We start from the raw sequence: 111,469 nt of genomic DNA, 5'->3' as shown, positions 1-111,469 counted from the left end.
CTATAAAAAACATTTACATACAGGAAAATTGAGCAACTATTATGCATGAGCAAGATTCCCTCTCTCAAAAGAGCGTATAATGTCGCAGGTAGACGTAACAGTTGGAGCATGTGGTTAGCACCATCATGAAGACTACAGTGAAGAATCACAAAAGTTTATGCTCATAGAAGTCAAGCCCTAAAAGACTGAGAGGATCATCAAATATAGAAAGAACCTCCTGGATGTTCTCAGAAGCAGTGACAGCACAAGACAAGAGGGGGCATTTGAATGTTGCCCCCAGATTTTCTGGCATGTTTGACTAGAAAAAAAGGTGGTACCTTTAACCAAAATTGCTCCAAGAAGAGAAAGGTAAAAAATATTATAAATAACTTCATCTAGGGTGAAATGTCAAGTAGGTAGTTGAAGGATCTAGAATTTTGGGCAGATGTATAACAGGACATTGAGATAAAATAGAAACCCTAGGGATGAGATTATGAAGCATTCTGAAGACAGAACCTGAGCGAGCACATTTGTACATTTATTTCAAATAAGAGTGATGTGGCAGAGGATACTATCTTCATAGTGTGTGTGGGGGCACTGTCCAGGAAAGGATGCTCAATGGTGTAAATGTTGCAGACAGAAGAGGATAAGAATGCAGGCTGAAAAAAAACCCATTTAATTCACTAAATGGGGGCCCACTGAGAACAGCTTCAGTGCAGTGCTGTGTAAACCAGACTCCAAGGTGCTGAGCACTGAGCAATGAGGATGCAGGGGTAATGGTTAAGGATCTCTCCAAGAAGTCTGGCAGTGTGAAAAAGGCTAGGCAAACCAGCAGGTTCAGGGAGAACTTTTTACACTGGAGGATACATGAGCATTTTGAAGACAAAAAGGAACCAGCATACAATTGTTTGCATAATTTTATGTTATTCACTAAAAAATTATTTTTAATCTTTTTCAAAAAACATTTTCTTAAACAAAAATTAAATTATATGCATTTACCATATAAACTTAAAAGCACTAGCACTTTATAAATCTTATTTCTAAAAGAGCTGCAGTAGTCTTTTTATAAAGAGTTTTTTATTAGACTACTTCAGAATTTTGTTCTAGCCTAGCATAAGAAATTAAACTTAACAACTGCTACTTTAGTTCCAGAAAGATAACTCTGATATAAAGCATTACACTTAAGTAATTGTGTATGCCTTCTTCCCCAGCCTTCTCCTCCAGAGACAAAGTATCTGCAGGGTAGTTAATAATTAAAATAACATTTTTTCAAGTTGAAATAGAGAAAAATTAGAAACAGTATTCCATTATTTGTAAGTTCTTAAAGATCTAAATTGTTCTTCACAATGATTTTTTCATGATAAAACATGCTTATTTATTATATACACATGCTTACATATGAATCTCCTGGCTAAAACACATGCAACCAACTTGAAAAAACAAGTATTACACCATCCTCACAACCCTCAGAATGCCCTTTTAATAAGGCACTCATGTATGGAAATAGGATATAACCACCAAATTAAATACAATGTTTAAAAGAAGCCTTTTATTAAGCACAAACAACTTTTAATACATTATCAATACAAATAGGAAAATGTCTTGTAATGACTATGATATATCAAAGATCTGAATGTTTTCTTCATACTGACACAATAAAAATAATCAATTTCAAAGAAAAATTAAAAAGTAAAATTTTGAGGACACTACTGTTTACTAATAACCATTTTACTATAGTCTAAATTTACTACATCACCTGGGGAGGAAGGGCAATTGTTTTTATATAGAGAATTCCTAAACTCTTATTAGCACCACTCAAAGCTTATTATCAGTTGTTCATCTACAAACTGACAGGTCAGGTAAAGCTTTAAAGCAGGTTTTCAGTGCAATGTTTATAGTTCCTTCTTTTAAGATACTTGCGGTCTATGGTCTCAAAGCATGTTAAATAATTATGCCTTGGTAGTTGCAAGGTGTTAACATGTAGAGAGAAATGTGTAATGAAAAGAAATGAGGCTTATCTTGACTGTGAAATGTATCTTAATGTATTGTGGCTAATGTTGCAGTATGCCAATGACATGCAGGATAATTGTGAACGCAGATCTGTGGGAAGCTGGTTGCCATTAGCTCTCTGTAGTCATCATTTCAGGATGTCTCAGCTGCTGTCTTTTGAGACTAACTAGTTTCATCCTGTCTCTGATGTGTTCTGCAGTAGAAGCCATGTCACTTGGACTCCCAAAATATTGTTCAGTTCTAAAAATCAAAACAAAGAGAAAAACCCCATTCACATTAATACAGATCCACTGACCACAGCAAATACAAAAGCAAGCAAAAAATTAGCATAAAAATTACCTCTGTGATAAGGCATTAGTTCATTTGTAGATCATACTATTTATCTTTGAATAGTAATTCAGTAGGAGAAACATTTTTTAGATGGCATAAAATATATTTTAAAATGTCAAGACAAATATATTAGTGGTATAAATGTCATATTAAGTGTACTTAGGATAATCTCAATAATATAACCAAGCTATGCAAATATCAATGAAACACTGATATCTTTATTTTTCAATTTGGGGTCCATAGCACACACAAATACAAAGTTTGTGTACTTCAGTGCTAAGGACTATTTACACTCATTGTCTAATATAGCTGGCAAGTGAAATATCCATTTAATGTTAAAGCATCATTTGGGACATTAATAGAAAAATCATTTAATTTTATCTTACCTGCAAAGATTCTGTTTTCAGAGTCACAGAATCTTTTAGAGGTAGAAGAGTTCTTAAAAATTACCTGTTTAAGCTCTTCATTTTTTGGAACAGAAAACGGAATTGTAGAAAACGAAGTGGCTTAACTAAGATCACACAGTGGAAAAACGAAGATCTGAACCTGGGTCTTTAAGCATTGACTCCAGAAAAAAACATTTTTTAAATATTTTCCCAAGAAAATGTTACAAAAGAAAAATCTGAATAATTTTACCATCAAACAGCTTTTATATGACACAAATTATCGTATAAAATGGAATAAGAATTCCAAATATAAAGGCGTGGTTGTCAAATTTGAATAATACAGTATTAACTTATTTTATCTTAAAAGGATGAGGAAATGAGACACAAACTATTTGTAGAACATGAGGAGGAGCTCAAGCAAAAACACCAGGAAAAGATATTACCAGGCTGACCTGAGTAGAAGGGAGACTGACAATTGGCTGTGAAATGCAATCACAGGTATTGTTCTGGCCTGGAACAACCAGAAGCAGCACACTAATACTGTTACTAGCTCAACTTACAATTTTAAGATTTTTTCTCTTGTATACATTGCAGATGTATAACATGACTTTAGGCTCTTTCTGACTGTTCAACTTTAGGTACGACTAGTAATTATATATTAGACTATGAATAATATTTGTTCAAGAGAATAAAATATATCTTTTCAATATCAATTCCAAATAAGCATTTGATATGCATGACACAGCAGAAGTTACACTATGTGTCAGACTTGTTTTAAGTAGTTTATATACATTTACCTCTTATGATTCCCCTACACCTATAATTTGAGGAGGTATGAATCCTATTTTTAGATGAGAAAATTGAGGCACAGGAAAGGTTAAGTGGCTAGCCCAAAGTATCACAGCAACTAAGTGGTGGTGCTGAGATTTAAATCCAAGACAACTGGTTAGAAACCACAATCCTAACCTTTATACTATACTAAAATGTAAGGATAGAGGACCATTACACTATACTAAAATGTAAGGATAGATGTATTCAATGGTCTGGTTTCCCTATCGTTTGAATTAAATATCCTCTCGATTACCTCTAAATCATCTTCACTGAGAAGGTCTAAATACTCAGGGATAAAACTCTTTCTGATTCATTTACTGGACCACTTATTTGCATGAGATTATTTCATACCTTTATCACAGACTGTTTGAAATGAAAAGAAACATGGAATCAGGTACTGCACATAACACAGTGAAAAGAGAATGGGTTTGGAGCCAGAAAGATCTGACTTTGTATCCTAATTCCACTTAGAAGCTGTGAAATCCTGAGCACCTTATTTCATCTTTCCAAGCCTCAGTTTCTTTATCTGTAAATTAGAAATAATCACACTAGCCTGGCACTGTTTGGTCAAAAGTAATGAAGGTGAAGTGTTTAACTTGGTGCCAGGCATATACTGAGCTCACTAAACATTAGTCCCTACCCCTTCCCTGAATGATGCCCAAGGTCACCCTAGTGACTAGGGCCTAGTCCCTATCATCATAGTCAAGGCTAGAACCCAGGATTTCAACCTAGTCAATGGTACTTCTTCTACAACAAGCTGTGAAGAAGCAATATATTTGATGGCAGCAAGTATCAAGTGCTATTGCTGCTAAGAGCCAAGTTTGGATTTCTTTTCATTTAAACCAGTTTATTGTAGGAATTGAAAATGTGGACCAAAGCTAACTGACTTAGCTTTTAAAACAAACAGGTTTCCTCTTAATGAATTCACTGATAAAAAGACCTCACCCATTAAAAGATCCTATATAATAAAAGCTTAATATGCTAAGTGTCCGGTCATCCGTTTAACTAATCAAAGCGTAATATGCTAAGGCCACTCAACCGCTCACTGTGACGTGCACTAACCACCAGGGGGCAGACGCTCCGACCAGGTTAGCTTGCTGCTGGGGTCCGGCCGATCGGGACTTAGCAAGATGGGCTGGGCATGGCCTGGAGCCCTAACGCGGTCCCTCCTCAACTGGCCAACCTCCTGCCCTCCCCAGCCCCGATCGTGCACTGGTGGGGTCCCTCAGCCTGGCCTGCGCCCCTTGCAATCCCGGCTGAGGCCCCTTGCCCCGGGTGTATGAATTTCGTGCACCAGGCCTCTAGTAAAATTATAAGAACATGCACCATACCCATCAGGATAAATTACAGGAACAGTTAATCTATCCAAAAGTGATTTCCCAACTGCTTCAATTTCATCAAATTGCTCCTCATCATTAATAGCTTCAGGCTCTTCTGGACAATCTTGCAAAATCTGCAACAAATAAAAGGGCAACATCAAGAGACAGAAAAACAAATTTAGCAGATTGAAAATAAATCTCAAACAAATTTAGCAGATTGAAGATGTTTATATTTTGTTTTATTTTAGCATTTTCATGTACAACATTGTAAAAAAATTGATCTATTTTTGACAAAAGTGGCTCAACAAATTCAAACAAAATGAGATACATAATCCCTACTAACATAACTGGAATATGAAAAAAGTCTATAGTGATTCTTGGGGGGAAAAAAAATACTAGAAAACTATTTGGAAAGTAAGTTCGAATTGTACTTAAGAAGTATTATCTCATTCAATAAGTAACAATTTATTGAACACTTACTATATGTTTACTTAGTGCTTGGGATGTAAATGAGATACAGATTTTGACCTCCAGATTTTACAGACTTGAAAAATGAAAAATTATATAAATACAAAACAACATATACTCCCAGTACAAGCACATAACTGATTTGATGGTCTAATTACACAATTTATAGTTATTTTAAAAACTGATCTGCTGACTTAACTGATGTAAACTTCTATGGTTATACTTCAAATAGAGGGAAGTTCTACAGCCCTTGTAAAGATATTATTTGTTTCCCCTTAACTATTACCATTTAAATTTAACTAAAAAAAAAAAAAAAAACCCTGCAAAATTTGAGGAAGGAAAAAGAAAAGGTACTTCTTTTTGCAACATACTTCACTTAATCCAATCATGTTTATTTCATTGTAGCTCATAAAGAACAAATTTGTATTCTAAAATTCTAGACTTAATTTAAATATTTTCCCAATCATACTATACAATTTGCTTATAGTTATTATATTTATGCTTACTGGTATAAAACAGAACACAGTCAAAAGGAAAATATGATAACAGAAGGTTTCACCATAGGTTTGCACAGCAAAATAACCTTAAATCGAGTTTATTATAAGTATGATAAAGGCCATGAAGTAGAAAAAGTAGAAATGTTAATTATCTATTATAGCCAATGAAAAATAAACAGTTGGTTATTTAATGTGAATAAATAAATAAATCCAATCTGGCAAAAAAAGCCCATATATATATATATATATATATATATATATATATATATATTCTATATAATAAAGAGGTAATATGCAAATTGACCCTCATGCCCTCGCATCACAAGATGGCTTCCCCCACATTGTCACAAGATGGCTGGCAGAGGAGGGCAGTTGGTTTAGGCCCTGAGGGACTGGGCCTAAACCGGCAGTTGGACATCCCCCGAGGGGTCCCAGATTGGAGAGGGTGCAGGCTGGACAACCCCGCCCCCAGTGCATGAATTTCGTGCACCGGGCCTCTAGTGTGTGTATGTGTGTGTGTGTATTCTTATACAACTTCTTAAAAGTGGTCTAGATTTTAAAATGCCTTTTCTGATACCTTTAACAATAGTATTCTAAAGTTTTCAATAGTGTTAGAATAGGGCCAGTGGTCACCTTGGAGAGGGGGAGGGGCAGCAAAAGCAGCGTGGCTAAAAGGGAGTGGGGAGCCTCTGAGGTGCTGGTAGCATTCTGTTGTTTGAACAGTGCACTGTTGCACAGGTGTGTTCACCTTGTTAAAATTAATGATTTATGTTCTGTATATTATGTTAATACTAGAGGCCCAGTACACGAAATTCGTGCACTTGGAGGGGGGTCCCTCACCCGGACTGCACCCTCTCGCAGTCCAGGAGCCATCAGTTCAGACATCCTTAGTGCTGCCGCGGAGGCAGGAGAGCTCCCACCACTTCTGCTGCGCTCGCCAGCCATGAGCCCGGCTTCTGGCTGAGCGGTGCTCCCCCTGTGGGAGCGCACTGACCACCAGGGGACAGCTCCTGCATTGAGCATCTGCCCCCTGGTGGTCAGTGTGTGTCATAGTGACTGGTCGTTCTGCTATTCGGTCGATTTGCATATTAGCCTTTTATTATATAGGATAATGTCTTATTATGGGCAAGGCCTCTAATTCGATTTTTTTTAGGTAATTAAAGGGAGGGGCAGAATTTTCACTTAAGCCTGAAGCTAAAATTGCCCTTAGCTCAAAAATCTGCATACCACTGAGACACATCTTGGTGAGGCTCATTCTGAACCCCCACACTGTTCTCGTATGTGTATAAGTATTGGGAACCATCTTATCTCTTTAGTGAAAGGAACCTTTTGTTATGTTACAATGACTAACTTTATCTCATGAGTTGTGTTTTGGCTTCAAGCCTGTATCCAGTATTCATGAAGCAACTTCAGCTCTTCTGCTCAATATTTAACTGGCATATCTTTATTTTATTTTCTCTAAATCTTTCTAGATTTTTATGTATTAGATAGGAATAGCCCATGGACACAGACAATAGTCTGGCTAAGGCCTGGAAGGGGCGTGTGCAGGATGGAGGTCATCAATGGGGGGAAAAAACACACAACTAAAACAAAGGGACATCCGTGATACTTTCAACAATAAAGATACAGTTTAAATAAAGGAAAATATCTTAGTTCAAAAGAGTTTTATGTGAAATAATATAACTAATTGCTCTATACTGTATTTTATATTCTCAACTCCTCTCAAAGAGATATTAATTGACGCTATGTTCACTTAATATTAATTTACCTTAAGTTCACTGACTTCTGCCACGCCGACCCAGCACTGACTGCCACGGGGGCTGTGATCCGACCCTGCTTTTCTCTCTGGGCCTGATCACAGCCCCCTCAGCAGTCAGTGCTGGGTTGCTGAGGTAACTGCAGGACTGACTTCCAGTGTTCGGTCGAGCCTTCGGTTGTTTTGGACGTTAAGGACCCTGGCTCTTTATATATATAGATTATACTTGAATAAAAAGTTTTCATTAAAATAATCAGTAGATAAGCAAGTTAAGCCATTTTGCATACTTTCATTCATTACCATTAGGCCCCTAAAACACTGCCCTGTGTGTGGAGTTCAGGGACCAGGTCAGAAAGAGTTTACTATGAACGTCTCCCAACAAATGTACTTCATATCCCAGACAGAAACTGCATAGTTCCTGAGGTTCCTGGAAACATTTCTTTTGTTCGACAGACAAGGCTATCACATTTAAAACTTTGATTTCTCCTATTTTAAATTGTACTAAACATCCCCTATATATAAACTTTCATTGTAAGAGATCAAAACAAAGCTAACTACATAATAAAGCTCCTCTTCAGAATGGAAATGCAAAGCTCATATGATATATATTTTCACTGTGCTGACTTAAGAAAAAAGTTCTATGAAAAACTGCCCAGTAACATTGCATATTCATTTCTGGTTTCAGAGACTAAATAATTTAGTAAATAATAAATTCTAGAATTACTTTTTAAAAGATAACACATACAAATATGTTCTTCCTGGCCAGTGTGATTAAGTGGTTGAGCTTTGACTTATCCAGGAGGTCACGGTTCCATTCCCAGTCAGGGCACATTCCTGGGTTGCAGGCTTGGTCCCCAGTTGAGGGGGGGTGTGCAGGAGGCAGCTGATCAATGATTCTCTCTCATCATTGATATTTCTCTCTCTCTCTTTCTCTTTTCTCTTCCTCTCTAAAATCAATAAAAATGTTTTTCTAAGTAAGTTTTAATTTTTATCCTTATTCTCATTTTAGTTGGGACTCTAAACATTAAAAAAATAAAAAGTGCCCTTTTAAATAATTTATGATAATTTATAGCAGGTACCAAAGCACAGTTTCCTTTCTTGGCATATGAATGAGACGGGAGTCCTGACCTCCTAAAGAATGGACAGCACACTATGGGCAGTAGGTAGAGAGAAGAGTAGCACTGTCGACAGAAGACCACTGAATGGTTCTGAATTTCTCCAACCACAGCACTCCACCCCTGGTACCAATTACTAAGAGAACTTGATTTCAACCCCCTGAGATAATATATCTAAACAAACTTTAAATAATAGAACTAATATCAATTTTTTAAAACCAGACTAAGCACATATTTAAGATTAACACATTTTAAACATACACAATAAATACTATTGTGACCACATTTTTTAAAAAGCAAACCTTTTCGGTATTTGAGTGAAATGCAATAGCCATTTCCAGCCTATGTACTCTCTCTTCAGATGCTATCGTAAACTGTTTCCATACTCTGTTCAGTCGAGGAAGTGTATCCCCAGAGGACCGAGAAGTGCAGCGCAAAGACTGGCACAACACAACGGTGGCCTGTAGCAACTGTCTTCCATAGTCATAAGTGCTCTAAAAAAAAAAGAAAACATGAAATTATAATAAAAGAATTCTGAAAAGAGGGATGGGAAAGCATGCAGGAGGACTGTGGTTGCCATTGAGTGACACTCTTGGAAATCAATACTGAATGACTCCACTGGCACTTACTACAAATTATCAGCATGCATAAATAATGCAGGGGAAGCAATACTTTTAGTTCATTTTCAGTAAGTTTCTTTCTTATTCTGTTTCCCCCATCTCAGTCGGCTCAATTCCACAGGCCAAAAAGAATGTCTGTTCAGTCTTTAATTGAAACAAGTGGGTAAAAACAGGCAGTTTGTATTCCACAGAGAAAACCACATCTGTTACACGGTAAACTCAATTATTAAGGAAATTAATTAAAACACATTTGTCAACAACAACAAAAAACCTGTGTTATAATGTTAATGCTGGTGAGATACAGCATTAACATATATTTTGTATTAACTTTCATGAATCAATAGTTGGATTGCCTAAAAAAATGCTGTAATATATAACATAAGTCACAGAAGGCATACAGAACCTGTATTCAAGGAAACATAAACCCTCACAAGTTTGTGCAGGTTAGTTTGGATGCACCAGCTGACATTTTCTTAGTTCTGTGATATTTCTGGAATAACATAACTAACCTTCTGGGACTTGGAAGGTTAAGTTACATTATAATCATGCAGAAAGCTATTCAAACACTGAGCTTGTAGAAAAGGAAGATAACCAGTTCTGCACCTGTGCGACATCAACAAATTTTCTATGCTTTTCCAGTAAAACTTTCGTTTCCTGGGCATCATCACCCAATCTGATGTGGGTCTTAAGCAGAGCATCCAGAAGTTCACTTAGCCATTCTACTGCCTAAATGAAAAGAAAGAACAGTGAAGCTGGATTCATAAGTCTTTACTTATTATATCAAAATATCATATTTATAAGAAAAATCATATCATGTGATTGATTAATCTATTAGTTTAACCTAAGTTCCTAATAGCTTAGTTCATTCAATGACAAACTACATGAATTAATGACCTTGCCTCCTACTCAATATTTTTTAAAATCTAAAGAAAATACCTATTAAAGAGAAGCACTCTTTTAAAATTATTATCACATGATTTGTAATAGAAGATTACATACAATAGATGTTATTGAAATCTATATTATGATTTTATGTTACCATTTAAAATCACAAATTTCCTCTATGCCAAGCTGAAATGATGTACTCTGATGCTAAATACAAAAAGATAGAAAATTGTTTACCTAGTTGAAAAACCTTCTTGTGGTTAAAAAGCAGTGTGTTATCCAGCCTTTATCCTGGGATATAACTGATAACAGGTGAACAATAATAAATAATACCTAGTCCCAATTTCTAGCTCAAGAGAGGATTTCATTAAGAAGGTAAATCAAATGAGACCAAGTGAGATAACCAGGAATACAAAACTATTATTTCAACAGTTTAAACTAGAATCTGACTTCATGTTACCTTCTTAGGACCATAAAAAAGTTGTGTATGTTGGATGAAATCAATCTTCTAAGAAAAAAAACAACTAAATAATGTGCCAATCGATGCTTACCTGGGCAGCATCTTCTTCACATTTAAACAACTGCACCATTTGAAGCATCTTTAACCTTCGCACATCTACCATGTCTTCACATCTAATAAACCCAAACATAAATTTAGAAGATTTTGGTTGTGTTGATAACTATTAAAGCACACACGTATTATAGTATACTAAAATACCCAATCTAACACTATGGAGACTGTAACTATTTTGTATTGATTTATAAGAATTTTAAGGATAACTATTGATGTATATCACATCAAAACCTCAAAATACCTGAATGATACTGAATCACAAACCCTCATGAGAATAGCACGGATTCTGCAGAGTGCTGAAGCAAAACATAAATGCAGTAGCACACTAAAACCCAAAGAAATCTCCACTGCCAATTAGCATTAAACTAGCTTCAAAGATAAAAATGCAAAGTTTCTCAAATACTAATTTAGAAGATGATATTCAAGGAAACAAAAAAAATAACACTTTTCATTGTGTTAGATTACTCAGAGTAATATCTAATTTTGAATAAAAGAAACACAAAAACTCTACCTATATTCTTAAGAAGAAAAAAACCTCTATAGCTCTCTAGGTATAGAGAAACACAACACAGAGTATTTTTAAATTTACTAAGGTCTGGATAATATACAGCTTAAACTTGTAAGGTGACTTGACCTAACTCAGCTCTGATCCATTCCCTTCATTCCCATGCAATTCTATATACTTTAGGTGGGGAGGAAAAATCTCATTGCAATCCCAAATACCAATAACTAGTTAACCAGGAGGCCCTGGGCTCCACTACAGTTGATGTTCTTAAAGAAGGCTTAATAACAATACAGACGTCATTGTCACAAGGCAGTTTTATAAAGATGCCTTCAATAAAATCACACAGCATGCTGTTAAAATGCAACTTGGTTAAAGTAAAATTCTACAAAGGACTGAAGGAAAGTGATGCGAATTATTTCTAAAATCTGAAGCTACAGTATAATGTAAGACACTTTAATGATGAAGATGATGTCATACATGTATTCAACACATTGTCAGAAATTGAGTAATGTGCTTGAAAAAATTAAGACGTGGTCTCTTGTATTAAGATGGTCCCATTTGAGCCCTAGCTGGTTTGGCTCAGTGGATAGAGCGTTGGCCTGCGGACTGAAGGGTCCAGGGTTCGATTCCGGTCAAGGGCATGTACCTTGGTTGCGGGCACATCCCCAGTGGGAGGTGTGCAGGAGGCAGCTGATCGATGTTTCTCTCCCATCGATGTTTCTAACTCTCTATCCCTCTCCCTTCCTCTCTGTAAAAAAATCAATAAAATATATTTAAAAAAAAAAAAAAAAAGATGGTCCCATTTGAGGAGTTGGACGTTTACATAAACAATGCGATAAATGTTAGTGTAGAGCCATGTAAAGGATTTATGGGAGTGTGGAGGAACAAGTGATTAACTTGTCTTAGAAATCTAAAAAGGATTGCAAGGATAAGCACCTTAAAAGAAGGAGGAAATCCAGTAGGCAGAAAATGAGTCACAGACGCATGAAACAGCATGAGGTATTCAGGAAATGAAACCAACCATGTGATTTTGGGGAAAGTTACAGGAGATGAGACTATGCAGGACTGGATTATGATCTCCTACACTATTCCAAGGAGATAGAACTTCATCTGAGAAAACAGGAAGTCTCTTAGAGATTTTATATAAGGAAATTGTGTAATTAGAAGTGCACTTTACACACATTACTCTGTGTACAACCATAGGTAGAGAACAGATAAATCTTGAACAAAGAAATGTTTAGGATACCAAAACAGCAAAACGTTGACATTTGATGAGGCTGCAGGGATGAGGAAGAGTAAGGATTTTAGAATACACCTGAAGTTTGGTAGCTGCTGGTAACTTTAACTTAGATAGAAAATTGAAGGAGAGGAGCAATTTGGGTGGGGGAGAATGATTCCAATCTGGACATTGGTTTGACGAGTGTATGGGGCATCCAGGTGGAGATCCTCAGCAGGCAAGGGGAAGTATGGGTATAAAGCACAGGAGAGTGGTTTGCGTCAGAGCCATAACCACTCGATCATAATATTAAAGAAGGTCGTTCAAGTAGTGAAACTGTCCAGGGAGAACACAGACTGAGAGGAAAATCTGACTTCAGAACAAACTCTGCAAACAGTGACATTAGCAGGAGGACAAATAAACAGTGAAAACTGAGAATAAACAGAGTGCCAGGAGGAGTACCATGAGGGTGTTTTCAAAGAAGACAAGGTTGTCAGGAGTTTCAAGAAGAAAGAAAAATCCAGCTGTGTCTAAGGCTATTCAGAGTGGGTAAGCAAGGTCAGCACTAGAAGTATTCCTGCATTTTGAGCAAGATCAAGCATTTCATATATACTAGAGGCCTGATGCACGAAATTCTCACAAGAGTAAGCCTTTGCAGCCGCAGCGGCTGCTTCGATCCCGCTGCTGCAGCACCGGCTTTGTCCGGAAGGTCGTCCGGTCAAATTAGCATATTACACTTTTATTATTATAGATGGTAATTAAAAAGTCACTGGAGACATCAGTAAGAGCAGATTTAGTGAAATGGTGAGAGAAGTCAAACTGCGGAGGGTTGAAAAGTAAATTGGAGAAAGTGAGAAATTAAATGAGTGTAGATTAGACCTTCAAATGACTTCACTTTCAGGAAGGAGTGCTCTAGAGCTAGAAGACAAAGAAAGAGTTGAAGAGGAAGGTGTGTAATTATTTGCATTTTTTTAAATAGGAGAAATTTAAGCAAATAAATGAGGGACAGGGATCAGAGTAGAGAATGGGAGTTGATGGAATGAGAAGACATGAGGGTACATGGAAGGATCTGCTTTGGTAAGAGCAGGGCTGTCATCCTTTGGGATGAGAATGAATAGTGAAACGGATAAATTTGCAGATATGAGGGGAGAGGGAATTTCTACCTGGTGAATGTTTTCTCTAAGATGTAAGGGGAGAGTTTCCGTAGGTTTTCTTGACTTTAAAATTTCTAGGTGTACAAAAATTTCTAGATGGATTAATCTATGTATACATGCATAGATTAATCTAATCCATTAGTTCAAAATACAATGGCCCTCCATTATCTGTGAGTTCTGCATCCATGGATTCACCAACCATGGATTGAAAATATTCAGAAAAAGTTATGTAGTTGCTTACATGACTAAGTAGTGAAAATTATGATTTATTAGGGATGAAGAACCTATTTTAATGCCTTCACTCATTGGTTTTCATGAAGTGCTCTGTAAATGGAAAAGCATTTGTCATTTTTTGACGGGTTCAGAAAAAATAGAGAAGTGTAAGGTGCAGAGTTTAACATGAAAATATTCACAAAAAAATATCTTACATTGATGCTGATGTATACTATGTAGGAAGATCTACGACAGTTGCATCCGTACTGAACATGTACAGACTTTTTTTCTGGTTATTATTCCCTAAATAATAGAGTATAACAACTATTTACCTACCACTTACATTGTATTGGGTATTATAAGTAATATAGAGATGCTTTAAAGTATACAGGAGGATGTGCTTAGGTTATATGCAAATACAACACCACTTTATAGAAAAGATTTGAGCATCCATGAATTTCCCTATCTGTGGGAACCAATGCCCCCTGGATGCACAGGGACAACTACAATTTGCAGTTGCTATTGCAAATTGAGTTTTCAAAGAAGCCTTTAAATTCCCAATTCTGTGTCAAATAAAACTAAACATCGTCTTACCCTTACCCATCTTACCTATCATCTTACTTTAACAAACATTAATCTATATAGTCTAATCCTTTCACAGCAAATATGAGAACAATGGATGTATGATAATTTGTTAGTAAGAAGTTTAGATGAAGAAACATATCAGTTTAGATGACATTTAACACCAACTAAACCAAATGAAAATTGAAAAGCAAAATTCTCCAAAAAGATTTTTCTTAAAAGACAAAAGAGTCAGAAGCTACACTGGGGATAGGAATAGAAACTATTGGAGTGTAATCAAAATTTCTACTACTGAGTAAAAAGGAAAAGGTACCCATTTGTTAATTGAACAAATTGCCATTATGTGTTGGTATAATTACATACAATAATTATTACAGTCACACAAAAACTTACTACATGTCTACTATATAAACAGGTAAAAACTTTTAGTTTGAAAAAAATATATAAATTATATCAGTTTTCATTTTAATTAATATGTTATCTTAGCAAAAATTAACATTAGTAGTCAAACTTTGCCTTTGTTTCCTAAGCTGCATATCTTCCATCACTCCTTGTATGTGGTCCACATTTTCTTTATTTTCAATGGTTACATCCTTTCCATATGCCCAAGATGCCTGATTGGAGATCTGATCCAGAAGACCTTGACCTTTTTCACGCAAACCTTGCAATCCTACATCTAAAACAAAAGTTGTTAGATTTAATTTTTAAACAAAGGAGGTGCTTTCCCTCCCTCAAGTAAACCCTTGCAGCAGATACTGCACATGAATTCCAAGTAAAACAGTTTGTATATTAAACTATCCTTGGATGGAGTCCTCTGAACATTTCGAGCAATAAAACACCTTTAAATGTGACTCAGACTGAAATTCTCCCCCATCCTCCCAATGCCAAATTGTCCTTAAAGAGAATTTCCAAAGGGCTAATTTCCATAGATAGTAATTAATTTTTAAAACTGAAAGCGTAAATGTGAGAATTACTGTTTTGATGAGTAAGAGTTTTCAATTTTTTCCTTTCTGCTTTTACATAGTCCAATTTTTTTTAGAACAAGGCAAATGTTTTATTCAAAAAACGGTATGAGTTGCAAGACTTCAAATCACTGAAGCAATGTTAAAGGATGATAAACATTCTGAGTACAGGTACTACCTAGTTTATACCCAACAAGAAGCAACACTTGGGATGTTTGCAATACTCCAAGTATACAGGAATTTCTTTTCTTTTTTTAAAAAAGAAGTGTGGCTCCAGAAATTTTCTGAGATTTTCAAATAAATTTCATTTGGCATATTAAATACTACATGTGTACTATGCATATCATTTGCTAAAATAACAAAGCCTCAAGCAAGTAAAATGCCAATACAAACATGATTTTTCAAACCCATTCCTTCAAGTCCTTTTCAAAAATTAATTAATTTGGTCCAATCACATGTTACCATTTTCTATTAAATCTCTGCCCTCGGTTTCTGCTGCTTCTCCTTTATCACCTTTGTCCTCCTGTCCCCCTCAACCTATCCCCACTTTCCACTTTTGCATCTACTGTCTACCTCTCCAGTCATGACCTGGGGAAAGTCACTGTATTTATCACTCTACTAGATTTTTAAAGGCCTTGATGACAAGTGCGAGAACTAGCTTAATGAGATTGGATCAACCTCACCTTAGAGAGTATGTAATCTTGGCAATATTTCCAATTTGGAGAAACAAATTCACAGAACCAAACCAAATATGTTTTTACAGGTTAGGATATAGCAACAACAAAAATCATTGCATAAAACAACAGTTTGGGGCATACAGGGTTTACCACAGAACACTTCACAGCTAATTACAGTTTATGCATGCACTACAAATAACTGTTCATAGGATATGCAAGACATAGCACCTGTAGATATAGCTGGGTAAATAAGAAAGGCTAACGGTCCAATGAAGGAAGTGATTGACCAACAATAAAAAAAAAATTTTAGCATAAATTACATCATTCAAGAGAAAACCTTTTTTATAGCCATTTTTCCTGTAAATAATTAATTCAGTATATGCTGACTTGTGTAACCATGGTAATATTTTTTTTAAAAGAACCCTTATGTTTCAGCATTTTTAAAATCTGCTTACCAACACTTTTCAGCTTCTCTTCAAGCAGTTTTAAAGTTTGCTGAATCGATGCTCCATCAGCTGGTGCTACATCTACGCACAACATCCCTAATAAGCCATCCAACTGCTGAGACAACTAAAGCAGAGGGACACCAAAGAGATAACCCTGATATAATCAGCATCTAAAGTGTTTAATGGTTAATGAGGTTTATATCTAATGAGGTTATCACAATTATACTTGAAAAAAAGACTATGCTGTTAAAAGACAAGAACGAATAATTAGAATACATGTTATCTGGAAGACAGAACACACAGATGCATGCACCAGGAAGACAAAGAAATATATCCAGGTCAGCAGAATGTACAAAAGTACTGAAACTTCCATTTCATTCTATGTTATAAAGCATAAACATTGAGAAACAATGAAAACAAAATATATCTACTAGTTGGGGCACTCTATGTAGACAAAAAAGGTTTAGGAGCATGCAGATTGACTTAAAAAAATCAAAGATTTTATCTCATTTCCCCCACCAGTACATTATTTTACTGTTCCAAGAAAATAATTAGGAGACATGCAAACCTGCAAAAATTATGTGCAGATAAGTATTCAGATCATTTGAAGAGAAGAAAAGCAGTAAGAATAGATACTTACATCTTGGGCAACCCCATGAAATTCAAGGGCTGCTTGTAAGAGATTTTGCCTAAATTCCAGTTGACTGGCCTGTCGATAGCAAACATCACTAAGTTGTTGCTGCAGGGACTTCAGCTCCACAAGATCTTCCTCATCCCCAGCATTTAAGAGTGCTGCAATTTGCTGATTAAGTTCCACATACACTGCGAACCATTCCTATAATAGAAACATTGTAAAGTAAATTAAGGATAAAATTAGTTTATGGAGACCTACATGACATTTTATAATTTCTCCATATATATTCTAAGTAATAAACAAAAGAATTTTCTTAGGCAAAATCATTTAAATTAAGAAGAAAAGCCCCCAACCCTCAAATCCTTCCACTGCAATCCCTGGAACTTACTCCTGACAAGAACAAAATCTCCTATAGCCTCATCCTGGCCTCTGTTTCCTTCTTTCTTGCTTTACTGACACCTGTCCACCCTCAGAAAAAGCAGTTAGCCCTGCAGCCCTCCTAACTAATTGCTGTTTTTGTTTTCACAGTTGACATACCACAATCCTAGAGGTGGAGTGGAGGGATGGCTGCCTCAGGCCCCATTACTATTTCCAGACCATTTCTTCTCCCTCTTCTCTCAAAAAACACATCTCCTTTGAAATGCATGCTGTCAGATTACATCTTTCCAACCTTTCCTGTTGCATGCCCTCATCCAGGGAGTTTAGTAAAGGTCACTGCCTTCCTCTCAGCATCAGCTTTCTTACTGACTTCCACCACGTAGGCATTTACCCAACACTGAACTCCCAGTTCCTTGACTCCCTCCTTCATTTCTAACTATTCTGTCCTCATCTGGCCTCAGCTACCCACTCAAATGGACATAAAATCCTGTCATTATATAACAGCTCCCCAAATCTCAATTTACAGAATCCCCTTCTCTGACCACCAGCTACTGACTCTCCAATTCACATCCTTTAGAATGCTCACACCTACAAACCTATAGGGTCTACCAATCTGTTCACCTCAGTATGTTTCACTGTCCAGCACTCAAGAGCCCTGTGTCCTCACTTCTATCTCTGACCAGAGGGCTCTCCTTTCTTCCCTCAGATTCACCTGTCAGACCTAAGACCTGCTGTCCTTGCCTACTGTACTTCCAGGAGAGAAGGTGAATATGGCTAAATAAAAATTATATGGATAGGTATCTTAAAAGTTATTACTAAATGGGCCTTTAGCAATTCTATTAATTTCTCTAGTCAATTCACTTTCCCATTCTCATGACTATCTTTTTTACTCCTTAAATCTTCAACTTCCTTTGCATCTCTTTACTACTCTAAACCAAAAATCTAACTTCTTAGCTCACAAGGCAGCAATCAGATGACAACTCTCTCATCTCATCAAAAAATCTATGACCTTCCCTGTAACCTTATACTTTGCCCTTCCAACTGTAATCTGAATGAACTGTCTCTGCTCCTAAGGCCAGCCACTTCACTTGTGTGCTATGTGCTATCCTCTGTTGCCTTTACAAGGCTTTGCTCTTGGAATTATCTTCTTTCTTTCTTTCTTTCTTTCTTTCTTTCTTTCTTTCTTTCTTTCTTTCTTTCCCATCATTGTCTTCTTTTTCAATTACATTATTTCCATTAGCATACAAATAACATATCTTATATTAAAAAACAAAACATAGGAGAAACCAAGATGGCGGCATAGGTAAGCACCTAAACTGCTGCCCTGCACAACAATTTTAAAACTACAACTAAAAGACAGAACGAACACCATCCAGAACCACAGGAAGGCTGGCTGAGTGGAAATTCTACAACTAGAAGGAAAGAGAAAAGCTCACAGAGAAGGAGCGGCAAAGAGCTGAGGTACGGAGACACGCGTGCACAGAGAGGAAGGGTGGCGGAGTGCCTGGCTGGCTTTCTCTGGCGGAAGGGGGAAGGAAGCCCCTGACCGCACTGAACCTCAGTTCCGACTGCACGGAACCTCAGTTCCGGGCGAAACCCTGTGGACCCAGGCTCATACAGGGGGAGTTTGGACTGTCAGGTAGAGAGGAAGGCACTTGGAGACTCAGAGATTCAGGGGAGCCACAGCGGCAGGGGTCTGGAGGCACGAGTGCGCACAAAGACTGACTGTGGAGGTTGCCGCAGGCATTCCCTAGCGGAAGGGAGTCGGAAGCTCCTAACTGCACTGAACCCCAGTTCCGACTGCACTGAACCGCAGTTCTGGGCGAGCCCCTGGGGACCCACGCTCTTACGGGGGGGAATCTGGACTGTAAGGCAGAAACTCGGGAACCGCAGAAGGCAGAGTTCTGGAGACTCGCGCGCAAGGGCAGGGCTGACGGGAAGCCAAGACTGTCTGCTCCGCCCTGAGACTCCACCCCTTCCAAGCTGAGCACAGAGGCCTTTGCAATCTGGCAAGTCTAATCCTATAAGGCTGTCTCCAGCACCGAAAATCTCCCAGTGTAGACACAGCTGATCCTCACAGCCAACTGGCCTGCAGGTCAATTCCTCCCAGTGATACCAACAACAATCAAGACTTAACTACAACAAGGCTGTACACACAGTCCACAAAGGGGTGCACCAAGAGTGTCCACCTCAGGTTAACTGGGGGGCCGACCCACTGGGCCATGTAGGAAACCTAGCACACAAAGCTACCCTACCAACTCAGGGAAGCAGTGAAAAATGGGGAGACGAAGAAACAGATCACAAACGAAAGAAATGGAGGAAAACAAACGACTGGATATAGAATTCAAAACCACGGTTATAAGGCTTTTCAAGAATATCCTAGAAAAGGCCGATAAATATAATGAGACCCTCAAAGATATGAAAAAGGACCAACTAGAAATTAAGCATACACTGACTGAAATAAAAAATATTATACAGAGACCCAACAGCAGACTAGAGGAACGCAACAATCAAGTCAAAGATTTGAAATACAAAGAAGCAAAAAACACTCAACCGGAAAAGCAAAAAAAAAGAAAAAAAGAATCCAAGAAGTTGAAGATAGTGTAAGAAGCCTCTGGGACAACTTCAAGCATACCAACATCAGAATTATGGGGATGCCAGAAGAAGACAGAGAGCAAGATACTGAAAACCTATTGGAAGAAATAAGGACGGAAAACTTTCCCGACCTGGTGAAAGAAATAAGACTTACAAGTCCAGGAAGCGCACAGAACCCCAAACAAAAGGAATCCAAAGAGGACCACACCAAGACACATCATAATTAAAATGCCAAGAGCAAAAGACAAAGAGAGAATATTAAAAGCAGCAAGAGAAAAACAGTTAGTTACCTACAAGGGAGCACCCATACGACTGTCAGCTGATTTCTCAACAGAAACGATGCAGGCCAGATGGGAGTGGCAAGAAATATTCAAAGTGATGAATAGCAAGAACCTACAACCAAGACTACTCTACCCAGCAAAGCTATTATTCAGAATTGAAGGGCAGATAAAGAGCTTCACAGATAAGAAAAAGCTAAAGGAGCTCATCACCACCAAACCAGTATTATATGAAATGCTGAAAGGTATTCTTTAAGAAGAGGAAGAAGAAAAAAGTAAAGATAAAAATTATGAACAACAAATACATATCTATCAACAAGTGAACCTAAAAAATCAAGTGAATTAAAAATCTGAGGAACAGAATAAACTGGTGAATAGAATCAGGGGCATAGAAAGGGAGTGGACTGCTAATTCTCAGGGGGAAAGGGGTATGGGGGGTGCAGGAAGAGACTGGACAAAAATCGTACACCTATGGATGAGGACAGTGTGGGGGGAGGTAAGGGCAAAGGGTGGGGTGGGAACCAGGTGGAGGGGAGCTATGGGGGGAAAAAGGAGAAACAATTGTAATTATCTGAACAATAAAGATTTATTAATTTAAAAAAACATATACTCAAAATATGTGCATTTTGTTATATAGAAAGCTCCATATAAAAAATTCACAAATCCCCCCTGAAAGGAGTTCTCTATACTTATTCTATTATTTCCTGTTCTCTTTTTAATCTACTCTGATCAGAATTTTGTACTCCCCACTCTTGTCAAATTATCAGTCTATCTTACTGGACTTCTCAGCTGCATGTGACAAAGACAACCAATTCCTCCTCCTTGAAATGCCTTTTTCTTATTTCCTGAGACACACAGCTCCTTTTGGCCTCCTCCACAGGCTCTCCTTCCTCTCTTGCCCTTTAAATTTAGGAGTGACATGGGTGTCCAAAGGCTTTTTGCTTCTAAATCAATACTCAACGGGTTTGGATGATTTCATATAGCCCCATGCCTTTAAATAACACTAATAGGCTTACAACTCCCAAAGCCTGACCCCACTCCTGAACTGAACACACTGATACCCAACCGTCTACTAACGATCTTCATTCAGGCGACTTTTAGATATCCAAACTTAACTTGTTCCAAAAGATGCTGGTTTCCAGCCTCCCAACCTGCTTCTCTCCCAGTCTTCCCCACTTAATAGTTGCTAAAGACAAACATGTGATTCTTCTTCCAAGAGCAAGTCTTGCTGGCTTACCCCATGAATCTGACAATTTCTCATTACTTATCCTGCCTCCATTCTGTTAGCCTCCTGCCTTCCTATTTCATTTTTTGTCTCTACTCCCTGTTCTCCATACAATAGCCAGTGATCTTTAAAAATATATATAAATCCATTCTCAGCTAATAAATTTATTTTTAGCTTTATTTGTGAATTATGCTTTTAGGAAGAATCTAAAACTTAATACTTGACAAAGTGTTTTAAAACAAAAATGGTATGTTAAAAGTCTCCAAATTCTACTCCTATTAACCAATCAATATACTAGAAATTTGACTTTCATAAGACTTGAACAATTCCAATACATGTTTTAAAGTGTTCACTTTTATTTACAAAGAGAAAAGAAAGCTTTTAATAAAATATTAGACTATCTCATCATAAGCTAATATATTCATCCGGCATCAACCTATTCTCAAGGTGAAACGCAGTGCCATCTATTGGTGAAAATGGTGCAATTCTCTTTTGCAAACCTTTTAGAATGAAAAATTTCAAGTCTATTCAAAAGTAGAAAGTAGTTGGCCCTTCAACAACATAGGGTTTGAATTGCATGGGTCCACTTATACATGGATTTTTTTTTCAATAAATACTGTAAGTGTATTTTCTCTTATGATTTTCTTAATAAACATTTTCTTTTCTCTAGCTTACTTTATTGTAATACAATATTAATAGATATATAAAATGTGTGTTAATCGACTATTTATGTTATTGGTAAGGTTTCCAGTCAACAGTAGACTATTAGTAAATTTTGGTGGGGTTAAAGTTACATGTGGATTTTCAACAGTAAGGGAGGGGAAGCGGGGGTCCACGCCCCTAAGCCCCTCACTGTTCAAGAGTTAACTCTACAATGAAACCCCGCGCACCATGCAGCTTCAATAATTATCAGCTCATGACCTTAAGAATCACAGTTTCTATCTCAGGGACTATAAATGAAAGTCCTATTTTTGTACTATCATTCTTTCTTCTGTCACTGTAGTTTCTGTCACATGAATTGTGTCTCTATAAAAATATGTTATTAAGCTGGACTGGAGATAAAAACCACAGCCAAACCTCAAATGATTATGTACCAAGAGGTCAAAATGTCCTTTATGGCCTCTAAACAGTACACATACTGTATGTTTACACTCCTATACCAAAGTTCACAGAAACTTATCACTTAGCATCACACATGCTACTAATTAGCACATTAAGAACAGCACTGTAACACGCAGAGGAAGAAAAGTCTCTCACACTGTGCTGGCTCTCGATCTCTTCGTGCTTCTGTTGTAGAGCCTGCGAAGCCCGAATGGAATCTCCAATCCCCCACTGGGCTCTCAGTTGTTCTGATCCAGGTCCTTCAAGCCAGTTCACAACCTGTAAAAGGGAGTTGAGATGAAATTTTAAAGTAATTAAAAGCTCTTCAAGCTTTCACATTCTAACTGGTTTTCCCTTCCCAAAGTTCCTCCAGTATTTTTCATCTAAATTCTTTAAATTCTAATGCATAGGCACTTCATATTCATTCTGATCATCTGCCAGGATCAAAGAAATCTAGAAGGTTCCGACAAAAATAAAAGGATTAAAAAATAACTTATAATAAGAACTTCAGAGAACTATGGGATTTAGAGTTGGAAGGGAAATCAGATATGATATTGGTCACATTATCTAACACTTTAAGAAAACTGTGTTTCAGAGAGACTAAGTGACTTGTCCAAGGTAACATAATCCATTATTGAAAAACTAGGACTAAAAGCTATGTGTCTGTCCTGTCTAATATTCTTCCCAAGGCATTGATAAAACTGAATGAATTAACTAATATAAAGTTAAAATACTATTTTTCTTACTTTGAAAAGAAAGTTAAAAACTAACTGTAGAGCCTAGCCATGCCAGTCAGGGCATATGTCTTGGTTGTAGGCTCCATCCCTTGGTTGTAGGCTCCATCCCCAGGGGGCATGCAGGAGGCAGCCTATCAATGACTCTCATCATTAATGTTTCTCTCTCTCTCCCTCTCTGAAATCAATAAAAAAATATATTTAAAAAAAAACTATAGAATTATACCACTACAATACCCTCTAGGGGTCTTCTTAGGATCAACAAATTATTCAGACACACAAGGTCATTTTAAGTTCCAATGACACTGATCTACTCAGAAGGACATAGGGTGGGGACTAGTTTGCCAAAAGAGCAGGATTGGGAAATTCTCTTTGGCTGAGTCCCTGAAGCGGTCCAAGAGTTCAGGTATAAGAAGATGAAATATATATGGGACAGTTACAGAAGAAAAACTTCATACCCCACTGGGTCATGCCTGTTATAGAAGTCAATGAACTCAAGGATGCCCAAAGTTAAGTGTTCCATAGAGTATTGGTAGTTTTCCCAATCCAGATCCAGGAATTTTTAAAAATTTTTAATTACTGATTTGAGGGAGAGGGAGAGAAAGAAACATGGATTTGTTGTCCATTTATTCATTCATTCATTGGTTGATTCTTATATGTACCCTGACAGTGGATTGAACCCACAACCTTGGAGTATCAGGACAACACTCTAATCAACTGAGCTACCTGGCCAGGGCCATCCAGAATATTTTTTATTATAAGCAATGTTGTCTAGTAACATACTTGACATTCCAAGTCTTTATCAGGTTTGTGGGTTCTCTGAATCCACATAGACACAGTGAAGTAATTTTAACAGAAAAAAAAGAATATTATCAAGATTTATCTGTTACTAAATTAGAATAAGGAATTCAACAATAGATGTATGGTTATGCCCTAAATCTAAACTTAGGACAGCTCCCAAGAAGTGAATAAGGGTGTCTCTGAAGCATGACACTATAGATGCAATGGACAGGAAGGTTTACCTTAGAACTTTATAACCAAGTATCACAGACCCATAGTACATTTCTGTTACTACCAGGTTAAAACACATTCATTTTAAAATCTAACAGCTCATGTAATTTTTTAATAAACTTTCATCCTTCTGATTTTTAAAAATGTGCCACGTTATAGGAAAAAAATCATGTACTAGTATATTTCCTTCCATTAATTTTTTATATGCATAGTTTCCATATGATGCTCCAGATTTAAGTGCTACAGCCAATTCTCAAAGTAATTTCTATCCTGTTTTTCACTTAACATTAAATTATACTATTATCCCAGTGCACAAAATTTGTGCTCATTAAAAGGGAATTAATTAGAGGAAATATTTTAATATTGCTATTTGCCCTTTCTCTATAATATTAGTGTCAGATGTAAGAAAATTAGTAAAATGTATATGAAAATCTTCCTCCAGTCAGAGTCTGGGGCATGCCACAGGGCCCAGAGTCAAGTCCCTGCCCACCCACGTGCACCTCAAAATAGCGCTAGACCCAGACTAGGCCGGCTCCATCCCCATTTGGCGAGATCCAGACCCCGCCGGCCACACCCCCGTCAAGCCCTGCTGGGTAGGGGGGCGTGCGACCTGAGGTGCCCCATCAAGCCCCACCGGGTGGGGGGAACGGCCTCAGTTCCCCACCCCGGTGCCACGCAGCCTCAGGTCCCTGCTGATTGCTTGTTACGGCTCATTATGGAAACCCCGCCTCCGCTGTGGGCACAACCATCTTGTGACGGCTTGATGGAGTGAGGGTCAATTTGCATATTATCCTTTTATTATATAGTATGGTTTTTCATGGGGCTATAGCTATAATTTTAAATGCTTGCAAACCTTTTTTAAGGATGACTTCCTTGCTTGCCTGCCTTCCTCCCTCCCTCTCACACTTCTGTCCAAGCAAGCAACCAACCAATCAACCTATCCATCCTTATGAAGAACGATGTAAGTAATGTACTGCCTCAAATAACTGATTTCAAGACCCAATTTTCTATTGCTAAGCATGTAGAATGTTTCCAATTTCCACCAGTTCTAAGTAATTCCATGGTAAACATTACATATATAACATTTTTATATTTAGCATTTTATATATATACTTAAGAGGCCCGGTGCACAAGATTCATGCACTGGGGGGCAGGAAGGAGGGGGGTCCCTGCAGCCTGGCCTGCACCCTCTCATAGTCTGGGAGCCCTCAGGGGGTGTCCGACTCCCGGCTTAGGAGAGGCTCCTGCCACCGCCACCACCACTGTGCTCGCCAGCTGTGAGCCTGGCTTCTGGCTGAGCGGCACTCCCCCTGTGGGAGCACACTGACCACCATAGGGTAGCTCCTTCATTGAGCGGGACTGGGCTGAAACCAGCTCTCTGAGGGGTCCCGGATTGCAAGAGGGCACAGGCCAGGCCGAGGGACCCTACCGGTGCATGATCAGGGCTGGGGAGGGACGCGGGAGGTTGGCCAGCTGGGGAGGGACTGCGAGAGGGCTCCAGGGCATGTCTGGCCCTTCTCACTCAGTCCTGATCAGTCGGACCCCAGCAGCAAGCTAACCTACTGGTCGGAGTGTCTGTTCCCTGGTGGTTAGTGCACCTCATAGCGACTGGTCAACCGGACAACTGTCTGTCCCCTGGTGGTCAGTGCACGTCACAGCGAGTGGTTGAGTGACCTTAGCATATCATTAGCATACTAGAGGCCTGGTGCACGAAATTCGTGCATGGGGGGGGGGTGTCCCTCAGCCCAGCCTGCACCCTGCGATCCCTCTCACAATCCAGGAGTGCTGGCTCTCAAGTGCTTACCTGCCATTAGCATATTATACTCTGATTGGTTGAATGGATGAACAGACACTTAGGCTTTTATTATATAGGATATATGTAGCATTTTCTAGTTATATTTAACATATTTTCTAAATCTGTATTGTTCTCATTTATTACCATGTAATACAAATATGGGATATTGCAACAGACATAAAATAGCTTTCAGCAATTAATATAATCAATTATTTCACTAGAACTGTCTAAATTCTAAAAATAAAGATGGAATAAAAGCATCTCAGAAATATTTAATGAATTAATAATGTATTACACATTACTTTTAAAAATTGAAGATATTATTTAATCATTTAAACTTAGCTTTTAGAATATGCTAGAAACAAAAGAAGCAGGTTACCATACATAAATCATAAGTAGGGGAAAACAATTCACTGACATGGAACTTTCAAAGAGCAAAGGCATCTTGGAAAAAAAACAAAAAAGCACAACAAGCCAGTTACTAGTTTTAATGTATACTAAGATTTCCCTTAGGATACAACATCAGTAACTGTATGACTATTTCTAATAAAAATGATGCAAACTGAGGTTGATGCCCCAGTAAACAAACTTATTTAACAATGATGCTTTACCAAACTAGGTTATAAAATAAGTTCAATCAGGGCATCTTGCTCAGTCAATCTGAGTATTAACTTACTGCAAAAGCAGTTCCATGCCCAATCTATATCAGTGTGACTTGTCAAATGGTTATATGTATATGCAAAATAATAACCTTGGATTGGAGATGTATTTTTAATATCTACCATGATAAATATATGCAAAGGTCAAAAATGCATGTGAGTGTACACCATTCTTTCATGACCAGGCTAATTTCTAAAGAATGTATGAGAGAATATCTGGAAGTATGTGAGGTCACATCATGCAAAAGGCATATCAAGCAAATGTCAAGCAACTGACCCAGGGAAAGAATATGAGGAACCGGGTACATAGCCTCCAGCTATATCCATATGCAACTCAGAAGGTATCCTATTTAGCCTCTATGGTTCCTTTCTACAAACAGGAAAAAGCACATGGATGACTCTAGAAATAACATTTGCAATGCTGGCAATAATTACTGCTGCAATAAATTAGAATCTTGATAGTATATTTCTGTGAAGTGGTACTGTCTCCTACCTAGAAGTATGTGAAGTCTAATTTTTATATGTAGCAGCAGCATGGAGAGCCGCTGCATAACACATGAAGGCTGATGCTACCCGTATGAACGATGGGGAATAAGTGACTGGTAACTGTAACGGTTAACACTATTAGGTAGTTTATTTATTAGAGCTATTGATTACTATTTCATTATGTTTTCAGGGATAAGTCAACAAAGAAATTTGGAAAAATTCAATTTTCACTAATTTAACATAAGAGCAGATAGTCAACTTTATGATTATCTTCATATAACAAAAAATTTTCATTTTCCTCAAATTTGCAAGACTGAAGACATTATGTTTATGCTCTGTGTGTGCTGACATGACCAATATACGTTACTATTTAGTTAAACTTAAGTAATCATTTTGACAAGAGAAATAGATCTTTCTCTAAAATGTGACCTGTGAAAAACTGCAGGACCATTAGAGGATGAATATTAATGTTGTAACCAATCTACATGTAATATTCATAAAACAGAATTGTAATGAATTTTGTTTTTAACAATAATCTTGTTACCATCATCACCACCATTATGAATATTATCATCATCACCCTTCTTTAGTTTCTTTATTATCTACTTGAGCTGGTCCAATATTTCAAAAATGCATTTGGCAATACATTAACTCCTTTGCCCCTCTTTCTTTTTATCCTACCCATTGATCAGCCACGTCGCAAAGCACAAATGCTGGATGAATCCTATCTCTGTGCTCTATCTCAATAGCCAGCCACAAATAGGTAGGGTCATACAACAGGCCAGAAATGGTCCCCCATAAATTCAATATTAACACTATCTGAAAATAGAACCACACTTCTGGAGTAATTTTACTCTTCCAATCCCCACAAAAAAAATTTCTGAATCATCTTCACTTCATTTAAACCTCTATTCCTCTTCAACACCCCCACTACCCTGCCTCCAACCTACACCACTAAGCAGATGATCTTTGTCTCTTACTTTACAAAAAAAGAGAACACATCACACAGGAACTCCATCTTCCTGATGCCTCTTATACATGAAAGCACCTCCAGATTCATCCCACAATCATCCCTCCTGTTACAATGGGGGAGTTCTCCCTCTTCATTCTAAAGCTAATCTCTTCAACTGTTTTCCAGTTCATTCACTTCCATCTTGTCAGGAACTTGATACTATTAATTATTTTTTCTCTTTTGTATATTCAACTCCTCTCTCCAAACTGATAAATCCCACTAGGCTTTAAACCTCTTACAGTTTCTATAGTATTAATTTTAAAAAAACACTACACTTGACCCCTATTAAGCTGAATTGTGCCCCCCCCCCCCAACCAAAATCTTTCTGGTTCTAACTCTCAGTCGTTCAGAATGTAACCATATTTATTTAAAGATAGGGCCTTTAAAGAAACAATTAAGTTAAAATGAGGTTATTAGGATGCGTCATAATCTAATGACAGGTGTCCTTAAAAGGAGAGGAAATGTGGACACAGATAAAGAGGAAAATGATTTGAAGATACAGGGAGAAGATGGTCATGGACAAGCCTAGGAGAGACCTAGAACAGATCCTTCCCTCACTGTCCTCAGAAGGAATCAATCCTGCTAACACCTGGATCGTGGACGTTTAGCCTCCACAACTGTGAGAAAATATTTCTGGTGTGTAAGCGCCCAGTATGCAGCACTTCATTGCAGCAGCCCTCGTAAACTATTACAACCTCTATTCTACCACGTAAGGGACTGGTCTATCGCTCATCTTTCCTTCAAACACAAAATTCTCAGTCACCTGTACTCAGTGTCCTTCATCACACCTTGCCCATTCCTGAATTCATGTGTGTGCTTCTGGCCGTGCCATTCATGCCCTGGGTTCACCAATTATCTCCATCTTGTACATCTAACCAACATGTGAAGTCTTACTCTTTTTCAGTTTTTCAGCAGCATTTGATAGGGTTCCCAAATCCTTTCCTGAAGCGCTTTCTTCCCTTGGCTCCCTCTTCACGCTTCTCTTCTCCATCTCCGGCCAGTCATTCACTGCCTTCTCACTGCGTTCTGGAGTTTCTCTTAGCTTAGTTAACAAGCCCACTTCTCACGTTCTCTCAGCTCTTTACTTGGGCAATTCTCATCCATATCATTGCCTTTGATTATCATTCATATATAAATAACAAACAAATATATTACCAGCCCAGACTTCTCTGATTTTTGGAGCTATTTGGGAATACCCTTCTACAAAGTCACCTCAAACTCAACATATCTAAACCCAATATCATGATTCTCTACACCCTTTTCCACCCACACTTAAAGCCAAACATAATTGGACACCACTACCATCCATTAAGTTTTGCAAGCCATAAAAATGATTCATCTCTGATATGTTCTTTCTCACCCTTACTCCCACCACTCTTCTTTATAGTTGCAATTTTACAACTGTTTGTGTTATTATCTAACTAGAAGCCCAGGGTACAAGATTTGTGCACTGGGGCGGGGAAGCTGCACCCTCTTGTAGTCCGGGACCCCTCAGGGGATGTCCTCCTGCCGGCAGTCAGACACCCCTCTTGCAGTCTAGGGCTCTTGCAGTCCAGGACCCCTCACTCCTTACTGCCCGCCTGCAGCGGAGGCGGGAGAGGCTCCTGCCACTGCCACTGCGCTCACCAGCCGTGAGCCCAGCTTCTGGCTGAGCGGTGCTCCCCCTGTGGGAGCGCACTGACCACCAGGGGGCAGCTACTGCGTTGAGCGTCTGCCTCCTGGTGGTCAGTGTGTGTCATAGTGACCTGTCGGTTGATTTGCATATTACGCTTTTATTATATAGGATTATGCTCTGTAAAGGTGGGAACTTTGTCTATTTTACTCACCATTGTATTCCACCACCACAGTGTCACACTGATATACACATTCACATTTGAATGAGTGAGCAAATAATTGATATTAATAGAAAACTCATTATGTGCCAAACACTACACATTTTATTATTACAATTATCTTCTTTAATCCTTGTGACACTGCATTAAGTGGGTCATATTAGTACTGTTAATGTTATGCTCAGTTTACTAAGAAGAAAGCTACAGCATTGAGTAGTTACAGTTCATTCCCAACTTGAAAGTGGCAGAAGAGGGTGAACGCAGATTACCTGGGTGACTTGTATACCACTGTTATTCCATCATTACAGTATTCCAAGATACCCCCTTACTGCAGTCCCATCATTTAAATGAAAACATTTCAGAAATAAACAATTCATAAGTTGAAATTGCATGCTGTTCTGAGTAGTGTGATAAAATCTTGCACTGTCCAGCCAGGAAGTGAATCATTCCTCTATCCAACATATCCATACTAGATATGCTATCTACCCATTAATCACTTAGCCTTCTTCTCAGTTATCAGGCAGACTATCACAGTATCACAGTGCTGTGTCCAAGGAACCATTATTTTATTTAACAGTGGCCACAAATTGCAAGAGTAGTGATGCTGGCTATTTGGATAGGCCAAAAAGAAGCCATAAAGTGTTTCCTTTAAGTGAAAATGTATGTACATATAGAGAAAAAACATAGCAGATACAAATTTAGGTATTCTTCGTGATTTCAGGCATCCACTGGGGGTCTTGATATGTACCCCTCACAGACATAGGGGACTACAGTACTCTCAAGCTACTTGGCTAATTTTAACTGGATTTAATACAAGCTATCTTTAACTTACAAATATATTACATAGAAAAAGTTACATATTAGTATAATTAATTTATGTTCAGCAATCTTTGGTTTGGTTATCATGAGATAAAACCTAAATCCTTTTGCCTGGAATTCAAGATCTTCCATGATCCAGCTCCTTCCTTCCTTTCAAGCTTTTGTACCCATGACATCCTGATGATCTGGTCAGAGGTCAACAACTAAAGGCCAATTGTGGCCAACCATTGTTTTTGTAAATAAAACTTCACTGGAGCACACACATACACATTCATTTACATAATGTCTACGGATTACAAAGGGAGGTTAAATAGCCATAACTACAAGAAAAATTGATCCACAAAGCCAAAACATTCACTATTTGGCCTTTTACAGAAAAAGTATGCCAACAACTAAAGTATACTTCTAGACTAGAGTCTAATTCAATGGAAATATATATAAAAGCTGCCACTAATCAAGTACTGGGTTCTTTCAGCAAACCTTTCAAAGTGGACTTATTATTCCTGTTTCAGTAATGAAAAAACTATGGGAGAAAAATAGAGAAAGGGAAAAAAGAAAAAAAGGAAGTTAGATGAAGTTTCAGGTGGCTAAATAATATAGCCATGATCACACACCAAAAAAAAATAGAAGAATTGGGATTCAGAACATGCTCTCTGAACTATTTTGCTCTATGATTCAAAAGCCAAAAATTTCTCACAGTGCTGTACTGCTTCCTTTTTCTTTAATGGAGCTTGGGCTTTCATGCTGCTATTACTTATTCATGCTGTTCTTTATCCTTCACAAAATGCCAAATTCTTTTAAACCAAAAGGAGATGCCGGTTTAAAAGATGTCACACACATGCTTGGAGGACAAGCTCAAATTCCACTTACTCCACTAAATTTTCCTAGATTACCTGCAACCTGAGGAATAATCCCTCCTATAAATACCCTTAGCACTTCAGTCATGCCCCTGTGACACTTAACATTCTCTCCCCTTAAGTTTAATGACAGCAAAAGGCAAGTGTACCTTTATATCCTATATAGTAAGCACTTCATAAATAATTACCTAATAAATGTAATAAAAAACATTTCTAATCTGAATTTTTGAATAAAATATTTTAAGATTTATCTCTTAATAATTCAATATGAAAATTCAGAATGTAGTTTAAATAACAGAAATATCTTCCTTAGCATTGATTTTTTAAATATAAAAGGAACCAAAAAGTTATAAAAATTAAATACACTTAAAATTTTATATCAGTTTCAAATAATAAAATTTAATATTATAATTACTTATATTACATTTTATCACTTCACTCAGATAGAGAAACTAAATGCTCAAATTAACAAAACACTAACAAATTATTAAAAAGTCAAATATCAATATTACAATGTTATCTATTACTAGAGGCCCGGTGCACGAGATTCACGCACTGGGGGGTAGGGTGGGAGGTCAGGTCCCTCAGCCCAGCCTGCACCCTCTCGCAGTCCAGGACCCCTTGGGGGATGTCCCCCGGGGATCGGGCCTAAGCCGGCAGTCAGACATCCCTCTTGCAGTCCAGGACCCCTCACTCCTTACTGCCCACCTGGAGCAAAGGCGGAAGAGGCTCCCACCACCGCTGCTGCGTTTGCCAGCCAAGGGCCGGGCTTCTGGCTCAGTGGCGCTCCCCCTATGGGAGTGCACTGACCACCAGGGGGCAGCTTCTGCGTTGAGTGTCTGCCCCCTGGTGGTCAGTGTGCGTCATAGCGACTGGTCTGCCATTTGGTTGATTTGCATATTAGCCTTTTATTATTTAGGATAAGAATGCAGAGACCACAGATGTTTCCATCTAGTTATTTTTGAAGTTCATTCTGATAGCATGAACTGAATGCTCAATGTCATCACTGTAGAAAAAAATATATTCTTAATACAAATACTATTTGTAAAAAAATATACATAACTTAAAAGTTAAGTTTGATTTGATGTCTAACGTTCTCCATATAGTATAAATAATGCCTGGCATAAAATCAGTCACAGAGTAGAAATTATTTTTAAAAAACACAACATTGATAAATAAAAAGAGTTAAATATATTCAAATCAGACACCTACCTGCATCACCTTCTGTTGAATCTCTTCTAGTTGTGTACGCTTACTACGTTGTCTACAAACTTCCTGGTAACGGGTATATTGCTCTCTCAGTGAATCTAATAATTTCATAACCTGTGGCTGTGCAAGCAGTTCATCATCCATAGGAGACCATGACACTCCTCCATCTGAGCCATTAAATCGACGCTGCTGTAATTCGGATAACAATTCATGCCCTTTATGGATAAAAGATACTTATAATTAATATCCATAAAGAAATACAATTCTTCTCAATTCTAGCCCCTTATTTTTAGAGCCTATCTACCTTATGTCTATCTACCTAACAGGTCTTAAGTACTCACATGTAATTTTAAAATTTATATAAAAATAGAAAACTGCATATATGTACATATATACAACATAGTATATTTATATGCTATTTCATATATCATGAGTATATATTCTAAATATGCAATACTGTATAATAATTTTATGATATATTTTATCTATATTTATCATATTCATCTTATTGGTGGATTCATTGCTCAGAATACTATACCAACCAATCCTCTTTTCCTGTGAATACAATTACACTCTGGAATTTCTGTCTGATGGTACTAATCAATACTAAGCAATATGTTGTATGATTGTAGTATTAATCCATACCCTTAATTATAGCTCCTAAAAGAAAAGTTGACGGTGTAACAAATGTATGATTGCAGTAAAGGTGGCAAGTTTTTATTATTGGTACAAAATAATATATAAACAACCTTTATTTATAGGACTCGCCACAGTATATTAGTAGGAATCACGAGAGGCCAAAGAATATCCAATGTTATTCAATTACTGCAATCTAATAAAGAAAAGCTGCTCATTCCTGAGAAATTAGAAATGCAGAATGTGCAACATCTAAAGATGTAAGTATCCTAACAATTTCAAAAGTAAACAAATTAACAAATTGTTTTTCCGGGATACTACTATTCCAACTATTATTTAGTGGTCAAAAAAAAAAATGCAGATATTTAAATTCTTTTGTTTTCACCTTTATTCAGGAACATGTCCTAAATTTAAATGGCTTTTAATATATAGAAACAAAACTTCTAATTTGATTTGGAGGTATTCCCAATTTCTAAAAAATATCCAAGATTGTTCTAAACTTCTCTATTTTATACTCTCTCTGTTTTAAGAGTAAATAGCATATAATAAAGGACTTAGTGGCACATAAACAAAGAATTAAGTTTCAAATCTAGAGCAATACTGTATTGCAGCCCAAATATTTCTAGTAGTTGTTTCACAGATTCTAGAACACATTGAAGTTCTTTTAAATAATAATACCTTAATTTTATTTCTAATGTATTTTCTAGTAATAGCTCATAATTCTAATTCTGCTGTGTACCAGGCACTGTTCTCATAGCACTTTACATGTTATCTCATTTATCCTTTACCACAACCCAGTGAAGTGTAGGCACTGTTATCATCCCAATTTAAAATGGGAAACTGAGGCATGAAAAAGTTAAGTAACTTATTATGTAGGTTATACAACTAGTAATATCAGAGTTGGGACCTGAGCAGTTTGGTTTCAAAGTATTGCCTTTGAAATCATTATGTGGTGCTGCTTCTCTAACAGAAATGGAATCCACAAGGAAAACATTAAGGGAATTGTCAAAGTAACAAGATAAATGTATTCTGATCATAATGGCTTTTATGAATTTATAGATATAGTACATACCATGCAGCAATGAACACACACTATGTTCAAGACCATTACAAGGTGCCAAGTGTTTTTATGTAGATGACTGTGGCTTTGGATTTAGTCCTATTTTTAGTGCTAAGGTAATAAAGCTTAATAGTTACTTGATCTTGAGCAAGTTTTTTTAATATCTCTAAGCCTTGACTTCCTTAAGTACAAAATAGAGAAAATAATCCTAATTATCTCAAGGGGTTGTTAGAAGGATGAAATAAGAAAATACCAAAAAAAAAAAAAAAAAAAAACACCCACAAACAATTACAATGTTAGAATAAGTTTTCAATAATCCTCATAGCAACCTCATATAATAGAAATTTTTATCTCCACTTTACAGATAAGAAAATAAACCCAAGTATTTCAAGGGAGAGATAATTTAACAATTTATCATTACTAATTATTTTTAATATTGTAGAGTACATTAACAGCTCGGTTAAATCAATTATCAGTTTGAAAATTTTCCCCCTAAGTTTCTACCACATAATACAGAGTAATTCATCACTTAAATCATCAATAGTTCTCCAACTTAATCAAAACACTATATAATAGAACCAATTTTACCATAGGCTAATTGACATAAATAAGAGTTAAGTTCCTACAGCATCTATAACATTATAACAAAATTATGTTATTCAAGGACCAGCTACACATGCTCAACCAATGTTTATTTCATGACTCAATCAATATATGATTAGTTTACTGGATTATGATGATTATTGATCAGTATGTTTTTTCATCTTACCTGTCTGAAGAACTGTTTCAGGATCAACTGATGGAAGGAAGTTTAAATCCACAGACCTGGCAAGCACCAAAAGAGTAATTTTTTTTAAGCTGTGTTTCTACCCATATTAGTTTAAAAAAATCCTTTATATATACATATTAAAACAGGAACAGCCAAAGTATGAAAATCTGAGGAATACTGTTCTACCATAATTTCTCTAAAGCATTAGGAAACCCATTAGAGTTAAATACTCATCCCCACAAAAATATCTATGTAATAAATCACAAAATATACTACTGAGAAAAATAGTTTATTATTATTAACTAAAGGTCTGGTGCACAAAATTCATGCACTCGAGGGGGGTCCCTCAGCCTGCACCCTCTCGCAGTCCGGGAGCCCTTGGGGGATGTCCGACTACCAGCTTAGGGGAGCAAGCCTAAGCCGTCAGTCGGACATCCTTAGCGCTGCAGCGGAGGCGGGAGAGGCTCCCACCACCGCCGCAGCGCTCGCCAGCCGTGAGCCCAGCTTCTGGCTGAGCAGCGCTCCCCTTGTGGGAGCACACTTACCACCAAGGGGCAGCTCCTGCATTGAGCGTCTGCCCCCTGGTGGTCAGTGTGTGTCATAGTGACCACTAATTCCACCATTTGGTCCATTTGCATATTAGCCTTTTATTATATAGGATTATGATGTTATTTCAAATATATAAAATAAATCCATTTTAGTAGTTTTCACTGGATATTTGTTTCACAATGAAATTGCTAACTATGTAATAACCCAGAAATGTTAACATTAAAAAACGCATGTAGTCATCTGCCAAAAATCAAAAGTTTACTTACCCACAGCAACCTTTGAGAACTGTAAATATTCTCATACACAGTGTGTATGTGTGTGTGTCCCTTGTAATTGTACTCTCTTCCCTGTACTAATTATGCTTCATGTGAGTTGGACTACGGACTTCATTAAACACATTTGGGAAGCAGAAGATAAGTGAAAGATCGTGTACATGACAAATCAAAGCCTAGGACCCTGCTGCTGTAACCGGGAAGTCTTGCTCTAAATCTCTCACTTTTGTCAACTGATCTGGGCATTCGGCCCTTATTTAGCCTTGATACTTTCTGAGGGCTGACATAAAGGTGATAAAAATTTTCAAGGGGAGGACTTCACTATCTGGGATTTTAGAGACTAAGCAATACACTTTGAGTTCCTTTAGGAGAGACTGACAAATAAAACATCCTATATAATAAACCCTAATATGCAAATTGACCGAACGGCGGAATGACTGGTCACTATGATGCACACTGGTGGTTAGTGCACTCCCACAGGGGGAGTGCTGCTCAGCCAGAAGACGGGCTCATGGCTGGTGAGGGTAGCGGCGGTGGCGGGAGCCTCTCCCACTTCCGCGGCAGCGCTAAGGACCCCTCGGGGGATGTCTGCCTAAGCTGGCAGGTGGACATCCCCCAAGGGCTCCTGGACTGTGAGAGGGCGCAGGCCGGGAGAGGGACCGCCATCCCCCCCTCAGTGCACAAATGTCATGCACCGGCCCTCTAGATTTATATAATACTTCATATATTCATGCGAGCCAACCTTTCCCAAAATAATTTCCAAAATGAACAAGATATTAGATGGAAAAAAGGGGGTGACACTGGAACATAAACACAAGAAGTTCTAGGGAAACAAACACTTTGTTTTTGTTTTTACTGCAATGCTTTCTCAGCATTAAAACCTCTGACCATAAACTCATTTTCTATAGGCACCCTTTTAGCATGCTGAGACACAGGACTTTAAGAAACATCAAACTTACTCTGCTAGACTAGTGAGAAATAGAAGTTTGGCTAATTTTTATCATGTAACTTGTGTGAGATTTTCAATTCCTGAGCCATAGCATATATATACAGACACATATTTACATTTTACATTTCTATAATGCACCAATAGAATAGTAATGTTCCTCAACGTTTAACTTTAATGACATTTACGTTCAAACCATTTGTTTTCACATTTTTACTTTGTTTTAATCAAGAATTGGTGTTATACAATGACCCTCTCATATCCCTCTTATCATCTCAGCTGATTGGTATGTGACTATATTTGGATTCACAGAATATCAAGATGAATTTGTTATAGGTTCTATTGTATTTGTAAGGCCAGATTCAAAAGAGACAGACAAGAGTACTGATTCTTTTAAATTTCCTAATGAAAAATTACTGTTCTAGTGACCACTTTGTTATTGAGAGATCAGAAAGAATCCATTTGCATCCTGAAATGCTTTTTACCTTGGGAGAGTGACTTGGTCTACCAACAGAAAAATGAAAACTGAGAAGGTTACCAAGTTCAATGGAAACCCATTAAAATAACTTATCTAAGTAGTTACATTTAGATAATACAACTGAACAATTACTTTATCTAATGTCATAAAATACTAAATTCTCCAAGTTGAACTCATGAGTATCACATACTTTATAAGGTTACTGGAGTTCTATAAGCCAGGCATGTTAAGTGCTAATGTATTTAAATAAGGTCACATTACATTTATTTCAAGCTGCAACCTTTTCCATATTCTTTATAAGCAAAGTAGAATTCTAAAAAGATAAAAAATTGTTTCATTTGGAAAACATTTCCTTGCCAATGAATATTTTACACTGTGTCAGAAAAAAAGTAAAGCTATTACTATTCATCAAATAGTCTTTTGTAAAGAAACCTTTATTCAAATCAGTAAACTTTACATATAAAGCATATTCTCGAAAATTAAAAAAATATATTTAATTCAACTTTTGTATGCAATTTTTGTTGAATGGAGACTTGCTTACCTTAGTTCTTTTAGCTTCCATTAACAATAGAGGTTTCTTTAATAGGTTAATCATAGCTTTGCAAGGGTATAATTACATGACTCTGGCCACCTACCTTTCTTTCTCTTGATTTCCTTTATCACTTCCATTGTTAATCAAAGCAAGTTCATCTAATAACGATGTAGATTCCTTTGTAAACTTCTCAAAAACCTACAATATGAAATTTTATTAACATATTAAGAATAATCTTAAAAGTTAGTATGTACTCAAGGATTTTCAGTTAAGAGCAATAGAATTAGGAAGGTTTCTCCTTCCCCCTCTGGATGTCACTTAGTACAATTCAACCGTCAGAGCATAATAGTGTATAGGAGAGAAGACTCAACCACTCCCTAAAACAATGAATAGTTTCAATGGATAAGAAATTCTTAAAATTTAAATACATTAAGAAATTATTTTTATTCCTCAATCAGCAAGTTTATTTTTATTCCTACGTTTCCTTGAGAAACATCTGCATCCATAATAGTTTTAACTGCATGAACATTATTTAGAAAAGTTTTAATTTTCTACTTCCAGTTATGGAACATTTCTTTATGTTATTTTATTATCAATCCATACTGGTTACATGTATTGGCTAAAGAATTTTACATACAAGCATACAGCATAAAAATAAATTAGTTACAAGTTTAACATGAGTTCTTAAAATATTTCTAAAAAGGGATTTGGGCAAGTCTGGTTAAAATAAAGTGGACATTCACTTGTCTGAAAACATTGTTTAAATATGATGGAAATAGAATTGGTTTTCCATTCTGAAATATCCAAAAGTTCATTATTTTTCAATAAAATTAGCATATAATCTAAACGGAGTTAATATATTTAGTATTTTAGTCCCCAGCAGTTTGGTTAAATAATGCCATATTATACAGAGTACCAGAATTCAGAAGTCTGACAAAGAATATACATTTTCAGAATCATAAACCACAATCTGCCAAACTACTCTCCAATTCAAATTGATGTTTAAATATTTTCTCTGAGAATGGTATATAACTAGATTACCACCCAGGAAATTATGCTACTCTGTTCTACCTAGAAGATTTACAACTTTAACTAGTAATACTGCTACTAATGTCAACAGTAATAGCTAACATTTGTGAATCTAACTCCAAAGTATTTGCCTTCAAATATTATACTATCATATGATATACATTATATTTAATTTTTATAAAAAGGAAAACAATCTACATTTTAATTATACTTTAGTTGATTAAAACAGTGAAGTTATCAAAATATATCTTATTTACATGTAATAACATTTTATCTCATTGTAATATACCAACCAGCCTCTTATTTAACCAGTCCATGTGATCATAAGTGAGACTTCCACCAAAGTCTTCTGTTAACTGACATGGTTCTATATAACGAGTCAATTTATTAGCAGACACTAAAATAACCTATAAAGGTAAAAAGAAAAGAAACATTTAGTAAGCCACTTTTTATGGCCACGAAAGTAATGAGCAGGTAAAATTAGGATAAATTATGCAATATTGTTTCCAACATGATATATCAATTATTTAACACAACAACATTTAAAGTCAATTCAATAAATTGTGGATATTACTAAGAAATATGTGATCATTAACTGTTTATTGTATCACATTTTAAAAGAACAGGGACACTAAAGCAACTTGGTTTAAATATTTTCAAATTTTATCAATATTAATAATTTCTTGGTAATAAAAATCAGCTCCTTACTACAATAATATTTTCAGCAAATAATTTTCATGTGGCCTTAAACTTAGCTAAGTACACTAAAATGATAAGCACAAATGAATAATAAATCTGGCAATAAAAAATTACACACTTTATTGTACTCTTGGATTATACTCTGTAATAAAGAATTAACAAGTCTGTGAAAAGCTAATAAGAAAAACCAAACTTGATGAATATAAAAAATTATATAAAGTTTCTCTAACATTCCTTTGATTATATATTAACAAAACATATTCCTGTAATGGTAGAGTAAAACTTGGGATATGCTAATATTTAGTTTGAAAATCAGAACTAAAATGTAAAGCAATCAGAATTCATGAACTTGAAAATTATGTTAAAATGATAATCTTTTAATGCTAAACTTTAAAAGATTTCAAATACAAATTATAGAATCATCTAAGAGATCACTGTAGAGCTAAATAAACTTTCAAATGAATATACACATGAATAAAAAAATACATGGGAGAAAGGTATTCAGATGGTAGTATTGAAGCAAAAAAAAAAAGACATTATGACATGAATTTAAATTTACACACACAAAAAAGACTTGATGAGAAGAAAATAAAAACAATGTGTCAAGCTGGAAGAAACACTATTGTCATCCTAAAGAACAAAGGCCAGATAATCTATAAAATATAACTTTTCTGTAACTCCTCAGAGGGCACAGGGCACAGAGAAACCAACTCGTCTGAAAAAAAAGGACAGGGATTACAGATCCCTGATGTCCTTGACAAAATGGAATTCTTGGGAAGGAAGATGTGAGAGGGAAAAAGTTGCCCTTATGGTCTTCAATTTGAATTGGAAGTATCAGTTTAAACTCATGACATATTTGATCTTAAATAAAAACATACACTTACATACACAAATTTTCTAATTCTGTCCACTGGCAGGTTAGAAATGATGACCAATTCTGTAAACATACACACTCCTAGCATCCAAATGTTATCTCCAAATACCATTTCCCACTTTAAGGAATCAAATCTCCTTGGAGAAATGCCAAATCTGGAAATACACATGATGAGCTTGGGATGTCTCATCCAGATATCGAGGTTATTGGAGACTACTAGGGTTGTGCCAAAAAGTCCTGAAAAGGTTTCCACTGGCCAAGATGCAATAATTTGCATATCAATAAGAATAATAAATGTGATATTTTAAAATGTCAGTATGTTTAACTCAATGAGCTCATACATATAAAATCAGGATATAAAGGGAAAAAAAGTATCTAACCTTTTATATAGCAACAATACCACTGAGTAAATAATAAATGAGGTTAAGTTTCTCATTATAGAAGTATTCTAGCTAGTAAATGAAGGAAGAATAATAGAACTAGAACATCATCATTTTAAATCTTTAATAAATTAAGGGATCTAGGCACTGAACATCAATGGCTGCTAATATCACAAAAAAAGAAGACAACTATTATAAGACAAGACTCATGATCAATGAACAGCCTTGGAAAAAGGAAATGAATTCTGAATCTAATCAATTGTCTAAATCCAACTATCAATTTATGGAAATACAAAGATTGGAGAAGGCAGAAGAATTTGTTAACCACACCACAGAGATACTCCTGGCAATGAAAAACTACACAGGACAAACAACCTGTTCTCTTCAAGGAAAAAAAAATGGATAAGAAAAGAGAAAGAGAAATACAGAATCCCACATCAAATAATAAGAGAATTATATATTCTTTTAAAGCAATCAAAATATTTTTAAAAATGACTGTATATCACACCATAAAGAAAGCCTAGGTACATTTCAAAAAAAAAAACTGCAATGAAATTAAGGTAGGACTCAATAATCAATCAAATCAGAAATTATTAACAAAATTTAAAAACCCTACCCACTTGGAAAGGCATCTCAGCCAATCACAATTTATGGACATTGTTTAATTCCTGATACAAATAAATAAACCAATGTGTGCCTTAATTTATATATAAATTTATGAATAAATTTCAAAATATAGCACTTATAAATAATATTCTGTATAGAACCAAATCTTTTTATAACATTTACCAAATAATAAGAAATTTGAAACCAATTGGCTCTTAGGTATTAAAGGATTTTTTTTAAGGCATGATAATGGGTATTGGGTTATAGTTTTTATAGTCTTTATGTTTTAGAGACACAATGAAAGATATATTTACAGATAAATTGAAATATCTTCAATTTCGTTCATTATAATATCCTCAGTTTTCCCTGAGCAAAATGGCTGAGGGTAGAGGCAGGAGGGACCATGGATTGATCGTTGTTGGAACTGGATGTAGGAATACAGGGAGTTCATTATTTATTTTAAAACTAAAATAAATAACTATACATCTTTCTTTTAAAACAATCTTCCCAGAAAGAAAATACCAGGCCCAGCCAGTTTACAAGTGAGTTTTAAAAATCAAATAAATTTTCAGTAGCTAAGAAGTATTTCATTAACTATGTTGTGAAAGTTTGTGTGTGATGCTGCAAGTACACCAGACCTCGAACCAGCTTCAATTCTGGCCCTGAGATTTCTAGTAAGTCCTGTGAAGCCTGGAAGCCTCAGTGGTCTCCTCTTGTAAAATGAGCACATTTGTCCTGATGACCTATAAGCTACTTGCTTAGCTTCACAGTCTAAGAAGCTTCATTTAAATTTAAAAAACTCAAAGAACAGGCCATTTCTTAATTAAATGCTTTCAGATAATAAAAATAAAGTTAAAACCCTCAACTTATTTTGAGACTAAACTAACAGATACCCAAGGATAACTTGAGAAAAGATCATAATGATTTAAATATTTTCGTTAGCCAATATCAAGGCGTAGAGCAGCAGAAACTCTTATACACCACAAGTGGATATACAAATTAAAATGCCTCTTTGGAAAACAATTTGGCATTATCTTGAAATTGTAAACATTTCTATAACCTATGCCTGGATATTCCGCAAACAAACAAAAACCTTATACATGTTTATCAGGAGACATATACCTGTATATGTTTATAGAGCATCATTTATAATGGTGAAAGAAGGGAAACAACCCAAATACCCATCAACAGAATATGTATATTGTTTTTATTCATACAACTAGAGGTCCGGTGCACGAAATTCGTGCACGGGGATGTGTGTCCCTCAGCCCAGCCTGCACCCTCTCCAATCTGGGACCCCTCGCACAATCCAGGACTGCTGGCTCCCAACTGCTCGCCTGCCTGCCTGCCTGATTGCCCCTAACCGCTTCTGCCTGCAAGCCTGATCACTCCCTAACCACTCCCCTGCCAGCCTGATTGATGCCTAACTGCTCCCCTGCCAGCCTGTTTTCCCCTAACTGCCCTCCCCTGCAGGCCTGGTCACCCCTAATTGCCCTCCCCTACAGGCCTGGTCTCCCCCAACTGCCCTTCCCTGCAGGCCTGGTCGCCCCTAACTTCCCTCCTCTGCCGGCCTGGTCACCCTTAACTGCTCTCCCCTGAAGGCTTGATCGCCCCCAACTGCCCTCCCTTGCAGGCCTGGACCCTACCAACTGCCCTCCCCTGCTGGCCTGATCGCCCACAACTGCCCTCCCTTGCAGGCCTGGTCCCTCCCAAGTGCCCTCCCCTGCTGGCTTATCTTGTGGCAGTCATCTTGTGTCCACATGGGGGCAGCCATCTTGTGTGTTGGAGTGATGGTCAATTTGCATATTACTCTTTTATTAGATTATTAGATAGGATGGAAATACATTCAGCAGTAAGCATGCATCAACTGCATCTACTGCAAAAATATGCATGACTCTTAGGTAATGAAGAGTGAGAAAAAGCAAGTCAGTGAAGACTAAAATCATGATACCCTATTTATAAAACTCAAAAAACAAATAAAACTAAATATATTATTTTAGAATAAATATCCCTAAATGATAACTCTCTAGATATAAATATAAAAGATAAACATTCTCTATTTTCTTCTAAAGATTTTCTTTCACATTTAAGTTTTTAACACACACATACAGAAAGAAAACATAAACAGAAGATGAATAAACACAAATAATTTAGGTGTTCAGGGATGGGGATTGGTGAATGGGATCAGAGAGGGGCACTCAGATTTATTTTAAGTTCTAGATATTTGAGTTCTTAGGTTATGTGGTAGGTACTCAAGTGTTTGTTTTATTATTAAGATTCTTGTATACATATACATTTTTTAAATAGTATGTACCAAATGCCATATTAAAAAACTAAAAACAGAAAAGAATCATTAGAATAAGGAAATGACTTATAGAAGAAACAAGATGAGATCTCAACCTCAGACTGGGGAAATAGTACCTCTTCTGAGGCAGCAAGCAAGGAGGTTAGAGGTAGAACAAGGAAAATCGGGAGGTGGTAATGACAGGAAAGTCGAGAGTTCATGTGATTCTTTTTTCCATTAAAAAAAAAATAAGATACAGAACATTAGATTACATTTTTGGTTAGTTTAATAACAGCAAACTGTATAATACTTGTCTACTTTAAATGGCAATTAAATGTTATCTCTAGGATAAGGAGATTAGCATATTTTACTATTTAGGTACCAATGGGAGCTAATTTAAAATAAACAATAAAAGAAACACAGAAAATGGTTTTCTCTTAGTGAAGAACTTGTCACAGGGGGCTTTATTTTATCCTCTAGCTCCAATGCAGCTTCTTTGGACTAGTTCTTAGAGACAGACATGATGTTAAACATTCAACAGTAAGTGGAGTTAAGCCATAGAAACCATATATGCTTCCACGAACTCCTTTTGGGATCCAGGCAGACACTTTCACTCTAGAAAGATTAAACACAATCAGATCCCAGGGAGAAAGGGTTCTCCTTTCTCTAAAAATGTCTTGCTATTTATTAACTAAGTATATACTAGCAATTTATTTATTCGATGAGGAAATGAATTACCTGCTAAATTGACCATCAACTGACATCTGAAAAGATGACATTTCCAAAACACTCTCTCCTGAAAAAAAAATGACTGAACAGAAAATACAATGAATGGAAAACATAATAAATGGTCTTTCTGCTCTTCAACTGTGCCTTATTTGGCACAATATTCTATTTAAAACACTAAAATATCTTTTAAAAAATCTTTCTATCATGTCCTTCATATTATAACAACTTTTAATGATGTGCTGTTTATTTGCTAAATAATCATTATTTAATGGAAGTTAAATTTATTTATTAAAAGTATTATTTATTGGATGTTATGTATTCTAATGTTGGAAATATAAAAATAAGTAAGGTTCTATAAAGGAAATAGCTTTTTTTTTGTTCCTGCAATAATCCAGAGACAGCTGTACAACACTTTCATAAAGTGGATTAACGATTTGTTTGTTTCTAAAGTCTTTGTTGACAATCTCTAAATAAATCTTCATGTTGTTGCTCCTCTGGTCATAATAGTGCAGAGAGCCAAAGGCTTTACTAGAATACCCCCAAGAGATTTCCAAATTCCTTTCTTAAGTTAAACACAATTAAATAATAACTAGAAGGATCCTAAGCTAGGAGCCAATCATTCCAGGTTTATACCCTAGCTGACACAAACTCACTCACCTTGTAGAAGTCAACCTCAAGGAATTCATTCCTGGCTTATTTCCCCAATCTGCCAAAGAAGCTACATTAAATGATTAATGATGTCTCTTTAAGCTCTAAGAGAACATAATTCTGATCAGCTGTCATCCCATACATTTAATTTGGACCATTGTTTCTAATATATGACCTGTTCTTGCCCAATGAAGAGCACTTGTCACTTTCCATCCACTCTGGTTAATCTCACTAAAAACACACACACACACATACACACACACACCTTTTTATATTTTGCAGTACCTAAATCCATAAAATTATTGGCAACAGATTTCAAGTTTAATAAGCCAAAGGAAAAATCTGCAGTTACTCAGTTATATGTGGCAAAGGTTTATTTGCATCTGAGTATTTCTTTTAAAGCTCTTTTTCCTAAAATTAACTTAAATGTAAATAGTATAGATTCACTTTCTTTTATGACCTAAAATATATTTAAGGATATACTACAGAAAGGAATAAAAAAAGATCACTTTGCCAAATCCTTTCAAAGAAAATAAACACTATGAAATTGTTTTAATAGTAAAGTCCTACATAAAACATTACTTTTTCCTTTATTTTATGTTGAGAAATTAAGACAAATTAAATGAATAAGCATAATATTTTATTAAATAGCACGTGCCATTGTTCAAAACGTTTGAAGAGAAAAATATTTAACATATTGTCTTTAACCAAAACTTTTGTGAAGGTTTTCTTTAATCTGAAATCAAATTTATAGAAAAGACTTAAAACTTGTCACTCCCTTACTCCCACTCTCCTGTCTGTAACTAGAACACATATCCTTTCCTAATAAAATATTCTTAAAGAACATAACACAGAACTTTTCACTCTCCAAGCACTCAGATGTTTTACTTTTTAGTTTACTTATGCTAAGAATGTGTGTGCAAGATTTGGAATTAAAATGTGTCTTGCTAAGTCTTTGCGTGCTTAGTACATACTCGTGTGTATATGTGTTTATACACATACTATCTCAATGTGTATGTTTGCTTGCATTTGTTTGCTGTAGAATATTTTTCTAAGGGAAAATAACTTTCTACAAAAACTGGAAAGAAGAATAAATAGAGGAACATGAAGACAGTCTTTGGTCCTGGATCTAACATTAATATGGCCCCAGAAAAAGAACAGGATCAGATGCAGTAATAAAAAGAGATGAGAAGAAAACAATTTAGAATGGTGGCTGGTTATCATACCAGTAAATAACACTTTTACTTTCATGAATGACAATAAAGAATGAGAAGGTAGAGATCCCTTTGACTATTAGTCTCCCAATTTGAGGAAAAGACTACTGCCAGGACTACTTCAATTTTATCTTATCATTTGATAGACAATAGCAAATTCTATCAAAATCTATCAACACCAGGAGGTAAAATGTGGGTAAAGGACAGAAAGTACCTGATATCTGAGTTGCTAAAGAAGAAACTAAACAGGTAGGCAACTATTTCAGACATAGGAAGGATGGCTGAAGAAATATTTAGGTTAGCAATGAAAGATGAATAGTCAATAGCTAATGAAAAACATTAGAGAAATTAAAAGGAAGAACTTCATCTAGAGGGAAAAAATTAGGAAGAATGATAGGCAAGAAAATGTGAAATTATCTGGGAACAGGGTGTCATTAAAATAACTACTGGGTGTTTATTTGAAGAACATGTAGACAGCTGGTAATAAATCCTTGTTATGGATAATTCCATGAGGTAAAACATACTGATGCTTATAGGAACAAAAGTACTCATAACAAAGTTATAATGTACTTTCAAAGGCCCAAATGATCCAAAATAACACCATGGAAAGTAGTTTTTAATTAAACAAGTATCTATGTTGAATTCAATTTTACATATAGCTCTAAGTATCATTTAATGGCTGGTGCTGAACTGCCCCATATAGTTGAATATGTTGGTGGTATGCAAGGCAGCATTTGAAACTACTCTCATCTCAAATGGACATAAGGCTTTTAGTAAATGCCTAGTGCTTATTTACTTGGGAAAATGTGCTAGCTGAACCTCTTCATTGCCTAACAGAAAATATGCTGATACAAGAAGCTTTAATGCTTGAGTTTTAAAACATCTATCTATGACATCAAATCAAGGCAGACAGGAATTCTCTGTCTTACATTTTATCCTCCAAGGTGCAAGGTATTACGTCACAATTAATTAATAAAGCATGAGATCCAAATGGACACAGCATTTCTGAGCAGATGCTTATGCTTATGCAGGCTATGACAGGCTCCTCACAAAGGGGTCTTCTCCCTCACTCAGTGTCCGTGGCTTAGTTTCTGAACCACTGGTTCCTGATCACTTTGCATCCTCCTGGAGCAACATTTCCTGGCAGGAACAGCGGTCCTCCCTGTCTGAGGTACTCACTCACCATGGCAACACCAGGCCTCCTGCTTTCAGCTTTGACTTTCTTCCCTCACTACACTTGTTTCTCTTCCCTAGGATGCATTTCTCATTCAATTATCAGGATAACACCTTTCTTAATGTACATGCTGGCATATACTCTTCTACTATGTCTAGATCACAGTCAGATCAATAACGACAAAAGCTGAAATATAAAAGTGAAAAACAAAACATCTGACTTCTGCTTAGCATGTAAAAAGGTGGAAAGAGCCCTAGCTGGTTTGACTCAGTAGTTAGAGTGTGGGCCCACAGACTGAAGGGTCCTGGGATTGATTCTGGTAAAGGGCATGTACCTCAGTTGCAGGCTCGATCCCTGGCCCTGGTCGGAGCATGTGTGGGAGGAAACCAACTGATGCGTCTCTCTCACATCAATGTCCTTCCACTCTCTCTAAAATCAATGGAAAAAATATCCTTGGGTGAGGATTAACAAAAAAATAAAGAGGTGGAAAGAGCATTGCTCCAACCCTTACAAGAACAACAACAAAACAGTGCAAGTTAATCTGAAAAATCACAACTTTTCTTGAATCCATGAAAGTTAAGTTCACAGGGAAACCAATTAACCTGAAATCTAAGGAAAGACCTGCACCTTCAAGGACAGATGGAGCAGAACACTTGTTTATCTGGAGAAAATGCTAGACTCTGTACAAGCCAGGAAAGAATTCAGCTAACATTTGTAATGAATTGCTCAAGGTCAAATGTGGGCTAGTGTCAAAGTTGCAGAGCCCTGGGAGGTGCTGCCACAAGAATTCAAACTCATTTGCAAGTTCCTCTCCACAGACTTCCCAGGGACTCCAGAAGAAGATTGGGGATAGGTAAGAAACTTCCAACACAGCCTCTCTCAGAGTACAGGCCTTAGAGAAGGAAGCAGCAGCCACTATGGGAAAGGCATGAAGTTGATGCACAGCCTAGATTCTTCAACTCTTACCTCTCCAAGAGAACAAAAACCTTTAGATGCTCAGATAAGGATGATAGACTGACTTCAGGGCACAAGTAAAGCCCCACTGCAGCTGGAGGAAGAGAAAAGAAGAACCTTCTATCCTATTGTGGGCAAGAATATATTATGAGCCCAGAGTAGAGGCCCCCTGAAGCTGGGGAAGGGACACCACCACTAAGGGGGCCCTACCCACTGGACTCACCATTACAGAGCCTGCCTAAGACCAAGGCTATTTCAGAACAGAAAATGTCCCTCTGATAAACACTGAGTAACAAGCAATAGCAGTCTACTGCTGAGGGAGAGTCAGCAGTGCAAAGAGAAACTCTCTCTGAGACACACAGGTGCAAAGGAAAAACCAAGAGCTGAGGGTGGAATACTAATGGGGTGGGGCAAAAACAGGTTCACAAAGGTTATGGAAAATAACACAACAACTAATAAACAAAAATATAAGAATAAACTCTGGGTTTTGCAAACTCATAACTATACACCACCCTGTATTATAAAAACAAACCGCTCTGGCAAACCAGCCCATATCTTCAACACAAAGCAGCCAGAGGGATTTGAAGCCTGTGGTACACTGAGGAAAACAATAGCAACAACAAAACCCAACTCAACTCAGCTCAACCCACCAACCCATCCCCTACCCCACTAAAAGGCCTTGTAAAAGAGAAGATGGGCCCATTTACCTCAATTGCTACTGTCCTAAACAAGATGTCCAACATCCAACAAAAAGTAACAAGGCACACAAAAGGCAAGAAAGAAAACAACCCACTGCCAATAAACAAAAAAAACAACATAACCAGAATAAGACAGACCCAGATATAAAAAATGTCAGGTAGGGAATTAAAGATTTTTATAATACTAGAAGCCCGGTGCATGAAATACGGCCTACACCCTCTCACAATCCAGGACCGCTGGCTTCTAAGCGCTCACCTGCCTGCCTGCCTGCCTGCCTGATTGCCCCCTAACTGCTCCCCTGCCAGCCTGATTGACACCTAACTGCCCTCCCCTGCCAGCCTGATCACCCCCAACTGCCCTTCCCTACAGGCCTGGTCACCCACAGCTGCCCTCCCCTGCACGCCTGGTTGCCCCTAACTGCCCTCCCTGCAGGCCTGGTTGCCCCCAAATGCCCTCCCCTACCAGCCATCTTGTGATGATGTGAGAACAGCCATCTTGTGGCGGCCATCTTGTTATGACATTGCAGGAGGGCATGACGCCACCTAGGCTTTTATTATATAGGATACTAGAGGCCCAGTGCATGAAATTTGTGCGCTCGGGGCAGGGGGCGTCCCTCAGCCCGGATTGTGAGAGAGCGCAGGCCAGGCCGAGGGAGGTTGGCAAGCCAGGAAGGGACCATGGGAGGGCTCCAGGTGTGTCCAGCGTGTCTCGTTCAGTCCTGATTGGCCAGACCCCAGCAGCAAGCTAACCTACCAGTTGGAGTGTCTGCCCTCTGGTGGTCAGTGCACGTCATAGCGAGCAGTTGAGCAGCCTTAGCATATCACTAGCATATTACACTTTGGTTGAATGGACGACCAGACGACTGGACACAGCATATTAGGCTTTTATTATATAGGATGCTAATGTTTCTCATGGAAAAACTGAAGAACAAATGGGGAATCTCAGCAAAGAGTAGAAACTACAAGAAAGAATCAAATAGAAATTATAGAAAACAAAAACATGGTAACTGAGATGAAGTAAGTTTGCTTCATTAACAAACTCAACACAGCCAAGGAACAATGAACTTGAAAATGGATCAATAGAAAATACCCACACTGAAACACATACACACACACACACACACACACACACACACACACACGGAAAATAATAAAAGAGAACACCAATTTGAAATCACATTATGAACTAGCTTGACAAGTTATGGATCACTCTGCCCACAATGGCAAACACACATTCTTGTCATATACACAAGGAAATCAAGAGAGACCATATACTGAGTCAAAAAACAACTTGAACAAATTAACAATAACCAAAGTCATGAAACATATATTAGATAACTTGACACAACTATTAACTCAAATGGATCATAGATCTAAATATAAAACCTAAAATATAGAAGAAGTTTTTTAAAATATATTTTTATTGACTTCAGAGAAAAAAGGGAGACAGAGAGAGAGAATCATTGATTGGCTGCTTCCTACATGCCTCCTAAGCCCACAACCCAGGCATGTACCCTTGACAGCAATCAAACCCAGGACCCTTTAGTCAGCAGCCCAACACTCTATCCACTGAGCCAAACCAGCTAGGGCTAAGAGAAATCTTTGTGACCTTATGTTAGGCAAAAATTTCTCAGCTACAGCACAAAAAGCCTTGTTCATAAAAAAAAAATTTTTTAAAGCTGTACTTCATCAAAGTTACAAACTTCTTGGAACATGCTGTTAAGATCTTGAAAGGCAAATGACAGAGACGTAATATTTGCAAATTACACAGCTCATAAAAGACCTCTATCCAAAAACGTATAGAACTTTCATATTTTAATAGCAAGAAAACAAAGGCCTTGTTTATTTTTTTAAATGGGCAAAAATGTTTACCACCAACGAAGATAAATAATGGCATATAAACATTTGAAAATATACTTGTATCATTAGTCATTAGAGAGATACAAGTTAAAACCAAAATGATACACCACTACATACCCACTAGAATAACTATAATTTCAACAAACAAAAACTGACAATACCAAGTGCTAACAAGAATGGGAATTTCATACTTTGCTGGTGGGAATGCAAAATTATATAGCTGCTTTGAAATTCTACTTTGGAAGTGTTTTATAAAGTTAAATATATACTTACCATATGGCCCACCAATCCAATCCCTAAGTATTTTACCCCTCAAGATAAAAACTTCATATAAAAGCCTATACATGAATGTTTATAGTACTTTATTTGTAATCACTAAAAACTGAACACAACTTGGGGAATGGATACACAAACTGTGGTACACCTTCACAATGGAATACTGTAACTCAGTAATAAGAACTATTAATACATACAACATGGATGAATCTCAAGTGCAAATGCACATGTGAAAAAAGATATTAAAAATGTTACATACTGGCCAAAACCGGTTTGGCTCAGTGGATAGAGCGTCGGCCTGTGGACTGAAGGGTCCCGGGTTCAATTCCGGTCAAGGGCATGTACCTTGGTTGCGGGCACATCCCCAGTGGGAGGTGTGCAAGAGGCAGCTGATCGATGTTTCTCTCTCATCGATGTTTCTAGCTCTCTATCCCTCTCCCTTCCTCTCTGTAAAATATTAATAAAATATATTAAAAAAAAAATGTTACATACTGTATCATTCCATTTCTATGACATTCTAGAAAAGGCAAAACTATAGGGACAGAAAACAGTTCCGTAGTTGTCAGGGACTAGAGATGGAAGGAGTTGACTACAAAGAAGCATGATGGAAATTTTTGGAGCGATGAGATATTTCCTGTTTTCTTGATTGTGATGTGGTTACATACCTGTTTGTGTTTGTCAAAACTCTCAAAACTGTACACTAAAATGGATAAATTTTATTGCATGTAAATTATAACCTAATATTTTCTTTAAGTGAAGAAAAAAAATCACTCGTTTTAAGACATTTCAAGCTACCTCATTTAAGAACTAACCAGGCTTTCTTAAATCTTTCTCAGACACTTTAGCAATCTGTCCTCCAGACCAAAAACACATTGACACTGACTTTATTGAAAATAAACATGTGTAGCAAGGTCCAAAATGAGTCTTAACTGTCTGGCTTGTACAAGCATTGAAGGCTCTATATTCTATAGGGTAAGGATTGGACTTTGTACACCTTGCAAAGCTCCCATATTTTATTTAACTGGTGTAAAGTTTAGTATCTATCAACTCTCCTACTAGGAAGCTGGGATTAACAGGATGTGGAAGGAAAAATATAACAGAATTGTTTAAATTTATACTTCATCTTTGGACTTCTTCCTGACCTACAATAAGATGTACTTTCATGCAAGGAAAGTGAGATGGAGAGAGAAATGTCAATAGGAAAGGATGGATAATTGTGTTCATGTATCAAAACCAAACCAGATACTAAAAAAAAAAAAAAATTGGCATATCATATAAAATATGCTCTGACCTCACTTACAAAATGTCTATGATTTCCTAGTATGACTTACATGTCCTGTGGTAATTCACAAAAACTTTTTGACTAAAAAGTTTCTACTCATTCAAAGGAGTTAACAAAGAGTGATATAAATGAAAATAAGAAAGCATTTGTGGTCTTTGACAAAACATCATAATTCATTCAACAAGCATCTGAATGATGACTATATACTTACTGATCATTGCTTAGGCACTGAGGAAGCATTACTTAAGCACTGCATAGTATCCAAAGCTGCACAAACAAAACAATACCAGCAAAACACTATTTTTAAAGATATAACACACTCTTATATTTACCTCAAAGCCAAGTCTATCCTTTTCTTTCCAAAAGCAAAAATGGGTTACTTTCTTATCCCAGAATTCATCTGGCTTTACCACACAAACAAGGGATACCTCAGCTGGAACAACATTCTGTAAAATATAAAAAAATAATTATAAATTATACATGTAAAATGAATAGTTTATTAAAGTTATAAATTACTAGATATTCATGATTAGGCTGAGTAGTTAAGAGACCTTAGGAAAATAATTAAAATAACAAAGTAGAAGAAATACTCCAAACTTCAAAACATATATGGCAATAAAGAAATACCTGAAAGACAAGCTGACTCAGAAAAGATTACCGTATTCCACTGTGAAGGTAAACAGCAATACACACAGTACATGTTGATTGTTTTTGTTTTACTGAATCTCTCAAACGGGAATATGTATAGATTAAACTGCAAGATAATTTTTAGTTGAAAAATTATAAAATTTCTTTTTTCTAATCCAATTTTCTTGGAGAAATTCTTCAAATAATGTAAAATCAATTTTCTCACAAGTAAGTTTCTTATAGGTCACCATACAAAAAAGCCAAGATTCTGCATGATTATTAACTTAACGAGGACAAAGCTAATCTTTGATTAATACAATTTCACATTTAATAGATATGGTTATTCATATGACCTAAAAATGGAAATTAACATTTATCCATGCATAAATATCCCATGTATACTTTATCAGCAAGCTCCTTATACATATCTTAAATTTGCCCATTTCTATGACCTACATTGCTAATATCCCAAACTAGTTAGCCTTTTGAAATATTCTCTTAACAGGCCTCGCGGCTTCATGTTTTCTCTGCTCAGAATAACATTCAACCCCGTACCAAGGTCGAGAAGGCCCTCCAGGGCCAGTGACCTCTCAGACCTCATCTCATACCTTTCTCCTCAGCTCACTCCTCCACCACAGTTAGGATGGCCTCGCTGCTCCTGGAATATAAGAAGTCTGTTCCCACCTCAGGACTTTTGCCTTATTGTTTCCTGTCTGGAATGTTCTTTGTCCCACATAGGAATGCTCCCTCAGTTCATTTAAGATCTAATCCAATATTCCCTCTTCACTAACCACCCTACCTAACATAGCACCATTGGCTCAGTCTCCTTTTACCACTGCATTTTTCTTCCTAGTATTTACCACTATCTGATGTTTTATTATTCAGTAATTTTCCTGCTTATTGTCTAACTCTTTCAGTAGAACATAAGCTGCCCAATGGCAGGTACCTTATCTATCATGTCACTCCTATGTGCCTGGCATATAGAGGATACTCCATATATACAGTATATTTATTGAATAAATGAATTTGCATTAACAAGTGGCTTTCATCCTCCAACTTTTCAGAAGAATAAATTGAGCTTCAGAGAACTAAAGTAATTTATCCAAAATAAGAGTTAAGTGATGGCGCTGTAATAGAAACCAGGCCTGTCTGACTCTAAAGTTCTACCACACCATTTCAACTGTTCTAGACCAGGGGTCAGTAAATTCTTTCTGAAGGGCCAGATAATAAATATTTTAGGCTTTGCATGCAATACAGCCTATGTTGCAATTATTTAAAATTCTGTCCCTGTAGTATAAAAGAAGCCATAAGCAATATGTAAACAAATGAGTGTGGTTGAGTTCCAATAAAACTTTATTTACAAACTCCAGGGACCAACAACCATAAATTTATATTCTACACCATAAATGGCATAACTGAATAATGATAACATAATAATAACAATGTTATTGTTAATTCGGGAACGATAGAAGACCTTCCTACTTAAAACATGGCACTGGGCACATCACAAACCTAGTGTTCCCTGCAATGACTGGGCTATGAATAAACTAAGTAAAAGATTTTATTAATTTCCATTTTATTAAAAATCAAAACTTTTATCAGAGGGACAAGGAAGTTTAAGGTGGATTAAGGTTTATTCATATGACTTGTGAAAGATTATTATTTCAAAATCATTAAATATTAAAGCTGTGAGAAACAAGGGAAACCAAGCCACCCATCTGAGAGAATATTAGCTGTTGGCAGAGCCAGCACTAAGTTCTGGGCTCCCAAATAACTGATGCCAGTAGCTTCTGAAATAAAAGCAATGAGAGACTCTGCATGTAGAAAATGTTTGACTAGGAGCAAACAACAGGCCATTGCAATTTCTGAAAATGTTAACTACTAATAAATCCAAAAGTTGTTAAAATACCTATCAGAAAAGAAATCACAAGAAGGGATTAAATCATCCATTGATGGTTCTTCAAAACTACCACTAATCAAAGTCCAGTTCAGACAGCAAGTACCCATGCATTTGTGACACAGTTGAATAATGGGATGAAAGGAAGAATATAGGTCGTAATTAATGGATTTCTCACCTAATAGTTATTTTAACAACTTTGACAGAGAAGAGTTAATCTTCGTGTTTGGAATATAACTGTGCTGGGAACATATTTGACAGAAAAAGTAATGATAGGACACTAATCTGTTCTCTGTTGAAAACTGATCCTCAGGAGGCTATGTGTTTGTTTGTTTTTTCAATCCAATGGAGTGATTCTTTTTTATTTTTCCAAATTTTTATTTATTAATTTTAGAGAGAAAGGAAGAAAGTAAGAGAAACACCAATTTTTGTTGTTCTGCTTATTTATGCATTCATTGTTTGATTCTTGAATGTGCCCTGACTGGGGACAGAACCCACAACTTTGGCCTATCAGGACAATGCTCTATACAACTGAGCTACCTGGCCAGGGCCAAAGGAGTGATTCTAATGGTGAAGGTTTAGGCCAAACAGTTAACAATAAGGAGATGGGTAGATAATTTGGGGACCATCTCAGATATATCACCTGGAAAATAAAAACTCTGTAAAGGATAAAGCTAAGACCATGCTTAGGACATGATAAGTTGCAATCGTGGCTCCTTCCCATTTTCACTACAAGAACCTCACTAAGTTATTTAAAATCCTTGAACCACAATTCACTTTTGTGGATAATAGAAGCTGTTTCCCAAGGCTCTAAGAATAAAATTCAATGAGATAATTTATATAGCAAGCTCAGTATAGTACTCGAACTCTATTAAGCACTAAAACTAAAAAGTAAATTACCGGTTTCCACACCTTGAATCCCTTTTCCTAATTATCCCAAATAAAAGATATAACATTGAGTCATTCTCCTTAGTTAATTAATTTTTTTAATTATACTCCTTTCTACAAAATCCTGAAGCAGCTACCAATTATTTCCTAGTTCACTTAAAATTCTTGATCTGGCTTTAAATATCACTGATATTTACCTAACTGAATGTTCACTATCCCATTAACTGCCAACTTTTATTTCCCCCACACTGGCCTGCCATCAACTCCCTTCATTTTTTAGCTGTCTCTAAAGTCAGTGTCCTGCCAAAAATGCTCTTTTCACTCTCTTTCGTTTAAATTATACAATCTCTTGTATTTCACTCACTTAATTTTTACCTTCTGTAGAAGCCCTTCTGAGGAAACCCGGGTAAGAGCAACCTGGCCCTTTCAATTATTCAAATACTAGAGGCCCAGCATAGCTCGCTTCCACTTGCCTCAGTTGGCCGCCCCACACAGCGCCACTTGTAGCTCACTGCTCCGCCCTCCCCCTCCGCCACTCTTAGCTCTCCTCCGCTAGTAGCTCGCTGCCCCACCCCGCCCGCCTCGATGCTCGTTTGGTCATGACGGTGTTACAGCGTCATGGCCACAGGCCTTTTATTAGTATAGATTTTATTTTCCCATTTCTGATCATAATATCCTCAACACGCTTATAATACATCAACAAATGTTTACTAAGTTCCTACTATATGCAAGGGACCATGTATGTATTCTGTGAGGAGCACAAGACTATAAAACACAAGACTAGAATCAGATCAGGGGCTGTATAATTGCAGCTGTTCATCAAATGCTAATTTGTGAGCTTCTAGAGTCCTTGGGGATACAGCTGTTAAGTACAGTTCTTCTGGATTAGAAAGAAATTGACCATCTTGATTCCTGGTGCATTGTGGAGGAAATGGGGGGGGGGGGGGGAGGGGGGCGGGGAGGACAGAAGGAAGACATTTATCAAAACCACCTAAGAAGCTTTTGCAGAATAGAATTACCTACTCCTACTCCCTACCTGTAGTATCAGAATGGGGTGATGGGGTGGTGTAGAGATGATGCAGATATTACAGCCCACGAAAGCTCCCAGGTGAATCTGATAATGTCTCCCCTCACACTTTTACCCTGACTGGCCTACTTGCTTAAATTACTTAAGCATGACATTATTTTTGATCATTTACAAACCTTCAGAAAAGGGCTGACATTTATTTTACTCCTCGAAGTCAAACCTACAAGAACTGAATTTAATGTATCAAACCAATAGTTAGCTGTGCATTTCAGAGCTCAGTAGCTGCTGAGAAGCCTGGGCACAGTCCTATAAATGAAATGCATTTGCCATTATCACCATATCTGTTGCTGTAAAATAAAACCATTTTTTGATAGTCAAAAATAAAATTACCTGTAGCATTAAGACTACCGTTTTCACCACATTCCACTGTGATTTTCTGCCATCCACAATCACGGTAAATCCTCTAGCCTTACACTTTTCACTGAAATGAAACAAAACTACAAAATATTAAAATAAACTTCATATTTTATTCTTCACAATTCTAAATAAAGTTCACATCTTAATTGTATATGGAGCAGCATTAATGCCACTTGGTTTGGTTTACATTGTCAACACAGAGTATATCGTTTGAGTTTTCTCAAGCAATTTGTTTTTCTCGTTTCAGGAAATAATGAGTATTTACAAGCTAATTTGGCAAGAAAATTACTTTAAAAGCATGGAAAGTCACTTTCTTAAAAAGAGAAGAAATCAAAGTAATCTTCAAATAGTCTCACTGGTCTCTTAATTTCTTCATCTATAAAATGGGATCACAGTGAAGTAGATAACTAATGACTGCCATGTGCACACATAATTCTTGTCTCTTCTTTCTGTCTGAAGTAGAAGGTTTGTAAAGTGATACTGTAAAACAGGTAGAAAATGAAGTAAGCTATTACTGAACCATTGGAAATGGGCCTCTTTGTGTTCTTTTGGAAAAAAGTAATGAGATGAGGTAGCATTTATTGTGCACAGGAATTCAAAGCTTGAATACAGCATCTCTAACCCACCTTTGCTCTCACTTTTGCACTCTCTGTCACCTGACCAGCAAAATATTATGTTGTGTGTTGGAAAATGTGTTATTGCTATATATTATCTATTACTCAAGAACTTACTAACACTTTCCAGAAGCCTACGCTAGTAAAATGCAACTATATGAAAAAAACTCCATTCTAAAACCAAGCCACATAGCTCTATTATTATTATTGTTGTTGTTGTTGTTGTTTTACTTATAAAATCAATTGGATGCAGGGATCTCAATTAGCCTTCCTACAATACAGTGGAAGAAACTACAGCTTTGCTTAGCAGAGCAAGGATTTATAGTGAAACCTCTCTCCACTCAAAGTTCTCCCAATTGTGTACATTATAGGAAAGGTAAACAGCAGACCCTTTCTTGAGATTTAAATCCAACAGTCGAGGGGATTTTGCTAATCCTCCCTTAATCCCTCTAAGAATTCACTTTAGCCTCAAGAGGGTTTTTGGAGAAGTGATGTCCAATTCTAATGAAAAACAGTAAGATCATAAGAATGATATTGCTAAAGGCAGGAACAGAACCTGAGCTTCCAAAAAAAGAGCGAGAAGTATGCAACAGGTGAAACAAATTGAATCATATCTTATATAATATCCTATATAATAAAAGGGTAATATGCAAATAGACCAAACGGCAGAACAAACCAATCAAAGCGTAATATGCTAATGACATGCTAAGGCTGCTCAACCACTCGCTATGACAAGCACTGACCACCAGGGGGCAGATACTCTGACTGGTAGGTTAGCTTGGACTGAGCGAGATGAGCTGGACGTGCCCTGGAGCCCTCCCGCGGTTCCTCCCCGGCCAGATAGTACACCGGTGGGGTCCCTCAGCCTGGCCTGCGCCCTCTCGCAATCCGGGACTCCTCGGGGGATGTTCGAGAGCTGGCTTTAGCCTGAACCCGCAGGCCACTCCTCTTGGGAGGGCACCAGATGCAGGGCTCATGGCTGGCGAGCACTGCCGTGAAAGCACGAGCCTCTCCCGATCGGGACTGATTGGGCGCGAGCCTGCGGCAGGCACAGTGGGGCTGGGATGAGCGGGAGTGGCAGGTAGGAGCTGCAGGCAGCATTGGATTGCGGGTTTCGGCCTGATCCCTGGAGGCCCATGCACGAATTCATGCACCGGGCCTCTAGTGATCATATAAAAAACTTACACACAAATGTTCATGCAGCATAATTCAAAATAGCTAAAAGCAGAAATAACCCAAATGTCCATCAACTGATAAATGGAAAAACAAAATGTGATAATCCATACAATGAAATATTATTCAACCAGAAAAAAAAAAAATAAAGTACTGACACATGCTATATAGCATAGATAAACCTAGAAAAGAAGACAGACACAAAACTCCATATATTATAATATGGTTCCATTTATATAAAATATCTAAAATGGGCAAACCCACAGAGACAGAAGAAAGCAGATTAGTGGTTACCAGAGGCTGGAAGGAGGGGAAGAAGGGGAGTTCCTGCTAATGGGTATAGGCCAGGTTTCTTTTTAGGCTGATGAAAATGTTCTGTAATTACAGTGTGATGGTCACACCACCTTGTGAATATACCTGCTGAATGGTACACTTTTAAAGGGTATGTGAATTTCATGGTATCTGAATTATATCTCAGTAATTATGTATCTCAAATGCTGAAGTGTTCTATTTTTGGATTTTGTATTACAAAATATAGGACCTACTAGTATTGTTGGGCGGGGTAGCGAGAAGTTGAGGCAATATAATAACCACTTCTGGATTAGCAACAATACATATAAGGACTTACTGGGGGGAAGCAAATCTGACATCTAATTGCTGGTTGTGGGATCAGGTAAGGAGAAAATTCCTGGAGTTCCCTACTAACAAGACATCTAGGAAGACCACTATGACTCAGGGAGGACAAAAGCCCAAGAGAGATCAGCTGGAGAGAGTAGCTGGCTGTTGAGTGGTTTTCACAGAAGTGGCAGCAAGTCAGGGACTTCCAATGCATTGTGGGAATTTGCAGGAGGGAGAGCTAAGACACAGACTGCCTAGTAGAGGGCCTTTCCTGGTTGGAACTGGAGCCAAGAGAAGTGAGCCACTCCCATAATTCGGTATTTTCTCCTCACTGGCATCTGCATGTCTCAGACACAGGTTACACAACCCATTTTGTTAAAGAAGTTTTACACAAGGCTTTTATATTTCAAAGCACACTTTAAATTAATCTGTATATTAAGACAAAGAAAGTAATGAAGCTTGCAAATACCATCTGCAGTGATCTTAAGGGCATGAAATATTACAAATTTATCTTTTGAGGTACTTAAAAACACCCTTAATCATAATTTTCTCACATTTTACTGAAATAGATAATAAAAACACACAATCCAAAGACACTATTTCAACTACTTAAAGGGAGAAGGTGTTTTGTTGCTGTTTTTTAACTTCATTACTTCAAGTGGAGTGACAGTTTAAACTGTTTTTAACAACATACATAATTTAGAAGCATGTTATGTACTTTTATAAATGGCATGTTGGAGGACTGAAGTGCTATACTAATAAATTCCTATACTACCATTTACATGCTTATATTTTAAGAACAATAACAACAACAACAACAAAAAAAACTATTAAAACCCTGCCTCCTTGTTCCTACTCTGTTAAGAGCCTTTTGAGGGCGAGGTGACTGTTAAACAGGCAGTAAAAGGGAAGAGACTCCTCAACAAGCTCACTCACTCTATTTGCCATAGGATTTCCTGAGCTCAGTGTTCGGTAGCTCTTAATAATTTCTCTGATTACAATGAAGGGCTCCTTCTCCTCCACTCACAGAGCTCTGCTTATACTTACATAATGGCACTAATTTCACTCATGCTTTTATTATTATTATTGTTTATAATTTATCTTCATTAGATAACATGCTCCCAAAAAAGCAAGAATATTATCTTACTGATATCTTGGCAGCTTCCAGCACAGTGCTTTCAATACAGAGCCCCTTGAAAAAATGTAACATGATTCAATCAAATCACTCCTCAGTCAGAATGCAGCAATGGCTTTCCTTCTCATTCAGAACTTCATGGCCTGCAAGGTCTTCTATGTTCTGACTCCAGCCTCTCTCTAATCACTCTTCCAGAACTCTGTCCCTCTCTCAAGCTGCTCCAGCCACCTTACTGGTCTCACATGCTGAGCCTGCTTCTGCCTCAGGGCCTTTGCACTTACTGTTCCCTCTGTCTTAAATGTTCTTTCTTAATGCTCTTTCATCAGACATCTATAAGTCCTTTTCCTCAATTCAATCACATCTGATAAAATCTTACCATTTTGTAAAATAGTGATTCACCTACCCATCACAAGCCATCTCTTTCTTAACTCTAGTGTTCATAGCCTTCATGAACATCTAATATGCTGTGTATTTATTTGTAATATTAGTTTGACCATTAAGGCATGAGGCTGATAAGGGCGGGGACAGGGTCTGCTTTGTTCACCCATTTCCTCAGTACCTATGAGGAGCTCATTGTAGGACCTCATGTACTTACTGCGTGACTAAAGACTTAAGGCCTTAATGTCTGTAATTTTTGGCAAGTCATTAAACCACGGTGATCTGATGTTTCTTCTGTAACATAAATGAGTTTTCTACAACTAGGAAGAACCGATTTAAAATCTAAATTTGAATTTTTAAAAAATTCAAAATTTGAGAAAAATGGAAAGGTAACTTCTGTACCTGTTGGAGCTCTACAGAATCAGGAATAACCTGGAGACATTTTTCAAAATTCTGATGCCTGGGAGTCAACCTCCAGAGGTTCTGATCCAATTGTTTTTGGGAGGCCTGCTCAAGAGACTTCAGCCCCCAAATGTCACCGATGGGAGAAAAAATTGAGGAGAAGACATTTTTTGTTTTCCTTGTTGTTGAAATGAAGGATAGGCTCAAGCAAATAGAAAAGTATAAGTTTTGTCTTCACCCAAGAAATATCAAAATTAAAAATCCAAAGACCTTTGGATTAACATATAAACATTTTTTGCATTTTTAAAACAAGAATGTTTTAAACTCCTAATAGCCTTCACTCAATAAATTAAAATATGCAGATGTACTTATATCTATATAGTGAAATCCATAACTAAATAAAAGATACTTCCTATTCAACACATTTCTCTAAGTTTTCTCAAGTTGCATGATACATAAATACTCAATCTTCATGTTCCTTAAAAGTTGATAGTACATACATTTTGGAAATCTGTATATTATTCAGTGCCTGAAGAGCACAAAAAGAGTATTTTATCTGTTGTGGTATCATAAATTACAGGTTCTAGTGTTTTTAATTATAACTTCACTGCTAATAAAAGCAGATTAAGTTAGCAAAGTATATTTTGACAATAGCAAGAATCATTAGTAAGTGAATGAAGACATATTGAGATTTAAGAAAAGACACCTTAAGAGTCACCTTGGAATGCTGAGTAGATAGTCTAAGGTGACACTCAGCTCATCCATATTTGTCTGTTCCAAGCATAATGGAATTGTCAGAATGAGGCCACTTCGTCTGTCCTTTCCTCCTATTAAAGAAAAAAAAAAGTAAATTTAACATGTAGTAGATATTAAAGCACTAAACTAGTAATATATATTTGGGTTCAATGCTACTAAAATAATTACAAGTTTAAGACATCAGTAAAAAACTACCTAATGGCTATTTATTTTATACACTGTAAATGTCCATAGTAGTATAGCAAAATTATATAAAATTTAGAAAAAAATAAGAGGAAAAAAATTCACCCATGAAATTTTCACTTACACATAGCAATTATCAGTTTAATTTTCTTCTTTCTAGTCTGCTTCTTAATTTAATCAACTCATCAAACACCTATTGTGAGCCCAGCACAATAAGCATTTACAAGTAAAATTAAATCAACCTAAGAAAAGCTTTGAGTCGTAAGAAATAACAGTATGAAATGTGACAGTTTATTTGCTAGGCTGTGTTATAAAAAGGATTAAAGAAATGGAGAAGCCCTAGCCGGTTTTGCTCAGTGGATAGAGCGTCAGCCTGCAAACTGAAAGGTCCAAGGTTCGATTTCAGTCAAGGGCACATGTCCGGGTTGTGGGCTCGATCCCCATTGGGGGACTTGCAGGAGGTAGCTGATCCATGATTCTCTCTCATCATAGATGTTTCTACCTCTCTCTCCCTCTTCCTTCCTCTCTGAAATCAATAAAAATATAGTAAAAAAAAAAAAAAGAAAGAAAAAGAAATGAAGAAAATGATAGGAGCTGTGATAAATGTGGAATGTTTCCTAGGACAGACTTAAGAAAACAATAGAATTTATAAACCAAGGCAAAAGAGCATTCTGTGATGAGGACTGATATGAGTTAATGCACAAAGGTCAGCTAGACATTCTTTGTTCATGAGTCAATAAGGAGAAAGTCATGACCGGCTGAGAAGCGTGTATGGGACCTGGATATAGAAGCCTGAAAGCCAGGTAGTGAAACTTACCTTTCACGTTTGTTCAACTCCTATTCAATTTTCCATCAGCATGAAAATGTAACGAATACTTCTATACACACAGAGCTTCTTTGGAAGTTCCCCATATGACTGACTTTGCACTCTGAAGCCCATCTTTTGATGCAACTGACAGTTGTGGCCATTTTAGAAGCCTGAAAACCAGCAGACTCTAAAGGAAACAATTCTATATGATCTAAAACAGGGGTGGGAACCTTTTTTCTGCCAAGGACAATTTGTATATTTGTAACATCTCTAGTGGCCCGGTGCATGAAATTCATGCACCGGGGGGGGGGGGGGGGGGTGTTCCTCAGCCCAGCCTGCACCCTCTCCAATTTGGGACCCCTCGAAGGATGTCCTACTGCCAGTTTACAGGGATCGGGCCTAAACCGGCAGTCGGACATCCCTCTCACAATCCGGGACTGCTGGCTCCAGCTGCTCACCTGCCTGCCTGCCTGCCTGATTGCCCCTAACCACTCTGCCAGCGGGCCTGCTCGCCCCCAAATGCCCCCCCGCCAGCCAGATCACCCCCAACTGCCCCTCATGCCAGCCTGCTCACACCCAACTGCCCCCCCCTCCCCTGCTGGCCTGCTCGCCCCCACCTCCCCTCCCCACTGGCCTGCTCACCAACTGCCCCCCTGCTGGCCTGCTCACTCCAAACTGCCCCCCCCCACTGTCCTGATCACCTCCAACTGACCCCCACTGATGGCCTGCTCACCCCCAACTGGCCCCCCTGCTGGTCTGCTTACCCCCAACTGCCTCTGCCATCCCATCCTGGCCTGATCACCACCCCAGTGACCCAAGGTCCCAGCCCCTCCTTTTTTTCTTTTTCTTTTTTTTTTTTCCAGCGCCTCCTTGAGCAGAGGCCAGGGCTGGCTGGAAGCAAGTATCTAGGATTTATTTATCTCTATAATTGAAACTTTGTAGCCTTGAGAGGAGGCCAGGGCGGGCGGGAAGCTTGGCTTCCTCCATTGCCGGGACAACCCAAGCCTCTTGCTTGCTCCAGCTCCATGGCCGGCTGCCAACTTGGTTGGGTTAATTTGCATACTCACTCCTGATTGGCTGGTGGGCATGGCTTGCAGGTATAGTGGAGTGATGGTTAATTTGCATCTTTCTCTTTTATTAGTGTAGATTACGGGCCATACCAAATTATCAACTTAAAAATTAGCCTGCTATATTTGGTCAGACATTTAATTAACTCCCCCAATGCCTTGGCAGGCCCAAACCAAATGATTTCACGGGCCTTATATGGCCCATCAGCTGGACATTCCTCACCCCTGATCTAAAAGGTGTGAACAAGATGACTGCTACGAGTGGCATAAATGCAATTCTTGTTGTACCAACCATAGAGGATCCTTTTATTAGGTTAACCATAAAAATTACTGATATCCAACCATTTATTTAACCTCAATAAATGGTAATTTCAAGTGATTCAACTTAATAGATAATCAATTGAGACTTTCAACTGCACGTGTTTTTTCTGTCTTGAATGTAAGTTTTAAAAAAAAACAAAAACAGATTGCACCCATGGTTTTCTAACTCTATTCTCTGAATGATTTTGGTTTAAAAAGTTTTCCTCTATTTGTAAGCAAGTTTGAAAATTAAATGTTAATTTAATGGTTAAAATAATTAATGGTCCTTTCCATGGAGAAAATCAAGAGGAGTGGGCTAAGAGATGTTTCATTTTCTCCTCAAAAAATGTTAATCTTTATCCCTACATTAATAAGATGGAAGACAAGCTAGGATGCAGGGTATCAAAAAAATGGTTATCATATCTGAACTGTAGCATGCTGACCCACTGTGGAATTGTCTTCAGGGGACAGGTCTCACATTCCAGAACTCTATTTAACCTTATGCCCTCAGCTTTCACTATCAAACAATAAAACAATCGCTGGTACAAACACAAAAGAGGGCAGAAGCTGGCAGGAAAAGACTTTCAAGATAGGTAAGGTCAACAGTCAAATGCTGCACAGAGACGAGTGTCATAAGAAAGCAAAATATCACTGATAAAGATTATAAAAGAATAATAATATCCACTTTGGGCAATGGTGTGGGCAAACGGGCATTTTGAAACAATACTGTTAGAGGGCAATCTGACAAAACCTCACAAATTTAAAAGTAAATTCTCTTTAACAGGTCCACTTACAGAAATACATACTGCTGAACTTGTACAACATGCACAAAGTATGAATAAAATTGTTTCCTCCTACAACACCATTTATATCAGAAAAGAATGGAAAAATGTAAGTGTCAACTGGTAAGGGATGAGGATTCTTCATAAAAAGGAAATGCATGTTAATATATAAGGAAACAATAACACTAATAGACAATATCTTATTTGTCCGTTATACTACCCTAGAAAAACATGTCAATTTATAGAGAGCTGCAATATGCTTTGAAAAAAAAAGTCATTAGTAGCCTAAATATCAAGAAAATTCTGATAGGAGCTAAAGAGTAAGAAAGAAAAAGTGAGATAACATAATACAAATAACCCTAAACAGGTTGGCCACAGTAGCTGTTCTAAAACATGTGCTAATTTACTCAGTGACCCAGAATTCCAGAAAAATCACTACACCCAATGTACCCACCACTGCTCTCACACTGATAAAATATCTTGCAGTTTCTCTCTGACTCTTCTTAGCTGATATAGACTTTGCGCTAATTAACTGAAGGTAAAACAAGCCTGTATAACCAAGTTCAAACAGCAAAAACTGAAAGCTGTATAATTAATATTTCATAATCCTCTCAGGACACTGAAACCTTCTCATAGAAAGATGGAAGACAAGCTAGGATGCAGGGTATCATAAAAACTAATTACTCTGTTTCAGAAACAATTATTTAGATGCTATTTAGTCAATTATTCTTAGACGCTATCAATTATTTCATTTTCATGTAGGAAGTGAGACATCATGACATCTACTCTGTGGAGATCATTTTACCAAATTACAGAACAGATGAAAATTGGCCTGCCAAGAAACAACAGTGACAGACTTGGCTTGCATAGCTATCCAATCTGATTAAAAGATGCCTCAGAAATACCCCTCAAACAAAAATATCAGAAAAATGAAGTGCATTTCTGTCAAACTTATTTAAAAAAAAGTTTAAACAAGTTTATAGATCAAACACTTCCAATTTTAAAGAAGGAAAACATACCTGAAAGGAAGGCTAGTTTTTTCTTCAGAATGGGTAATATTACTGAGGCCTCCATTTTACTCCAGTAAACTTCCTGACGTCTGAAAACACAGAAAGTTAAATATCAACCACAAGATGGTAATTACTCCATGAAATATATACTTATGATGGCTTATACCAGGATTTCCAAATCTCAACGTGACATATATTTTGAGTCGGATCATTTATTGTTTTTTGTAAGAAGCTGTCCTGTGCATTGTATGATATTTAGCAGCATTCTCTATTCACTAAAATACCAAGAGCACTGCCCGTTTCAGGTTGTGACAACCAAAATGTCTCTAAATACTGTCAAACATTCTCTGGCAGGCAAAGTTACAGCCAGTTGAGAATCACTGGCTTCTCTGTTTTTTCAGAGCAAACCTCTTGGGCTAGAATAGTGTCTGGTACATTGTGGTAACTCAATAAACTAATCTGTTGAAATAAAAAAAAAATGAATCAATTAATCAAACAGGTAGTCATCTTTCTACTGGTCTCCTTATTAATTATATAACTTAATTCCAAATACACAATTCTTTAAGTTTCACCATTAAATGGCTTTCTTGGATTTCTCATATTTTTTTGTTTCTCCATAATACATAGTAACACATCTTTCCCTCGTGTTTACCTCAAGATATTCCTTAATGCACTGTTTCAATTTTTGCCCTCCATTGTAAACTATCTCCAGCTCTCCACATTTTGTATTTTTAAATTATCCAGGGGAAAATATGATTAGCCCAGTAGATCGCTTTGTACCAAGTCATAAGTTAATGTTCGTGGTTTGGTTTTCTAGTGTCCACTTGGCCACGACCTGGGGTTATGGCTAAATACAAAGAGTCACCATCCATCCAACAAGGGCTAAGGAACAAGATAGTTTCCCTTAAAAGGGAGCTTTAGCATGGCAGGCATCTGAAGGCTTGGCCAGCTCTGTTTACTACCAAAAAAGGATTTCAAGGCGAGCGGAACCTTTAAAACAATATAAGAAAATCAAACATTCAACTATATTATCCATCTATATTTAATTTCATGTCTGAGAGAGTATTCTCCATCATATTTTATCCCTCCTTTCCCGTTCCCACCTCACACCCACCTACCATTTATAACATATAGTAACAGTTCCTTGGAGTACACCATGAAATTGCATTATATTTAGTAAAAATATACGCTCTCTTTTTTAAATATTTTAGCCCTTTTTTTTTTAACTGAGATGTAATTGACATATAACATTATATTAGTTTTAGGTGTACAATATATTGATTTAATATTTGTATATAGGGCAAAGTGATCACTACAATAAGTCTACTTAACATCTGTCACATACAGAGCTACAAAAATTTATTTTCCTGTGATGAGAACATTTAAGATTTACTCTCTTAGCAACTGTCAAATGTGCAATAGAGTATTATTAATTACTAGAGACCCGGAGCACAAATTCGTGCACCAGTGGGGTCCCTCAGCCTGGTTGCGGGATCAGATAGAAACCGGCTCTCCAACATCCCCTAAGGGGTCCCGGATTGCATGAGGATGCAGGCCAGGACCAGGGACCCCACCGGTGCACAATCAGGGCCAGGGAGGGACACAGGAGGCTGGCCAGCCGGGGAAGGAACACGGGAGGGCTCCTGGGCGTATCCGGCCCATCTTGCTCAGTCCCAATCAGCCAGACCCCAGCAGCAAGCTAACCTACCAGTTGGAGCATCTGCCCCCTGGTGGTCAGTGCACATCATAGCGACTGGTTGACTGTCTGCCCCCTGGTGGTCAGTACACATCAGAGCAAACGGCTGAGCAGGCCTTAACGTATCATTAGCATATTATGCTTTGATGGTTGACTGGACAACCGAACACTTAGCATATTAGGCTTTTATTATATAGGATAGTCACCAGAAAGCATACTCTGTTAAGAATAATTTTCTAGCAGAGTAGAAAATATGACTCTTCTATATGAAAGCATATTACTTATTCAGCAAATACCTGCTATGATCCTATGCCACTTTAGGCACTGTGCTATCAACTGGAGCTAAAAACTAAAGTCACAGCCCTGCCCTGAAAAAAAAAATCGCACATATTAAGGGAAACAATGTAATCAATATTTGTCAGATAATGACAAATAAACAAGACTATTATACAAGTATATTATTTTATAGCTTTTGTGTACACAACAAAAGACTATTACTTGCACTTATATACAAAAAACATACACTATCAAACTAAATGCAATATATTCTTAACCAAGTTTTATCCTTGAATATTTGTTTGCAATTTATTCATTCATTTTGTTCTACATCATCCCAGACTAACATAAAATTAGTAGAAAGTATAAGGGAAAAGCTTACATTTTACATTAATCTAAAACCAGTAACATTTCATGCTTCCAGATCAGTATCTTGACCTGGTGAGTTTGTAATCCAGCTCTACAAGAACCAGACAGCTCAGGTTTACATCTACTGGCCCTTCTCCTGTGACCAGCTTGTCAGAGACCAAATGTGAAAAGTTTATAATGATAATAATGATTATGAGGATTAACCACTATTAACTGTTTACTGAAAGGCATGCATTATCCTAAGTGATTTATTTCTATTAATTTATTTAATCCTCACATTTCTATAAGGTAAGTACTCTTACTATCCCCATTTTGCAGAAGAGTTAACTGGAGCTTAAAGAGATTAAATGCTGCCTAACAACTCACAGCTAGTAGGTGGGGAAGTTAGGATTTCCACCCAAGCAATCTGGTTCCAGTAACAATGTTCTCACATCATGCTATCAGCCTTCCAATAAAACAGCTCAGAAAATATCCAGTGACTTCTGGCCAAGTAAACAAATGGAGTTCTAGACTATATGCAAAATTAAAATATCTAGAGAATGCATGTGTGTGTGTGTGTGTGGCACTGCCTTGATTCATGGTAAGGCACCAGCACTTTTACCCACCATTTCTTTTAAATCATCAAGTGCAAATGCCAACACAGTGAAAAGGGCAAATAATACCTAAGAATTATTATAAAAGTAATTTGAACTCACAGACCTGTGACATCTAGAAACAAGAGAACTGCTTATTAACTGGTTGATTTTTTTAAAAACCTGCCAGGTGAAACAGGCCAAGAAATGGAAAAATTAAACAATTCACTACATGTTTACCATAAACATGTCAGATTTCATATATGGTCATTTAAAATGACTTATTTTAAGTCACGTTTATTAAATAAGAAGAGGCAGAAAGTCAGAGTGTATAGTAGATGATGCTTTAGAGACTGGTGACTATAAAGAAAAATGTGCAACCATAACTGCATGTTACCTTTAACCGAAAATAAAAGACACCGAAGCAAATTAATATCATTCCTAGGTGCAAAATAAATCCAACCTAAAACAGAGCCCTTTTTACTAAAGTTAGGGATAATGAATTCTGTGAACTAGAAATATAGGGAGACTAAGTTTCAACTGATATTTGTATCCATTTTCTTTAAGCATCTTTCCAAGATCTTGCAGAGTTAAAAAGAGGAAAATTGGAGCAAACAAGTAGTTAAATTTGCATCTTGTCTCCCCAAGAGCAGAGACCAAGTCTTAAGTTATCTTTGTACTAGAGCAGTGGTCGGCAAACTCATTAGTCCACAGAGCGGCAAAATGTGGCTCGTGAGCCGCAGTTTGCCGACCACTGTACTAGAGTCCCTCGGCCTGGCCTGTGCCCTCTCACAATCCGGGACCCCTTGGGGGATGTCGGATAGCCGGTTTTGCCCCGATCACCGTAGGCCCGATCCAGACAGGAGGGAGCCTGATCCCCACAGGCCCAATCCAGACAGGAGGGAGCCCGATCCTGTGCGTTGAGCGTCTGTCCCCTGGTGGTCAGTGCATGTCATAGCGACCGGTCGACCAGTAGTTCAGTCACTTAGACTTTTATATATAGAGATTTATTCACTTGTTCACTCATTTAACAAATCTATAATAAGAACTATTAGACTGAGGCAAGGTTAGGTAAGGCATTAAAAAGATATCTGATAAATGGATAGATAAATAAAGAAATATATTAAACAAACAGTGAAGCAAAACACTTACCCTTTAAATCCTAACATTATCACAACTACCTGGATATCAACATCTGTGGTGCAATCACAGGATCACATATACATGATTTTCCTTAAAAGCAGCTCCTCCCAGCTTCTTTCTACTGGGACAGCCTCCCACAGATCCAACAGCTACTTAACTGCTGGATGCTGGCAAAAGGGAGGTCCATGGATGGTGGTAAGATGGACATCAATGGGTGCTATCAATGGGCAGCCAGTAGAGGGCAGCAGAGGATATGTTGAGCAGCAGAGGATGTATTGAGCAGCAGGAAAAGAGAACTGCAGGCCTTTTAATAAGACTGGGCAAAGTACAATTCATAAGAGACTGTAATTGATGATATGAATGGGTGCACTGGAACTCCTCTCTCAGCAAGTATAAATCAACCAGTTTATTTGGAAAATTTAGTTAGGTTCTTCATAGAGCATTTATAACAAACAGTGAAAACCCATTAGGATAGCCTAAGGCTAACTAAATCATCTCTAAGTCTATATCATGTAAACACATAATAGCAAAGAACAAAATCAGACTGTGGGCTCCTTAACCTTGTTTTCCAGAAGAAATACTGTCCTTAAATTCAACTGTTGTTATAAAGAGCATTCTTAGAGATTAAAACAAGCAAATGAGCACACATACTCAATGTTAATCACTAGTTGCTAAGTAGGTTCTTCACTCTACATATCCATATATATAAAATTATACAGTAATGGGTACAAGGATTCTTTTTGGGGGTGATGGAAATGTGAGATAAAATTGTGATGATTCTATAAATCTAAAAATCACTGAACTGTACAATTAAAACGAGTGAATCTTATAGCATATAAATTTTATTTCAATAAAGCTGTCAAAAAATAATTTTAAAAATAAACAGAATTGCCTATTTTGTAAATCAGGAAAATCTGGATAAAAATGTTGTGTACTTTAAGTATTAAAAACTAAAAACTGAAAGTACGTAAGCAACATGTTCCATAAACTCTGGTAAATGAATTGCATATGCTGAGCAATTTATCCCCCTGACTTCCACTATAATTAGAACGCATTGCTATGAAAGAACTTCAGCTGCAAGGATAAATTTCTTTTGACACTGTGCATTCTGGATGAAGTAAAACAAAAATTTTAAAAAAAAATTAAAGCGTGAAGAAAAGAGAATATAAGCAATAATGTTAATATTTTTATGTTCATAAATGCCCAAACACTATCACTAAATAAATTGCTACTACAAAGGCAACTTAGAGTTGCTTTTTGTTTTTAACCCATAGAGAGGTCTATAAATAAGTATCTTAGGGTATCACAAAGTTTTCACACCAACACATACAGACATCCAAAATTTTATTATAGGTTAAATATTTATTCTTTTCAATAATATCATGTTTAAGGCAAATCAAGTTTGCTTTTGAAAAAAGTACAAAATGTGCCTTTGAATTAAAAGAATACTTAAGACTGTTCTGCATTCCCTAAAAATCAAAGGCACAGGCAGGGGTGGGGAAAGTCCAGCCTGCGGGCCACATAAAGCCTGAGAAATCATTTGGTCTGGCCCTGCCAAGGCATTAGGGGTGAGTTAGTTAAATGTGTGACCAAATATAACAGGCTAATTTTTAAGTTGATAATTTTGTATGGCCCTTGCATGATTTTATAAATACCCACATGGTCCTTGGCATATAAAAGGTTCCCCACCTCTGGCTTAGAGGGTCACTGTATGTAAATCACTTTGGAAACATTATCTATACTAGAATAAAAGGTGGAACCTCAAAAATTAGTTATCTGTTTATTTACTTGGACCTCCAAATAAAAATAATAGCAATAACTATATTATTGAGAATGTTCTGTGTATAAATCACTTCATGTGCACTGTTTCATTTATAACACACAACAATCCCATGTGGTTAGAATTACTGTTACCACTTACCAGCTGAGGCAACAGGTACCTGAGATGAGGAGAGGTTAACCTGCCCAAGGTCATACAGCTCCTAAGTAGCAAAACTGGCAGAGTCCTAAGGCAGAGTCCGAGACTTAAATTATATTACTCCTCATGCTTTTGTTTAATAAAGTAACCTATTTATTATAACATGAATAATAAAGGTCTTTAAAATCTCTCAAATAGAATTGTTCATTTTTTAGATATAATAACATTAAGGCTGTTTGTTAAAAAGAGTTCCTAATCTTTTAGTGACATATAGTTTAGTATTTTAAAATGAAGCATGTCTGGTATTTATATCAATAAAGGGGTAGAGGGATATTCATGGAACTGAATTGGCCACGTGCTGATAATTGTTGAAAGTTTATGACAGGTAAACAATGGTTCATTTTACTGTTCTCTCTGCGTTTGCATGTTTGAAAACATCCATGGTAAAACTAAGACTAGATCTTTAAACAGACCAATACTCTAAAAAGAGAAAGCTATAATCCTTTTATTTTCATACTTAGCAATATTTTCTTTATTTCAAAATCAAGGAGAGAAAACACACTACACATAATTTTTAAAAATTCACATATTCACCATCATATTCAAAAATTCTTTATGAAGAGAGATCTGAGTATTTGGTCCCCATGTAAGACTGCAGAGAAGGGGAGGGCAATTCTGAGAAATGCAATAATATATATATATATATATATACACACACACACACACACACACATATATATATATATATATATATATATATATATATATATATATATATGGCCTAAGCGACCGTCGCAACCGAACGGATGACTGAACAGGCTGCGTGGGGTGACCAGGCCGCCAGGGGGGTTAGTGAGGGGTGACCAAATGACCAAGCAGCAGGCTGCATGGGGCGACCAGGCCGGCAGGGGGCGGGGGGGGGGGGGCAATTGGGGACGATCAGGCCAGCAGGCAGAGGCAGTTAGGGGCGACCAGGCCAGCAGGGAGGGCGGTGAGGGGCGATCAGGCCAGCAGACAGAGGCAGACAGCTAGGGGTGATCAGGCTGGCAGGGGGAGCAGTTAGGGGCGATCAGGCTGGCAGGGGGAGCAGTTAGGGGTGATCAGGTAGGCAGGCAGGTGAGTGGTTAGGAGCCAGCAGTCCAGGATTGTGAGAGGGATGTCCTGGATTGGAGAGGGTGCAGGCTGGGCTGAGGGGACCCTCCTCTACCCCCCCCACCCCCCCGTGCATGAGTTTCGTGCACCGAGCCTCTAGTCTATATATATAAAAGGCTAAGTGTCTGCCTGACTGGTAGCTATGACATGCACTGACCATCAGGGGGAAGACACTCAATGCAGGAGCTGCCATGATGCAGCCATTTGAAAATAAACAGCACCACGGACGTGGTGCCGACAAACCAACACTTGGATTCCCCCAAGTGGGACACAGGTGAACGACAGCCCACCAAATCGCAGCCAAGGCTGCCAAGACCACATGGTGCAAAATGCAGCCCACAGCCCAGCCCAGCCCAGAAACAGTCGCTGTGGGTGCTGGGTAATGACGTCACATAGCAACGCCCTGGCTTCCTCTCCCTAACAACTAGCCTCCTTGGAGATCCTTCAGCCCAGGAACCCAACTTGCTTTATAGCCAGGTGCAAACATTTTACAGTTTAACCAAATGTTTGTGATGCATTTTCTCATGCCTCATCTCATTTGATCCCTACAGAAGTCCTGGAGTAGGTAGATAGGAGACTCAGTAGAATCCAATTTTCTTTTCATTAGCAAGATGTGAGTAGCGATATTAACCTATTTATTTTAATTAATTTCCTTTCAATGTGCATGAATCCGTGCACCGGAACACTAGTCAGATGATAAAAAGACACTTTTACTCCGTCTCCTTAGGACTTTTCACTTTGTGACTGGAGTCATTTTCTCAGCAGTCACCCTCTCACTATCACTATCACCATATTCTACTCTTTAAGTGATTAAATTACTAAGGCAAGCAAAAGTTTATGAAGTTTATGTCCACCATACTCATTCACTGTGATGTACTGGTTGGTCAGAAAATCAGGCAGATCTCTTAGGTAAAGAATAAATTAAGTATCATATTATTTGACACAGTCCAAAGGTTTTGCCTATAACACATATAAACATTTAAGAGGCTATTCCAAATTTTGAAACTACTTTACCTATATAGTCAATAGAGCCAAAAAAAAAAGTTATTTCTGAAATTAATGTAGGTGTTGGCTCAGTCCTCTGAATGTCTATTTGTTTCACTAGGACAATACCTGACACATGACCAATGCACAGTATGTATTCGTTGAATAAATTCCCTTATTATGATCCTGCCAGCTCTCTCATTTAGGTGCCACTGGGCAGAATAATTATGAAGCAAAAGAAAAAGGAAAAAGAACACTTAGATAATTTTAAACTTGACAAAGCACTATGAATAAAGCATGTATTACTCTGAACAGAATATTAAATTACATGGTTCAAGGACCTTTACTGAAACATCTTGAGACTTGGCCCATCAGCATCATGAATGGAGAGGCACTTTATAAAGCCTTCCTTATACTGCGCCAACTCTAACTTTTGGCTTTTACAATGGTTTATTTAACCTTACTACATTTACAGTCTAAGTGAGTTTTCATTATCTATATTTCAACACTTGAAAAAAGTCACTATTTAGCATGAACATTTTTCCATTTTCTGAAATTACAATTTCACTGTTATTACAGTATTCACCATCAGCCACTCCTCCACATCACTTTCTCACTTTAATATCTATAAATACTTTCCTGCAGTATTTAGATGGCTCCTGACTCTAGCACCCACATCTTACTTGGCAGATTATCTGATTTGTAGAACCCACAAAAGAACCACAGAGGAAACTGGGATTCTTCTGGACAGTTGAAAGTTAAGTTTTTGCTAGCAAGTATTTCTAATAATTGAGGCAATATTATTTCTGTTATCAACTAATACTATATTCTAGAAGTGAGACTGTGGCAACAGCAATTAGGAAAAATATTTTTTGTAGAAACACACAAATACAAAGTCAATTTTTAAATGAAAAACTATGGTGATTGTTTACACAAAAATAACTTAAGTTTAAAAGGGCTTTCGTGAAGTGGCCACTGCCTCTAGAATAAAGCATACCAGTTAGCTAGGAGGCACCAACGCAGCACTTCCTGTTTTTAAAGACTTCTGTACTGTTTGTGAAGCACCTGAAAACCCTGAACAAGTTGCTTTAATTCTTACCCTAGTTTCAGTGCCTTAAGAGGACCCAGGTGCCATTCTGTGTGGGGTGATATGCCAGCATTCTTTCATTAGATCCCCTTTTGGTTTAAGCTTATTACATTGGCCTAAATGCTTAAAGTTAAAGGGACCAGACCTAAGATAATCACCGCTACGTTATGACCCCTCTATCTCCCAGGAATCTTATCTTGATATCTATCAACCCCTGAAACAAACTGAGAGGCGACAAAACCCTTTCCCCCACAAGAGAAAATAAAGACACCCAACAAACTAGACTTTGCTACAGGGACAGAGGATGGAACTCTTAAATTAGTATTCTCTTAAGGCTCCCTAATACATCAGCCCTGCTCACAGAATTGCAAAGGCATAGTGATCTTCATCTACGTAAAAATATAAAAAAAGAAATTAGAGCAATGAAGAATGAAATGTACCCCCTAAAAAACAACAAAGCAAAAAACCTAAGGTAACATTCAAACTTAATTTTATCTTTTTAAACAAATAATTGGGATATTAAAAAAAAAAAAAAAAAATTCTGTCCCTGGCCAGGTGGCTCAGTTGGTTGGAGCATCATCCCATACACCAAAAAATTGTGGGTTTGATTCACACCAAGGCACATTCCTAGGTTGTGGCTCAGTCCCTGATGAGGGGTAGGGGGGTACAGGAGGCAACCATTAGATGTTTCTCTCTCGCTCTCCCCTTCCTCTCTAAAAATTCAATAACAGGTGAGGATTAAAAAGCAAATAAAGACACCCTGGACCAGAATTTAAAACCTAAAAACAGAATTGACAAAAGCAAAGAGAAATGAAAGAAGAGGTGACTGAACTCAGGTAAGAAATAAAAAAGACATAGGAGAAACCAAGATGGCGGCATAGGTAAACACCTAAACTGCTGCCTCGCACAACAATTTCAAAACTACAACTAAAGGACAGAACGGACATCATCCAGAACCTTAGAAAAGCTGGCTGAGTGAAAATTCTACAACTAGAAGGAAAGAGAAAAGCTCACAGAGAATTGGAGGTACGGCAAAGGGTCTTTGTGCGCGCAGAGAGGAAGGGTGGCTGAGAGCCTGGCTGACTTTCTCTGGCGGAAGGGGGAAGGAAGCCCCCGACCGCACTGAACCCCAGTTCTGACTGCACTGAACCCAAGTTCCAGGTGAGCCCCTGGGGACCCACGCTCTTACGGGGGGAATCTGGACTCTTGGGCGGAGACTCGGGAGCCGGGGAAGGCGGAGGACTGAAAGTGCGTGCGCGCCAGTGCGCACAAAGGCTGCGGAGGTTGCCACAGGCTTTCCCTAGTGGAAGGGAGTCAGAGGCTCCTGACTGCACTGAGCCCCAGTTCTGACTGCAGTGAACCCCAGTTCCAGGCGAGCCCCTGGGGACCCATGCTCTTGTGGGGGGAGTCTGGACTCTCGGGCGGAGACTCGGGAGCTGGGGAAGGCGGAGGACTGAAAGTGCGTGCGCGCCAGTGCGCACAAAGGCTGCGGAGGTTGCCACAGGCTTTCCCTAGTGGAAGGGAGTCAGAGGCTCCTGAATGCACTGAGCCCCAGTTCTGACTGCAGTGAACCCCAGTTCCAGGCGAGCCCCTGGGGACCCACGCTCTTGTGGGGGGAGTCTGGACTCTCGGGCGGAGACTCGGGAGCCGGGAAGGCAGAGGTCTGAAGGCACGCACGTGCGTGCAAGGGCAAGGCTGACGGGAAGCCAAGACTGAGACTCCACCCCATCCAAGCTGAGCACAGAGGCTATTGCAATTTGGCAAGTCTAATCCTATAAGGCTGTCTCCAGCACTGAACTTCTCCCAGCATAGACACAGCTGATCCTTACAGCCAACTGGCCTGGAGGTCAATTCTTCCCAGTGATACCAACAACAATCAAGACTTAATTACAACAAGGCTGTACACACAGTCCACAAAGGGGTGCACCAAGAGTGTCCACCTCAGGTTAACTGGGGAGGCAGACCCACTGGGCCATATTGGAAACCTAGCACACAAATCTACCTTACCAACTCAGGGAAGCAGTGAAAATGCGGCCTCAAAGAATCAGATCACAAACGAAAGAAATGGAGGAAAAGAAACGACTGGATATAGAATTCAAAACCACGGTTATAAGGCTTTTTAAGAATATCCTAGAAAAGGCCGATAAATATAACGAGACCCTCGAAGATATGAAAAAGGACCAACTAGAAATTAAACATACACTGACTGAAATAAAAAATATTATAGAGACCCAAAAACAGACAAGAGGAACACAAAAATCAAGTCAAAGAATTGAATTACAAAGAAGCAAAAAACACTCAACCGAAAAAGCAAAAAGCAAAAAAAAAAAAATCCAAAAAGTTGAAGATAATGTAAGAAGACTCTGGGACAACTTCAAGCGTACCAACATCAGAATTATGGGGGTGCCAGAAGAAAGAGAGCAAGATACTGAAAACCTATTTGAAGAAATAATCACCAAAAACTTCCCCCACCTGGTGAAAGAAATAGACTTACAAGTCCAGGAAGCGCACAGAACCCCAAACAAAAGGAATCCAAAGAGGACCACACCAAGACACATCATAATTAAAATGCCAAGAGCAAAAGACAAAGAGAGGATATTAAAAGCAGCAAGAGAAAAACAGTTAGTTACCTACAAGGGAGCACCCATACGACTGTCAGCTGACTTTTCAACAGAAACTATGCAGGCCAGACGGGAGTGGCAAGAAATTTTCAATGTGATGAATAGCAAGAACCTACAACCAAGATTACTCTACCCAGCAAAGCTATCACTCAGAACTGAAGGGCAGATAAAGAGTTTCACAGACAAGAAAAAGCTAAAGGAGTTCATCACCACCAAACCAGTATTATATGAAATGCTGAAAGGTATTCTTAAAGAAGAGGAAGAAGAAAAAAGTAAAGATAAAAATTATGAACAACAAATACATATCTATCAACAAGTGAACCTAAAAATCAAGTGAATTAAAAATCTGAGGGACAGAATAATCTGGTGAATATAATAGAATCAGGGGCATAGAAAGGGAGTGGACTGATAATTCTCAGGGGGAAAGGGGTATGGGGGGTTCATGAAGAGACTGGACAAAAATCATACACCTATGGATGAGGACAGTGGGGGGGAGGTAAGGGCAGAAGGTGGGGTGGGAAATGGGTGGAGGGGAGCTATGGGGGGAAAAAGGATAAATAATTGTAATAATCTGAATAAAGATTTATTTAAAAAAATAAATAAAAAATAAAAAATAAAAATTAATTAAAAAAAAAGAAATAAAAAAGACAAAATCATATCAAAATTGAAGACTAAATTACAAGGTGGTCAAGAATTCAAATGTATACTAATAATAGCCTAGGTGGCGTCACGCCCTCATGTCGTCACAAGATGGCCACCACAAGATGGCCGTGTGCACAACGGAGGCCGGTCCTAGCGTCTCTGCTGCTTCATGCGGAGGAGGCAGGTCCCGGCAGAGGAGGCAGGTCGCAGCAGGGAAGGGCAATTGGGGGCAATCAGGCTGGCAGGGGAGGGCAATAAGGCCGGCAAGGGAGCAGTTAAGCGTCAATCAGGCCAGCAGGGGAGCAGTTAGGGGGTGATCAGGCAGGCAGGCAGGCAAGTAGTTAGGAGCCAGTGGTCCCAGATTGTGAGACAGATGTTCCAGATTAGAGGGTGCAGGCCAGGCTGAGGGACACCCCCTCCAGTGCACAAATTTCATGCACCGGGCCTCTAGTAAAAAATAAAAGGCATTGAGGGAAACATAAAAAAACCAAGAGAATGAAAATGACACAATGAAGTAAAAATAGTTAGAAAATTTCTGAAATCAATGATAAATAAAGATATAATTATGCATAACTGGAGTGCCTATAAAAAAAACAAAACTGGAAAATAAACTACTATTTAAAACTATAGTAAAAAAAAAAAAACGAAAGATCCAATTCTATATATTGAGAGGATCTACTAGGTAGCAGGGAATATTTACCTGCTACAATAAACTCTAAGTAAAATTATTAGACTTTAAAAATAAAAGGGGAAATAAAATAAAAAATTCTAAGCAAAAGGATCAAATAACTTACAAGGGCAAGAAAATAAACATTGGTGTCAGACTTTTCAAAAACAATATATAAAGCAAGGCCACATTATAAACTAGGAAAAAAGTGTGAACCAAGGATTTCATTTCTGGCCAAGCTGTCTTTTCAGTAATAGGGCTATAGAAAAACAACCTTAAATATGCAAAAACTTGGGAAGTTGTGGCCATGAGCTCTTCTTAAGAAATATTTAAAAAACTGAACTATAGCTAACTAGTAGGTGACTGGGAAACTTCAGCAAAGAACTAATCAAAAGGGGGATTGAATATACTTAGTTGTAGAACAAAAAGCAAGACAAAGTTGCAGTTCAAGTTTGAAGACTATCCTATATAATAAAAGGTAATATGCAAATAGACCAAACGGCAGAACAACCGAACAACCAATCAAAGCATAATATGCTAATGATATGCTAAGGCTGCTCAACCACTCACTATGACGTGCACTGACCACCAGGGGACAGACAGGCAGACAGTTGACCAGTCGACAAGTCTCTATGACGTGCATGAGCGAGATGGGACAGACATGCCCTGGAGCCCTCCCGCGGTCCCTCCCTGGCCCAATCATGCACCAGTGAGGACCCTCAGCCTAGCCTGTGCCCTCTCGCAATCCGGGACCCCTCAGGGGATGTCGGAGAGTTGGTTTCAGCCCGATCCCGAAGGCCACTCCCCTTGGGAGGGCACCAGATGCAGGGCTCATGGCTGGCAAGCACTGCTGCGGCAGCATGAGCCTCTCCTGAATGGGACTGATTGGGCGCGAGCCCGCAGCAGGCACAGTGGGGCCGGGATGAGCGGGAGCGGCAGGTAGGAGCTGCAGGCAGTGTTGGACTGCGGTTTCAGCCCAATCCCTGCAGGCCACCCAGAGGGACCCCACCCGTGCACGAATTTGTGCACCGGGCCTCTAGTCTATAATATAAAAGCCTAAGTGACCAGAATGCCGGAACGACCAGAATAACCAGTCACTATGACACGCACTGACCACCAGGGGGCAGGCGCTCAATGCAGGAGCTGCCCCCTGGTGGTCAGTGCGCTCCCACAGCCAACCTCCCCGGCCGGCCAACCTCCCCTGGTCCCTCCCGGCACTGGCCAACCTCCTGCGATCCGCCCCCGCCCAGGTCCAGCAGGCCCCAGCCAGCAGCCAGCAGCTGGCAGGAAGGCCCCGGCCAGCAGGAAGGTGGGGCCAGCCATGGGGAGGGGCTGCGGGAGGGAAGGCTCCGGCCGGCAGCCGGAAGGCCCTGATCATCCCTGAGCACCAGCCAGGCCTAGGGACCCCACCCATGCACAAATTTCATGCACCGGGCCTCTAGTGTTTGTGTGTGTGTATATGTGTGTGTGTATGTGTACATACATATGTATGTATGTATATATGTATAATGCAACTAAAAATGGGAGAAGAGAGAAAAAAACATAGACTAACCGCATTGATAGTTGAAATAGCAATAGGTAAGACTCAAGCACACCATTAAAACTAACATAAAGGAAAGAGTTAATTAAGAAAACAAGGCCCTGATCGGTTTGGCTCAGTGGATAGAGCGTCGGCCTGCGGGCTAAAGGGTCCCGGGTTCGATTCCGGTCAAGGGCATGTACCTTGGTTGCGGGCACATCCCCAGTAGGGGGTGTGCAGGAGGCAGCTGATCGATGTCTCTCTCTCATCGATGTTTCTAACTGTCTATTCCTCTCCCTTCCTCTCTGTAAAAAAATCAATAAAATATATTTAAAAAAAAAAAAAAGAAAAGAAAACAAGGAGCCCTAGCCGGTTTGGCTCAGTGGATAGAGCGTCGGCCTGCAGACTGAAAGGTCCCAGGTTTGATTCCGGTCAAGGGCATATGCCTGGGTTGTGGGCTCAATCCCTAGTAGGGGGTTTGCAGGAGGCAGCCAATCAATGATTCTCATCATTGATGTTTCTATATCTCTCTCCCTCTCCCTTCATCTATGAAATCAATAAAAATATATATCTTTAAAAAAAAAGAAAACAAGGAAATGAAGCTATTTTGAAAAGGCTTAAGTATACAAGTAGCTACTAAACCAATAACAAAAAAACAACAAATCTAAAATATCCAAAAAAATTATTTTAAATGAAAACACATCATAAAGAAACAAAAGAAAACATAACTTTATTCACATAATATTTATAACAAAAATATGAAAGAATTTAGATCAAATTCAAGTCATTAAACAAAAATGATTTTCAATATGGCTCATAAGAAATAACCTAACTAAATGCTATATACAAGGGATAACCTACAACGAAGTAAATCAGAAAGGCTAAAAAAATAAAGGGATAAGCAAAGGCATATCAAGCAAATAGAAGCAAAGGAAAGCAAGAATAGTCATCCAGATACTAAAGAATCACAGTCAAAAAGCACCGAATGTGGCAAAGAGAAACACTGTTTAATGTTAAAAGCTACAGTACACAATGAAGATAACAGGAATACCGATTTATCAAATAACACAACTACCTTTAAAAAGCAGAAACTACAAGGAATGCAAAAAGATACAGAAAAACAACTTTATACATAAGACTAACACAGACAAACATAATTAAGGTAGATCTTATAGATATCAAACTTTATACCAATAATAAAAACCATACCTTCTTCTAAAGTAGACTTGAATACTGACAAAAAAAAGTGATCGTATGTAGTTCTTAAAGAAAGCAACAGTACATTTCATGAAGTAGAAATAATACAAACACTGATAATTCTAATAAAAATAAACATTACAAAGAAAATAAAATCAAAGCACTCTTCCTCAAAATTTTAAAACATCTATTAAACTGTAGTAAACAGAAAAAAACCCACACACAAATTACATTTTCTAAAACAAATGATATTAAAATAACATTTAATGCACTGAAAAGGGAAAAACCTGTAACATTTATGTAAGTAATGAAAGTTCCTAATTCAAAAAGAACAAGGTAAACCAAAGGAAAACAGAAGGATAGAAAAATAGATCTAAAAAAATTGAGGTGGAGAATTAAAATAAAACAAAACAGTATATCTAATTTATAAACTAACATCTGATTTTTTAAGTTAAGAAAATAGACAAGGGTAATGAAGAAAAAAACAAAAGGAGAAAGCACAAATATACAGAATAAGGAGGAAGATACACTTTCAACAACATATAAATACTTGTTACACAAGGTTATTTATGGTGGTATAACAGGAATTGGAAAATACAATTGGAAATAACCTGCATGTCCATAGATAAGAGTAGCTGAATAAAGAATTTGTGTATCCACCCAATAGAGTACCATGCAGCTATAAAAATTAATGAAGATCTCTATGAGATAATATGATTTGTTAAGTGAAAAAAGCAAACTGCAAAAGATCTGCAGTGGTCTACTTTCTGTGCAGTAAAGAGGAAAAAGTATATATATATATATATATATATATATATAGAGAGAGAGAGAGAGAGAGAGAGAGAGAGAGAGAGAGAGAGAGAGAGACAGGAGATACACACATACATTCATCTGCTCATTCTGTGGAGAGAAACAAAAGATAGATAAATGAGAAACTAGACTAATTGCCTTGAGGAAGTATGGGAAAATGGGTGAAAAGCATCGGGGATTGGAAAAGGAGTGGAAGAGATGGAAGGGATGACTAACACTTCTCTGAGTATTGCTTTCTGTGTAGTTCTGACTTTTGTAACCATGATAATGTTTCACATACTCAAAGATTTACAAGGATGAAAGGGTTAAAAAACAGAAAACAGAAATCAAACAGAAAGAAATGTCTCTAATGGAATTTCAAATGACAACCATAACTACACTAAAGGATGAGGCAGGAAGAGAGAACAAACCCAAGTGACTTTTGAACATAGTATTTTTAGTACATACTTTCAAGCAAAAAATAAAAAGCATAAATAAATACAGAATTCCAATAAATGGGTTTGTGTTTTTTAATAGTGTTAAGGGATTAGCACTTCTGAATTAAAGTACTTTCTGTGTATTCTAATACTCAGCAAATAAATAAGTAAAGTGAATACTAATGGGAGCCAGACTTCTGTCAAAGAAGGGAATTACAAATACAGGATGAGACAAATGTAGGTTACAGTTGTTCGTATGGAAAATAATACAATAATTAAACAATAATACAAGCATAAACTCTGTTTTGTGTACTCACAACTGTAAATCTACTTCTTATACAGGTAAATTGACCCTGTATAAGAAGAGAGAGGGAGGCTGGAATGAACCCATAATGCTAGTTGAAAAAGGAAAAATTAATATGTACTCATAGTTTTTAATACATATAGGTATGGATATGTTTGTGTGTCCCCTAACTCTGTCCCCTAAGAAGGCGCTGATGGTTAATTTTATATATCAACTTGACTAGGCCAGAGTGCCAGATATCTGATTAAACATTATTCTGAATGTTTCTGCAAGGGTGTTTTTGAATGAGATTAACATTTTAAAATCAGTAGAGTAAAGCAGATTACTCTCCATACCGTGGGTGAGCCTCATCCAATCAGTTGAAGAACAAAAAGACTGACCCTCCCCTGGTAAGAGAGTTCTCCAGGAGACTGTGCTCAAGCTCATCCTGTCTGATGTTCTGAGAACGGGAACACTGGTTACCCTTGGGGCTCCTACCTCCTGTCCACCCTACAGACTAGACTTGCCAGCCTCCACACCACATGAGCCAATTCCTTATAATAAATCCCCCTAATATGGGCTATTGGTTCTACTTCTCTGGAGAACCCTGACTAATAAAAGAGCCTAAATTCAATGACCTCTTAGCAGCAATGAGCATATGTGCCTTGATCTATATTTCTAAATACTATTCCCACTAAAAAGAATGAGGGCTGCTTGAAAAACTGGTATTCCAAGTTGGGTGGGGAAAGCAGAAGATGACTCTTGACCATCTTTTGCCAGAATATAAGGCCATGCTGAAAAATTTATGAGTACATATCAAAGGGCACAGAATAATATAAGATCATCATATGTTAAAACTAGTGGATAAAAAACATTTATGAAAAATAGGATATCAAGAGTCTCAAAGTCTCAATGTATCTTCCAAAAAGATACTTATTAATTATAAAAGAAAAATAAGTAATTTTACAGTAGGGAGACCTGGAGGACACCATCATAACCAAGTGATAAGAATTTACATCACTAGTATTGCAACAACAATAACATGAACCTCCAGACATGACTCACTGATATACTGCTGTAGCATTCCAGCCGAAAATGCATAATCTGAATCTAATCAGGTGGAAACACCAGATAAACTCAAATGGTGCAATACTTCTACAAAACCGCTCACCTGTATTCTTCAAAAATGTCATATCACAAAACATAAAGAAAAACAAAGAACATGTTCTAGATTAAAGAATAATAAAGAAGACAAATAAAAGTAATACATGATCCTAGACTAGATGCTATACCAGGAAAAAAGATTCTCATTTACTCAAAAGGACATCAGAAAATTTAGATAAAGGCGATACAGTATTGCATCAATGTTAATATCCTAACTTTGATGATTATACTTTGACTAGTGGCCCGGTGCACATAATTCGTGCATGGGGGCGGGGGGGTGTCCCTCAGCCCAGACTGCACCTAGCCCAGACTGCACCCTCTCCATCCCTCAGGGGATGTCCAACACAGGGATCGGGCCTAAACCAGCAGTCGGACATCCTTCTCACAATCCGGGACCACTGGCTCCTAACCACTCGCCTGCCTGCCTGCCTGCCTGCCTTATTGCCCCTAACCGCTTCTGCGTGCCAGCCTGATCGCCCCCTAACCACTCCCCTGCCAGCCTGATTGACGCCTAACTGCCCTCTCCTGCCGGCCCAATCGCCCATAACTGCCCTCCCCTACCAGCCTGATCTCCCACAACTGCCCTCCCCTGCCGCAACCTGCCTCCTCCGCCGGGACCCGCCTCCTCCATGCCGTGTGGAGCCATGGGACCCCCAGGCCTCACCCCGCGGAGCTGCCTTCAGGCCCCGCCTCCGCTGTGCGCATGGCCACCTTGTGGCAGCCATCTTGTGATGTCATGCACGAGGGCCACCTAGGCTTTTATTAGTATAGATTATATAAGAAAATATGCTTGTTTTGGGGAAAATGTACAATGAAGTATTCAGGGACAAAAGGACATAATGTCTACAAATTACTCTCAAATGGTTCAGAAATAAAATAATATTTATTACTTTATGAAAAGCAAATGTGATAAAGAGTTAACAATTGGCTAAAATGGGGTGAAAGTATTAGGAATTCTTTGAATTATTTTTATAACTTTTCTGTAAGTCTACAATTATTTCAAAATTTTAGAATTTGGTAAAACTATAGTATTTGATAAGCTTTGCTACATTAATCCCCAAAATGTACATGTACCCACATACGTTATAAAAACCAAAGCGAAAAACCTAAGAGAGACTGTGAAGTTATTCTTTTCCTATACCCTCTGTATAAATGCCACAGAATGCCGACTCTATCCTTTTCTCTTCCACAGCACTATTGCCTCCATTACTGTATAACAAGCATGTGAAACTCACAAGCTGCAAGCCACATGCAGCTCCACAACAAATATTTTTGCGGCCCAGCCAATATAACGGTATATAAGAAACGTTTTAATAAAAATGTAGTAACTTAATTTTTACAATATCCTATTATACATAATTATTAATAACAAACTACAACGTTCACTAATGACTCGTTACTATAATCGTGTTGCATTCATGTCCCTTATGTGCAGGCGCACCATTTCTCTCCACTAATACTAGCAGCAAATATTTTAGCAGCCAATTGCCACATCATTAGTCTTGGACTGACTTGTTTGATGTGTGCAACAGGAAATATTTCGTTTTTGGAGAACAAGAAAAATAGGTTTATTTGTTGTACACTTATTAGTTTGTGCAGTTATTCAGTGTCTGGTAAGTTAATGTTCAAGAAAAAACATTAATTTTTATTAAAATACTAGAAGCCCAATGCACGAAGATTCGTGCAAGAATGGGCCTTCCTTTCCCTGGCTGCCAGCACCGCCTTTCTGCTCCGGCCCCGGAGCTGCCTCTTTCCACTCCGTTCCCACCTTCCCACTCTGCCCAGAGGCCCTGAGCGGCTGTGTATGCAAATTAACCCACCATCTTTGTTGGGTTGATTTGCATACTCACTCCTGATTGGTTGGTGGGTGTCGCGAAGATATGGTCAATTTGCATCTTTCTCTTTTATTAGTGTAGATTCTATTATTTTATGTTAACCATTACTCATTTATTTCAGCCCTTTGTATTCAGCATGTCTCTATCAAAATAAACCTACGTTTCTATGAAAATTGAAGCTTTTGTTTTTTTGCGGCCCACATAAACTTAAATCTTGAATATTTGGCCCGTGTTAGCCTTTGAGTTTGACATGCTTGCTGTATAACCTCTGAAAGGTTTCCCTATTCCAGACACTCCTCTTTCACATACTTGCAAAATTAACTACCTCACTAGTCTAAAATCCTGAATGGTCCTCCATGGCCATCTGTTCTGCAAGAGTTAAGTCTGGAAAAGCCCCTGCCTCTCCTTCTATTTCATGTCCTTCTCATCAGCAAAAAAAACAGGTGCAGTTCTCTCAACCTACAATGCTGTTGCATTGTTTGTGTTCTAGCATATCCTGCTATCTCTGGTTATCTAGTCAAAGAAATTCCTTATTCTTTGAACTGTAGATTAGCTTCACCTTCTCTGTGAAACCTTCCCTGACACAACACTCTTTGTGAGGATAAGTTACCATTCTCTTCCTTCTTAGTCCTACTATTTTATCTTACACTATCTCTATTACACTTATCACTCAGTATATAACTTAGCTGAGTGGGGATTCATTGATAGAACGAACCAAGTCATATTTATTTGTGTTATTTTTATATATTTGTTAATTACTTATTTTTTTCAAGTACAGCTTACTTTCAGTATTATTTTGTATTGGTCTCAGGTGTATAGCACAGAAGTTAGACAATCATATACTTTACAAAGTATTCCCCCTGATATTTCCAGTACCCACCTGGCACCATACATAATTATTGCAATATTATTGACTATTTCCCCTATGCTGTATTTACACTCCCATGACTATCTTATAACTACCAATTTGTACTTTTAATCCCTTCGCCGCTTTCACCCAGTCTCCCAAATCCCCTCCCCTTCTCTGGCAACCACCACTGGGCTCGCTGTGTCTGAGTCGTTTCAATTTTGATTACCATAGACTATATTTCTAAGCATAAACTTTAGCATATGTTGAAAGTATATGCTCTGGAAGGTCAGGGACTGAGTCAATTTTACTTTCTATTGTATGTCTGTCCCTTTCCTACAAGTGCCAAGTACTGAGTTTGTTTGGAGATATTTTAAGTGGTAAATTTTTTAGAGATTTATTTTCTTTAGGCATAAGGAAGGTAATTATTTTCCAGAATAAGCAGTGATAACCAGACATGTGTGCCATACACCTGCTTTCAGGTCTGGGGGGTACAGAGACTTCCTCCTAAGCCCTGCTCCCCAGAGACAAGAGTTCCTGGGAGTTGACACTTTTACTCCTCTGCCAGAACAACAGGGATACAACCATGCATACAAATTTTAAAATTATTCCAGCCCTAGATGGTTTGGCTCAGTGGATAGAGCCTCGGCCTGCGGAAGGGTCCCTCCCAGGTTTGATTCTGGTCAAGGGCACATACCTGGGTTGTGGGCTGGACCCCCCAGCAGGGGGCGTGCAGGAGGCAGCCAATCAATGATTCTCATCATTGATGTTTCTATCTCTCTCTCCCTCTCCCTTCTTCTTTGAAATCAATAAAAATATATTTTTTAAAAAATATTCCATAAGTATGATACTAATAAGTCCCTAGAAAACTATTGGCATGATGAAAAAGACTGCTTTCTCTTGATCTTCCCTTAAAACTTTTATGACCATTAATTAAATTCCTTCAAAATGCTTAGATTCCATAAAAATAGATATTAAATAAAGCATTATAGTTACAGTATATGCTACATTTAGGAAAAAGAAAATCTGACAAGCAATTTGATAATAATCCACTAATTCTCCCCATCATTCATTAAAATTAACTTAGAAGTATCAGCTCTTTTGACAATTTCAGTAATGACAGTTTCTATAGGAAACTGGAAACTTGTCAGTAAATGACTAACTGCAAGGAAAAAAAAAAAGTCAGTGTCATTTTATAATTTCTTAGTGTATTTTGCTTATAGAAGTCACATATAACAAAACCACACTGAAGAAGTGTTCCTAAAATAAAGAAGGAATTAGAACACCTTATTTCTTCTCCTCAGAGGAAAGGCTTTGTTCACAAAAGTTAATTGAATTCTTGTCTTTGGTCCCTTTTTTCTCTATGTTCTCTATTAACTGACCTCTTTTTTCTTTCCTCTTCCTCTAACTTGCCCTTCTTTCCTTAGCCCTAACAACTTTTATTATTGAAACTAAGAGTCCTGTCAAGCAAGCTCTTAACACGTTAAGCGCCATGTCAGTCTCAGGTGACTGACTCTACTTTCCGTCTGGACCAGTCAGTCACTGGTGCCACCAGCGTATCGGTGAAACTGGATATCATGGGCTAAACGGAAAGGAAGACAAAATGCTTGGCGCTTAACGTGTTAAGTTAAATACACTACCTACTTGATGCCAAATGTCTACCAATCTATATACATAAAAGGCTAAGCGACCATCTGACTGGTAGCTATGATGTGCACTGACCACCAGGGGGCAGATGCTCAACGCAGGAGAGCTGCGGTGACTTGGCAGTGGCGGTTCTTGAGTGATGCACCCCGGAACCAGAGAGGAGGGAACCCGATTCCGGGGTGTGTCACCCGAGAACCACCCTCTCACAATCCGGGACCCCTAAGGGGATGTCAGAGAGCCTGTTTCGGCCCAATCCCCGTAGGCCAGGCCGAGGGACCCCACCTCCCAGAGGGACCCCGCTCACTCTGCAGATGCCCTTCAAGCCAAGGCACCGCCTCAGGTGCGGCCAGCCAGGGAGGGACAACAGGTTGGCCCCAGGGTATGCCGTCTCCCCCAATCCTGCCCCGCCAGCCACCTTCTAATTAATTTCCTTTCAATGTGCATGAATCCGTGCACCGGGGCACTAGTTTTATCATAAAACATTCCAGAGCACTGTTTTTACTAATCACTACCAATGTCTGATTTCTCTGCTACAGTAGCAAAGTCTTTTTTCACAAGTAGTTAATATACTGTATCCTCACTATGTATCTCAGTGCTTGACAAAATGCAAATGTTGTCAGACAAATAGTATTAATTTAATTTTTAAAAACTCTAGTTTAAATGGACTGTATAATAAAATGCTATATTATCTGCACTGTTCCTGCAACCATCTTATAAAAAAAATCAATAGATAATTAAAATAAATCTTTAAAAGAATATTCTTGGACTTACTAATTTTAAGTTGCCTAAGGAAATATTATTTTCATAAAATGTTGTCTTCTCTTTGCAAACTAGATTCAATTCACCTAAAGTTAACCATGGTGTCCAGTATGATCCTGCACAACAGCTGTAAATTATAAAACTACCTCTCCTCTACCAACATTCTTATTTCCTTAGTATCTGATCTCAGCCAAGTAGTAAGGAGAAAAGCAATAATTATCTGCTTAAATGATTCACATTTAAGGCGTAAGTAACTGATAGGCTTAAATATTTTCAACAATGTACAAAAGCAGGTTAACAACAATGGCATTTTAACAGAAATAATGTGTTTAAGATAGAATTAAACTGCAATCCAAGAGTTGTCACGGTAGTAGTAGCACCTTCCATCTCACCACAACTCAAGATAGGTGTCTGGTTAGCTGCCTATTCTATAGGGAGGGAATACTCGAAATAGAGCTTTTATTTGTCATGAGTAAAGACAATCCATGATCTGGTAAAAATTATCAAAACCTGTATTTGTCATTTTAGCTGGCTCTAAGCTTCCCTTTCTCCCGCCTCCTAAGTTCTCTACCACCCCTAGGTTACCCTTCATACCTCCTGCCCCCAAGAGGCCACACTCTTCCAGTTTCCCCTATCAAAACAGAAAAGAACTTAAACAATAACTGCACTCAGTCTTTAACAGACTTGCTTTGTAGTTTAAGGCAGCTAGAAGAAATGTTCACCTTTTGGGTTGACTTGGTTTAACTCAGGGTGTAGGAGCTTTGTTTTTATTTTGCTGAGTCCACTAGGAAATTGTTTTAGTAATGACAAGACCAGGATAGCTGAGTCAAAAGAGTTGACTAATAGGTAAGTTACTTGAGCTCTCCTTTGCCTTCTCCTCTCTTAACTTTATTGTTAGGAAGCTAAGAATCTCATATTCCACTGATCCAGATTCCATGTTCATGGTGCCTACTTCCTTCTCCTGGTTTAATATCCCCTTCCTTCTTTCAGAATGCGGTCATTTTGTATCTCCTCCTCCCCTCCAACCCCCAGCAGTCTATTCTCATGCCCCAGAGTTCTTGAAGCCTCTGGCATTTGAGGGAACAGAGTGCATATAATTCATGAGTGGCTAGGTTGAGCTCAAACAAAAGACCCTCAGGCCCACTACACCCCATCCAGCTGATGTAAAAGTAAGATTCAGCATTTTTGTTTTTTACAGTGTGGCTGGGAAGGAGGTTGAAGGGGGTAATTTAATGATAATAACCATTAAACAGTATGCAATACATGATAACAGAAAAATACTACCCACTGGCAATTTTATACATACTGGAGAAAGCAATGGGAAAGAAAAACTCGTAAAATTGGATGTTAAAGTAAATTACAATTATATATGTGAACTGTTTTTATTTCTGCCTATTATGTACCATAATAAACATGCATATCATAAAAGACGGGTCAGATTAACTTTGTGTTATTTTAATGCAATTGAAACCTTTCCTTCAGACCACCCCTGTAACTTCATTCACTGTGGTCTGCAAACATATGCTGATCCTCTTAAAACTTTTTTAAAATTTCATTATTGTTGAAAGTATTACAGATGTTCCCGTCTTTCCCCCTCCATTGAGCCCCTCCATCCCGCACACACCCAAAACCTTCACCACACTATTGTCTGTGTCCATGGGTTATGCATATCTTATGTAATAAAAGCCTAGGTGTCGTCACACCCCCACGCGACATCATCACAAGATGGCCACCACAAGATGGCTGCACGTACAGCGGAGGCGGGGCCCAGCAGCTTCTCCGCACAGTGAGGACTGGGGGTCCTCAGCTCTGCACAGCACAGAGGAGGCCAGTCCCAGCATCTCCACCGCCTCGCGCAGAGGAAGAGTGTCACTGCAGGGGAGGGCAGTAGTGGGCGATCAGGCCAGCAGGGGAGGGCAGTTGTAGGCAATCAGGCCGGTAGGGGAGCAGTTAGGCATCGATCAGGCCAGCAGGAAAGCGGTTAGGGGGCAATCAGGCAGGCAAGCGATTAGGAGCCAGCAGTCTGGGATTGAGAGAGAAATGTCCCAGAATGGAGAGGGTGCAGGCCGAGCTGAGGGACATCCTCCCTCCCCCGTGCACAAATTTCGTGCACCGGGCCTCTAGTATGCATATAACTTCCTTGGCTAATCTCTTCCCACCCCACCCCACCCCCGCCTTCCCAGAGATTCCTGTCTCTTCCATGCTACTATGTCTCTGGATCTATTTTGTTCATCAGTTTATTCTGTTCATTAGATTCCACATATGAGTGAGATCATGTGATACTTGCCTTTCTCTGTCTTATCTTGCTTAACATAATACTCCTCAGGTTGCTCCATGCTATCTCAAAGGGTAAGAGATTCTTTTTTTACAGCTGCACAGTATTTCATTGTATAAATGTACCACATCTTTTTTATCCACTCATCTACTGGTGGGCACTTGAACTGTTTCCATATCTTAGCTGTTGTAAATAGCACTGCTATGAACATAGGGGTGCATATATTCTCTGATTGGTGTTTTGGGACTCTTATGAAGTAAAAGACCTATACTAGAAAAGCTATAGGACATTGAAAAAAGAGATAGAATTAGACATAAATAAGTGGAGGAATATATCATGTTCATGGATTGGTAGAGTAAACATCATTATAATGTCCATACTATCCAAAGCAATCTATAGATTCAATGCAATCCCTATTAAAATACCAGCAGCACATTTCACAGATCTAGAACAAATACTACAAAAATTTATATGGAACCAAAAAAGACCCCAAATAGCTGCAGCAGTCTTAAGAAAGAGGAACAAAGTTGGAAGGATCACAATACCAGATATTAAGTCATATTACAAAGCCACTATAATCAAAACAGCCTGGTAATGGCACAAGAATAGGCACATAGATCAATGGAACAGAACAGAGAACCCAGAAATCAACTCAAGCCATTACACTGAATTAATATTTGACAAAGGAGGCAAGAGCACACAATGGAGAAAAGACAGTCTCCTCAATAAAAGGTGTTGCAAAAATTGGATAGGTACATGCAAAAAAATGAAACTAGACCAACAACTTACACCTTACAGAAGAATAAACTCAAAATGGATAAAAGACTTAAATGTAAGTCGTGAAACCATAAAAATCCTAGAAGAAACCATAGGCAGCAAAATCTCAGACATCTCTCATAGCAATATTTTTCTAATACATCTCCTCGGGCAAAGGAAACAAAGGATAAATAAGCAAATGGGATTGCATTAAAATAAAATGCTTCTGCACAGCAAAAGAAACCATCAACAAAATAAAAAGAGAGCCCACTGTATGGGAGAACATATTTGCCAATGATACAAATATATAAAGAACTCGCACAACTTAATAAAAGGCAGGCAAACAATCCAATTAAAAAATGGGCAAAGGACTTAAATACACTTCTCCAGAAAGGACATACAGATGGCCAAGAGATATACGAAGAAAATGCTCCAAGTTGCTAAATCATCATCAGAGATGAAAACTAAAATGACAATGAGGTTTCACCTCACACCTGTCATCAGGGCTACCATTAACAAATCAACAAAGGACAGGTGCTATTGAGGATGTGAAAAAAAACTCCAGTACACTGCTGGTGGGAATACAACCACTATGGAAAACACTATGGAGTTTCCTCAAAAAATTAAAAAATGGAACTACCATTTGACCCAGTGATCCCACTTCTAGAATATATCCTAAGAATCTCTTAAGGCTTTTAAAAAACAATTACCAAGACACCATGCTGTCACACCAGAAGAGAGGCCAGCAACTTAGTGTACCACTTCTCAGACTGTCCATCTTGCAACCACAGTACTACTTTTAGTCTTTCCCTGGTCCAACTAATCCTTATCTAGTTACAATAATTATTTCCCCAAAATATTTCTTACTACTGCCAGCTGATGAAGAACAAGTTGCTTCACAATAAGCAGTATCAAAATCTAAACTCTTAAATGGCTAATGAAAAGATGCTCAAATTAATTCATAATAAAAGATATGCACTACCTGACTGGCAAAGATAAAAAAATTTGGTAACACAGATGTTATCACATATCCCTGGATGATATGCAAAATGGTACATCATCTTCGGGAGGGAAATTTGACAATATGTATCAAAATTACAAATGCAAGTACCCATTTCTAGGAATTTATTTTATTATATACCTACCTGCCCCACCAATGTGTGGAATAATATATACAAAGTTATTCACTGCAGTATCGTTGTAAAGATAAAATAATAATAATAATAATAATAATAATAATAATAGCAAACACCTACTTAGCACTTAGTATAGTGACACTGTTCTAAGCACTTTACACATATATTCCCTCACTTAATCCTCCCAACAAACAATCCTAGGAGGTAGTTACTATCAACAGCCCCGTTGTACAGATAGAGAAACTAACAGGTCAAGTAAGTATAGCCCAAGATCACAGAACTAGTGTGGAGCCAGGATGTGAATCGAGGTAGTATAGTTCCAGAGCCTATTTTCTTACCAGTTAGGATGTACTAAACCATCTAAATATATATCAACTAGAGGCCCGTTGCACGATATTCATGCAAGAATAGGCCTTCCTTCCCCTGGCTTCACTCCCAGCCGCCCAGGAGCCAGCAAGTCCCCGCTCCCTGACCGCCCGGAGCCGGCAAGTCCCCGCTCCTGGGCCGCCCAGGAGCTGGCAAGTCCCCACTCCCGGGCCGCCTGGGATCCGGCAAGTCCCCGCTCCTGGGCCGCCCAGGAGCCGGCAAGTCCCCACTCCCTGGCCACCCGGAGCCGGCAAGTCCCTGCTCCTGGGCCGCCCGGCAGCCGGCAAGTCCCCGCTCCCTGGCTGCCTGGGAGCCGGCACCTCCTCAGTCCTGGGCCGCCTGGAGCCGGCAAGTCCTCGCTTCTGTCTGAAGCACCACTACAGTAGCTCCCTCTGCTGCCCCCCTCCCCCTCATAGCAGGCTTCACTCTGCTCCGCGCCTACATATGCAAATTAACCTCCATCTTTGTTGGGTTAATTTGCATACTCACTCTGATTGGCTGTAGGTGTAGCGGAGTGATGGTTAATTTGCATGTTTCCCTTTTATTAGGTAAGATAAGGGAATAGTTGAATAAAATATATAGAAAACCCAACTAAAGGAATATTACATTTTTTAAAAAGACAGTTCCTTTAATTCCCCCTTCCACTGTGAGGATAGGCTGAACTTAGTGAATCACTTCCCAAAATAAAGTATGGAAAATGAAAAATAGTAACCTTACAGTGGAGAAACCTGACAAACACGACCTTAACCAACTGATCTAAGTGAACATCACCAGTACTGTCATTAATATAACCGGCATTCCCTCACATGACATGATGAGAAGGGCAATTCAACTTATTTCCAAAAACCCATAGTCCCATTCTAATCATCAGACAAACCCAAGTTGAGAGATGTTCTATAGAATATGTGACCAGGACTTCTCAAAACTGTCAAGGTCATAAAAAAAAAAAAATCAAAACAGATTGAGAAACTGTCAGAGGAGATTAAGGAGACAGGACAACTAAACACAACGTGGTATTCTGGAGAAACCAAGATGGCGGCATAGGTAAACACCTGAAATTACTGCCTCGCACAACAACTTCAAAACTACAACTAAAAGACAAAACGGACATCATCCAGAACCACAGGAAGGCTGGCTGAGTGGAAATTCTACAACTAGAAGGAAAGAGAAAAGCACATTGAGACTCAGAGGAGCTGTGGAAGTCAGAGGTACGGAGGCGCACGCGCGGAGAGGGCTGGCAACTGAGCACGCGGCTGTCTTTTTCAAGTGGGAAGGAGACACAAGCTCCCGACTGCTCTGAACTCCAGTTCCGGGCGAGACTCTGGGGACCCAGACTCATTCGGGGAGAAACTGGACTGTCTGGCAGCGGGTGGAACTCGAGGGCGGCTTTCTCTCAAGAGGTTCTTGCAGCGATTACCATGGGACACCGAGACCTGGGGGCCTCTTAGGGCAGGGCTGACAGGAAGCCATTGCTGTTCGCACCATCCTGAGACTCCGCCCCACCCAAGCTATGAGCAGAGGTTTTTGCATATGAATGGCCTGGTCCTTTGAAATCTAAAATTACCTAACAAACTGTAGCTGAGTCAGAGAGACCCAGAACATCCAAAAGAAGGCCCAAGGCCCCACAGCAGCCTGCATTGCTTCACAGCTGGGCCTCATCTGGGCACCTCCAAAACCCAAACAAAGAAGAGGAATCTGCAGATCTCTCCATAGCTCCTGCTGGGTGGCCTCAGGCAGAGGCTAAATTAGCACCTCCTTGGAGATCCAAGAGCCAGTGTACCCAGTGGTCAGAGTGGGACCATACAGATTACAACTCCTCAGATCCATAAGAAACACACTCAGGGGGCAGACTCAGTGAGCACCAAAGCCCCACTGAAGCAAGTCTTGACTCATAGGGGTGTCTCCAGGACAGAAGTTCTCCCATCATAGACACAGCTGATCCTCACAGCCAACTGGCCTGGAGGTCAATTCCTCCCAGTGATACCAACAACAATGAAGGCATAACTACAACAAGACTGTGCACACAGCCCACAAAGGGGTGCACCAAGAGTGTCCACCTCAGGTAACTGGGGAGGCTGAGCCACTGGGACCTATAGGACACCTAGCACACAAAGCCACTCTATCAACTCAGGGAAGCAGTGAAAATGCAGAGACAAAGAAACAGGTCACAAATGAAAGAAATGGAGGAAAGCAAACTACTGGATATAGAGTTCAAAACCAGTTATAAGGTTTTTCAAGAATTTTCTAGAAACCACCGATAAATTTAGTGAGACCCTCGAGGATATGAAAAAGGACCAACTAGAAATTAAGCATACACAGACTGAAATAAAGAATAATATACAGAGATCCAACAGCAGACTAGAAGATCGCAAGAATCAAGTCAAAAATTTGAAATACAAAGAAGCAAAAAACACCCAACAGGAAAAGCAAAAAGAAAAAAGAATCCAAAAATATGAAGATGGTGTAAGGAGCCTCTGGGACAACTTCAAGCGTACCAACATACGAATTATTGGGGTGCCAGAAGAAGAGAAAGCAAGATACTGAAAACCTATTTGAAGAAATAATGACAGAAAACTTCTCCCACCTGGTGAAAGAAATGACTTACAAGTCCAGGAAGCGCAGAGAACCCCAAACAAAAGGAATCCAAAGAGGACCACACCAAGACACATCATAATTAAAATATCAAGAACAAAAGACAAAGAGAGAATATTAAAAGCAGCAAGAGAAAAACAGTTACCTACAAGGGAGTACCCATATGATTGTCAGCTGATTTCTCAACAGAAACTATGCAGGCCAGAAGGCAGTGGCAAGAAATATTCAAAAGTGATGAATAGCAAGAATCTACAACCAGCAAAGCTATCATTCAGAACTGAAGGTCAGATAAAGAGCTTCACAGATAAGAAAAAGCTAAAGGAGTTCATCACCGCCAAACCAGTATTATATGAAATGCTGAAAGGTATTCTTTAAGAAGAGGAAGAAGAAGAAAAAGGTAAAGATAAAAATTATGAACAACAAATACATATCTATCAACAAGAGAATAAAAAATCAAGTGAATAAAAAATCTGATGAACAGAATAAACTGGTGAATATAATAGAATCAGGGGCATAGAAAGGGAGTGGACTGACAATCCTCAGGGGGAAAAGGGTGTGGGGGGGTGCGGGAAGAGACTGGACAAAAATCATACACCTATGGATGAGGACAGTGTGGGGGAGAAGGAGCAGAGGGTGGGGTGGTAACCGGGTGGAGGGGACCTATTGGGGGGGGGGGAGGAGAAGAGGAACAACTGTAATAATCTGAACAGGAAAGATTTATTAAAAAAATAAAAAATAAAAAGTAAAAAAATAATAATAATAAAAATAAACACAACGTGGTATTCTGGATGGGATTGTGGAAGAAGGCTTCCCACACCTCCTTCTTCGCTTTTCCCACCAACTTCATTTCTGCTTAACACACTGCAGACATTTCATTGCAGCTGCACCAATCTGACTGCCAACCTCCCAAAATCCACATCTCATCTGGCAAAACCTAACTCTAAACTTAAAAAGTCACTCACCCATTGTACTATCCAGTATCCTGTAAATTTTGTCTATAACAGGGATGGCAAACACTGGCCATCAATATTCCTACACCCATGACAACAACATTGCTCAATGATCACAATAGCCCTTCCCACTAAATCCACATGGTGCCTCTAACTACTTCTTAAGGCAGTGTTCCATTCAGCGACCATTATCAATCAAAGCTGGCCCATGAAATAAACCCATTGCCATATATGGTCTCTACTATATTAATCTGTTTGCCTGGATATGTTCCTCCATGGATTTCATGTATACCCCTATCTTGTTCTGAGAAGGATTAATGAGACTTATAAGACTACATGAACCATAAAAGTGAATAAATTAAACAATAAAAGCAAAAGAACAAAGAAGACAGCAATAATGGTGCCAAACCAAATTGCACAGCATAAAACCTGTATGCCCACTCTGGGGTGTTCGACAAGCCTGGCTCTGGCTTTCTAACAGCCATCACAAAAGGAGAACCCAGTCCACAATCCAGGAGATAAACAGCCAAGTACTGAAAAGAGGAACTAATCTTGATACTTATTCCAAACAGTTCTTTTTGTACAGCAAAGAGAACACTATAGAATGAACAAGATATACAAGACACACAACTGCCAGTTTTCGAAGGGCTGGGTTACTCTGACAGTATCCATCAGGAGAGACCTATGGTATCTTAACAAAGCCCAATGTAGTTAAAGTGATTGTACAAAGAGCAAGGGCAAGTTTTAAAAACCCTCTGTGTCCTTTTACTTGGTTTCCTCTTTCATTGCCTCCCAAACTAAAAATAAACTCTTTGAAGACAAAACCTTGTTTTCTACCTCTTACATATAGCTCCACACGCTTTGTATTCTGTAAAAAAAAAAAAAAAAAAAAAAAAAAGTGGCCTTCAATACCAGTGAGAATTTCCACAGTGCAATTCCAATCACTCAGATAAAAAATCTCTACCCTAAACATAGGAATTCCCACTTCTAATCAACAGAATAAAAATAATAACTGAAGCCTCAACAGAACTGCTAAACCTTCTATACTACAACTGAATCACAACTTATTTTGCAATATCCCAAGGCATTTTTTTTTTTGGTTTTGCATATCCCTATCACAAGGCTTGCAGAAATGCAAAATCAATATCACAGAATCTGATCAAATAAAATGAAACCCATAGCAAAAGCTTTGGCAAACCCTATCAAAGGAAAGACAATGTCATTATCTTTCAAGAATACAATCAATAGCTCTTTACAAACCAGCTGACAAGGGCAAGTTCATTTTTTAAACGACTCTGCAAGTCTGCTAGTGGATAATGAATTATAATGTAGATTTTCCCTACTTCTTTCCAAGAGTCTATAGTTTCAGTAAATGCCAAACTGCCATAGAACTGTACTTCTCACCTCTTCCATACACACGTATACACACACACTCTCTCTCTCTCTCTGTCTCTCTCTCTCTCTCACACACACACACACACACACACACACACACACACACACCCATCAAACAAGCTTGTATTTCCCTTTATGACAACTACCTACTCCCTCTCCTTTACCTGGTCAAAGTAGAAATGCAATGAAGACTCATAAATTATTTAAGTAAAGTGGTTATAAGAAACACACATATTAAAAAACTTAAATTACTACTCTTTAAGCACAGGCATTAGGACACATTAACAATCCTCTATTTATATTTGATTAATGGAAATCATTAATAAATTAGTAGCCTAATCATACATTCATTTAGTTTTTTTATACACTTAGTGTTTCAGTTTGCAGTATTCTCTCCATTTGGTATTCGCTGTATGTAGACACATCCTATCATTCCAGGAGGGGAGTGCTGTATGAATAAAAGAACATGGACAGGACTGGGGGGCAGGGGAGGAGGGTGGACACCCAATGGACTTCAGAAAATCTAATTCCTTCACCTTTGTTTCTTCATCTATTAAAATGGGAAATGACAAATTATCTTTACCTGGTAGGATTATTGGGAAGATTAAATGAAGTAAGATTTGTTAAACTGCCTAATAAATGCATATAAAATAGATTCTCAATAAGTGTTAGTTCTCTGACTCTCTTTTTAGAGGTAAGGAAATAGAAGAAGGTGAGCAGGTGACTTGTCCAAGGCCAATGGCGAGTAAGTGCAATACACAGGCTAAATCTCTGATTTAGGGCCTAATGTCCTTTCCACTACACCACGCAGCCTTGAAACAGCAGAACCCAACACCTCATGCTCATCAATGTTAGGCACTCAACACATGCAAAAATGTTTTTTAACAATTTGAATACCTATTAAATGCCAGGCATTACACTAATATCTTTCCTCATACTTACCCTATAAAGTAAGTGCATTTATCCCATTTTACAGAGAGAAATTAACTTGTCCAAAGTCACAAGGCTTAAAAGTGATAATGTAAGATTAATCCAGGTCTGTTTACTCCAGTACTTTTCCCCACTATCCTGCCCCAAAAGCATGCAGGTATTTAGAAATCATTTTTTCCAAAATTAAATTTTAAATAGCCTGGAAATGTTTATAGTCTTCCAATTTATTAGTGGAAACCATCCCTACAGCTCCACCATTCTTTCTCCTTAAATTTGTTCTTGGTAGCTGAAACAATTTATAGTAATTAAGGTGACAAATTTATAGCTTAGTGTTATATATTTTTTCACTTTTATTAGATGCAACTTCATATATTGTCTCACATCTCTAATATTTCCAAGATTCCTGTGAGGTTGGAACCATTACCATTTTATAGAATAGAAAACAGAAGTTTGAAGAGGGTAATTTGCCAAAAGTTATACAACTATTAAGTGTAGGACTTTACTCTGGATCTTTCTAAGAGAAAAGCGCATATACTTCTGCATCCATTGATACATTTAATCATTTGCATTTGTCAACTTATCAGCGCTGAAAGAAGTGTGTATGGAAGGATTCCTTCACAAAACATGTAATAGAAAATAAGGTCTAAAATTTGATAAAACAATAAAAACAGGAAAAATGAGAAAGGTTGTCTTGGACTTCTTCCTTCACCAAGGTTTTCAGGTGATTTCTAAAAGATGTTTACAGGGCAGATATTTTCAATTATTCCAAACAACAGAGAAAATAGGGATAGTTTACCAATTCATTCTTAATAGCTGGCTTAATTTTAACACCAAAACCAGGCAAGAAGAGCAAACAAATATTATGTTTATCTTTTCTGATGATAGATGCAAAAGTCTTAATATATTTGAGTGAAAAACGAAAGATATATGTAGAATGACCCCATCTGTAAAAGAAAAACCATTGTGTATACACACATATGTATGTGAGTATGGTTGGATATATAATTGTATATTTGTACTTACGTACACAAAAATGCAAAGATATAGGTCTGTAATATAAATCTCAAACTGTTAATAATGATTACCTTGGAGTGAAAGAAATAAAGAGGACAAGAAGTAAATGGGAGATTTTCAACTTTAAGTCTACATACCCATACATTATTTGAATTTTTATAACTAACACTAAAGGCCCAGTGCACAAAATTCGTGCATGGGGGAAGGGGGTGTGCCTCAGCCCAGCCTGCACCCTCTCCAATCCAGGACTGCTGGCTCCCAACTGCTCGCCTGCCTGCCTGCCTGATTGCCCCTAACTGCTTCTGCCTGCCAGCCTGGTCACCCCCTAACTACTCCCCTGCCAGCCTGATCGACGCCTAACTGCTCCCCTGCCGGCCCGATTGCCTCTAACTGCCCTCCCCTGCCAGCCCGATTGCCCCTATCTGCCCTCCCCTGCTGGCCTGGTCCCCCCTAACTGCCCTCCCCTGCCGACCTGGTTGCCCCTAACTGTCCTCCCCTGCCAGCATGGTCGCCCCCAACTGCCCTCCCCTGCAGGCCTGGTCACCCCAACTGCCCTCCCCTGCAGGCCTGGTCCCCCCCAACTGTCCTCCCCTACAGGCCTGGTCCCCCCCAACTGCCCTCCCCTGCTGGCCTGGTCCCCCCCAACTGTCCGCCCCCAACTGCCCTCCTCTGCTGGCCATCTTGTGGCAGCCATCTTGTGTCCACATGGGGGTGGCCTCTGAATATTAGGCTTTTATTACTATAGGACATATCATGTTTGACAATTAAAATACAAGTGAATAACAGGACCTAAATATTAATTTGCTGTTATCTCCTCTACTTGTTATAGAAAAAAATAATTATTTTACTCACTCATTGGGCATTCCTTTATTTAACAAACACTCAGAGTACAACTCTTGTTTGGACATTGAGCTTAGAGTATGCACTTGTGCCAGCAGGTACTTAGAACTATTTTTGTTGTTGTTGTTCATCCTCACCCGAGGATATTTTTCCATTGATTTTTAGAGTGGAAGGGAGGGGAAGAGACAGAGAAAACATTGACATGAGAGAGACACATTCAATGGCTTCCTCCAGAATGATCCCCAACCAGTACCAGGAATCGAGCCTGCAACCTAGGTACATGCCGTTGGCCGGAATCAAACCCGGGACCCTTCAGTCCATGGGCCCACGCTCAAACCACTTAGTCAAATGGCTAGGAAACTATTTTTTTAAATCCAGGATGGAAAAACACTTCGTTCCTTCCATAACATATAGTGTTGAGTTTTAAATCAAGTTCTAATTTTTAACATTTATTAGTTTTTAGGTCATATGCCAGGGTTAAGAAATATTTTCTTTTTCTGGAATTTGGACTACATTTATTCTAAAAGAGTGTACCAGATAATTTGTATTGTTTCGTGTATTTTTTTCCAATTAAAAAATGTATTTGTATTCACTCATTAAACAAAGGTTAGAGTCCCTGCTATGTGACAGGCACTATGCTGGACAATGGACATGCAAAGATGAATAAATAACATATGGATCCTACCTACCCTCTAGGAGTTAAGAATTCTGCATATGTCTGATCCAAACTAGTTCATAAAAACTGAAGCATATATCCTAGTAATCCTGCACTTCAAAGTGAAACTGGCAAGCCACTTAGTTCAAAAATAAGTTAATTTCAGTTTAATCCAGAAAAATATTAATGTTTATGAAAAAATGTGAAATTGTCCAATCACTTTAATATTAAAGGGAGAAAATAGAGAACATGGAAGGAAGCTGCAGGGGAAGAGAAAGCCCCATGTCCCAGTGCACAATGGGTTCTAGGATTAGCTGTGCCACTAAGAAGCGGGGACTAGTTTAACTGCTCTGTTTCCCCACAGGAAATATGCAAATCAGATCCACCTTATTAGGATAAGAAAAAATAATTTATTTGAGAAAGCGTAACAAAATCTGGTGAATCTGAGGCACTGTGGCTATAACACCTGCTTTTTGTTGTTTGGTTGATTTATTTATTATGCCCCCACTTTGGCAATGATTAGCCAAGCAAATCCGCAAAGACAATTTGAGTTCTGTATGCCTCATGAAGTGGAAAGAATGCAGGAAGTGGAGTCAGAAGACCTAAGTTTATATTCACACCATTATTCTTACTAACTTTATAAGGTTAAAAAGGAGCAAATTACTTAACCTCTTTGCACCTTACTTTCCTAGCAGTAAAACAGAAATAAATTTATCTTACAGTATTATTTCAAAGACTAAGAAAATACATTTGAAAACAAACAGAAATGATTATAAATCAAATAGACATTTTTCCAAAGAAGATATATAAACGGCCAATAAGAATAGGAACAGATGTTCAACATCATTAGCCATTAGGGCATTAGGGCAATGCAAATGAAAACCACAGATACCCCTTCCTGTTAGAATGACTAACCTGGACAACATTTAACAAGTGTTGGAGAAAATGGAACCCTCACACTTCGTTGGTGAGAATGTAAAATGGTGCGGCAGCTATGAAAAAGCTTGGCAGTTAGTTCCTCAAGAAGTTAAACAGAGCTACCGTATGACTCAGTAATACCACATCGAAGTATTCACCCAACAGAACAGAAAGCCTATGTCCACACAAACACTTGTAAATAAGTGTTCATAGCAGTATTACTCATAATAGCAAAAAAGTGGAAATGTGGTATAGCCGTACAATGGAATATTATTCAGTCATTAAAAGGAATGACGTATTGATATATGCATAATATGGAGGAATCTTGAAAATATTTTGCTAAGTGAAAGACACAAAGAGCCACATACTTTATGCTTCCGTTTACATGAAATGTCCAGAAAAGGCAAATCCAGATACAGAAAATAGATAAGTGATTGCCAAATGCAGGAGAGAGAATAGGAATAATAGCCAGTGGGTTTGGGGTGTCTTTTCAGGATGATGAAAATGTTCTTGAATTAGAGATGTTTGTCCTACTTTATGAATATAATAATGCCACTGAACACTTTAAAAGAGTGGAGTCTAAAGTATATGAGTTTTATCTCGATAAAAAAAAAATTATTTCATAAATTTAAGTTTCTGCTACTTTTCATTAGTAAATATCCTACTTTTCTCAAGAGATTGTTCCTGTTGCTTATAACAGCTAGGAAAGCTCTCTGAAGTTCAATGTCACACAGATAAATGGTATCCTTAGTGAAGTCAAACTAATAATTATGGCAGAGAAACTTTCTACAGATCATATTAATTTGATATAATTTTATTTCTTCAAAAGAAAAGTCCTTATTAATATCAAGTGTGTTTTTAGGAAGTAGAGAAGAGCTTCGAGGAGTCTTTATTAAGCACATGAAAAAAAAAGGTCAAAATGTAATATTTTCTGCTTTTTAAATTAGTAGACATTTAGTTTTCAGATATGCCTGTCAAACAGAAACCCAAATAGATGGATTCTGCAACCTCTACCACTTCACATGTTCTGCATTTTGCTGTCAGACTTCTAGGTCCATCCATTATCAGCTCCTAATCTCATCCACCAGTTATTCCTTCCAACTATTATTCACAGGGGTGCTTGGTAAACTCTTTAAATCCAATCAATGCATTCCCTAATGTGTGGGTATTTACAGAGTAGGCCCATTTTTTAAGGTTAGATTGTTTGAATAAACATACAGCAAAATTATTTCCTGGAATTTTGGATGTACAAATAATCTATAGAGTTGTGTAATGCTTTTTTAAGTCCTTTGGGAATATTTTCATGTATTTGATCATGGGGTAAAAAGCAAGTCACCAACTTCTGTCCACATAAAGCTTCCTGGTTCTAGAACAAAGAAGTATTTTATTGCTCAAAGCAAAAGGAAGATATTTTCCTTCTATTTAGTATTGTTACACTAAAATAGCACACCAATGACACCAGATAGGTAAGAGCATGACCCAAGGTATGTAAACAAAGATAAACCTTCTGTATTATGTATTCTACTTAGGGGAGGTTGAAAAAAGTTTCTCACACCTAAGAAAATAAGGTTTGTTACGCCAAAAGAAAACCATATGGATTAATATTTTCCAACATAGGGGGCATTTTAAGTGGCAATTTTAATTGAAGGTTTGCCACCCTTTGCTAGAATGCGTGGTGGGTATGGTTGGCACAAAATGTGAAGGAAGAGGTGACCTGTCAAATAGCCGCTATCAAGTTACTCCCTCAACAGCACTTCCAACTTCTAGGGTGAGGTCTGTGTATGAGAAAGATGTCAAAGCACCAAGGGAGCCACGGGGGCTGTCCAAACCGTGCATCCCAGGCTGAGATCCCACCCGCATCCTCAAGAGCCGACCACACTGCGGTTCTAGTATGAGGCTACCCTAACAGACAGAAAATAAATACATAACAAGAGATCTTTGCCGAGATCCTGGCTCCCCTCCCTTTGTGGCTCCTCCAAAGGCTGAGGGATGTAAGCGTGCTGCAGGCCCGCGGAAGCCGAACCGCACTCCGCGAGGGAGGCGTCCCGGAGCCTCGCGCAGCCCGGGGGCCTCGAGCCTGCGTCCCCCACCCACCCGGCGGGCTGGTCGCCGGCCACACAAAGGAGCCAGCCGCGGGCGCTGGACGCAGGGACTCGCCCCGGAGCCGGGCGCCACATCTGGTCCCGCACACCGGAAAATACGGATTAACGCCTAAACCTGTTGCACGATTCGGGTCCCTTTCACCCAGAAATGAAGAAGGGCGCTCAGGAGGGGAGACGCCAGCAGCCCGGGCTTTGCGGGCCGCAGCCGCACCCCGCAGGCGGCGCGGAGGCAGGGACCGCCCGCCGGCTTCCCACCTCGGGCGCTTTGTCTGCGGCGGCGGCGGCGGCGGGGGCTGCGGGCGGGGGCGCCCTTCCCTGCGCCGCGCGGCCCGCGGGGGGAGAAAGCCGGGCCCGCCGCCGCCTCCACCCGCCCGCGCTCGCCGCCGCCGCAGGGCCTGCACCCTCCTCCCGCCCGGGCCGCCCCGGCCACACGGCGGCCACACTCACCTGGCCGGCGCTGGCGCTGCGGACCGGCTCTCCCAGGCGGCGGGAGAGGACGCGGGGACGCCAACGGGACGCGGGAGGAGGGCGAGGCGGGAGAAGGCGGACTGGGGGCGGAGCGGGCCCGGGCGGCGGCGGCGCGCAGGGCTCCAGTCACTCGTGGCAAATCGTGTCCAGCCCCTGCGTGCGTCAGGCGAGGGGCGGCGGCGCAGGCGGCCCGGCAACCTCCGATACCCGCGGTCGAACCCGCGTCCGCCCGACCCTGCACGCGCCGGGGTAGCGGCTGCGCAGAGACCCCGCCCAGCTGGGGAAGGGGGCGGGGCCGGGAGTGCCTAGGCGGCTGGGGGTTGGGGGCGGCGCGAGGAGGGGGCCTCTTTGCACCCCGGGACCGTGCGTGCAGGTGGGAGCTGCCAAGCCGGCCACGTGGGTAGTGGAAGGAGCGCTGGACCTAGAGTCGGGGAACCTGGGCTTCAAGAAGGACCCGTCTACTTGACCCCTCGGCATTTGTTTTCTCTCCTCCTCCTGAAATGTGCAGTAGGTTCAAGTATGTGGTGTGCAATTTTTCAAAATTCTAACATTGACATCCTCCTTTTTTTTGGAATTCCTTTTCTCCCAAAGTACTTACTGCCAGGAAATGCCTGGAGATGGTCCCCCCTCCTAACCCCTGCCTGTGATGTGGCTGAAGGGTGAAGGCAACTGGGAAGGTTGGCGCAGAATGGGTTGTAGCGAAGAAGGGCTGGATTCAAGGCCTTTGTTTTTCCTTGAGGATCTTTCCACTGCACAGTCCAAAATAACCCTCCCTCAGACACAGGCTACTTCCCCATCTCCACCAACTCTGCTGATTTTTCTCCAATGTACTGACTTCATGGTCTCTATTCTTCTAATTTTATTGCGCAAGTCATTTTTATGTCATTTCCTGAATTCGGTTCAAAAGAGTCATCAACTAATACAAACTAAGGGCAGCCATGTGTTCCCAATCCCGGCCATTCCATATTGCTCACTCTGCTACTCACTTCACTATCACCTAATTCCATGACTAAAATCTCGACATTCCAACAACCAGGCCACTAAATTTCTCTCCACTAAAGTTCTCTAATTTAAAATACCATGGAGGGATTCTTCCTCTTAATTCTGTGACTAATAAGCGGTCTCCACTACCTTAGCCTCTTTGCCACTCTTCAGTTGGTCAAGCCTTTCTAATTTCCCTTCTGCTTCTGTCTCATATCACTGCCAGAGAATACTCCAGAAACAGAGACTGCGTCTTTAAAATCTTTCGGAGGCTCTCCATCTGGACAATTAGAATCAAGTTAATTACTATGATGTACAAGTCCTTTTATGATCTGATCCCGAGACCTCTTCAGCTCCAGCTTCTAACTCCCACCACATGTCACACACAAAGTCCACAGGCTCTGTCTCTGTGCCTTGGTATATTTTCCCCATCTGAAATCCATCCCTCATTTAACCAGGTGAGCCTCCTACTATCCTTCAAAAGATAATGCACAAAGCAACGAGAAAGCCCACTGTATGGGAGAACATATTTGCAAATGTTATCACTGATAAAGGTTTAATCTCCAACATCTACAGGGAACTTATACAACTTAATCAAAGGAAGATAAATGACCCAATAAAAAAAATGGGCAACGGACCTAAATAGAATCTTTTTGAAAGAAGACAGAAGGAAGGCCAAGAGACGTATGAAAACCTGCTCAAAGTCACTAATTATCCGAGAGATGCAAATCCAAATGACAATGCTGTACCATCTCACACCTGTCAGAATGGCAACCATCAACAAATCAACAAACGACAAGTGCTGGCCAGGATGTGGAGAAAAAGGAACCCTCCTACACTGCTGGTGTGAATGCAGACTGGTGCAGCCACTGTGGAGAACAGTATGGAGTTTCCTCAAAAAACTAAAATGGAACTCCCATTTGACGCAGTGATCCCACTTCCAGGAATATATCCCAAGAAACTAGAAACACCAATCAGAAAGGATGTATGCACCCCTATGTTCATAGCAGCACAATTTACCATAGCTAAGATTTGGAAACAGCCCAAATGCCCATCAGCAGATGAGTGGATTAGAAAACTATGGTACATCTACACAATGGAATACTATGCTGCTATAAAAAAGAAGGAATTCTTACCATTTGCAGCAGCATGGATGGACCTGGAGAGCATTATGTTAAGTGAAATAAGCCAGGCAATGAAAGAAAAATACCACATGATCTCACTCATTTATGGAAAATAAAGAACATTATAACCCCATGGTCGGCAAACTGCGGCTCGCGAGCCACATGCGGCTCTTTGGCCCCTTGAGTGTGGCTCTTCCACAAAATACCACGGCCTGGGCGAGTCTATTTTGAAGAAATGGCATTAGAAGAAGTTTAAGTTTAAAAAATTTGGTTCTCAAAAGAAATTTCAGTTGTTGTACTGTTGATATTTGGCTCTGTTGACTAATGAGTTTGCCGACCACTGTTATAAGCTGATGAATAAAAAGATAGATACAGAGGCAGTAAAGCACCGAACAGACTGTCAAATTACAGCGGGAAGGCTGGGGAGTGTTGGGGGTGGGGGGAATAGATCAACCAAAAGACTTGTATGCATGCATATAAGCACACCAATGGACACAAGACACTGGGGGGGTGGGATGAGGGCATGCGACAGGGGGTAGGGGAGGCTGGGGGAAGGTCAATGGGGGGGAAAAAAAGGAGATATATATACTAATATATGTAATACTTTAAACAATAAAAAAATATTTTTAAAAGAAGATAATGCAGCATTTCCTCTTTGGAATCTTCCCTGACTTCCCCTCCTTTCACCACACCCACATCCTCACCCTATACACTTATGCTGAATTAAATATTCTTTCCTTTCTGTTTTCAGAGAACTTTTTATCTATTCTCTGTGATAATCATTAGCACTCTCTTTTTGCCTGGTGGTCTTTTCTTACGAGACTGTGAGTTCCTTAAAAGGATAGAGATTTTTTTGTTTATTTCATGTTTGGCTCCCAGACTGAGCACACAGCTCAGCTCTAAGAAGGTTCTCTTTAAATATTTATTGAAGTGTTGATGTCATTATTCATTTCAACAAATACATATTGGGCATCTACTCAACAAGAGGGAAATACAGTACAATCCATAGTCCCTGCCTTCCTTAGCCTTCCACAGTATTCTGTTCTCTTTTACTAGATGGCATTCTCTGCTTATCATTTTACACCCTCTCCTACTGCCACTCACATTCTTTGCTTGTTTTAATAAAGCAAGAGCATGCCAAATAACTCACATTAGGAATTCACAAAACATTCCTGCCCTTCCTCTTTCCATACCCTCTGGTTCCACACTTTATTGCCCAGTGATTAGATGAGGGTAACTGCTGCAACAGAGAAAACATGCGACTGTAAGTGCAGAGAATGAACTTCGGGGGCTGTAGTTATTTTCTAATACCCACAGAGAAAGCACATGGTTCAATCACTTAAATTTACTTGGCCTCACTCCTGGAGGTCCTTCGGCTCTATGACTAGCATTCATTTTTAATATTTTGTTTAATAAGATAAGCATATCATTATATATGTGTAAATTAAAGGGACTACCAGATCCTGGCAAAACAGCTGTCCAGCATATGCTTGAACTCCGAGTGTAGGGAACCACTCACTACCTCACAATAGTATTCATCTTTGAACAGTCCTGCTAGTTGCTACATTCAACTGAAATGTGTCTCACTATACATTTAGTAGGTAGCTGTGGTATTGGTAGAAACACCACTGAACTTAAACACAAAATGGTATGGTTTATAATTACCTAGCTGTATGACCTTGAACAATTGCAAAACAGCTCCAAGTATGAGTTTGCTCAACTCTAAAAGGGGGTAAAGAAGTAAGACTTTAAATCATTATTATAAATATGAATACAATGTGTAGTAAGATGTCCAGTGAATCTGAAGCTAGTACTAATGAGTATTGAGTCCGGAACAGCACATTTCCCCTTCTGTACATAGCCTTTAAACATTTGAAGTCAGCAACCATAGCATGTGCCTTCTCAAACTACCCTTCACTTAAATACCCCATTTATCTCCTCCAAACACTCTCATCTAAGGAGGCCCTAAACACCTCTTCAAATGTGGCATATAGAACTGATTCCAACATTCCAGCTATAAAGGGAGGAGTAGAGAAGTACAATTTTCTGCATTCTTTAAATGATATTTCAAAATTCAGTTTGATTAATATTTTTCTACCATCCCATGCTGTTTTTATAAACATTGTTTTTGCCAACTAAAAACAACCAAAGATATCCCCAAAATATTTGTTCAGTCTTTAGC

General features: G+C 38.6%; 1 protein-coding gene across 1 annotated transcript; it reads right to left on the bottom strand.

Annotated features, from left to right (window-relative positions):
- Nucleotides 1-888: 888 nt before the first annotated feature.
- SESTD1 (SEC14 and spectrin domain containing 1) lies at nucleotides 889-107,450 on the bottom strand. Its single transcript, XM_080671038.1, has 18 exons — nucleotides 107,162-107,450; nucleotides 67,191-67,270; nucleotides 62,994-63,102; nucleotides 57,929-58,019; nucleotides 53,432-53,545; nucleotides 39,715-39,828; nucleotides 38,496-38,590; nucleotides 35,616-35,671; nucleotides 33,154-33,365; nucleotides 22,893-23,015; nucleotides 17,166-17,360; nucleotides 16,535-16,649; nucleotides 14,957-15,116; nucleotides 10,748-10,829; nucleotides 9,915-10,037; nucleotides 8,994-9,185; nucleotides 4,868-4,989; nucleotides 889-2,229 (listed from the first exon to the last, which is right to left on the bottom strand). The coding sequence occupies exons 2-18, from the start codon at nucleotides 67,243-67,245 to the stop codon at nucleotides 2,100-2,102; spliced, it is 2,088 nt and encodes a 695-aa protein (XP_080527164.1). The 5' UTR covers nucleotides 67,246-67,270; nucleotides 107,162-107,450; the 3' UTR covers nucleotides 889-2,099.
- Nucleotides 107,451-111,469: the final 4,019 nt, after the last annotated feature.

This window comes from Plecotus auritus (assembly GCF_963455305.1).
Source record: "Plecotus auritus genome assembly, chromosome: 5".
NCBI lineage: Eukaryota > Metazoa > Chordata > Mammalia > Chiroptera > Vespertilionidae > Plecotus > Plecotus auritus.
Note: the sequence above shows the minus strand (reverse complement) of the source record. Positions and strands in the feature narration are given on the sequence as shown.

Excerpts from the sequence above, each read along its gene's own strand:
- SESTD1 (XM_080671038.1), bottom strand. The coding sequence starts at position 67,245 with ATGGAGGCCTCAGTAATATTACCCATTCTGAAGAAAAAACTAGCCTTC. Across the intron at positions 58,020-62,993 it reads TATCTACTCAGCATTCCAAG|TGAAAAGTGTAAGGCTAGAG; the intron begins GTGACTCTTAAG and ends GTTTCATTTCAG. Across the intron at positions 23,016-33,153 it reads TTCAACAGAAGGTGATGCAG|GTTGTGAACTGGCTTGAAGG; the intron begins GTAGGTGTCTGA and ends TCCCTTTTACAG.